The sequence below is a fragment of the Primulina tabacum genome, chromosome 4 (genome assembly GCF_025594145.1).
Source record: "Primulina tabacum isolate GXHZ01 chromosome 4, ASM2559414v2, whole genome shotgun sequence".
NCBI classification, from domain to species: domain Eukaryota; kingdom Viridiplantae; phylum Streptophyta; class Magnoliopsida; order Lamiales; family Gesneriaceae; genus Primulina; species Primulina tabacum.
Window position 1 is genome coordinate 3,980,771 of NC_134553.1, and position 103,225 is coordinate 4,083,995.

Genomic DNA, 103,225 nt, shown 5'->3' on the forward strand with positions numbered 1-103,225 from the left:
AGAATGAAAATAAATCAATTAATATTCGAAGTTCCATGGAAGCTAGTGGAATAGAAAGTTGAAGAATAATTATTAATGAATCAGTTGGCGATTGTATAAACACTAAAGAACGAGGAATGTAAACATTTATCGAGATTAATAACAAAAACTTCTTCCTCTTGAGTATTCTTTCCCTGCCATTCTTCTCTGTTCATGCTCTTGTTCTATAGGAGACTGGCAACCTCGAAATTGCTCCCCAAAATTTGACAAATGATGAGGAGCTAATTCGAGGTAGCTAGCCTCCTCGAGAAAGAAGATTGGGAGAAGCGAAAGAAATATGATATCATTGAATGAACACAAATACAAGTCTTTTCTCTCCTCTGTCTACTTACATAGCATAAGGTTTCAACAAGTAATATAATCTTTTGTGGCTTGATTGATCTACACAAACCTTCAATCCCTGTTCTTGAAAGCCAGTGATAAAAATTTGACTGTTGCTTTTGCTACACGCTTACATAATTACATGGTTAATTCTGACAAACTTTAACGAAGCTTTTAACAAGATCCGATGATATCTGATGACCCTTTAATTTAGACTGTCTCCACTATTCAAAGAATTCTCGTAGTGGAACTTGAGGCATTACTTAATTTTTTTGCCGAACTTAAATAACATATTTAGAAAAGCAATCCCAACAAACAAATCTAATCACTAGCTACGTGATTCTTAATTTGCATGACGGCGAACAAATTTTTTAAGAAAAATATACATATATAAAACAAAACATTTTCATAACTGTACGTGATTCTTTCTATTTTTCTTCTATATGTTTCGTCATGCATGATAATGTATAGCATCAACCTAACATTTTGACTTTTTTTTTGTCATCACTATCCTATATTAAGAATGTGACTATTATATATAGTAATTACCTACTATTGGTATATTCATTTACTTATGATTACAAAAACAAAACTTATTTTTAAGCATTTTACAAGTTAAATTTTCACACGCGCTACTAGTATGAATCATGTATAGTCAAACTAAATAATGTCCATACAATATGCCGTGACAAACTCATCCTTAATTTGTTCGGATCTTCCAAATTTCAGTTCAAAATGCTATTTCAAGTGTTGAAAATAATGGTAGTATTTTGACTACGTATGTACAAAATGTTAGATGTTTGGTGGCAGTACTGTTCTTCAGGTAATCTGATAAAGATCTTTCTATCTCATTGTTGTAAATGTATTTCTTTAAAATAAAAATATATCATCGTTACACTGATTAAATTTATGTCTGGTGTAGTTATTCATATCATTCAGAAATATTCAACAAATTTTTTTTAAAAAAAGTAACTTCTGAACTGATTCTTTTAGACTTGAAATCTAAACATACCACATATATATTAATCTTATGAATGCATTTTGGATATCGAACGTAGCTAGATTATTTAAAGAATGTGAGTGCGAGAGTGTGTGTTAATTTAATTTTCTGATAAGATGTAAACTATATTATCTAATTTGCGCATAATTTTTTCATATCATACCCGATTAATTAATTAGTACATCAAACAACAATGGCAGATCATGAGGTCGCTAGCTACTCCATATATGTAAATTTAGCATGATAGTGAACTTCATAGTATTATATTAAGTACAAATGCGTGCGATTCGTAGGTTTTGGGAAAATAATTAGGACACACGGGAGAAGATACTTTTTTTTTAAAAAAAATGCCTAAAGAGAGGAAAATATAAAGAAACCTCGGAACGGGTTAGACCTAGAATGTCTCATCAGGGCTCCTGCTTCGGGAAGACTGAGGGGAATATATCTTGCAGCGTCCCATAATCAGAAATCTGGTACTGTTGATTGTCACGTGTGTTTAAAGTTTGCTGATGATACACATTGCTGGAGCCGCCGCCTCCGTATCCGTATACATTGTAAGGCATTTGATGAATAAACATTTCTTGATCAGGAAAGTTGGTTGGAGGGCAGTCCACTGTCAACTGCGGAGTTAGCATGGAGGGAGGGAATATTGTGCCGGCCACAGTTCCCCGGAGACTTGTCGGAAGATGGTGGTTGTGTTGGCCTTCGTAGGTCGTGATGACGATCGATGGGTCTTGGTAGGATCTTTCAACGCGTTTCTTGACCGGGCATTTCTGAGTCGTGCATCTGTAGTAGCTTCTGCAAGGGGCATTAGCAGCTTTTGTTATTAAATAGTGCGGAATATTCTTCAAACAAAGGGGTTGTTTTTAGAAATAACATCGTTGACTACGGTAGCCTGAGTTCCTGAATGCAATTCACACTAGGGTTGTTGTGTTCAAACTACGTACAAAGGTGTTCAAAGAGTCGTTTTTAAAAGTAGTACATAAATTTGGTTCTTCCAACATATACCGACTAAAGTACAAATGTTTGCATATAAATCTCAGTGTATATGCATGCAAGTTGTTATTAGGTACGTTACGTTTAAGGTTGAATACAAGCAAGTGGATTGCGAATCATGAATATTAATTAGCGTGTAATTTGTACCAGGAAACTCGATAAATTTCCAGGAAATTAACATTGAATAAACCTTGGATATGGGCTATTCTTGACTGCCTTTTGTCCATATTTTCTCCATCTGTATCCATCTTCCAAATGATCGACTTCACTCTTCGTCATGAAAGCAAATATGGGCTCCCTTTGCTTCTTCTCTCCTTTCTTCTTACCTTTGGTACCCCTTCATTCATCAATTGATAACATTAATAATTAACTTTAATTTCCACAAAAATAAATAAAAATAAGTATCTAACTCTTTCTTAGAGCTGCTGTCTTCTCCATCTTCAGGGTTCTCTTTTTTACCATCTGATTTCTTGTTCTTGCTCACATCTTCCTCACCTGCAGCTGCCTCAGTGGAAGAAGAGGAAATCGATGAGTTGGGCGTAGTAGGGTTTTCACCACCGTCCACCACCCGTTTCCGCTCATCCTTCGCTGTGTAAAACACCTCAGAAGACGGCCCAAATGAATCCGGAACGTTCTGTTCAAAGCTTCCATGCAAAATCCCGCCGGTGAAACTCATGTAACTATTAGACTGGTCAATCATTAGCAGATTCTGAACAGATGGGTTCTGCATATAAGCAAAAGTGTTTCCGGAAGTGTTGTTGCGGCCATTATCAACATGATCTTGAAAGGGGTGGTGATAGTAATAGTCGCCGAAATTTTCAGACATGGAGATCAAGGAAAGAAGAAATTTAGTAGGGTTGCAAAGGAAGAACAGGATTTGACAATTTGGGCAAATTTTGCTTGTGAAGTCTTTATATTTAAGCTTTGACGATGTACCCTCTTATTTTTATACGGGTCCCATTTAATACAGTTTTGATTGACAAAATTAATGAAAATATAATATAGAAAAATGATCATATTGTAATAAAATAAAATTGTGACACAATGAGTATAATTGTGTGTGAGTTGTGTCAGCAGTTCAGTGAAGTAGTCTTTGTTTACGAAACGTCAATGTTTCAAAAAATTGGTTAACCTGGCAAGAACGAGTGGCCTGGCACGTGTCCCCACTGATCCACCGCCATTTTGACCAAAAGCGACATTTCGCTGGCACGTGGGAGATGTTCTATGGTTAATTCTCCGGAGTTTGGTATCTCTTTGCCCCCATTGTCCCTTAATTACATGTCAACTTTCCATTCTTCTTTTCACATTTTTCATTATTTGAAACCTAAAAAATGGTTCCATAAAGAAGTTATTGTTGTTATTATTATTATTATTATTATTATCGTGAACTAATTTTTTTTTTTTTTTTGGCAATGAGAATGCTTAACATGTATTTGGATAATTTCTGAATAAATGGTTTTGAAATTAATAGATTTCAAAATTTTATGCATTGGAGTCGTTGAAAATCTATACGTGGAATTCCGTCGAAAGATTAACTACTAATGTTGGTTTAAACAGACTCTGCTTGTAGCTTAGTGGTCTCACCCGTCAGATTAGCTGGCTCCTCAGTCGTGGTTCGATCTCTCTACCCCGCATGTATTATAATAATAATAAAAATGATAAATTTAACAATCTACGGCGCTTTGTTCAAAATCAAAGCACATGATCCGCTATACTCGCCGACCAAAAAACATACTGTTGTGTTGTTATTTTGCTCTGAAAAACAAAAACATGTGAAGCATTCTTCTTTTAGAGAGCTCGCATTTTTGTATATAACTTAATAATTTGACAAAAATAACCTGAGAACAAATACTATTTTTCGATATTACTCTCTCAAAACATAAACCTTTTTATTTTTTATTTTTGTTTTTAAATTAATATTTAATTAAATAAATATCTAAAAAAATATTAATGAAATATTATATAATTGAAGCATAATAATATAGCAATATGTTTACATTCAGACGGGCAAGTATGACCGGCTTGCCATGTCACATCGCAATTAACATGCTCACTATAAATCAAATTAGGAATTTTTTCGAGACTTGTTTTTTATTTGATTCAATTCGTTAAAAATATTATTTTTTATATCAAATTTATTATTTTTTACCTTAAATATAGATCGCGTCGATAGATCTAACGGAAATATATTCACGTGTAATAATCCTAAAGTATAAGGTTTGGTCAAAATCAAATCACTACTAATCTTCTTACCAGTTAGTGTTGCTCGTTTAATTTGGAGGGATCTGTACCGACAATTAAAGGAGAACTATTAAATATGAACGTTTTGGCTACTCAATTATTTATATTTAATTACATTTTCCGATTAATAAATTCTTTAATTCCTACAAATTTTGTTATTTCTTGAATTTAAAAATAATAATAAATGACTGTCAATAAATAATTGCTTGAATAAAGTTAATGATAATGTTTATTTATTGTCCATGCATTGCATAAAGAACTACTAGAAAATGACCATATAGGTTGCCTAATGTATTATATACATATACGAACCATAATATAATTTTTATACGTACATAATAAAAATAATAATTCAATTTTTAGAGAGTAGAAATATTTTTGAAAATACGAAAAAATATAAATTATAAATACTCTATATAAAAATGTATTTTAATTTATTGAAAATGTCGAATATATTATATATGACAAAAACTTCTGTGAGACTCTCGTGTGTCGTATTTTGTGATAGAGATATCTTATTTGGGTCATCCATGAAAAAGTATTACTTTTTATGCTAAGAGTATTACTTTTGATCGTGAATATCGGTAGTGTTGAGTTGTCTCACTGATAAAAATTCGTGAGACCGTCTCACAAGAAACATTCTATATGTTAATAAATTTATAAATAGTGAAATCTGAAAGGAAAAAAAAATCTTAATAAGTTACAAATTTGTTAAGAGAAACGATATGATTGAATATGTAAGAATTTTCCATGACAAAAAAAGGGGCATGAGATTGTTGACCTTAGTAGCGTCGACAAGTGTACGTAAGGCCGTAAATGGCCTTTGATATTTGATTCCAACCAAGTCCCAATCACTGCAGAATTCAAACGTTTTGATATGTTACATATGTATAATAGATATTTATGTTACGATGGTTGATGAGTCGTTTATTTATTGAATGTAATGAAATATATCAAAATTATACGTCATATAAGTGAGTTGGTCGTCAACGATCTCACATAAGTGAACATAGTGAAAGTTCATCGTATAAAAATTTATATGCATAATTTCAGTGACATATCCATGAACTCTATATTGACCTATCCACGAAATTCATACGCAAACCATACGTATAATTGTTAATTTTAATTAGTACAATTTAAGATTTTAAGTTATGTCATCGGTATCAATAATTTTAGAATATTTAGTGTATATTTTTATTTAATAAAAATTATGATAAAAGGGGACATTCATGTATATATCAAAAGTTTACAATGTTGCAATTTGATAAATATTGGAGTTTGATTCGGCTAGTGTTGGAAATATGACAGGTGTGGTGCCTTCTTCTACGACAGAGTGTTTATTTTTACCGCTCTCGGGACGTACGCGTTCTTGATTGATGTATTCCGGGACACCCGTTGGTTTGTTTTTTTTATTGTTCTGCTGTTTTTCGGGTTGTCCTGTTGTAGTATGTCGTTATTTATGTTTTATGTCATGACTGTATAGTCTTTTCGGAGTTCTTGGTCTAGTCCTCTCCGTTAGGTTTTATTTGTGAATAAATAAAATGTTTTTTTTTTTTAAAAAAAAAAGTCTAAAGTTCTCAGTCGAAAAACGTGATTAAGTCAGCTGTTGACTGATTCAATGGTCTCACTTTCCAACAAAAATAAATAAATAATGAATAAGACAACATATTTTAATTATATTCCCTTTTCTAGTACTATTACGTTGCGATCTTCGACTGTGTTAGTAAACGATACATGCGTGTTGTACGTGTTATTATAATTTTTAATTTGATCAAATAATACTGAACAATTATCATATAATTATTTTCAATTTAAAAGAGTTCTTTGATTTAAAAAAGAAATTTTGTTTAGATTTTTTCTATGTAAAATATGACGTGACTTGATAAAGTTTTTTGTATGGTAAGAAAAATAATTATAAAATTAAATATTTTGATATTATATAAATAGTTACTCTAACTGTTTCAAACTTAATAATATAATAATATAGATAACATATTTGATTTTTATTTATATATAAATTTTAATTTAGTCAAAAGATTAATTAACTGATCAAATATTAAAATTTGACAATTAGAATTGTGATGTGGGCTTCAATTAAGTAAATCGACAACTCTTAATTATTTAGTATTTGAATTTTTGAGAATTTTATTGTAATTATTTATTGATTAACTGTATTAGCCAAAATAAGTTTTTAATAACATGTAATAACCTTAATCCAGTATTATCAACCACTTATTTAAATTTAATCTCATTATTATTCCGTGTATTTATTTTAAACTATATATATTATTAATATTTTTAAATGTAACTTTTTATAATGAAATTATTTTAAAATATAATATAAATTTTAGAATATAGTTCATCATAATTCAAATTTTTTGTTTGTATACTTTATAATATATTTGATAAATTGCAATACATAGGATTTTACATTTGGCATTCAAAAATCATATAATTAAATTATATTTTATGCATTATCTATATACAATTGGAAGAGGAAGCAAAGTCAATTTCCCAATCATTATATCCCATCTTACTCCATTTGGAATGTATATATTGAACGAGTCAACAAAATTTTTGAACATTTTTAAACTTCGGAATTTACGTCTCATGCCAACTCTAATTGAAGCATTAGGTATTCAATTAACTTGAAGATGGGAATAGATAGAATAGTGATTTTGACTTAAAATTACACTCAAATCCCACAAACTATGCACGAATAAAATAACGAGTATGTCTTTTGTGAGACAGTCTCACGAATCTTTATCTATGAGACGTGTCAACCCTATTGATATTCACACTAAAAAGTAATATTCTTAGCATAAAAAGTAATATTTTTTAATGGATGACTCAAATAAGAGATTCGTCTCACAAAATACGACCTGTGAGACCGTCTCACACAAATTTATACCTAAATAATAGAGCAATTATACCCTTTTACCGATAAATATTCCAATAGAATTTTTTTATATCTTATAATACACGTCGAATATATATATATATATATCACGACTCCCGAGACATTAGTGGATTAAGTAAGTTGATACTAGGTAAGTATTGTTTTAAAATGATGATCGTGCAAGACTTGACTTGGTCCACCAACCCCGATTTGTCATTAGTTTTCTAAATCATTTTTTAAATGATATATTATGCAACCAAGAGTCTTTCAATATCTTTTGAGTCACTATTTGATTTATGACCATGTTGATCTATTTCAACAAAGGGAAATGGAATAAACCATGTGGCTGATGGCTCCCTCATCTTAGTTTAAAGTTTAAAAGGACAAAACTCTAAATGTTTTTTAGTTTATAGTTAAAACTTCTGATAAATAATCTTTTCGTCGTATAATAGTCTCACGAATCTGGTCGACTCAAAAAAAATATTTTGAACATAAAAACTAATATTTTTCATAGAACACGTGGCATTGGAGAACCAATGAGACAATCAATTTTTGTGTGATTCAAATATTTTATGCTTTTACTAATATCTATTTAAAATGATATTTATAACTTGAAGGACTCTAGTTTCGGAATAACTTGATGTGTAAGCATTGAAAAAACACCTTATACATTTTTTTTTTTTAAAAAAATAAAACTACAATTGAAAATTTTGACATCCAATAATTTGAAATCAATAAAACTAACGTAAATTCAAATTCCAATCCTTCCATCAAAATAAAATGGAAAAAAAGAAAAAAACAACTCTGAATTGTCTTGCTACGTTACAAGACTATATATCTAGTTGATCAGTTAGAAAAAAATCAATGTTATATTAATTCTTCATCATATTTTAGTTCATACTTTTCAAGTTTCCCTCATCTGATCGCCTTTGCCTTGGCACTCCATAATTAAGCAACTTATAGAAGAAACAAGAACCACTATCATATATACAACGAAATGAACATGTTGAACCTCCATACTTTGCTAGCACTAACTGGCTGACTTATTTCCACCCGAGACGAGCCATGTATCCTGAAAGACCCCGATGCTTTGAACTTCAGGAACGTAGAAAAACTCGTTTCATCTGTTGTCCCACGATCGTTGCAAACCAAAACAGAGGTCACACTGCTCCTTTGTATTTAATGATCTCTTGTATGCTAATAGTATTTTCAAGAGTTCTGGGGAGGAACCACCATTTTGTAGCAGAAAACAACAGAAAATATCATAGCTTCGTACAATCTGTAGATGAACTGCATCTTTTTGATCAGTGGTGACTTTCCATAAGATCGCCAAGGGTGATCTTACCACAGTTTCCAGTATCCAAACGATCAAACTGTCTGCATATCTGCAAGATGTCTTTTTCCGAAACCTTGCACATTTCTTTAAGCTTGTATATTACGTACTCGGATTTACTGCACATAACACAAGAAGGAACAAAGAATTTTTAAAAAACCGAGCACTATGTCAAGAAAGACTAAGATAAAATATATAGTCGAAACAAAAATATTGAATTTCATAATTAGATTTCATTCCTTGGGGAGTCGATATGCAAATAGAAGTATGTAAAGTGTTAAAATATACAGAGAATTTTTCACTCGAACCACAAAATTTGTATCCATCAGAAGAATTTGATGGGAATACCCGGTGCAATTGTTACCAGTACACAGGATAAAGTTATTACTTCACCTCGAAATGTGAGAAAAGTTAAATTATATATGGATATAATCCATCTCATAATCGAGAAACTAAAAAGGTCATCTTAACAATTAAAGAACAAAAATAATTTTCAAGAAGCAATGAACATGAAAAGATCTCAATTGCCTATTTAAGTGAAATTCCTAAGTTCAGGGCAGGTTCATGAAAAGGAGGTACACTGGTTGGTTCTTGGACCTGTATATAAAAACGCACATAAGTTCGAAAACTATAGTTTAGTTCTTGCATAGTTTGGAGGTTCAAAATGGATACACAGGTGCTAAACTAGTACCTAGTAAACCATCTCGATTTAAATATGTCAACACATACTTGATACTTGTATCAACTACAATTTCAAGTTAACTAAATTACTGACAGATAATTAAGAACATACCTCACAAAACCATTGTTATCAATATCAGCAGCAAGAAATTGAGCTACAGTCATATCTTGTCCAAGCACCCACTTTGCCATCCTTCTATGCCGCTTATCGACTCTGGCCTCAGCCAAGTAGAGAAAGGCTCTAGCAACCGCAAGTGTAGACACAAGCAACCAAACCGATGCAAAAATCCGACCCGTTACAGAATTAAATGCCCTGTCACCATATCCAACGGTTGTGACAGACATAACCGACAAATAGAATGAATCCAATAAATTCATCTTCTCAACAAAATGCAAAACAGCAACCCCAATTCCAATACAAAGAACCACAACCCCCAAGGCCAGTGTCACTTTCATCCGAATCCTCATCCTTCCCTTTTTCACATCAATAATATAAGATCCAGGATCATGAGATCCCCTACCCTTGATAGTCCTTAAAAGATAATTCTCTTGTAAATCAAGCACATAACTAACCATACCAGATAACAAAATATCAATAAACCCAAACCCCACAAGTACAAATGCAATAGAAAACAGCTTAGTTAAAGTACTATCAGGGGTTATGTCGCCATACCCAATTGTACACATAGTCACAATGCAAAAGTACAAAGCATCGACCACAGGATGTGTCTCAACCCCCCTGAATTTATCCTTGTTGACAAAGTAAATAACCACACCAAGAGCCAAATACACGATCAAAAGCAGAAAACCCTGTCTCACAATTGAAGATTTACCAAACTGTGGCTTCTTTGTGCAAGAAGAATGGTCGATCTCATTGATGGTAGCCATGGCAGGCGCAGTCTTGGACCTGTGGAGATTGCTTTTGGAAGCTGAATAGTTGGGATCATGCAACCAAGATTTTTGGTTTTCTGGATCAAGATTGGATCTTTCATCGTCAATATTGGTAATAGAAGGTTTGGGGGAGGTGAGGCTTAAAGTCAAGGCCTCGAGAATGCTTGAAGAGGAAGTCTCCTTCAGAAGGGATGATGAAGATGAAGGGGAACCAAATATGAGCATGTCTTTGAGTTCTTTAGAGGAAGGAGTGAGGGGCGTGGGCGGAACCGTAATTTCAGCATTTTCTGGTACAGGGCAAAGCGGTGGTGGCGGTGATGGTTGTGGCATTCTGGGGCTGATATAAGGGAGGAGGGGTTCTTTTTCCATTTGGGTTGCAGGGGGGAATAGGCGTTTGAGCTTGGTGAATTGCCGTTATGTTCCAAGATTCCCGGTGGTGGCAGCGGCGGCGATGGTGGGGATGCAAGCACTTTGAGAATCCTTACAAAAGGTCAAATGGTTCGGTTTGGGATCTGTCATTCTTGGCCGTGCCTACATTGTAGCCTATTAGGTAATGATTGTTAACAAAATTAAGGAACCAAGTCGGTCATATATATACATATATATATATAGGGATATATGATTGATTTTTATATTAAAAAAATCGACAAAAATGATTTATGCCGTAATAAATGAAACTGGAAATTCGAATAAAATGGGGATGGATCGTTAAATTAAAATAATTCGACTTATGTATAAAAATTGGAAATTTAATTTAATCAAGTTAAAACGTGTGATATGGCACAAATCATGCCAAGTGTTCTTCAAACATATGTATGTACTGTCATTACACTGCTGCCACCGAACCTGGTAATCTTGTCTTCTAGGAAAATATCAAAACTAGATAGATATCAATTCAGTTTAGAAATTTTTTTACATCTTAAGATATGGTCAGCATTTCACTTTATAAATTCAAAAGCTTTGAATTGACTATTAAATTAATGGATAATTTAATAATTATGATACATGGAAAAAGAAATTTAATTGACACATGCTGCTTCAAAAAAATTAAATTAAATGACATATATTATATCAATTGTATTTTAAGAAAAATGACATGCAAAAGGCGATCAATGTTAAAGACTCTCGTTCAATTCAAGATGATAATAAAGTGGATTTGAGTAAGATTTATATCTTCGTCATCTTTATCTATTTATTATATTCATGATCATCTTTATCATCGATATTCAATTTCATAATCATACACATACATGTTCCATATTGAATATTCATATCATACCCAAATATATTATCATTATTTATAATTGTATTTTCTCAAATTTGAATTATTTTAAGTAAGATATGTATATTTACTAAAATGTTGAGAACGTTATGGAAAAATAAATATAAAAATTATCAATTAAATATTATAGAAAAATAAAAAAAATATTAGAAACAAATTATTTTAACATAATTATGCTATAAAAATAACATCAACTTCATATTAATAATTTTCTTCATTTCATCCAACTAATAAAATTCAACAAATCATATTAAAATTAATATCATAGCCAAAAAATATTTGGGTCGGATATAGGTAGGATTCACTAAAATCCGCCTTCATCCTCATACCTGAAAATCCTCATACCCGATTACCCATTTATTTAATCGGATAAAAAATCTTCTCCATGCCCTCCCCATTCGTGACAGGTATCGAATTTTCCATGGGGTTCCAAAGAAACTGTCCACCCTACGTCAAATATATAACTAGCATGTATATTGTAAAATGATATTTGAGACTAAATATGTAATTAAGAAAAAAGAAGAGAGATATCAAAGCTCACAAAAGGTATTTAGGATTAGAAAAATTAAATTCTCAAAAAAAAGTAACACAAAAAAATTAAAGTAAATTTTTTTTAAGTCCAATTAAATTAATTTAAATTAAAAATATTATATTCAAGTATATTATTAAGAGTATTTTAGAAGAAAAAATGTTATGACAATCAGCATGATTGTAATGTTGTACAAACGTGCTATGTGAACCTTTGAGTTACCGAGTGAATGTAAATGCAGTTTGTATTCTAATTCAAAACCTTTGCTGACAAAATATATCAGGAAGCCAACTGCACTTCTTGAAACAGATCGCAGGAAGTAGCCCATAAATCCTCAGCAAGCTTCACATTGTGAGAGAGCGCCGAAGATTTCAGACAACACCCACTTCCTCCGAAAAAGTATACTCCTGATATTTCCTGAAATAAATCGAGGAGCGAAATAAAATTAGGGGCGATTTCTTAAATTAGAAGGAGCCAAACAAGTTCGTAGCTCGAAGACACTATATAGCTTCCTTGATTATTGATTATAATTGATGCTTTGGCGTCTAAAACCTCGAGTATCATTCACAATAGAAATAATTGATAAAAAACTAAACTATGCATTCAATAAGCAGTACACAATTAGAATGTCAGATGCTTACTGGAGGGGCAAGCGCTCCATCAACTATTGCGCGTACACCGGTTTCAGAAGAGTGAAGCAGACCCAAAAGATTCAAGACTATATAAGCCATCTGGGAGATGCACGAGGGAATTTCTCGCATGATATTGGTTTTCACGGCTCCAGGATCTACGGCACTTGAGTATCAAGAAAGCCAAAATCGATTAGAAAACATTGAAACCATGACTCGGAGTCACGACAATTATCACACTCGTGCTATGAACATTCAGCAATGTAAATGAGTAATAGACTGAAAATTGTGCAGTAAACCATATAGTTTAATCATAACACGACTTTTTTCCACAGCCAAAAAATGACAAGAAACCAAACAACAATAATTAAAATTCATCCACAATGATCAAAGTTCTATACATACATCCATAATCCAATGGAATCTCTACAACTTAGCATAACTTTAAGTCTGGACTTGTAACAATCATTTGATGCTCTTATTGTGTCACTTTTGCAACATGCACTAAAATCATAATATCGTAAGGTACATCACAATACTGAGCTAGGAACAAAAGAAGTTTGAAATGAAACAAGATGATACAACCGAATTAATGAAAATTGCTTACACAACAGAGAGGTGATGAGATTTCTCTGCTCTGCCAGCTTGTCGATGAAGTTCATACGTGAAAAGTAGAAGGCATACTGTCGATCGAAAATGCTCTTAGCAATCAAAATGGCAAACAATCAAATTAACCTGAGTTTCAAAAGAAGCTTCTCACATTTAGAATACTCGTATATTCGAGCATAGGGGTAGCACCTAGATTTCAAAAAACACGTTCCAGAAACAGTTTCTCTGTCTGCCGGCATGTCCCAAACTGAACCCAAAAGAAACAACGATGCTCATGAAAGACCAAATAGAGTTTATTTTATTCAGAAAGTGCGACCATCATCAGAGTGAGAAATTTTGATCAAATGGGAAGGACATGGACATGGTATACACACGGATCATTAGAAACAGCCATTGACACGGTAATCGAATTGGAAACGGAGGCTAAATGACAACAGCATGACATCGTCATGACTTCATATAGTGCAGGTCATAAACAAACTTACCATTCCAATGTGTAAAGGATGAGACATTGACCACACGAGAAGGAACGGGGCTATTTTCCAGAAGAGGAAGTAAAACTTTGGTAAGACAAAATGCACCAATATAATTAATAGCCATCATCCTGAAAAATTAAGCAAATTTAATTGTTGCTTATTTTCAGATACATAAACAGCAGACTATTTTATTCTCTTCCTATCTTGGCTTTAATTTTACAAGAAGTCAAGCCAGTCTACTACAAATTATGTGATGCTATGACAATTATAGGGAAATACTCAGTAATAACTGATCATATCCTTCTGAGGTGATTCTACAAGAAGTTGCCAGGATCCCAGCATTATTTATCAGGAGCTGAATAGAAGGATGAATGTTTGAATCTATTAGCCAGTGCTGAATAGAGCTTTTGAATTTGATGATCGATTTTAAGGAAGATAAATCAAGCTGAAAAGCTTTCAAACATGCGTCATTGTTTTGACTTCTGATATCAGACAAAACCTGAAAAATAAAACTATTGAAAAATCATTCATTGTAAAGTGGGATGTGCATTGCTGATGTAAAAAGCAGGTGCAACACCTTTGACAGCAGTTCAGATGACCGTCCAACTGCAAGTATGAGAATAAATTATAATTCAACTGAGAAAAAAGATAAGACTACTATTTTTTTGTTAATCAACATGAAAGAGGATGATTTTCTCGATAAGAATCCTAGCATGGAATAATAAATTGGCGATCTTCCACATTTTAAAAAATGTAAAAAACTATGGAATAAGTTGAAATATTAAGCACGCTATGTGATTATAAATTTCTTATAAAGGAAGAATAGAAGAGAAAATACCAAGAACAACATAAAAGCCCTCTTTTGAGAGAGCATGCGCCGCAGCAGCGCCCAGACCAGATGTGGCCTGTAAATCAATCAGCCAAAACAATATATTTGCCTCAATTCTAAGCATTTATAACTGCTTATTGCATTGTATCAAAAGCATATGCATTCACAATCATTACGATCTTATAGAAGAACAATGATGATCAATTTACCCCTGTTATTACGCAGATGGGGAGCCCCCTCAGAGTCGCTGCCTTGGATTTGAGTTCTTGGGGAGAACCACCAGAATAAATTTTCGATTTTGACAAGAAAAGGGTATGGGAGAACAACTTCAAGAAGGAAAAAATGAGAGATAGAGTCCAAAGGACTGCCATCCTCCAGAATTGCACAGTGCGTATAAACTGAAAAGCCTCTGTTACTACCTCCACCACTTTCATCCTTTGTTCTCCAACGCTTTGAGAAGTCTACAATATGACTAAGCAAAGAAGAATTCAACCTTCTCTTTTACGTTACAGAGGAAGTAATCGCACCCAACTGGAATCAAAGAATTAGTAGATCTCCTACCTATTATCTGGATATACCAAGAAAGATGTACGGTCTAATGAGGCGGATCCAACCACGATCCTATAATAAGAACAAGAGATAATTCAAATCGAAGCAATTGGATTTCCAACTCGGGCCTATATGACCGATCAATAGAAACAGGATATATAAAATCTGAAATTTCTCACTTGAGGAGACTTTTAGACCGCCATTGCTGTAGAAATATTGGTTAACTTGCACGAGTATGAAACGTCTCTCAGTACCACAGAGCAAGCACTCGATGAATTCCTCGAATACCTAAAATCGAGTTTTATTCACATGAATGAAGATTATAATCTAGTCTAGTAAACATAAAAGCTCCAAAACACAATAGAAGCTGCGAAAAATACAAATTGTATGCACTAGTTTCTCCACAGGAATAAATCATGCATCATTATATCAACCTAAAAATCATAACGATATCCAACAATCACTTAGAAACGACAGGGATATACAAAATCTAACGATTTTTACATAATTCCAAGCACGAAACGAACAGTATTGAAAAACATAAAATTTAAATTACTCGGAAAAGCAAGAGTTAAGAAGGTCATCTTGCGTTTTCTCACTCAAAATCATTGCTCCTCGGCGACGCAAACCGCCAGACCGCTGCCGCGTGCGGTGTGATTTTCTGGTCTTCACTCTGTTGTGTTTGGCTTGTTGCTTCGCCCGCACTGCTTTGTATGTTTTGAAAAAAAAAAGTATAATTACGGGAGTTTTATTAATTTTTGTTACATGAAATCCACTTTTAATTTTGTGGTTAAAATTGACAATTGTAACCTCCCGTTGATTGTTTTTTTATTTTTCTTTTTTGGGAAATTTATTAATAATTGCTTCCTAAAATAAACTTATCTAGGACTTTAGTTATTCAAAAAATTATTTTAAATTTATTAATATCCATAAATATGAAAAAAATTATTTCTAATTAAACTAATTGCTAATCTTGCTTTAATTTGTTTTCAAATTTTCCTATGAAGTGAACTTTTATTCTAATGTTTTTTATATTTTATCTCGAGCTTTTAAAAGATTTGGGTGATCAATTGTTTTTGGAAATTTTGTTAAAGCATAAACAAAACATATATAGGTTCAGTTTAAAATTTTTCTTAGTTATTTTAGATTATTTTTTACGAAATATCTATATAACATTGCCTACATTTTAATTGTAGGTTTGAAAAAAAATTAATATATATTGATATCATAATTTTTCATCATTTAATATCTATTTCATACAACTTTTTATTTTTTATAACAATTGCTTAATTGATTTTGAAAATATATTTTTTATTTTCTACCATTAAACTTTTAAATTTCAATAATATATAACTATATTTTTTTACTAGTTCTCGTACAGCACAACAATCTTCTGCTCATGATATCTTGGAAACTAACAATGGCCAGAACACCGTAGAGATTATTGCTGCTCATACCACGGATGGGAATGGAAATACGCACGCTAATGAAGGTACTTCGCATATCTCTGATAATACCAAGAAATCTGTGGATATTAATCCATCAAAGATGAGCTCACGTCCTGTTATATCTGAGATGCCTTCCAAGAGAATTAAAGTCTCGTATGCCAGTTTGTTTAAAAATAATAGAATGGCCAATGATAATTACAAGCTTGAGTTTGTGGATACCGGTAATGATATCCTCACGTTTGACATTAATGATGTCGACTCTGTTGAGGATACTTATGGTATATGCCTTCTTGGTTACGTGATTAGTGGAAAACCCCCTACTGCAGCTTTATTTGATTTGGTTAGAAGATGGGGCTCTGATGTTAAGTTCCAAACTCATGAAAGTGGTTGGATTGTCTTTACTTTTCCAAATGTGGAAGCTAAAGAGCGCATCTTGAACGGAGGAACTTACGTGGTTTTTGGGTTTCATTTGTTTCTTAAAGAAATGCCGAGATGTTTCAGATTTAGAGAGGAAGACATGAATACGGTGCCATCTTGGGTCCAAATACATGGTTTACCACCGGATTGTTGGAATTTCAAGATATTGAGTAAAGTGGCTTCTCGAATAGGCACTCCAATTCATATGGATATGCTCACATATCAGCGGAAAAGAGTTAGATATGCTCGAGTTTTGATTGAAACTGAAACGTCCAAGCCAAAACCTACTGAAATGAAAATAGTTTTACCAATTGGTGATGTGGTCATTACCTTTGAATATGAACAAGAACTGAAAATCTGCCCAATTTGCCACAAGGTAGGCCATACTAGGGAAACTTGTGTTCATCAAAATCACCATGGCAATCATGGCACGAATAGTAATGTGGAACAAAATGGCACAAACTCAAAGCGTGCTCGTTCTAAGAGTGTCACTTGGAGATCAGGCCCTTCTAGGGGCCGTTCTGCTGCGAGGAAAACATCGAGAACAGGTGCTTCGCATAATTCATCAAGAGCAACAGACATAGGGGGTGACAATACTACTGCCCTACCTAATGATGTTGCTGATAAATCTGTCACTCAATCTGATGTATTGCATAATACTGCAGATACAGGTGCTGGACAAGAGTCTCCTGTTATTGATAAAGGTAAGAAGCCAATGGACTGTGATCATGTTGGAACGAATAGTTGTAAAGATGGCGCAAGTGCTCCTGTTTTCAAAACAGTCACTAACAAAAAGAATAATAAAAAGAACAACAAGAAGAAGAATAAAAGGGAGGATCAGGGATGTGGTAACAATAAAGAGATGACAGATTTTTTCGAAGATATGGAAGGAACAATGAAAAGGGGCGGCAACCCAAAATTGCCTTTGGTTCCCAATGAAAATGGCTTGTTGGAATGTTAGAGATTTCCATAAACCTCTAAAACAAAAGAGTGCCCAATCTCTCATGAGCACTCATAGGATTGATGTATTTGGTATTTTAGAATCGAAATTCGATGATATGGCTCTCAACAACATGTTGCATGTAAGATTCCAAGGTATGCATGTCGTTAATAATTTTCATCTTAGTCCAAAGGGCATAATTTTTGTTTTATGGAACCCCTTGGTGGTTGATCTCGATGTCATTGGCTTGCATGAACAATATATCCATGTTAGAATCACTTGTCGCAGAACACAGCATACATTTTATGCTACTTTTGTCTATGGGCTTAATACAATTTGTCAAAGAAGATTGTTATGGAATGATTTGATTTCTTTTGGTACTACTTGCCGTGAGCCTTGGATGTTGTTGGGTGATTTCAATAATGTCCTGTCTCAGGAAGAGAAACTCGGGGGACTAAAAGTTAAGAATTACGAAACAAAGGACTTTGATGAGTGCATTAATTCTGTTGATCTCTCTGATTTACGCTATATTGGTTGTTTTTATACATGGCTCAGCCCCCATGTGCGATGTAAGTTAGATCGGGTGCTTGTTAATAGTCATTGGTTCAGCTTGAATACCGTGGGCTTGGCAGAGTTTTTGGCTCCGGGATGTGTTTCTGATCACACTCTTTCTATTGTATCTTTTCTTGATAATGTTGGGAAGCAGAAAAGACCATTCAAATTTTTCAATATGTGGACTCTAAGTGATAATTTTGAGATATTGGTCAGGAATAATTGGAAGTGCAGAGAACGTGGTACAGAGCAGTTTAGACTCAAGCATATGTTCAAACGATTAAAGAAGCCACTTCATCAGCTCAATCGAAATAATTTCAGTCATATATCTGTGCGTGCAGGTAAAGCTAAGCAGGAACTTGTTGCCTTGCAAGAATCACTACTGAATAATGATATTGTGACTGATGGTTACAAAGATGTCAAACACAAGGCAGAGAGATTGTTGGAAGCGGAGAGATTATTCATTGCTCAGAAGGCGAAAATCCAATACACAAAGCAAGGTGAATCGATGTACTAAGTTCTTTTATGATCTTATAAAGAGAAACAACAAACGTAATGCTATTGTGGCTCTTACAAAATCTGATGGTTGCACAACTACTGATATGGCTGAAATTGCAAATGAGTTCATTATTCACTACAAGAATCTCTTGGGATCTAAAGTAACCACAGCAAACTTGCATTCCGACAGTCTACTTGATGGGCCGAAAGTTCAGAGTGATGAATGGCAGGATCTTGTTAGAGTTCCAACTAGAGCGGAAGTTGATGCTGCACTTTTTGATATTGATAATGACAAAGCCCCTGGTTCGGATGGGTATGGCGCATTCTTATTCAAAAGTACTTGGCATATTATTGGCTCGGATGTATCAAAGGCAGTATTTGAATTCTTCAGAAATGGGAAACTACTGAAACAATGGAATCATTCGATAATATCCTTGATACCGAAAATGGCAGCTGCTTCTTCGGTAAATGATTACAGGCCTATATCATGTTGTACTGTATTTTACAAGATAATTTCAAAGATGCTTGTTAACAGACTGAGACAGGTTATTGGTAATTTGGTTGATGATGCACAAACGGGCTTCATTGAAGGTAGATCGATAGTTGATAACATTCATTTGGCACAAGAACTACTAAGGAAATATGCTAGGAAACGTGGCTCACCACGATGCATGCTCAAAGTTGACTTAAAGAAGGCGTATGACACTGTTAATTGGAGCTTCTTGAAACATGTTCTGTCATTCTTGAATTTTCCTCCAACCTTTGTTGATTGGATCATGGAATGTGTGTCAACAACTACATACTCAATTGTGATAAATGGGCATTTTCACGGACATTTTGAGGGGCAAAGAGGATTTCCTCAAGGTGATCATCTATCTCCCTACTTGTTCACTTTGTGCACCGAAGTTTTAGCAAGAGATTTGAAGCGCATGTCACGTAATAATAATTTTGGATTTCATCCTAAGTGCCAAAAGTTTTCAATCACGCACTTAGCCTATGCTGATGATTTATTGTTGCTTTCGAGAGGAGATGTGTGTAGTGTTGCTATGATTATGCGTTGTTTGAATAACTTTGGGGATATGGCGGGATTAAGGATCAATTTCTTGAAGTCAGATGTTTACATTGCAAGTGTTTCGGATACTGTTAGACAGGAAATCATTGATGCCACTAGATTCACTGCATGGGCAACTACCATTTCGGTATTTGGGTGTTCCACTTGCGGCAAGAAAATTGACAGCATCGGATTACAGTGCCCTGGTCGATGCAATCTCATACAAGATCTCTTCCTGGCCAAGGAATTCTTTATCACATGCAGGGAAACTTGAGCTTATCAGGTCAGTTGTGCAAGGAATTGAATGTTATTGGTTATCTATACTTCCTTCGTGCGTTATTGATAACATTTATTCATTGTGTCGGAAATTTGTGTGGCCAACCAAACACCCACCTATTGCTTGGGTAGAACTTTGCAAGCCAATTGAAGCAAGGAGGTTGGGGGTTGAAAATTTTGAAAGCGTGGAATAAATCTTTGCTTGCGAAAACGCTTTGGAATATTCATAGCAAAAAAGATTGTCTTTGGATAAAATGGGTAAATCATGAATACAGCCATTTTCAGAATGTTTGGAGATGGGATTGGCACAAAGAACAATCACCGCTTATAAAACAAATTATTGCCATTAGAGACGAAATGATTGCTGCTCATGGCTCAGTCTCGGATGCGGTTATAAAATTGAAGGAGTGGTTTGGGGGCATTAAGGGGTTATCTAAGGTATATGATTTCTTTGTGGGCAGATGGAACAATTGGCCTTGGAAACCTCTAATCGCCAAATCTTGCATAATGCCGAAGCACAGGTTTAATTTATGGCTTGTTGCTCATCGTAAATTGCTTACTAGAGATAGGCTGGGTTACCCTTGATGATAGATCGTGTGTACTCTGCAACTTTGCTGTTGAATCTGTTAACCACTTGTTCTTTGATTGCCCAATCTCACAAGCAATATGGAACAGTATTCGATCTTGGCTTGGCATGCGAAAACTTATGAGATCGTTGTCTGCTGTGCTTGCTGCGTTTAGAAGTGTGTACCGAGGTACATCTGCATTGAATAAGATGCGCTGTGTTGCGCTAGGGGCTACGGTTTATCAGATTTGGAACATAAGAAACAGGACAATCTTCGAACATGAGCAACTAGATATTGATGGAGCTATAATGAAGATCAAGATTCATGTGCTGCGGAGCGTACCAAATGCTGACAATGTAATTTAAATTTGGACTCTGGGTTATGGTTCATATGATTAGAGACTGATTATGCTAGATAGATTTGTCTCTGGGGATGCCCAGTGTATTTGTACCTGTACTAACTTTTACCTATTTTAATGAATCATTCATTAAATATATATATATATATATATATATATATATATATAATATATATTTTATCCATACAAATATTGATCATTCAAGGCACACCAAATCATTTTGGCTCATTAAAAGTTCGAGTCAACCGCGACGCGACTCGACTCTAGCCAATTTTCACATAAAGGGCAACAACTAACATTTGCATGAAAAAGCATCCTAAATAAACATTCGCGTAAATAATGGATAACCAACAAAACATGCAACTGATGTGCCATTGTCATCATCAAAGTCTTAGTCCACTGGAACAAAACAATATTCATCAAAATGTTCAGTTTTCAAAAAGCAGTCTGGTATTCTGACGTTAGAAATCTAGTATCTGTATGTTATCAAACATTCCAAAATCCAATCTAAATAAGGTGCTATAGGAGCTTTGAATCTCTACCAATACTTCAAAACAAGAGTTGATGGATTAAAAGATCCATACCGGAAACTCTAATGATAAAATCAGAAAGAAGACTCGAGATTTGATAGAAAATAAAAGAACCTTTACCAAACATGCCTAATGTTGTATTGTCTGGCAAAACATTAAGCTTCTTCAAACAACCTGCAGTAAGGTATTCAAAAACTGTGAAAGACAGACGGATAGTAAGAATAAGCTTCTTGACCCATATGTTACATTGATTACAGGATATTATTCAGCCAGTCATTTTCCAAACCTGTTGGTAGCCTTAAAACCAAAGCTTTCACTGGTATTCTCTATTACAATAACCAGCCTTAATCAAGGTTTCCAATTTCAATATCATCGTTATCTATGATCTGAAATACAAACTGTTTAAAGATCAACAGTTTCACTTACAAGTTACATCAGCAAGTTTACTAAGGTCCTCGATGCTAAAAGTATATTTCTGAAAATAAGAAACAAGTACACTGTGCCAAGAGACAAGTAGGTTACTCGTGTATTGTGATGCATAGCACAACATGCTAAGATAGTATTCTGGTGTTCAAAATAGTTAATTAAAACAGTTTGCATACCTATATGACCCGAAAACAAGTGCCAAGCAAAATATTTAATAAGAATCTATTGATGAACTAAAGAACCTGGGTCGTGAAACTTGGTACACACATCAGGAAGTAAAATATAATGCTTAGATACACCAAATCATCTGGTGATCAACCTATACGGCAGAAACTCGGTGCATATGTACTGACCACATAATGTATTAACCCAAAAGAATTTGGACAGATGCTTTACTAACCTCTTTCTAAATCAAAAAGCACAACCTCGCTTCAGTTAAGCTGCCTCGAGATGATGAGAAAAACAATGTGGGGAAAGGCACTCAAACATTTTCCATCGCCCTAATCTTTCACTTTGTCTATCCTCCCACCTCCACACATGTTTAATATAACTAAAAGATTTCGAAATAAATCTATCCACTACAATGAACTGAAAACATACTATGTTCATCGGCTAATATTATTAAAATCTTTGGAAAGCAAATAAAAACTACAACATATGGCTGCAAAAATAAAGTAGAAGACGAGGGGGGGGGGGGGGGGGGGGGGGGGGGGGGGGGGGGGGGGCCTTATACAATTGATATAGCATTTATCACAAGATATCTCGCACAATGTTAACTTCTAAATGCTATGTACTGAGACACTTAAAAGTAGCTTTCCATGGTGGAAAGAAGGAATAGAGAGAATACAGAACCATTATTACTCCCCCATGCAAACTTTATAAAAAGTTACATCATATACTTCCTTTCATTTTACTGGTCAACTTAAAACATGATTAAAAGATGGAGATTAAAAGGGGTATAACCATCCTCATATTTTCCCTTGAAAACTCAATTATTTACTCTCGTTTTGTGAACACAAGTATGGTTATAAAAAAATTATATATATATATATATTTTTAGTTGAGATCGATATGAAAGCAATTTTTTTCCAACAGCAGCTTTTAAGTAACAATTTTTTGACGGAGAGTGTTATCGACTATGTCCCACATGTTCAAATCATGCCACTAAGTAAAGACAGGCGTAAGTTCCAACAAACATGAGGAGAGCAACCGTAGGTTTACTTCACACCGTATCAGGTGTTTATTGAACGGAATAATTTAACTAAGCCAGATAACAATCTCACTGTCCAGATTCCATTATTCATTGACCACTGGATATAAAGCATAGCCATTTTGTCCTTGTCCATCCTTGAATAGCTTCTGCATACATGGTTAATGCTTGACACTTTACATTACTCAGGCGGGAAGTCATACATTTTGTTGCATGCAAGTTTTGCAATATTTCACTTAAGCAACATAATTTATTGCATAGAAAATCAATTCATACACATTGTGAGAACTGAGAAGCACTGTGTCTATAGTTGTACAAGTTTCAAAAAAAGGAACCCTGTGGCCCTAACTTCTGGCATAAACTAACCTAAACAGCTAGAGACAACCTCACGAAATAACGTGAGTGGAAAACCCAACACAAAGCCCAAGCCTCTTATCTGAATTAGAGAGATCTACAGATAGATAGGAAGAAAATATGTGCATGAGTTGAATCAATTAGGAGGACTATCTTTTATAGTAAAGAAATTCTATCAACTCAAAAAGGGTATAGGAAGCAGTGAAGCAAAAAACAAAAATCAAAGATTGTCCTAAAAAGTTGAAGAGACCGAGAGCAGCAAAAGAACTAGTAAGAATAGACGAGGAGCCCTTATTCCTTGTTACCAAATTTCATAGAAATGACAGGCCGTACATCATCCACATCAACCAAAGTCTCTAAAAATGGAAGGAGTGAAATGAGGGCACAATCCGTGGGGTCATCAAACCAACTCCTAATAGGAATGCCGTTATTTACCTGAAGCTTGAAAACCTGAAAACCATCACAAGCATAATGTTCAATGCCAAGGATATACTTATGACATATTTAGGATCTAACATCTAAGGAGGATACAGCCAGCTGTTTTAAACCTTCCAAAGTGTTGATGATGCAGGCACAACAAATGAATACTTGTACGATACAAAAAATATAAGCGTAGCATAACAATCTCATTCAGTTAAAAATAAATTAGGATTGTCTTCACTGCCACGAATAGGAATTTGTAACTTTTTAAAGATTTAAACCTCAGCTAACCCAGTAAAGTGACTTCTAGGGGAAACAGACACGGAAGAGGGAGAAGAAGGTGAGGGGGGTGAGGATGCTTAAGATCAGATCATTTGTTGGTTTAGGCTTGGCGTAGAAATTGAATCAGCGCGTACTTTCAATTATGGACTGTTTCTGTTGGTTAATCGAACTTTTATTTGAATCAAGTTATTGCCGGTTTATTCTCACCCAAAGTATGTTTACTACTATTAACTAATCTAGTATGCTAAATTAGTGAATTAACTTATATTTAAATTAATCATCTAGGAGGATGTCGGACGCTGTACTTAGGATACCCTTGATACTACCTAGATGGAGCGCACAACCTTACCTAAATGGAGCACCCAGTGTCCTAACAAGATAATTAATGCAACGTAGTATTGATTAACCAATTAGGTGCCAAATATGGGTAAGATCACTGGCAACAAGTTGAAACTTTGTATTAAAAAAATTACTTTTTAATCAAAATTTCAAGGTAAGAACTGAATCAAAGAAATGAAGCAATGCCGAGAATTTAATGAAGCACTAGGAATATAGTTTCCACCTGTGGGGAGTTATCAATTATGGCAACCTTTGCAAGATCAACACCTAAAACAGTTAGGTCTTTCACATAATTTCCCTCTAAAATGATGCATGATTCCCGATATGCCCGTTTTGATAGAAGCTTTCCTTCTGGATCCAGGATATCTAGAAGTTGTTTGGCATAGATGCTTTGGCTAGCCGTGAACACCATGATATCAAACAACTCTCCCACTCTTTTCAGAAAAACATTGAGGTGAGGCCTTTTTTTCACATACACAGTATGCTCTTTCATGTTGAAGATAACCGGAAATGTGAAGTCCGCATCCTCACAATAATCCAATGTAGAATGCACAAGCGTTTCTGTACACAGCCAAGGAAAGTTTCTTAAATTAATTTTTTTAAAAAAAATTGATTGATTCCTCCTGGAAGTAACTCGAGCAAATATTTGTGTCGCCAACTTTTAGACCACTCAATAAAGCACAAAAATACAGAAATTAAAAAATTGCACGCTTTCATAAGATTGAAACATTCTCTAGAGTCTAGAGCTTAAAGCGTGAAAGTGCACTTCGCTTATTCACATCTAACTATCGTTGTACCCAATCAAGGTTGGCATAAAATGAATGAAATTTTCAAAAGTGTAAAACTCATCTAAAGTTACATAAAATGCTTACAAGTATTAAGACAATGCAATTACCATCCAAGTCAAGTACTAAAGTGATCCGCCGAGTTTCCTTCGTATCAGATGAATAACATAAAGACACGTCTGGCTGGCCTGGTATATTTCTGATATACATCTGTGGATCAAAGCACTCATAATCTGGGTCATGACATTTATTTATGTCAGCCTCCAGACCACAAGGTCTTAATTGATGGATAGCATCGCATAAATTTGAATTTCCTGCATCTAAGATGGCTTCTCCGGATGCTCTGCCATCATGGTCCTGTCCAACATCAAAAGTATCCTCTAAAAAAGGTAATATCCTGTACTCTTCAGCCACATCAGAAAGTAGAGTAGACTCTTTGCGTTTGTAATCAAGCCAGGACACATTTTCTGTTTTATCATCATATATAGAATTGCTTTCAAAATATGGACCGGGAAAAATAATCTCAGAGGTGTATAAATCTGAAGCATCGCATGGTTGAGATTCACATTGGTTTCTGCTGCTAGCATCACCACTTTCTTTGATATCTAACTGTAGCACATAAAGATGATCAATTCCTGCAGAGCAGTGAGATGAGTAAGATATGATATCGATAAACTTTATGGCGTGCATGCTCCCTCGATTGTAAGTATCGATATAAAAACTGTAGTATATACCTTCATCATTTCGGAATTCTAGAGACTCTAGGATGGAAGAAAAAACTGTATCCACATTTGATGAGCAGGGGGATGGTTTAGTATCCTGCATGTGTTTCATTCAACACAATTAAGTGTGAGAGTAGTATATTAGCAAATTCTTTTATGCGATTTTCATGAGTAAGGCTCCGGGAAGACTTCTCAGAAGCTTGTATCAAAACACTAGACTAATAAAAACAGTAAAATGTATAGTAACAAATGGCATTATTAATGCTGAATTATAGAACAAAGAATGTGTTTACCAAATTATCTGCAGCTGAAGAATCGGGTTTATTGAATTGTTGCTTCTGCAAAAAATGTTCTACGTCAAAAAATTCGTCATGGTTGGTCTCAGTCCCTGCAGTTTCCAGAGCATATACTTTATCATAAAATGAAGCTGCATTATAAACCGATATGCATCAAGCCATATGAATATACACTTGGCTACTTAATAATCTAAGTATATCATGAATTAACAGTAGCAATATCAGCAAAAGATAGAATCTTAAAGGAGGTTCACAGTCTACAATTGCAGAGTACAAACAAGAAATGGAAGAACAGCCAAGGGAAGTAAAATAACATTGTGTTCTGTAAATCAACCTTTCAATCTCCACATCATCGGTGCCCCACAAATCTTAGACAGGTGATACCACGTAGAGACATCCAGTCGTGGGTTATATGAGGCACCAGAATGGGTGTGGTCTCAATTGGGGGAACATTTGTCAACTTTTTCTTTCTCATTTCTGTTTTTCTGTTAACTGATTTTAGATAGGTCCATTTTGTATATCATTCATAGTCACCACATGATTATTTCATGGCAAACACTGATACAAGATTAGTTGGAAACAAATCCCACCTGAAAAAGAGCTAGCAAAATTCAGGATAGGCTCATGCTTACCATGAAAACTATTCTGAATACAAGTTCCAACTTCTTCTACATTTTGATAAATTCTGGCAGGAGAGAGAGGATTCTTGGATATCACACATGACTTCCGACAGACATGGAGACAATTTTTTTCTGTTACACAGCCAGTGGTTGACTTGGTTTTCATTCTTAATGATGGCATTTGATCTGAATTTATGATACGTATAACGATACTGGATCAAAACCATCAGTGGTGAACACACTCTTTTAAGTTCATCAGAATCACAGAAGACTGCGAGGGGAAACAAACACTTTCATACATGATCAGATCAGCAACAAATGACTGCAAGCAAAACAAGTTTCCATTAACAGATGTTTCACAATATAAACCAAATAAATAAAGCGGTAATTATGCCCATCATTAGCTGAAGGAAAATAAAGAAATCTATCTCTGGGTTGACTACTTTCAAATCAAAGAGACCCTAGAAAAATTCAGCTTACACAAAAATAGCAGATCTGAAGGACATCACGAGATTAGATAAAGGTGATAAAAAAAAAGTCAACGAATTACATATTTTCACCCAATTTGGACCATATGTTTGACTCGAATAATTAGTACAATCTTGGCGTAAATAAGAGAACACCTTAACATATCTAGTCGGAAAACCAAAAGTTTTTTCCAGAAAGCATAAGAATCCGAAGCAGAGCAGTAAAAAAATTCAAGTTCCTTCCAAGAAAACCCAAATTATTCGAGAAAAAACCCCCAAGAAAATGAATTCAATACAACTCGAGCACTTTAATCACAGAGAATAAAATTGAAATTAATAACAGAATGAGAAATTAAATATATCTCTATCCGGTGACAAACCCCTGAAAATTCAAAACATCAACGAATCAGAATTCGCAAAGCACGAGAATACGAAGCAAACCCGTAAAACTCTCAAAGATCTTTCCCATAAAACCCCAATTATTCCAGAAAGCCCGAGAAGATCGAAGTCAACTCCTCCAAACACTTCCTTCAGAACAAACAACAAGTCCACAAAACAGCTACAACGTAGAAATCCACAATTCAGACACTTACTCCACAATTAAAACCCGAGAAACTAGAACATCAGCATACATGAAATTCAACACTCGTGATCCAGAACTCGGTGATCACAGTAATTCACACACACAAAATCGTTTCCACTTACTCGTGTATATCATGCAACTAAATTATTCGGCGTACAGCCAAAATCATCTTTCTTTAGCACAATCAAAAGTTTGATATTGTCTCCCGGTTTACCTGTGGAACACCAAGTCTCCTCTCCCCCTTCACGACGCGCTTTCCCACTGTATAGATCGGTCGGCACTCGGGTATTTATACCCAGATGACTGCGTGCTGGATAAGTATACTTACGTAATCTACAACCGCAGCAATAAAAAGTTGTACCCAAGCCAATTGATAATTATAGTATTCTAATTCTGAATTAATTATTTTGTCAATTGAACCGTGAAATTTGGGTGTTTAGGAAAAAAAATCAAAAACGAGTTGTATTTAAAATCAAAAAATGAAGATTTTTAAAAGGTTAATAATATCTCTGCACGAAAACTCTTGTGAGACGATCTCACGGATCAACTTCGTGTGTCAAATCTTTTATTTTGATTATTCATGAAAAATTATTGTTTTTTATGCTAAAGTATTACTATCCTTCTCACGGATAAAAATTCGTGATAACCGTCTCACAAAAGACTTACTCATATCTTTGTTACATAATGTATTTATGTCTTCATTTATTTGAATGGGTGGAAATGTTATTATTAGATTAGACAAAAATTTTGAGGTTAAGATTGTCCAAAAAAATGTTTTTGTATGAACATTTAATCTTTTCTTTAAAAAAAATGGTTAATAAATATTTTTATACACACAACGAATGACGTACCATTACTTATTTATGTATGTATTCTTCCAAACAGGTACAAACTATGAAGCAGGGCGGTTGTGGTACCATGAGAGCCGATCGTAGACGATTTAAACCATGAGTGACGGCTGGGATGCAATTGAGGTTGGACCGGTAGTAGAGTGCCACGTTTACAGTTGATATGCGTAAGCATGGCGTATGTAAAATAAAAATGACTACGCTACCAACAGGGACGGCGCGTGTCGAAACGCTCAGGTCTCTCAGTCTTTAGTTTCTTTTATTTTTTACTTTATTGATTCAGAAATCTACAAGAGATTAAAAAAAAAATGATGTCGTAATTTTTATTTTTTTTTGTTATTTCATTATTTCGAGTTACAATTTACCCACTTTATTTTTTTTCCTTTGTTTCATTATTTCAAATTACAATTTGTTTTCTCATTGACTTTTAAAATATGACTCTAATTTAAATATAATCATTTCAAATTATATACAATCGTTCATCACTTTTTTTTCGACATGATATTAGTTTTATTTGAATATAAATTAATCTGATTATAAAAAAATTGTTCAACCACACAATACATGCGTCGATACACTAATAAATCTTGATATAATCACACATACTTATGTTTTTAAGCTTTATTTGAATATAAATTAAATTGATTATAAAAAAATTGTACAAAAACACAACACATGTATAGTTGCACTTGTGAATCTTTATATAATCACACGTACTTGTGTTTTTAAGTTTTATGCTTGATAAAAATACATAATATAATCTAATCATTTTATTTTAAATATTAAAAAGCACAAAAGATAATTTGTTAATGTTGTTTCTGGATTAAATGATTTGAAATTCATTGATAAAATTCAGAATTCCAAATATTTAGAATATTTGAATAATTTGAAATTCATTCTTACATATATAATTATAGTGTAAATAAATAAATAAAAAATATTCGAGTAATTTGAAATTCATTGTTATATGTATAATACTAATACTAATAATAATAATAATAAGCAAAAAATGAATTTAAGTATTAATTTATGTGAAAATTAAAATAAATTGAAAATCATGAATTTCAAATAACTCGAAACTAATATCATGTTAAAGAAAAACTTGTTCTTGGACAAGTATATTGTGTTTTGAGACAGCTCCAAGAGCCATCACAATAGGGATTATTTCTTGTGTCATGTCATCAAAATAACTCCAAATACTGAATATTCACCATTGGAGCGGCTCGGAGTTTGTGCCTAATTTTTAACCGGTTACAAATTTGTAACCGGTGATTTCTTGTGCCATGTCATCAGATACCCTGCAGCGTGCCCCTATCGCACCAGGTTTTTTTTTGTTTTTTGTTTCTTTTTGATTTTTTAAATTATGTTTAAATTTTTAAAATTAAATGTAAACGTTCATGTAAAATTTCTAATTTTATATTTGAATAAAAATATAATACTAAGTAACAGATGAAATTAATTAAAGTGGTGAAATGATTTATTATAAAATTATTAGTTATTTTATTTAAATGGAAATAAAAGATATAATTGAAGTGACAGTGAGATTCATAAATATTTGATTGGTGAGATATTTGATTGTGAAATGTGAGATATTTGAGTAGTTAAATATTTGATTGATGATGTGGACTATGAGACCCATGAATATTTGGAGGAAATATATTTACTATTATGGATGTCCTATATTTACTATTATGGATGTCCTTAGGGGTGTGCAAAATTTCAGTTAAATCGAATTAACCGACTGAACCGAATTAATTCGGAAATTCGGTTCGGTTAATTCGGAAGTTCGGTTTTGAAATTTTAAAAATTCGGTTAATTCGGTTCGGTTTCGGTTTAAATTTGGAAAATTCGGTTAAACTGAATTAACCGAATTATTATATATATTAATTTAAATTGTATATGAGCATTAAAAATGATTAGAATGAGAAGAAAGCTAATTATTTTCAATATTTTTATTTGTTATTGATATTTTTTGTTCAATGTTTCTTGTTATTTATAAGTTCTCCATTGTTTTTTTTAATTTTATTAAAATTTGAATTTTTTAAAAAAATATCGGTTATTTCGGTGGTTCGGTTAATTCGGTTTCTATGAATTTTTCGATTGGTTCGGTTATTCGAAAATAAATCGGTTAAATCGATTATAGGTCTATTCGATTCGATCTGTAACCTGAATAGACCGATTGCACACCCCTAGATGTCCTAATGTAGTTTTTTACAGCACTGTAAAACATGCTGACATTCTTTCACTTGTTTAGAATCAATGAATCATCGTACATATTATGATTTAATATAATAATCAAACATCAACTTGATCGGTACTACTGTCAAACTAATAATAGAATTTTGCTGAATATCACGTGACAAAAAAGTAAAAAATAAATTAACCTGTCCTATTTTGATTTTTAAAAAGGTTTAATTATATTTTTTTATTGAGCGACTCGAAAATAAATATAAAAAAAAAACCCCAAACTTCAAATTATCGAAATATTTTGATTTAATATCCAAAATTTTATAACATCTCAGTAGAGAGAGAGAGATTAAACAATAACACATTAATTTGATAATGAAAATCTAATATTTTAACTAATTTTTTTTTAACGGAACTCGTATTTGTTAACTTTTAATGTAATTGGGTAAATTAATAGGTTTAACACAATAGCATGAAAACTACACCGGTCGGATAAATCGATTTAGACAGCCATATTCAACAAACTTGACGTTAATAGAAGAATCAAACTCATTATCACTTGACATATCGTTCACCTACTCCACTATCTTGGAGAAGCCGGGGATGCTTAGTTAATGTATTTACGGATACTATGAAGTAATTGCATTGCACCCGACAACATGCGTCAAACATATTATATACTAGTGTATTGGTGCACGCAATGCATGCATATAATTAATTTTATTTTTGTATATTCATATCGAAGTAATACCATGATCGTAAAAATTACGAAGGGTCATTATAATCTGAAATTATTATATTTAAATGAGGTCATATAATAATTGTAAAAGATTAGAAATTAACGAGAGACTGAATTATAATTTGAAATAAGTAATTAAAAAAATCGAAAAAGCTCTATTTGCTTAATTCCTCGTCGAGCTCTTTGATGGCTCAAGAAAATAACGTATCATGACCAATATTTTCAAAATTGGACTTGATTGATAGGTTCGACTAAGGGCATCTCCAACCGTCCTCCATAATGGAGGAATCCTCCATTATGGAGGATGAAATCTTCTCCAACCGTACTCTATTTGTTTCCTCCATTTTAGAGTATGCAACAGTGATCCTCTATTTATGGAGTATCACTGTTCATATAGAGAATTGAAAAAGGTGAAAAATAATTACAAAATAGATATTTTAAAAATTGCCATATAGTCCTTTTGAAAATTAATAAGCGAATTACATGTAGTTGTGCCATGTTTAGCGAATTAATTAAGTTTAGTTAAATAATATATTATGAAATTAATTAATTATATGTGTGTATGTGTTCGAAAATGAAATAAATTAAAAAAAATTATTTGGTAATATTTAGAGGATATGAGTTGAAAATGAAATAAATTAAAGAAATAGAGTATTTAGTAATATTTAGAGGATATGGGTTGGAGAAGGTGTTTGAAAATAGAGATCATGGATCTCTATTTTGGAGGATAGAGGATGAAAAATAGAGGATATGAATTGGAGATGGCCTAAGAACTGGTCACATGTCCGGTCCAAAAAATGCTTAAAAACAATATGATTGGTCAAAATCAAGAACTGGTTGGATAGGTCAAAACCAACTAGAATCGGTCTGAGTGGTTCATACATTTATTTTTTAATTTTTTTTATTTTAAAAAGTATTTTTTATATTAATGTTTATTTTGTATATATATATATATGATTATTTTGATTTTGAATTTTATTAAAAAATATTATTTTAAAATATTAAACTTTGTTTTGATTGATTTATTTTTTAATATATATGATTATAATTATATTTTATTATATATATTATTTATATTTTAAAATCGAATAAATATTTTTTTATTATTTATATATATACACGTAAGATATTTAGAATCTAAAATATATAAATTATTATTATTATTATATATATAAATTTTTGGTCTCATGGTCGGTTTAATCAGTCGGAACGGATCGGTTATGAATCTTATAAAAATATTTAAATTTATTAATGAATAGTAATAGATAAACATACAAGTAGCAATAGATACTCATTCATCCGAGACTTGTCCACATCCCACGTTTATTTGATTCTAACTATGGACAATTAAGGTCGGTTGCTGTGTGTTCTAACAAAGAAATTGGCTGTAACCTGTAATTCCCCAATTACAGCCACAAGATAACCGTACCTCAATGAAAGAGAGAGATGGGTATAACCATTGAGAGGAGGGGGGACCATTCGCCATACACAATTAATGGTAAAAGATCCAGCTATTACCACTCACAGTACTTGTATTGATCCCACTACAAATTTTCCGAGCTAAGAGAAAGTTAGGGGGGGGGGGGGGTGAATTATACAGTACACAGCATCATTTAATGGAGTTAGAAACCGAAGATGGTAAAAACTCGACAGCCACAAATCGAAAATTGGACGAAAGCAAGGGAAAAAATAACGCTACCAACGCTGTTTTGTCATCCTCTGCTGCTAGCAACATGAACACCAACAGAGCTATGGCTCAGTACAATGCCGATGCGAGGCTGATGGCTGAATTTGAGCAGTCTGGTAAGTCTGGTAAGTTCTTTAACTACTCAAAGTCAGTTTCTCATGCTCCGAATACTTTGAGCACTGAGGAGGAGATGACTGCTTATTTGTCGAAAATCCAGAGGGGGAGTCTTGTGCAGGCCTTTGGTTGTATGCTTGCGGTCGAGGAGCCCAGTTTGAAGATTATAGGTTATAGTGAGAATTGCTTTGATATGCTGGGGTTGAAGAGTGTCGTTGAGCCAAAAAAATTGATGGGTCTTATTGGGGTTGATGCAAGAACGCTTTTTACCTCTTCAAGTAGGGCTTCATTGGATAAAGCTGTGGCATCAAGGGAAATTTCATTTTTGAACCCGATTTGGGTTCATTCTTGCACCACCCACAAACCATTTTATGCTATATTACACAGAATTGACGTGGGCATTGTGGTTGATCTGGAGCCAGCTCGTGCTTGTGATCCTGCTATGTTGCATGCTAGTGCTGTGCAATCGCAGAAACTAGCTGTGAGAGCCATATCTAGGCTGCAGTCTCTTCCTGGGGGCGATGTAGGAGTTTTGTGTGATACAGTCGTAGAAGATGTCCAAAAACTTACTGGTTATGATAGGGTTATGGTGTATAAGTTCCATGAAGATAATCATGGAGAGGTAGTGTCAGAAATTAGAAGGTCCGACTTAGAACCTTATTTGGGGCTGCACTATCCATCTACTGATATCCCTCAAGCAGCCCGTTTCTTGTTCATGCAGAACCGTGTCAGAATGATTTGTGATTGCAGGGCAAAGCCAGTTAAGATAATCCAAAGTAAAGAACTAAAGCAGCCTCTTTGCTTGGTTAATTCTACCCTTCGTTCACCACATGGCTGCCACACTCAGTACATGGAGAACATGAGGTCCATGGCTTCATTGGCGATGGCGGTAGTTGTGAATAGCGGCGATTCGATGAAACTATGGGGATTGGTGGTGTGCCACCACACTTCATCGCGCTATGTCCCTTTTCCACTTCGGTATGCTTGTGAGTTCCTTATGCAGGCATTTGGTCTGCAGCTTAATATGGAGCTTCAATTAGCATCACAGTTGGTGGAAAAGAAAACCCTTCGGATGCAAACCTTATTGTGCGAGATGCTTCTTCGCGGAGCTCCGTTTGGGATTGTGAATCAGTCTCCCAATATCATGGATCTTGTAAATTGTGACGGGGCTGCATTATATTACTGTGGGAAATGTTGGTTTCTTGGTGTCACACCGACCGAGGCACAAATGAGAGATATTGCTGAATGGCTACTAAACAGCCTTGAAGATTCCACAGGGTTAAGTACAGATAGTCTTGCTGATGCTGGCTATCCAGGTGCAGCACTGCTTGGTGACGCAGTTTGTGGCATGATTGCTGCAAGAATTACATCCACCGATTTTCTATTTTGGTTTAGGTCTCACACGGCAAAGGAAATCAAATGGGGAGGAGCTAAGCATCATCCGGAGGACAAAGATGACGGTGGGAAAATGCACCCTAGATCTTCATTCAATACCTTTCTTGAAGTAGTAAAAAGCCGGAGTTTGCATTGGGAGGTTGCAGAGATTAATGCAATTCATTCTCTCCAACTTATATTGAGAAATTCGTTCCTGGAGATTGAAGAAGGCGGTCCTAAACCTGATATATTTTCTCAACAAAATGATTCTGACAACCCACAGCTGAATGAACTTACTTCCGCCGCTGCTGAAATGGTCCGGCTGATAGAAACAGCTACTGTTCCAATTTTTGGAGTTGATTCATCCGGTTGGATCAATGGGTGGAATGCTAAGATGCATGAGTTGACGGGGTTGACTCTGTCTGAAGCTTTGGGAAAGTCTCTGATCAACGATGTCATTCACGAAGACTCGCGTGGAGCTACTGAAATCCTGCTGCAAAGAGCTCTGCACGGTAATGATTCTTGCATCATTGGCTAAATGCAATTTAAAATGACTCCAAAACACTCCTGAAATGGCTCGACATTATTTGTAGAATATTTGTATTGTGCAACGCTAATACTGTCTTAAATGATCACAATGTTGACTGATATTTTTCTATCGAATTAATAGTAAAAAACCTCTAACAACAGTATCCTTTTTTCTTTAAAGTGAAAATTATTGGCTGGTTTAAAAAATTTGTATTGTGCATCAAGACGTATTTGTCTAGGTAAATTGGAAAATATATTGGAGATTGTGGTGCCTTCCAGACCTATCACTTACAAATATTAAATATTCCATACGCTTGAACTTGAGTAAATTTTTCTAGTATTTGTTGGCTAGGAAGCATAATCCAACCTTGCATTTTTGGTACAAGCCGGTTGCTCTTCCTTTCTCCCATGCTTAGTCGTTCTGCTTCGAACTTGAAGAGGCGCTTCCCATAATCAAAATTATTCATTCTCCCGCTTCCATTATTCCCTTGGAGCTGGTCATTGCTTTTTTTAACAAGCGATGGAATATGCAAGGCATCATACTTCTGTGATTCAATATGTGTTGAAATATGTTATTCCATCTTTTTTCTCTTTGTAATCAAACAATCCTGTGCGCAAAATTGGGAGGACATTTTCTGCTGTCGCAAATATGGTGATTTAAATGTGAAAATCACTCGGCCATAATATTTTCCACCAAAAAAATCTATGGAGAAATTGAAAATGCAATTTGATGATGTATATCTAGCTGTTAATGGCTCAGAGTGAGATCCATCTAAGCAACTTGCTAAAACCTCACTTATGTTTATTTGCAACGATCCTGGAGTATCTCATTTCGAGTTACTCATTTTTATTCCTTTTCTGTTTTCACTATGTGCTTCAGGTGAGGAGGAAAAAAATGTTGAAGTGAAGCTACTGACTTTTGGGGGACACGTTCCCAACGCTGTTATCCTTGCTAATGCTTGTACCAGTAGGAACTATAAAAATGATGTTGTTGGAGTTTGCTTTATTGGTCAAGATGTCACAGCTGAGAAAATAGTGATGGACAAGTTCATCCGCTTGCAAGGGGACTACAAAATTATTATGCAAAGCCTAAGTCCACTGATTCCGCCTATTTTTGCTTCAGACGAGAATGCCTGTTGTTCTGAATGGAATGCGGCCATGGAAAAGCTGACTGGCTGGATGAAACATGAGATTATTGGAAAGATGTTACCTGGTGAAATTTTTGGAAGCTTCTGTCGGCTGAAAGGTCAGGATGAGCTGACTAAATTCATGATTCTTTTGTACCGAGCAATTAGTGGCCAGGACACTCAAACGCTCCCATTTGGTTTTTTTGACCGAAGAGGTGAGTTTGTCGATGTGCTTTTGACAGCAAATAAGAAAACAGAGGAGGGTGGGAATGTGAACGGGTGTTTCTGCTTCTTGCAGACTGTACCGAAACAGCAACAGTTCATGTTAGATAAGTCGGAAGGAAAGGAGCAGCTTTCAAAACTTAAAGAGTTGGCTTACATTAGGCAGGAGATGAAGAATCCTCTAAATGGAATCCGCTTCACACATGGACTCCTGGGAAATTCGGCTCTAACAGAAGACCAGAAACGGTTTATTGAGACTAGCGAAGCTTGTGAAAGACAAATTTTATCTATTTTAGACGATCCACATTTTGGAAGTTCACAAGAAGGGTAAGTCCCTTTCCTTATCTTCTTTTGCCTAAAATACCTAAAATTACGATTGAAGGGACGGTTTTTCTTTTCTATGTAATGTTCTTTTGGTCCCACAGTGAACTGGAGCTTAAGATGGAAGAGTTTTTCTTGGGGAATGTTATCAATGCTATTGTTTGTCAGGCTCTGATATTGTTGAATGAAAAGAATTTGAAACTAGTACTGGATGTCTCTGAGCGAATTAGAACTCTTTGTTTATATGGGGATCAAATAAAGCTTCAGTTAGCCTTGTCTGATTTCTTGCTCAGTGTGGTGGACCATACACCTTGTCCTGATGGTTGGGTGGAAATTATGGTATCCCCTGGTTTGAAACTGATGCAAGACGGGAATGAGTCTGTTCACCTACAATTCAGGTATTTTTGCACTAAATTTTTCTGGTGAGCTCGATCTCATCATCATAGAAGCGTGTGTAAACAATTTAAATGCTACTCAAATTTGAGCTTAGTTTGAATTCAACAATTTTTTATACAAATTATATGATATTTTTAAAATTTATGCCTCCCTATGTGGCCCTCAGAATTTGCTAGATGGTGCCAATTTGAATTAATTTGGACGGATGACACTTGAGTTTTTAAATGCTTTTGAGGGTTTTAGCTTGATAAAGACTGATATTGTTTCGAGCATAAACTCACGTACAAAAAAAACTCATCTTTGAGCCGGCCAAATTAAATTCAAGGTTAAGCCCCAAGTTTCTAATAACTCAACTTGTTAAGTCATGTCACTTTCCTATTCAAATATTCTCACTTACTATACTTCTGTGTTTGGTGCTGATTACAATCGTAGCCTGTATTATGTTTCTTCAGAATGGCACACCCTGGCCAGGGCCTTCCCTCTTCTCTTATTGAAGATATGTATGCAGTGAAAAGTAACTGGTTAACTCAGCGAGGAATTGCTCTTAACATTGCTCAGAAACTTCTTAAAACGATGAATGGTAATGTCCGGTATATCAGAGATCAGAGTAGATGTTACTTCTTAGTTGATCTTGAACTCATTTCACGGAAATCAGATCAATAACAGTTCACCAGAACGTGCAGCAGTCGATCCATCTTGTGGTAAGAGCAGAGTTTTCCGAGTTCCTGCACTGGGTAGGGAAGTATCAGTTCATCTTGAACTTGTGTCTGTATGCTAATGATCAGTACACAACTGTAATTAATGATATTCACGGTTTTTCTTGATGAATTGTTTAGGACGAACAAAATAATAATATGGCCAATGAATGTGGATTTTAGATTGTTGAGTAGACTGAGACAATTATATTAAAATTCATCTTCAATGCTAGTAAACAAAAAGATTCAACCTTAGGAAACTCAAATGTCTCGAAAAACTCTGAAAGAAAAGTGAAGGTTGAAAATGGAATCCATTGGCGGCACCCCTCCTTCATTACATCTACCATCAGACTGTCATAACCGATGGAAACGCTTCTTCCTCCTCCATTTCCATCAATGTGATAAATAAGCAATCCTTTCGTACACACTTCTATTTCTATCGATGTTCTATGACGCACTTTCATGGCAAGCTACTGCGTGTAAACCATTTGATTTATGAAACTGGGGTTTCCCAAGATAAACCACAAAATATCACAAAACTCCTTCGTCGCAAAAATATCACATTCTCCCAAGTCATCCACAGGATTGGCTTCCCAACCAAGGTCAAAACCATCCTTTTCGCCAGCTAGAAGAGCAACCTCATGGTGAGGAAGCACACTTCAAACCGCATGATTGCATCAGATTCGTGCCATTTTTAACTCATTCAGATTCTCGTTCTCAGAACAAAAATTTGTCCCACTTCATCCAAGTTCCTATCAACCAAATTAAGAAAGCAGGGAAAATAAAATTTCTCAATACGGGAATAAATGTATGAACATTTTTAAAAATACATCGACTCTTGCAGGTAAGAAAAGGCAAAGGAACCTGAGAAAAAGAAAAGTATCACTTCAGGCATGACAGTGACCAAATTGGAAAAACATATCCCGGAAACTAGCTCCCATTTGATTAAATCCATTTGATTAAAACCATTAGTAAGCGAAGGCTTCAAAGCATCTAGAATATGTGCAATTTTTAAGTCATTATACAAAAATCATTAACTTTTCATGGATATTCTCAAAGAGACCAGACTTACCAGAATCAGGATTGTCCGGACACAGGCTGCTTGCCTAGCATGACTTTCACCAGGTAATTGAATAATGATACTTGTGAAGAAAACCTTGATCATTTACTAGAACCTGAAATAAACAGATGCCGAATACCTTATTGGGTAACCCAACTGCATCCCAGTTGTTTTACATTTTTCATTTTCATTCTCATTCTAGCAGCATCAGTCCATCTACCAGCAAGAGCATACATGTTAGACAGCAACACATAAGCCGAACTACAACTTGGATCTATCTCAAAAACCTTTTTAGCAACTCGTTCCGCCATTTCCAAGTTACACTGGGCTCTGCATCCACTAAGCAAAGCCAGCCATATAGACAAATTCGGTTCCATAGGCATCTTTTTGGCTAAATCTTCCGCATCATCTAATTTCCCATTTCGACACAGGATATCAACCATGCAGGCATAGTGCTCAAGCTTTGGCTTGATTGCTGAATATTGGGATAGACAGGCAAAGAAGTGTCTTCCCTTCTGCAACATGCCTGAATGGCTACATGCATTAAGCAGCCCAGTGAATGTGATCTCATCTGGTTCCGTTCCTGTTTTTGCCATTTGCGAAAAGAATGCTATTGCCCAGTTGCCACAACCATGTTGTGCACTCCCAACAATAATTGCATTCCATGAAACTATGTTCTTGTCTGAAATTTCCTTGAATGTGAATATCCCATCACTTATATTTCCACACTTTGTGTATAGCACAACAAGAGAATTACCCACATAGCTATCCTTTTCCAGTCCTACCTTGATGGTTGCACCGTGAATTATTTTGCCCCAATCAACAGATTCGACTTCACAGCTTGAATTCAAGGCACTGGTGAATGAAGTTTGATTTGGAGAGACTCCTAACCTGATCATCCCACAAAAAACTCTTAATGCATCTTCATGCTTACCATTTACTCCAAATCCGGTCAAAAAAGATGTCCATACTACGACATTGAGATGCAACTTCTCATTAAAAGCCTTAACAAAATCCTCTATTTGTTTGCAATTCGCATAAAGAGTTATCAGCGCAGCAGTAACATAGGCATCATATTTATAGCCAAGCTTCAGAAGAAGCCCGTGAATTTGACTACCTAACTGCAAATAACCCATTTTAGCACAAGCTGTTTGGCCACTAGTAAGAGTGCTTGATGTAGGTTGCATCCCGAATCTCATCATTTTCTTTAAAAGCAACAAAGCTTCATCACTTCTCCCCAGCCGATCGAGCCCAGAAATCACAGTTGTCCAAGAAATAACATTCCTACTAGGCATCACCCCAAATAACCTCATTGCCTCCTCCGCTCTACTATTCTCGAAATATCCATGAACCATCCCATTCCATGCTGCTATATCCTTAGCTGGCATCTTGCAGAACAACTTTTCGGCCTCTTCGACGTTCCCACACTTCCACATGGCATTCATCACCGTAGTCCAAGAAATCACGTTTCTTTCGGGCATTTCATCAAAAAGCTTCAAACCCATCTCCGTATTTCCACAATCAACACAACCTTTGATCATATTATTCCACGTGGCAACATCTTTCATGGGCATTTTATCAAACAGCTCCAACGCTTCATCCAATCTATAATTTTCTACATACAAAGATATCATCTTCGTAGCTAAACGCACATTGGGTGATGGGATGCCATCGAAAAAGTTTCGAGCTTCATCCACTCTTTTATTCTCCAAATGATCAGAAACGATTGAGATATAAGCACCATAGTCTAGAGTACTGAACTCCGAACATTCCACAACTCTAGTGAAAGATTTTGAGGAGCACACGAGAGTGGTGCAAGACTTCTGTAAAAGCTGGAACTTGCTGTAAATAGCTTGAAACTTCGACATCATCGTCCATTATGATACAATGACCACCAAGAACGGCGGAGCAGCATTAGATTATGATGAAAAATAGCAACACTACGCTCGGGAGATCAATGACAGTAAATTAGCAACAGAAAAGCGATACCAACGAACAAATTCCTTGTGTTAACTTTGATGGTTTACTATCATAAATATCATATAATAATTTCAAAGAATATATAATTTTGCTTACGATTTCTACTCACTTTGGCTCATTCATTCACCGCCACCCACAGAACACCGTGAATTCTGTCACGATCTAACTTATCAAACTTATATTTAATTTCAAGATTATTCACCAAAAAACTTAGGAATTTGAATTCATGAATCCAGCATAACTCAGAGCATAAATTTAATAGGAGAAGATTTTGAAATTATTTTTATATTAAATTCTGATCAAAATATACCACAAAAATACATATTTCAAAACTTCATCCATTTCATTGTTTCATTTAACTATCATTATTTTCAACAGAAACAACATATTCAAAAGATTAAATTAGTATTTGGTTACACTTTCTAGATTCTAGCTATGTGAAAATAATTTTGAGTGTACGCGAATGTCAGACTTCAACTTTTTCTTTCAGTTTTGATAACTTTTAATGATGTTTTTTTTTTTTTTTGTTTTTTTATTAGTCGTCTCTTATTTATTTCATACAGAGGAGGGATATTTTTAAAATCAGAACACATATTGTCCACTGACTCTCTATTTATTTCATTTGTTTTTATCGTATGTTTTCAATCATAATTTCGCTTACATTAATGAGACGAGGGGCCAGTATTGATTAAATATTCATGCACACATTGCACGTGCGGTAGGTGAAAATGCGACAATAGATTAAATAGTGGCCAGTTGATTCCAATGACATGGATTGAGATTTGAGAGGGGACCGACCGGCGGATGGAGACATTGTGATTGTCGTGATAAGTACTATAATAGCATTTGGTCGAGTAATAATTCGACGAGTATCTATTTTGGGAGACGATATCACGAATCTTTATTTGTGAGACGGATCAAACCTACCGATATTCACAATAAAATGTAATATTTTTTCATGAATGACTCAAATAAGAGATCCGTCTCACAAAATATGACCCGTGAGACCGTCTTACACAAGTTTTTGCCTAATTCGGTTACGTTATGTTTGGATCGAAGAATTTGGATTTGAAAAAACGATTTAAATTGAGATTTATTTGAAATCTAATTTATTTAATTAAAATTTAAAATATGATGTCAAAATGAATTTACTCAAAGTTGAATTTGAATAAATTTCCAATAAATATTATTTCCAATAATATTATTTTATGTTTTCGATAGATTATTCAAATCAATATAAATCGTAACAACATCTCATATTTATCTGTATTTTAATTATATATATATATATATATATTCTACATATATAATTAATTTTGGGAAGTATCATGTCGGTTAATTCCCAAAATAAATTTATACATCTATACTTCTATGCTATTAAGTTTGATGTCATGGTCTGTTTTAATAATTATATATATATATTAATAAAATGTTAACTTTTTTAATGCAAGTTTTATTTAGTTCAGTGGATAAAATCATTGTTTCTTGTGGTTTAACTTTATAAGTTCAATTCCTATTGAAGTCATTTTTTTATTCTTTTATTTTTCAGTTTATTTTTTAATTAATTTATTAAAATTATAGTGTAGTCCCTCATTATTTTTTATAATTATATTTTGATCCTCATTTAAATATAAATCAAATAAATTATAAAAAATATTATTAAGCAGATAACGTGTACGCAGATGTATTAATATTGAAAATAAATAAAACTGGATTTGATTTAAAAGTAGGCGAAAAGTAAGATCAAACTTCGATAATATATTTAATTAAAACGTGGAATTGCGGCGTCGACAAATGGAAACAAAGGGAAGTAGTCCTGCAGAATTGAAATTGTTCAATTAATTTCACATGTCAAATTCTATTTTGGAGTGGACAAAGTTTTGGTTCTCACAACGCACATCTATAAGAAGCAGCAACCAGCTGGTTTCATCAATGCCCATTCAAGATCTGAAGCAGATCAAACGCCGAAATGGGTTTCAGCATTCAAGAAATGGTTAAGAAACCCGTTTCGGAGATCCCGACGCGTTACCTCGTCGACCTAGAGCCTTGGGTTCCATCTTCGCAGGTCGGGGAGCATTCTGCCGGCTCGTTAATCCCTGTAATCGACATGAGCAGCCTGCTTTGTGCAGAAACCAAGAGTTTCGAACTCCAGAGGTTCCACTCGATCTGCAAAGAATGGGGAATCTTCCAGGTAACAGTTTCCACAGGTTTATATATTAATAATATCGTAGAGTTGTTGAAAAAATAAAGTGAATTGCATGCAGTTGGTGAACCATGGAGTGGACTGTTCATTGGTGGAGAAGCTAAAGCATGAGATTCAAGAGTTTTACAAGCTTCCATTGGAGGAAAGGTTGAGATATAAGATAAGAGATGGGGATTTTGAGGGATACGGCAATACTATCCTTCTATCTGAGGGACAAAAGGTTGATTGGGCAGACAGATTATACATCATCAGCAACCCTATTCACAGAAGGAAATCTCATCTCTTTCCTCAGCTTCCTTCAAACCTCAGGTATATGTTTTATATGTACTAATTAGAGTTTCGATGGGTGCATGTGCAGTCTTTTTTTCTTAAGAGAATTTTACCATTCAACCATGAGTAAATTATAGTAGAGTCTCAAAATCAACGTCGAAAGAATGAATGGAAAGGTATTGTCTAAGAGGTAACTCACCGACGATTTCGGTTGTAAATAAATTTGTACTAGGTCAAATTACAGTAAATAGATGATAAGTCTAAGTATCGATATCACATAGACTAATATTTAATTACTAAAATTTTTATAACTTAATTTAAACTAGACAAAATAAATAAAAAGATAGATATATGAATTATTAATCTAAACTATTAAATGAAATAATTACAATTTAAAACAACGGATTCAAAGATTAAGGAGGGGTTCAACTTCAAATAAAGAACGATACCAAACTCTACTATGTCGACACTTGTTAAAATTTAATTAATTATTTAACTCTTGACAGTCATGGTGAAATCCTCAATTTATTTATTAAACGATTTCTCGAGTTAATAAACATATTTAAATCTAAAAGTCCAAATATTCTTAATTGAATTTAATTGGATCTAAATGCATTAAATCTTTGTGTAATTTCAACTTTCACCTAAAATCGCACATTGAAATCAAATATTATTTATAGTCGGTTTAATCATGTGTTGATGAGGTCTTTATTACTATATTCAAGGGCGTAGCCAGGAAATTTTTCATCCTGAGCTATATAATTGATAAAAATCAATAAAATAGTATAAATTAAATATTAAAAAATTAAAATATGGTAAACTACTAATTTATAATAAATAAAACACTTATCAAATATTTAATTGTAACTGCAAATATTACATAGTGACACGAACAAAATATAAACTAATGAAGTTTTGTTCTGCGGTTTTTCATATAATAGAATTCATCAAGTATTGAATCAGTGTCGATCTTTGCAGTAAACTCTCTTTCAATATAGATAATCATAGAATCTGCCAAAAACTCTTCTTCCATTTTATTTCGAAGAGAAGTTTTAAGAAGTTTCATAGCTGAGAATGATCGTTTTGTTGTTGCAGTAGAAACATGAAGAGTTAAAACAAGACGAATCAATATGTCAATTAAATGATAATGTTGTGCCTTTTCATTTTCTACTAATCGTCGACATAAAGAAATGATAGAGATATTCTGAAACCTTTCATGATGAATTATATCAAACTGATAATGCTCCAACTAACTTCTCAAACAATGTAGTTCTTGTCCATTGAAATCACTAGAATTTCTCTTGCAAGATTGTAAATATCATCATTATTAAACAACTTAAAGTTGTCTCGAGGTTCCAAAGTAGAGGTAAGTCTAAGAAGTTCTACAGCCCCATCATTGAATTTGTTATTGAGTTCTTCAACTTGAAAATCTATTACAGCATGAAATACATCATATCAAAACGATAATGGTGCTCAAATGTAATAGAATTTCTTTGATGACACAAACATCATGTAGCAGATCTATAACAAACATTTATATCTGGTATCTCAATGCCATTATTTTCACAAACTGATTACACGATCATTAGAAGACTATCATAACCTTCTGCTCTCAATCGAATAAAATTACAAATACCCGAAGACCTTTATCGGAAGGAATTGGAAGCGACAATCAAAAGATCAACGGCTTGAAGGAACAATAAATATTTGGATTACTAAAGAGCTCTACAAAAATTGAACCTAGTCTGTAATTAAAATATATACTAATTTTTTTTATTTTTTTTTACCCTGGGCTGGAGCCCACCCCAGCCTTTGGGGTGGCTCCGCCCGTGGCTATATTTAATCAGTCGTCTTCTTCTGATTTATGATTAGTTGTTTACATGAAATTGTATTTGCTCATATTACTGCATTACAATGTAACACGAACATGAACGGCATGCATGGCATGAGCTCAATCTCTAGATTAATACATACGATTAATGATACGATATTATGCAAAATATGAAGGGAGACCATAGAGAGTTACATATCAGAGCTACAAAAACTTTCCATGGCCATATTTAGATTGGTTGCAGAAGCCCTGAAAATAGAGCTCACAGAAGTGGAGAACATGTTTGAAGATGGCATGCAAGCAATGAGGATGACTTACTATCCACCATGTTCAGAGCCGAACAAGGTCATCGGGCTGACTCCTCACTCGGACGCCAGCGGACTCACCATTCTCCTTCAAGTCAATGGCGTGGAGGGATTCCAAGTTAATAAAGATGGGGTTTGGTTGCCTGTCCGGTTCCTTCCCAATGCCTTTGTTGTTAATTTAGGAGACGTAGCCGAGGTTTGTCACCAAAAACTTTAGATTTTACATGTGTTTTTCTTTCTTTTTTCTTGTTTATATTAGATATTATGCAGATTCTATAAATAATGGGGATTAACAGCGCCACCAATGAGTTGATTGACTTGCAATCAATTTCCTGAGACTCTCATTGGATTTTCATCATGATAACTTAACTCTTACGATGGCCTTTTTATATTCAATACGTTTTATGGTTTTTTCAATGCATTTAATGTTTATGCATGGATTTTATACAGATATTAAGCAATGGCTTGTACAAGAGCATCGAGCACAGGGCAATAGTGAACTCGGAAAAAGAGAGGATCTCGTTTGCCATGTTCTTCAACCCAAAATTCGAAGCACAAGTAGGGCCATCGCCTTCCCTCGTACAAGATGATCAGCCCCCATTGTATAGGCGCATGATCATGGAGCAATACGTTAAAGATTTCTTTTCACAGAGGCTCAATGGAAAGACATTCCTCCAATACATGAAAGCACGAAGGAATTAGTTCTACCTCGTTTGTGTTTTAGCATGAGAAATTAGGGTAATTTATAAAGTATATATGAAATTTTAATTTCGATCTATTTTATTTGGAAAGAAGATAATTCTTTTAAAAATATATTGATGATATTTTTATCATTTCAAAGTAATCCCTATCATATCATATATATAGTGTAACCATTTGTGTAAGTTGTCGGATTTAGTTAAATAGAAAAAACTCAAATGCATTGCATCTCTACGTACTTATACTATAATTATATTCATCATAATAGATTTTAAATCACTACCGTCTTAAAAGATTTGAAATCCATAATAAGAAGATTACTTAAAAATACGTTTAAATCCATAAATTTAAAATCCTTTCCATTCAGACAAAACCTTAGGAGAATTAAGTGGAGGAGATATGATTTAACATATCTAAAAGGAATTAAACTTTGATTTTCCTAAAGAAAAGTTGGATTAATTTTTTTACCTTGTCCTCTTCAAAACCCATCAATCAGTTCTATAAGCTGATCGTAAATATTTGAGAAGCTTCTACAATTACCAGAAGCAAGTCCGATTCTACATGTTAATGGATCAAATAAACTCAAGCAAATGTTATAACCAACAAAGTATATAACACACCCACAAAACAGGAATATAATCAGGCATGTTACACGAGATAAGCCTCTTACCGTCCAATGCTATGCTATGTGAAGATATAAACAAGTTAAAGCTAGAGTCAAAAGGCATAGATCCACACATCCTAAGAGAGAATCTCCCCTTCTTCCCCGCCCAAAATTTCTTCTTCTTCCCAATAATCATCCTTTATGTACAAGCCAAGACGCTCCAGAAAGTTTCCAGAGTGACAACTTTTTCCCAATGATACGTCGGACCCCTCTCCATCGAGAAAATCAGATGGGGAGTCACGGCTTAACATCTCTAGGAAGTTCAAAACCTCTTGATTTTCATTGATTTCAACCGTTTTTTCCATCTGCAAAAGATACTCCCCCAATATCAATAAATCAAAGTCAAAACCATTCCTGTTCACAGAAGTGGATTGGGTAAATAGGCTGGCTGGGAATAAATTACAATAAGACCTTTTGCAATGCCATCCTGGCAGCTTCTCTTTCTCTCTCCCGTCTCAATCTTGATGCTTCTTCAACCGCTTTGATTTCTGCTTCAATTCTGGTCTTCTCTGCAAATCACATAACACGTAAATTTAATATATATTATGAAAAGATAAAAAGGCCCACATATTAACTTAATTTTATTAGTAACTTCTGTTCCAAACCAAAAGCTTTCACAAATTATAATTGATCATCACGAGGAAAAGCCATCGCAACTTAAACCATGCAAGGTAATATTGACTTGGATGTGCACATAAAACAAAAGTTCAATAAAGAAGTTCTGACCACCTTCACGTTGTTGTCTTTCCATTTTCTCTTTTTCTTGCAGCATCCTTGTAGGGTCTGACTTCTCACCCTAGACAATTACATAAGCAACATACAAGTGATTAACTCAAGTCTCAAACTGCTTAACCTACCAACGTGTTACAAATCAGCATCAATCCTCAAAAAATCTAAGGCTAGAAATAAGCAGTTACATGATCCAGTAGAATCTGATGCGTAGCCCGGAAGATCGTATCGGCGAAGCGAATTTTTAGCATCGCAGCTCGCAAAGCGTTCTTTGGAGACATTTGGAAATTGAGTGACGACCATCCTAGAAACAATTCAAATTCAGAATTACACTAGAATGTTAAGAATCTAGACCATGAAACTCATTCCACGTCTGGAACAAAGTAAAATGAGTCACACATCCTGAGTGCCTGTGCAAACAGGCAGATGTCATATATTTTTGGCAAACATACTTGAACAATACAAAAGGAAACACTGTTATGTTTCATTCCACATAAATACTCAAGAATTAAATATTTTTGAGGTTTCTCTCTCACAACCAAACTTAACTAAACAAATATTCAATTTCCCTACAACCAACATCCAAGAAATAGATAAATTTCAATTTTCGCACTGGTTATTGTTTCCTAGTTGAATTAACATAAGAATTAAGATATGATAGACAACTTGGAATCTTGCCATATTATTGGAATATAGACCACATATTATATAAGATAAACTACCTTCACCAGAAACATCATATAAGATAAACTACCTTCACCAGTAACATCAGCTGTAACAGGGGTTGAGATGTTGGGAGGGCTGCTTCCTGCAGAATCAAATTATACAAGATCTCAAATCACATGAGCATATCATTGCAAAAATCACCAGCGCCATACATATGTGGAGATCATATATACTGAAGGTGCAAATGCTCTCACCATCAAAATCTGGATTTAGTTTGCTTGAATGAGATTCCATGGGATATCTCACCTCGCCATCCTGATATGTCAAGCAAAGTTGCATCAGCCACTTTTCAAGGGATATACACTAATTACCAAAGTCGATGATACTTACAGGTTTATCACCACAACTATCAAGTTCTGATGATCTTTCCATCGCTCTCTCTACCAGACAAAATAATATGAGTTGTTTGACTACCAAAATTTACGTGTACATGAAATAGTAAAAATAAGAATGGAACTACTAACCATTAGAAGTTGACAGAGCTGAAGCTATTTTAAGCCGCCTGCAATGGCATGACAAGGTACCACATGCAGAACATTTGGCTGCAATAATATTGATCAATTGCAATTGTTTGTGATTCGCACAAGCAAAAGAACTTTGGCAACACTTTTTGTGCCATTAACTGATGGCTAATTAGCTCTAAAGAAGAGCCAAAAAGAAGACTCTTTTCTACTCCACTCAGTACCTTTCACGGCAGCTTTATTCAGTAATAGGCACCCACTTTTTTCCATTTTGTCAGGTTTGACCTGTTTAAACAAACACAGAACTAGAGAATGTCACTCAAACAGTACAGGTGAAAACTCAAGTGAGATAGAAGTATAATGACCTATAACAAAAAAACTGGTGTACACATGTAAAGGTTTAAGGTTGTCAATTACCATAGAATGCAACACGGTCACCAAAAGAAAGTTTCTTTCACACAGCAAAAGACCGACAGCAAAAGACTGTAATAATTACCTTCCTCCATAAAAATTGTCTTACCTTATCAGTTCTTGTATCCAGAAAACATTTTACTGCTTTTTTCAACTTCCATAAAGTTTCATCCTCAGCTGCATCAAAAAAGGAAGCAATCCTTCCTTCATTTAGAGTCAAACCAAACTTTTGGAACACGACTGTCAAATTTCCGCTCATCTCTCTGCTCGATAACTCCAGAAACTCTAATCTAAGCTTTTGTTTTTCCTCCAATGACATGGGCCTTCTAGCCGCAACATTAACAGGTGAAGAAACTTTGTTAAGTCCAATTTCGTGTGTGTCTAGTTGATTCTCTTTTGCTGTCCGCACAGAATCTTGGCCATTTCTTTCATGAACAAAAATGTTTTCAACGTCCCAGCTGTTACCCTTTAATTTAGCTTCTATTACTTTCCACCTCTTGTTAAATATTCCATCTAATGCTTTTGCAAATTGATGGTAACAGTTCCCAGGAGGATTATACGACATTGCATTGGAAAAGGTCAACCTAACATCAGCAGCAAAGTCTTCTGCTCCATAGTTTGATTCACCCTCTATTTTGCGTTTTATTGTTCCCAAATCCATAGGCTTGGTGATTATTGATAAATAATCAGGTATATTCAGCTCCACTGGATCAACCGGTTTGTTAAAATGACATCCAACTCGATGCATCATCAATGTTTTCAAAACATTACTACACTGCTGCTTCACACTATGGTCCATCTTCTGCCTTTTCCCCCTCTGACCGTGAAGACATGTTTCAGGCCTTCGCTTGTTGCAGTCTACCGGCATACATGGTCTCACTGAATTATCTACGTCCGAACGCTTATCTTTGACTACTGTAACTCTCTGTTCATTTTTGTGTCCACTTGTTACTACAAACTTTATGATGTTTTGGCATGGTTTCAAATCTGATTCATCCCGTATGCCTTTGGAAGTTATTTTAAACTTCAATCTGCTCTTCACCGAGTTATCGACAGCTGTCATCGTGGAAAACTAAAATAGCTGATACAGGGAGTGCATCAGATTGTAATGGTCATTGTCAGCCACCATGCCAACTTGCCCCAGCAAAGCGTTTCACTTCACATACAGGGAAAAAAGATACATTACTCTGTTTTGATAACGGCAACATAAATGTGCAATATATGGTGAATCGATGACACTAGCAAGCAGCCACGACATTGAAATACTGAACTTAGAGCTAAAAGTTACAGTAAATAATTTCAGCCGCCAAAAACCATTTAGGATTTAGGATAACTTGCTTATAACACAGAGACATTGCAGAGAAAAAAAAAGTTTCTGCCAACTGGAATAGTTTAGTTAAATTTCTTAATCATAAAATTTATGGCAATACATGAGAAAAGTTAGAATAAGACAAGATGATACGGGTACACCCGAACAGGTAAAAGTACTGCGGAGTGAGACAAGATGATAAGGGGACGCCAGAGCAGGAAAAGTACCACGGAGTAAGACAAGACGATAAGGTACACCAGAGCAGGTAAAAGTACCACAGAACATACCAACGAATATAAGATCATCGACGATTACAAAAGAAGAGACTACAACTAATCAATGATATAAAATCTAGGAAAGTTAACCCACAATTACGTCTGCAAGATGCAAGAATCAGAACATCGTGTATAATAATAATCACAATCAAATCAACAGGTTTAGGAACAAATCAAGTCTAACAACTCACCAATATCAAAAACAAACTCACGCCATTAAGAAACACAAATTTTTAAATCCAGTAAACAAGTAAAAATACTTCCCATAGAAGACCTCACTACCAAAAGGGCAGAAAACCCAGGGAAGATTAACCAATCAATTATACACAAACGAGGAAAACAGATTTGACAAATAAGATAGATTAATCAAACGAGAATTACACAAAAATCAGTAAGTTCAGTGAAAGTTCAACTTTCCATCCACAAAGTGAAGATAAACGCTGCCATCATAGACAAAAATAAAACTTTGAAGAACCCAAAATTAAACGAGAAAAATAAAGAACAAGACGCAAACCAGGGTTCCTTGAAGTTGAACATACTCACCGAAAACAAAATCGGGACTTCGAGAACGTAAGCTTCCGATATAGAAAGATCAAACGCATATAAAAATGAATAAAACTGGCTTTGCGTTGACAATAAGATCGAGTGGGAGTAGAGCGAACGAAGAGGCGAGGGGTTTTAGGGTTTTTACTCCCTCCTCTTCCCCCAATCTCTTTGCTTCGATTCGCCACGCAACGCAACGCAACGCCTTTGCAAAGTAAAAATAATAGGCCGATATTAGTGTTTCCTGCATTGACAAATATGCCCCAAGGGTAGAATTGGAAAAGGATAGGATTGTTTCCCTTCAGTACGTAATCCAAAGGAGGGCGGAAGAGTAAATGTGTCTAGGCAAGCCAAATATTACCTTAAATCAAACAAATTCTCGGAAGGCAACCAAATATTACCTTAATTGAACAAATTCTTGGTAGGCATTTACTCTTATGTCCTTTCTGATTATCAAATCTCAATTTAATATGTCAGATTATTTATTCTGTGTGATCAAATTATTAATTCTTTATTTTATATTAATCACATCATTGAAGGAAAAATTTTAATATTATCTTTCATATTATTTCTAAATAATTAACTTATTTATTTTCAGAATCAATATATAAAATTTTGATATTTTTCATTAATAAAACCAGTAGTCCAGCCTGTTCTCAACCCAAACAGCACCTCAACAAATACCTCTAGAGTTGCCGTAAACTCCATTCTTCTTCTACCTAGCAGTTACGCAGTGCAACTATTACTTGCCTCATTATATACATGGGTGGTGGGTTTAGAAGATGGATGGCGGTGGTTGTGGCGGCAGCGGCGGCAGCGGCGGCAGCGTTGATGGTGGCGGCACAACCTCAAGTGCCATGTTACTTCATCTTTGGTGATTCACTGGTGGATAATGGAAATGACAACTATATCCAATCCTTAGCCAGAGCTAATTACTTTTCCGTATGGGATTGATTTCCCCGGTGGCCCGACCGGAAGGTTCTGCAACGGTAAAACAACCGTTGATGTCATCGGTAAGCTCCTTCGGAGCCTTTCCCTGCCGGTAACTTTATTTGTGAAAACATGTCATGTTCACAGATAGATTCATATATTTTAAACACGTACAAAATAATTTAAAATATTAACTTAACCAAATATTAATGAACTTGTTCTTTTTCGTTAAATTGTCTTGATCGTATTAATCAACGTGGGGACGAAAAATTACTAAGTTTATCCACAAACCCATGTGACAAGAATCCTCCCGGTTAACTTTAACGTTTATTAATTTTTTACATGGCAAATTTAGTGCATGGTACATGAATTGATCACAATTATTTGGCCACCGGCAGCGGAGCTATTGGGCTTTGAAGATTACATACCCCCTTACGCCACCGCCGGAGGACAAGACGTGCTAAGAGGAGTGAACTATGCTTCTGCCGCCGCCGGAATTAGACAAGAAACTGGCCGACAATTGGTAAGAAGTTGCTCTATTTTAGTGTCTGATCCCGCCCTCCAAATTTCTGTTCTTACATGCTAATCTTGGTACTCACATTAAGAAAAATAATTATAGGGTGAAAGAATCGATTTCACGGGACAAGTAAATAACTACAAGAACACACTGTTGCCCAAATAGTCGATATATTAGGTAACGAAGACGAAGCATCCAAGTACTTGAGCAAATGCATCTATTCCATCGGAGTGGGCAGCAACGACTATCTCAACAACTATTTCATGCCTCTTTACTACACCACCGCTCGGCAGTACTCGCCGGAACAATACGCCGATACTCTCATCCAACAATATTCTGACCAAATAAAGGTAAATAAATTTCTACTAGAACAAGCTCCCGAAAATATATTAAATCTTCGATTTCTATCTTTATATTTTTTAATCTAGATTTTGATCATTGCGCAAAAATCATAAAAAAAACTTCTTATATTTGTGCTAATTACTTTGACTCTTTTTTGTTGTTGTTGATGAATTCTTGTTGCTATAGAATTTGTACGGATTTGGAGCGAGGAAGTTTGCTTTAATTGGAGTGGGCCAAATCGGGTGCAGCCCAAACGCATTAGCCCAAAGTAGCCCAGATGGTTCCACATGCGTAAGCAAAATTAACGAGGCTGATCAGATATTTAACAACAGATTGAGATTCTTGGTTGATAGTTTCAACACTAATTTGCTGGATGCACGATTTATTTACATTGATGCGTATGGCATCTTCCAGGATTTAATAGACAACCCCTCATCTTTCGGTAATTACATTAACACCCCACTTCTTCAATTTGGCATGTATCCTACCTACCAATCGTTCATTTCTAAATGAAAATTTTAAATATAATATATAATAGAGAAAATTAAATTTTTGGTTAGATAACTTAAACATTGTTTTAATTTAGTCATGTATTTTTTTCAATTTTAGTCATTTTCATCGGAGTGGTGATTTGACTAACATGTCAGCAATATCCGGTGTCATGTCATTATTTTCAGATGTCACATAAAAATTTTCCGAACCACCTCGAATTTGGTTAAAAAAAATACAAGTTACATGACTAAAATCGTAATTGGTTGATATCATAATCAAAATGAAAACTATGCAAATCAAACTATATATAATATTATCGAAAAACTAAAACTTTATTCTTTCCAAGAATTCTTACTAAATCATGTTTTCTTTATAATTGTGTTCAGGGTTTAGGGTGGCAAATTCAGGATGCTGTGGAGTGGGGAGAAACAATGGCCAAATGACACGTCTCCCAATGCAAACTCCATGCCTGAATAGGAACGAATATCTGTTTTGGGATGCTTTCCATCCTTCGGAAGCTGCAAATATTATAATCGGGAGGAGATCATACAATGCTGAAAAGGAATCCGATGCATATCCTCATGATATTAATCGTTTAGCTCAGGCTCAACTCTAAAAGAAAATTAGATTTATATACATAAACTAGATGAATCTATATATGATGATCCTCATGCTATATAAACGTTTACTAAAAAAACATGTGTCAGCGACGGTTTGGGCAAATTTGGTATTGGCATTGTTTAAAATACAATAACTGTTCATGTTCACAAATAATTGTCGCAGAATATCATTCATTCCTCGTTCGTTCTCATTTCGGATACATTTAGTGTAAGAAGTTTGTGTTAATCTTGTGTAGCATGGAATTCTTCACTTTGAATCATACTGAATTTCTGCATTTCAAATGAAAATTAATTTGTCCTTATTATTCGAGGTAATAGAAACATTATGAGCCCAATTTGGTAGTTTGAGTTTTCAATATAAAAATATTTATGACTTATATATTAGAAACATAGTATAACACTTTAAACATGTCATCTTATTCATCATAGACAAAAATAAGGTCCAAGAATACAGCATAGTAGTACTGACAAAATAAACAATATCTGTTTCATAGTATCATGGTAAAATAGATCAAATATTTATAACAAGCTACACTTACTTAGTTAACATAATACGACTCTGATCATTCATTGATACCTTGCAAGAAACAGGAACAGGAGAAATATTGGCTTCTGTGACAGCGTCATCTGTCGAAAAATACGAGAAAATTGTTAGTACAACATTTCTTGATCTTCTTCGTTCAGTTTTTTGGTGTTCAAAAAGCAAATTATATAGCTGTTAGATAGCATGTGTGTTTGGATCCAAGAATATTCGACTTAAACAAGTTTGAGAAGTCCATCCTATTGGCAAATGCATGTGGCAGACATGTAATAAATGAAGGGACCAACCAAAGAAAAGAAAAAAAAACGTGGTGGTTGGTACGCATAGTTGACGAAGAAAATTTCAGATTGAATAACGCGTTTTTAACGCGTGTTCACACTGACAGGAGGTTCTATAAATAGAGCTCCCCCTTCATTTGGAAATCATCCATTCTTCGAGTTTTCTCTCATCCTATTAGTTCTATAATATTTGTGAGGTGTTTGTTCTCCTGTATTAAGAGAGTTTGTGTTATCTTTGGAAACACAGTGAGTGAGTTGTACACCACAAAATATTATAGTGGAATTCTTTTGATCTTGCTCGTGGTTTTTACCCTAATAATTTTTAGGGGTTTTCCACGTAAATCTCGGTGTTCAGTTTATTCTTTATTTTCGGATTTTATTATCTCAAATTCCGCACGTGGGACCAACAAGTGGTATCAGAGCCTTGATTTAAAATTTTTTAAAATTCTGAGTATGCTCTGTGGTTGCAGCCTAGACTGATCTTACACATCAGAAAAGATTTTTTGAGATTTTTTATTTAGGGCGGGATTATTTTGTCCAGTCTACTAAAATTGTTGTAGACATAATGGCGGGAAGGTACGAGATAGCAAAGTTCAATGAAAGCAATTTTATGCCGTGGAAAATAAAGATACAAGCAGTTTTAAGAAAGAAAAATTGCTTGGCGGCTATTGGAGATAGACCGGTGGAAGTTACGGATGATGGAAAATGGAATGAGATGAATGATAATGTTGTTGCCAATTTACACTTGGCTATAGCAAATGAAGTTTTGTCAAGTATCTCTGAGATAAAAACAGCCAAAGTTATCTGGGATACTCTGACAAAGATGTACGAGGTCAAGTCCCTACACAACATGATTTTCCTAAAGAGAAGGCTTTATACTCTTCGGATGGCGGAATCCTCATCGATGACTGACCATATCAACACACTAAATACTCTATTTGCCCAACTCACTTCCATGGGGCATAAAATAGGGGAAAATGAACGTGCGGAGCTTCTACTTCAAAGTCTAGCCAGATTCATATGATCAACTTATCATCAACATTACCAACAATATTCTTATGTGCTTTCTAAGATTCGACGATGTCTTAACTGCGGTTCTCGGAGAAGAAAGCCGGCGCAAGAATAAGGAAGATAGGTTGGTAACTTCGAAGTAGGCAAAGGCTTTACCGATGATAAGAGGAAGATTTATGGACCGTGACTCCAGTGGGAGTCAAAGACGAGGTAGATCAAAGTCAAGAAGTAAAAAGAAAAATATTTACTGCTTTAAATGTGGCGGTATAGGGACACTTCAAGAAAGAGTGTACGAGTATCGATAAAAGCTCTCAAGGAAATGTGACCAGTACTTTTAGGCAGTGGTGAAATATTATTCAGCGAAGCAGCAACTGTTGCAGAAGGCAGGCACAAATTTTGTGAAACATGGATTATGGATTTAGGAGCGACGTAGCATATGACGTCTCGAAGAGAATGGTTTGATCATTATGAACCAGTCTCAGGAGGATCTGTATTCACAGGAAATGATCATGCCTTGGAAATCGCTGGGGTCTGTACTGTCAAAATTAAAATATTTGATGGCACCATTCGCACCATACAGGAGGTACGATATGTGAAAGGACTGACGAAAAATCTTTTGTCCTTGGGGCAATTGGATGACATCGGGTGCAAAACTCGTATCGAGAACGGGATCATAAAAATTGTGGAAGACGCGCTTGTGGTTATGAAGGCGGAAAATGTTGCTGCAAATCTGTGTGTAATTTTGGGAGAAATACACAAAGAGGCAGAACTAGCTGTTGCATCAATTGATTCAGGAGAAGAATTAACAGTGTTATGGCATAGAAAGCTCGGGCATATATCAGAACGAGGGTTGAAAATTCTCTCAAAACGGAAGCTGCTATCGGGACTTACAAAAGTGTCACTACCCTTTTGTGAGCACTGTGTTACCAGTAAACAACACAGATTAAAGTTTGGCACTTCTACTGCCAGGAGCAAAAGCATATTGGAGCTGATTCATTCGGATGTTTGGCAAGCACCGGTTGTATCCCTAGGAGGAGCGAGATACTTTGTCTCGTTCATTGATGATTTCTCTAGGAGACGTTGGGTGTATCCAATCAAGAAGAAATCAGATGTTTTCCAGATCTTCAAAGATTTCAAAGCGCGGGTTGAACTTAATTCTGAAAAGAAAATCAAGTGTCTAAGGACTGACAATGGAGGAGAATATACCAGTGACGAATTTGATGCATATTGTCAACATGACTGGCATCAAAAGGCAATTCACGACGGCTTACACACCTCAACAGAATGGAGTGGCGGAGCGGATGAACAGGACCTTGTTGGACAGAACAAGAGCTATGTTGAGGACTGCAGGTCTAGAAAAGTCATTTTGGGCAGAAGCAGTCAAAACCGCTTGTTATATTATCAATCGTTCTCCTTCAGTGGCGATTGATCTGAAGACTCCGATGGAGATGTGGACCGGGAAGCCGACAGATTATTCTCATTTGTATACATTTGGAAGTCCGGTGTACATTCTGTACAATGAACAAGAAAGATCAAAGTTGGATTCGAAATCCACAAAATGTATCTTCTTGGGTTATGCTGATCGAGTAAAGGGGTTTTGCTTGTGGGATCCTACTGTTCACAAGCTTGTCATCAGCAGGGATGTTATCTTCGAGGAAGATAAAGTAAAGGGAGACAAAGGCACACCGAATTCAGAAACTACTATTTTTCAGGTGGAAAATAAGACGGATGAAGGTCAAGTTTCTTGTGAAGCAGTACCAGAGCACGAAGAACAAGAACATGTTGAGTCTGAGGTTTCCAATGTGAGGCAGTCAACTCGAGACAGAAGACCACCAGGTTGGTTTTCAGATTATGTCACTGAAAGCAACATTGCATATTGTCTATTATCAGAAGATGGTGAGCCATCGAGTTTCCACGAGGCTACTCAAAGCTCGGATGTATCTTTGTGGATGATAGCAATGCAAGAAGAATTGGAGGCATTAGACAGGAATAAAACTTGGGATCTTGTTACACTACCACGAGGGAGGAAAGCCATTGGTAACAGATGGATCTATAAGATTAAGCGAGATGACAATAACTAAGTGGAGCGGTATCGTGCTAGATTGGTGGTAAAAGGGTATGCTCAGAAAGAAGGCATTGACTTCAATGAGATATTTTCTCCTGTGGTTCGACTTATAACAGTCAGAGTAGTGTTGGCATTGTGTGCGGTATTTGACCTACATCTAGAACAGCTAGATGTGAAAATAGCATTTCTTCATGGAGATATTAAAGAAGAAATCTATATGCTCCAGCCAGAAGGTTTACGGAAATAGGCAAAGAGAACTTGGTTTGCAGGTTGAACAAATCTCTGTACGGTCTCAAACAGGCGCCGAGTTGTTGGTACAAGAGATTTGATTCCTATATCAGGAGCCTTGAATACAACAGACTGAGTGCAGACCCTTGTACTTATTTCAAGAGGTCTGGTGATGATTATATTATTTTACTGTTGTATGTGGACGACATGTTGGTAGCAGGCCCCAACAAAGATCAGGTCCAAGGATTGAAGGCACAGTTGGCTAGGGAATTTGATATGAAGGACTTGGGACCAGCAAACAAGATTCTAGGGATGCAAGTTCACCGATATAGAAGTAACAGAAAGATTTGGCTTTCCCAGAAAAATTACCAGAAAAATTATTTGAAGAAAGTCTTGCAACGCTTCAACATGCAAGATAGTAAGCCAATTTCGACCCCTCTTCCTGTTAACTTCAAGTTATCCTCCGAGATGTGTCCTAGCAGTGAAGCAGAGAGGATGAAGATGTCTCGAGTACCATATGCATCAGCAGTGGGAAGTTTGATGTTCGCTATGATCTGTACAAGACCAGACATTGCTCAAGCAGTGGGAGCAGTTAGTCGGTATATGGCGAATCCTGGACAAGAGCATTGGAGCACTGTTAAGAGGATCCTTATATACATTAAGGGTACCTCGAATGCTGCATTATGTTATGGAGGATCGGATTTTACACTTATGGGCTATGTCGATTCAGATTATGTAGGTGATCCTAATAAGAAGAAATCTACTACTGGTTACGTGTTTACACTTGCGATGGGAGCAGTAAGCTGGGTTTTAAAACTGCAGACAGTTGTCGCGTTATCTACAACAGAGGTAGAATACATGGCAGCTACTCAAGGTTGCAAGGAGACAATATGGATTAAAAGGTTATTGGAGGAGATCAGGCACAAACAAGAAAATGTTTTTTGTTTTGTGACAGTCAGAGTGCCTTGTACATTGCAAGGAATCTAGCTTTTCATTCCAGGACTAAACACATTGGAGTACAATTTCACTTTGTGCGGGAAGTAGTAGAAGAAGGAAGCGTGGATATGCAGAAGATCCATACGAAGGATAACATAGCTGATTTTCTGATCAAGCCAGTGAACACTGATAAGTTTGAGTGGTGTAGATCCTCAAGTGGCCTAGCAGAGACGTAAGCAGCAGGGAATGGCAAGATTGAAAGGATGTGTGAAGATGTGTTTTGAAATCTCCAAGTGGGAGAAATATTGGCAAATGCATGTGGCAGACATGTAATAAATGAAGAGACCAACCAAAGAAAAGAAAAACGTGGTGGTTGGTACGCATAGTTGACGAAGGAAAATTTCAGATTGAATAACGCGTTTTTAACGCGTGTTCACACTGACAGGAGGTTCTATAAATAGAGCTCCCCCTTCATTTGGAAATCATCCATTCTTCGAGTTTTCTCTCATCCTATTAGTTCTATAATATTTGTGAGGTGTTTGTTCTCCTGTATTAAGAGAGTGTATGTTCTCTTTGGAAACACAGTGAGTGAGTTGTACACCACAAAATATTATAGTTGAATTCTTTTGATCTTGCCCGTGGTTTTTACCCTAATAATTTTTAGGGGTTTTCCACGTAAATCTCGGTGTCCAGTTTATTCTTTATTTTCGGATTTTATTATCTCAAATTCCGCACGTGGGACCAACACATCCAACTTTTAGAAAGCTTTTGAAAGGGCTATTTTTTATCCTCCCATAACAATCAAGTATTTAATTTGTTAGTGAAATGGGCTTCTTTAAATTTGAAGAATATGTATATAAAGCACAAGCTGGCTTTCTTTCACTAAAAATAATGGTGTTTTAGATTGAAAAAATGGGGAAAGTTAATATTGTGCAGACTTTGATCACGACTAAACGTTGCGTATACTTACACTAACTGCAGAGATGGGGGGTCTTGACGAGGGTAATGATCATTATTCTGATGCAATTCATTGACTTGAAGGTAGTTTCGAGCATCATACGGCTGGGGCGGAACGAGTTCAAAATCGGAAGCACTAGCAGGCATCAAATTCATGTGCTGTTGTTGGGCTCTCTCAGTTTCAGCTATCTTTACAGTTGATCCAAAACCGAATGTGAATCAATCCCATGTACATACAATCATGTAATTTCACGAATATATTTTCTTTCGAAAAAACGAATCCGGTCACGTACGTACGTGAACCAGTTCATCTCCCAAACATTAGCAACAAATGTTCACGAATGTTAGACATTAATTACCTACCTTTGCTCGAAGGTACTGGTTATTGTGATGTAAGTCGATCTCCTGCTGCAAATCATCAGCAAGCTAAGAGTTCAATACATTTTAGAAACAGCAAAGTACATATGATCACTTACTTACCCTTTTCTGCATGTATTCGATTTCAGCGAAAAGCAGCTCATTCTGCAACACGCAGGGCACATTATATGATCAATAGTAATAATTCATTATCCACTTGTAAATCGAGTTAAATTCGAAAGACAAATTTATCTTCATGCATATTGATCATATATTCATTGGATCGACCTTTTTGGATCGAATTCTGCTAATGCCTCTTTCAACCTTAGTCTCCAGATTCTTGAGCTCCCTCAGGGTTAAACCTCCTAAAGACTCACCAATCATGTTCCTGGATCAAAATATGAACATAATATGGCCCGAATGTAATTATATATATAAGTGAAAACAATTATATATATTAGTGGGAAATGTACGTAAACATATTATTAATTGTTCACCACCTGTTATGGTTCTGCAAATTACTGATCTGTGCACGCAGTTTTGATGCTTCTTGCTGGTAATACTGAGTGTTGGCTTCAGCAACGGACCCGTTGTTTGACGAATCTGAGGATGCTTTCTTGTACCTATCGATGGTCGTTTTCACGCTGCACCATTCGAAGAAAAGGCCAGAATAGGTCGATGTGCACATTCTAGCTTTTGAAATTTAACAACATAGTAAACCAGAATTAAAAAGTATACCATCATTTGGTTACCATATCCGATCTCTAAAAATTTTCATACCGATTTTCCGCCAGATTGATCTAATATGGAGGTTTTTGTACAAAAAAATATTCAACCGATATTTCTTCCAAATTTTCTTTTAACTCGAGATTTTATTGAGGGGGGAGCAAGCATAGCCTTTTGTACAATGAACAAAAACCAATGGGGAAAAGGCATGAACAACATTAATCCAAAAGGGAGTGTGTCAATTCGTTCAGATTGATTCTGCAGTCCATTCAAAATGTTTTGATGAACTAATTAAAGAACCCAACAAGACAGACATACAGCTAGCTCACTCCTGACTTTCTGCTACCTTAATTTCGTCGAGGCACTGATTGGCTGCCATTGCCAAGCTGGCACTCAATCTTCAATATTGATTGGCTCATTTTTCTATGTTTTAATAGTGTGGTTGTAAGTAAAGCTCCTATTATATCTTTATTTACATAAAACTTCACTTGTTTATAATACAAAAGTTGTCATATTTTTTTTTTTGTTTTGATATACGCTATTTTTAAAATTTTTGTTTTAATCCTATATTTTTGTTTTCGGTTGGTTTTTAATCCTGTTTCGCTGGAGCACTAACGACATATGTTATATTTATGCTTAGGTAACATATGTTCGATAGTTCAATTTTTTTTTTTTTTGGGATTTGATGTGAATATTCTTGGTTAAATAGAATGACCAAAAAGTAAAAACACCAATATGGCAATATATATCTATCAAAGAACTGAATTATCCAGACATGAACTGAACTATCCCTGCAGCATTCGATCAAATATTTTAATTTATCAAACATCATTCTAAATAAAATAATAATAATAATAATAATAAACAAATTTGATAATTCAAAATTATATTTTAAAAATTCCTTCATCAAATTAACAATGACCTGAAAACATAATTCTAAAAATGGGAATTATTAAATCATGTGGTGTTACACACATGTATAATATTTTATTTTCTACAAAAAGGTTGCAGTATTTTATGTTCCCAGAATATGTAACAAATTATTCAAGTTGAAGAAAACCAAAAAAAAAATACATGGGAAATTCAGAAATCTCCAATTGGCTGGCAGAAGCCATACCGTACGTAGATCTGTGTTTGTGAGTGTGAGTGTGTGTGTGTATAGTTTGTACGTATATGTTTCAGAACCTAAGGCAGGCATTCTCATTGGTTAGCTATTCTATTTCAGTTCCGTTCAATTACTTCTTTCCTCTTTTGGTTACGAAGTTTTCAGAAGCTTAGTGAAAGCCTTAAACTGAGATGACATAAAGAAAATGGGTTCAGTACTTAATTTTCACCGTCGCTGAGAAATTTTGATTTGTAAAAGAAGAGGGAGAGATGCCAATTAAATAATAAATAATAATAAAAAAGTATCATGACATATTAAAACTGCATTTTGTCAGAAAATCAAGAACAAGAAAATCGAGTGTGACGTGACAAAGATTCTTGCAACTGAGATAAATTTATCTACTTCGACTTTCGGTTCTAACTAAAAAGGATACCTATGGTTAGATTCCACGAGCAAGAAAATAGAACTAAAAGTAAGAATTAGATTAAGTTGGATTCATGCTAAAGTTTGCTGGGATAGTGGGACTGATCTGTGCTAACAAGCAAGACCCCTCTTGCAGTCGCAGATTAGCTTTTCGGGTGTGTGAAAAGACAATAAGACTTGTATCATTTAGAATTTATTAATGTTCGAATTAAATAGGGTTAAAAAATTAAGGAAAAACCCATCAACATTAGACTGATTTCTTCAACTACACAGTCAGAAATGCCTAGTAATAAACCCTTTTAATTTGAGTTTATAACATTTATGCCCATCAACATCTATGATAGGTGTAAAGTGAAGCCATTTTAGGGTTAATTTGAGCTCAATCTTGGTTTTTGCTTGAGATTTTGGAAAACCTAATAAACATCAAATCAATTTTTTTTAAAAAAAAAAGATGAAAAAGAAACCCTAATATGGGTTGTAATTGGACTGTTGACACCTTTTCTCGCAGAGTCCTTTTTCTTCACCTTGCTGATGCTAAAAACTGACTTGCTATTAAAGAAAATGGTTCACAGGAATTGGATGAATTGGCAAATGAGAGCTTGACAACTTGAAAACAGTCCTCCCATAGCCTTTGGGATGAAGAAAAGAAGAGAAAACTTAGCAGAAAAATATTTGAGAGCTGATCATAAATTTTTTGTATAATGTATATGACTTCAATTTTTCCATTTCTTGCTGACAACTACTATACATTTATCTTTTGCAAGAGATCTATGCATTTGAAAGAAACCCTCATAAAGCAAAGTGAAATGAACAAATTAGGAAAATAAAGAAAGACAAATAAATCCATATCAAGAAAAAAAACTTAAAATATTTTCACTGTACGTAACATGATTATCTCCTGGATATCAAAATCTTGCCCAAAATTTGATTTAGCAAGATCTCAAATAGAGGAGGTCACAAATTTATCTGAGTACCCTTTAGGTGGACACGAGAAAACGACAGAAAGAAGCATCCAAGATCCATCGTTGTTTCCTTACAGACAAAACAAGAAAAACAAGGCAGTACTTAAAGCTAAGCGCCACCGGAAACTGTTTCAAGAGAAGTAAATCCAACCCAGATCCCCCAAGATAGTTAAAAATTAAACCCTTCTCTTCTTTTTCTGGTTTGATTTTTTTTGCCGGGGAAAAATTGTATATTAATTTTACCTGTTGTTTGCATACTCGTAAAGTCGGCCTCGGTTGGAGAAGACAATAAGAGCAACCTCAGCATCGCAAAGCACTGACAATTCGTAGGCCTTCTTCAGAAGACCGTTGCGGCGTTTACAGAAGGTCACCTGCCGATTTGTTGTGTTTTCGATCCGCTTGATCTCGATCTTCCCCCTCGCGATCTTCCTCTGAGCTGGTGACAAATCCCTTGCTTGGTCATTGTGGAATTCCATTAATTTCTGCAGCAAAAGTAACACCAGTTTGTGATTCTTGGCAGGTGATGCTAAAAAAAAGTTCGAATCAAACTTTGCACCTTCTGTTGGACTCTAGAAACATCAAACGATGGCAAAAAAAAACTAAGCTTCAAATTAATACTTCATCAAGAATTGTTACATGTGTGAACAAGCTAGCATAAGATATATCTATTTCTTGATGTGTAAGATTATTTATGGCTTCTCTAACCTGGTAATGGAAGTAGGGGGTTGAAGGTTTCTTGAGAGCTGAAAACAAATTAAATTTCTGATTGATGTAAAGAACCGATGTAGAAAATGTTAGGAGTTGTGTATTTATAATTAAGGTGGAGTTGACTCGTATGCCATGATAATAATAGATAAGTACTTGATCTCTGTTGTTAATTAGTATAGCTAAAATGTTTTTTGCTTGTACTTTGTATCCCTGCGAAATTCATGCATACTAATTAATGTGATCTTTTCTTGGTAATCTAATAGGTCTTGTCTAGTTTAAAGATATGTTTGTACAAAAAAAAGTTCGATTCGGCGGTTCGATCAATGATCTATCCCTATCGGAACTTGATAAGATGCTCCAGGAAGATAATTATTTGGCCAGATTTTCTTTCCTGCTTTTCAGCGGAAAATGTTGGGTGCAATAATTGTCCATGCTTGGTAGAGCGATCAAATCGTGGTGCTTAAAATGCAGTGCAATTTAAAAGATTTGAGTTGCACCATTACCACCAGCTATAACTTTTGGTAAAACGGTAAACACTCGATCCTACAGAAAATTGCCTTAAAACTTAAATAGTAGAATATAATTGTCATCTACATTATTCAAGGTTTGTTCGAGGCGAATATCTGTTAACTGAAATATTGAATCGATTTGAAGTCATGAACTAGTTGATTGGCTTGGCGGACGTTATATTGTGTGTGAAATATGGCGACATCGTTTCTTTTGTCATAGTGAATGAATGGGAAGCTAGTTACTCCATGGTAACTATTGGCATTCTAAAAGTATATTTGTTTCGCGTGTGGCAATGCCTAATTATTATTTTTATCGTCTAAAATTTCAGTCTTAGTCGAATAATTATATTTTATTTTATAATTTTGATAATCTTCTCATTGATCCAACGTCACATCAATATTATACGGTGTCAAGTTAGCACTTTAGCTTAAAAAAAACCGAATATAAAAAATTAATATATTAATTTAGCTCGTCACGTGGATGACCAAAATCACAATTAAACTAACTTATAGTACTATCAATTTTACGATCTCTCCTTTTTCCACCTTGTTCAAAACTCCTTTATGTGTGAGTAGTGAACTTCACTAATAAATATTGTTTTTCTCAATGAGTTTCATTTGTTTGTTTTTGTGGTGTATGCTCTATTTTATGGAAAATTTCAACATACCCTTAAGTAAATATCCTAGTAAAATTGTATCTAAAGATGGACGTGCAGTATCATGTATTGAGTTCACTGAAAAAATAAAATATGAATCGCATTTGTATCGATAAGAGTAGGTCTCTTGTGAGACGGTCTCACGAATCTTTATCTGTGAGACGGGTCAACCATACTGATATTCACAATAAAAAGTAATACTTTTTCATGAATGACCTAAATAAGAGATCCGTCTCACAAAATACGACATGTGAGACCGTCTCACACAAGTTTTTTCCTATCGATAAATATCTGCCCTTTGATACATTGACTAGCATCTCATTTCTCCTTTTTACTTGGTCGTTTACATTTCCAATGACTTAACTGAGACTTGTGATTTGAGTTGACCTAGCAAGGTGACTGGCGCTCATTTCATGAGAGTTGGTTTGGATACTGTCATGCTATGTATGATATTTCATATTTCTCGAAAGATAGGTCATCCTATGATATATTACCTACCGATCGAGACCTTTTCACATTATTATGATAACTCGTTGTCTTGGTAAATAGATTTATTGTCTGTGTTAAATTTCAATTTTCGTGATCATGATAGTTCGACTAGATGATATATGATCGATGTTGTAAAATTTAACCGGCCAGCACGGTCTGTACAGTGACTACCCGCGTTAAATAAGATTATTAAAATTGTGTGTCACTTGTTTAAGAATTTAAAATTTACAAATTATTTCGACCTATAATTTTAATAAAAGCGCACCGAGACATGCATGTTACCTGTGTACATATATTTTTTATATAAAAAAAACAATAGATTTGGATCCAAGTAATTTATGAAATTCTTGATAAATAAATTTTTAAAGGGAACACGGGTGGGTGAAGTTTGGTATTTTTATCAATTTTTCCTCATCATAAAGCAGGGTTTTTAATTCTCCATGCATTTTTCCTGGCCAAGCCATAACAAATGGGAAGCGCATAACAAATGGGAAGCGATACGACTTAAAAAATAAAATTTGCATAAAAAAATTGTAAATTAACTACAAATAAAGATTGTACTTGTAAATTTGGAGTGCGGGCAAATTTGAAATAGGAAAGCAGCTTCATCAAAAGATAGTTTTTTAAAAGGCAAAAACTTGTGAGACATGTCTCATTGGTCGTATTCTGTGAGACATATATCTTATTTGAGTCATCCATGAAAAAATATTACTTTTTATGCAAAGAGTATTACTTTTTATTGTTAATATCAAAGAAGTTACTTACACAAGCTTTGTTACAGTTACACTTCCATTTTCAACATCAACTATGGAGAAGTTAAGACATATATATTCTTCCTCAATTGTATTCATAAAAAAGAAATAAAAAAGAAAAATATTTGGTTCTCACTTCTCAGTAATATTTCTTACTATTTAATAAAGCAAGAGGATCTTATAAAAGCCAACTTCGGTATTTTTAATTGAACTTCCAAAATTGACTCTAGCTAAAAATAAGAATGACGGAAAAATAGAGCAGAGTATATTCTATGGGGATGTAAACGAATCAAACCGTTTGTGAGCTATTCGAAACTCGATTCGATAAAAGCTCGTTTGAGCTCGTTTAATGAGGCTCGTTAAGATAAACAAACCAAACTCAACGAGCTCGTTTAATGAGGCTCGTTAAGATAAACAAACCAAACTCAAGCTTTACAGTATTCGGCTCGTTAGCTCGTGAACATGTTCATTGGTAAGTTCATGAGTAATCTTTTAGATGAAAAAATAATAGTTTTGATATTTGATTTATTGATTTTGCATATTATTTATGAAATATATAGAAAAATCTATTAAATTTATTTATTATAACAAATTTACAAATTTTAATAAGAATAATATATTTTTCTTTAAATATATAATTTACTTTTTAATTAATTTAATGAAAATTTAAATGTATAATTCATATTTATTAAGCTTGTTTAGGCTCGATAAAGGCTTGAATAAACTCGTGAGCCATGCATATATTCGTTAAATAAAGCTCAAGCTCGACTCGATTATAAACGAACTAAGCTCAAACATTCAAGAGTTCGGCTCGGCTCGGCTCGACTCGACTCGACTCGACTCGATTACATCCCTAAATTTTTCCACATTTTTAAAACTTCCTTGGTATTTATATTTATTCAATTATTTTAATTACCATTATTTTTTTTCGATTTATTAAAATGTTATTATTAAAAAGCTATTTTGATGATTAAATATATTACGAACACGCATCGCGTGTGTTTTGGATGCTAATATATATAATGTTCCAGTTCACATTACAATTGAGCAAATGCGTTGATTTATTTCCTTGTATTTATGGTAAGAAGAGGAACAACTTTTTGAAAAATTACCAATTTATTTGTCATTATAGGAAAAATGTTTCAGAAGCACGTCAAAATATTTATTTGAGGTTTTGGTAAAAATTCTCTAAATTGAAATTCCTCGTGGACCACAATGTGCTGATAAAAGCTACGTTGCATCAATATTGATCCCTAGCTAAATTAAGGGCGAGTGGTCGAAGTAGTTAAGGGTGTGTACTGGAAAAACAAATGAAGACTCTGTCTACGTTCTTGAGATCGAAGGGAGAAATTGTATTGAATGTGACATCCAGTGGTATAGCATATATTATACTGCATGGTGGAAGAACTGACATTACCAATTTGTAATTCCATTTAATCCTAATGAGGAATAAACATGCAATATCTCCGAACTAGGGATTTCTCCGCGGATTGAAAAATCTGAACTTTTTATTGGAACGAAGCTTCAATGATGCATAAGTTTTGTTTGTAGTTTTGGATAAAAACATTAAAGATATAATGAGATTTGTCGATCCTTCGTTTGACTTTTGGAAGCAGAACAGTTGTTTTTTTGTGGCGATTTTCGACAAATATTGTCTGTAATTCCAAAAAACAGTATGCAAGATATAGTTCTCGTCACAATCAATTCTTCGTATATCTAGAGACATTGCATAATTTTGAGATTGACGAAAAACATGCGACTAAAAAATTTAGGTTCTGACGAAGAATGTGCTAAAACAGATGAATTTTCGGACTGGACTGCTAATATAGGAGATGGAAAAATCGGAAACCAGATTACGATTATGCGATAATCGATATTTTTGATAAAATTTTGCTGAAAGATTGTAATGATCCTATTGCAAAAAAGTCGAGAGTACATATCTATCTTCAGACATCAATATCAGTGATACTGCATATTTTCAGCATATGGCTATTTTGGCGATGACTCTTGATGTCGTTCAGTCAATAAATGAATACATGATATCTCTAAACCATTATGAGAGAAGATTGTATTTAAGTCCAACATAACCTTGTTTTTATTAATGATCAATTATATATATGTAGTTGTATCTAGAGTTACTATTCCTAAGGGACTAAAATTTTTTATATGTGATAATGACAGAAACAAAAAAATTCAACGACAAACGTCGTATTTAAAGAAGTTTTTTCAAAATTCGTAGGATAATTTGTTTGTTTTCTAATTGTACGATCTATAATCCATTTAGCTAATTTGTATTTAAATGCTCATACTTACTAATTTGTATTTCAAATATTTTAGTCTATTTTCATCTTATAAATTATTTTTTAAAGTAAAATAATAATTCAATTTTTTTTAAAAAAAGGTTTATTTTTTTTAAGAGGATCGGAAGACAAAATGCAATAGGAACCATTATTAGTAAAATAAGATAGGAGAGGAAACCTTGTACATGATTAATTTCTTCTTTCTTTGAAACGCGTGGGGTGTCGTATTCACACTACTTCCTCCCAACCTAACTATTTAACAAATGTGTTTTGTAATTCCTTGCAACACAATGCAACATTGCACGGGGAGCTAGAAATATGGCTCCATCCGGGCTAGAATTTTAAACTCTAGAATTTTTTAATATTTTAAATTGATATATCCGGGTTAATATCATATTATTCTAAAATTATACAAAATTTACCTATAAATTTTTTCAAAAAAATTGGGTCCACCCGGGCTAAAGCCCGGGTAGAAGCACCCAAAGTAACAGTGAAAGCTTCCGAACACTTAATAATTTGATGGAAATGGAAACATACGTAAAGTGGTATGCCTTAAAGTCATTTTTGAAACAATGTTCTTTGTAAAAGGGGACCGATCTACGGATGGATTATAGGAGCAGACTCGGCTAGAAACAATAGTTGGATCCATCCCCCCCTACTCATAATTATTTTTAGGTGTTTAAAAAGGGTTCGATTTCGGAGATGTGGATTCTATGCATTGCTGATTTACTTCATTTAGCGCGGCCGATACCATAGAATTGGGGCGGTTCCGTCCCTTAAAATACAATGATCTACATCCACTTCTTCACTGATTTGTTCAATTTTAGATTTTTGTTTATAAGTGTTCCAAAGTTTAGTTTTAGTGTAGCAGTAACTTTGAGTTTTTTTTCTCTTGGTCTTATTTCATCGAAGCCTCGATATGACATCGAAAAGTACTGATGTATTCGACATCACATCAGCAACTTGATTAAAATAGTCGAAAGAGTTAATGTGTTGAAACACGAAAGAATTAAATGCAAAGACCTGACGTAATTAATGAATGGCTCATAATCAATTTGGCGTCCAAGCTTGATTGACAAGTTTAACTGAAATAGTATCATATCAACAAGAATGTAAGGTTGGATTTATTTGGAACTATCCATGGTTTCTTCAACCGGTAACTTGCTCAAAAATCCTAAAAAATAAACTATTTTTTTTCAGTCTGTCTGTCAGAAAAAATATACGTGAACTCAATGGGCTATATGTTTTTGTCGGACGAAAATCGATATAAAATATTAAAAATATAAAATTAATATATGATATTTGAGCACAAATTATTTCAGATCTGATACTAATATATGATTTTTGAGTATTCAAACATATATAATAAATACTGATATTAATCATACATTTGTATTTTCGGATGAAAATCAGTATAAAACATTGAAAATATTCTACTAATATATGATATTTGAGTATCAACTATTTTAGATATGATGCAAAAGATAAGATTTTGAATACAAAATTTAGAACAACTTTATTAATATCATTATTTGTTACACATGTTTGAGTACTTAAATATCATATATTAGTATCACATATGAAACAGTTATGCTCAAATATCATATATTAGTACGATATATATTTTCAATTTTCGTACCGATTTTCATCCGAAAAATCGTGTCATTAAAATCAATATTTGTTATACATGTTTAGATACTAAGAATCATATATTAATATCATATATGAAATAGTCAGTACTCAAATATCATATATTAGTATCACATTTTTAATATAATTTTTAATCAATTTTCATCCGAAAAAAGACATGTGAGTTCAGGAAGTGCAAACACGCTTTGTTGTGGATTGTATAATGTAATCACATAATTTTTTTGACAGGAACTGAATGAAAATTTAAGTTTGAGTTCGAAGATTTAAAGCAAATGAACTCTTACTTCAACTGATGATAATGGATTTTATCTGAGAATTTACCCTTTGTCCTTCCTTAGACAATCTTTTTCAACATATTAATAGAGGGCAAAAGATCGACGCTAGTGTTAATGGTATAAATTCTAAGTACTTTCTTCAAAACCAGCCATGCCTAGTTTGTTTATCTTTAAACATCTTTTGTGTTGTGGTTGTGGTCCTCTACTAAATTTTAACTAAATTTATCATATCATATTTAATTTTATAAATATCACAATTAAATCAAAATTTGAAAAATAAAATATATAAAATACATAATATTTATTATATTACACATGTTTCACTGGTATCATGTGAAAGAACACTACAATATTAAAATTGGCAGATGAGCAGGAGCTTATCTAACGACCAATCTCAAATTTAGAACAAAGTCTCGGATTCGAGATCAGATCATAATAAAACTTCGTCTCCGATTCAACACAATCAAACTACCAACCGACTTTAAGCATATGATACGCGCCATGGGGGTACTCATGCCTTCTGCTATGTTCTAATGTGTTCTACGCCTACAGAGTGTCTCTTTCAAAGTCTACAATAGGCTCCAAGAAATCATTTTCCCAATCGTTGATGTTCGCTCTTCCTTCTTTCCTCTCTTTACTACATTATGATCCAATTTTTATTAATATATAACTTTAGTTGAACTCAACATAGAAAGATTCGATACACATGTGTGTGTTGGCTCGTAAGTTTAACCAATACACACCAAATGATAGCGACGTCGATACACACGTCATCATATATATGTGCTGGCCCGCTGGATAAACCTACGGGCCAACGCATTAGCATATAAATTACGCTAGCCAAGAAAATCATACTTATGATCATTGGTCAAACGCTCACCTACTCGACTAACTCAAACATTCGCTGTCAAGATTTGGATCGTGATAATTATGTCACATATCAAGATTTTCATAAAAGAACAAGAGAAAGGGACTTATAACTACAATTGATGGTGATAACAAATACTATTATACATTCAAAATACATTAAAAAAAAAAAAAAACCACCAGACATTCTCCAATACTAATGTTTTTGCACCACCTATTGTTGCAGCACTATCTAGTTGCTCCATGTGGACCGGGATGAACTAGTTCGGCTGCTTAAACTTGAAGGGTCCTTCTTCCAATCAGGATTCTGAAAGCATCTCAATGGTCTAACCTGTATATTCGATCATATTTAAAAATATGAAACAAGGAAAATAACTTCTACAACGACAAGTCGACATGAAAGGGCCACATTCCATTTGCTCAATGTTAAAAAGCTCGTTCTTGTCTTAATAATGCTCCATACGCTTGCAACTATGGTAAGTTATTATTTTTCAAATGAGATGGCTAAACAATAATTATTTTAGTTTAAAAATACTGCTTCGTGTAACACCCAAAAGTAAGCGAATGAAATATATGGGGTGATTTTTTGTATCAAATTGTTTTGAACAAATGACTTTTAGGCTCGGACACCATGTTATGAACTAGTTCTCCTCATTTATCTAAAGTGGTAAAATAATTAATATCTTAACAATATTAGATACTCATCCCCTGCACATGTACACAAGCGGCATATGAAAAGAAAGGGGATAGTATTGAGAGAGAGGAAGTAGAAAAACTGACCTTCCAACGCCTTCTGTGGCCAAATCTATTGTAGATGGACTCGAGCCTTGGGATTATTTGCTTGAATGTCGGCCTCTTAGCTGGATTTTCACTCCAACACAGTTCAATCAACCTATAAGAGAGCAGGGCAAGCCAAAAACAAGTTTGAATCGGCATAAATGTTTAGATTAAAGGTGAGAATATACAGCGACGTGAGTATGAAATACAATCAAGCGAAATAAAACAACGAGAAAGCACAATGAGCCGTATCATTTCTCCATGATAGGTGTGCAAGAAAACATTTGCATAACTTAAGAAATCATGAGTACGTACTCCTTCAATCCATGGGCATATAATTTTGCTGAGGCTCTAAAAGGTGGCCGTTCTTTTGCAGCATAACATACGGGAACTTCATAGTCTTTCTTTCCGTATAACGGTCGGTGTCCTTCAATCATCTAAGTTTAGCACATCAGAAAGATGAGTTAATGGAAAGCTGGTATAGACGACATAGTTTTTCAAAGTGACACCTGCTTGACAATAAGGATACATTATGTTTCTTGTTTAAAATACATTAACAAATAAGACAAAACTTATGATACAAAAGCAAATCAACAGGTGCATAACGGAAAAGATAACACCAGTCCACCAAATAAATGGCATGATGCCAGGATTATATTAAATTTGAAATTCGTCAATATACGGATTAAAAAAACAAATTCATTCTACTATCTGAATTCTTGATATGGTCTCCAGATACCGACGAGACATTTTAATGCTACTTTTAGTGAAGAGTTAAGAACTATTATAAATTAATATTTTGCTTGATTCAGGTATATGTGCTATGAATCAATCAACACGTGATCAAATTAAGTTCCAAACAGAATCTGCATGTATATTTCTGCAGGTATGCTAATTAAATTCTGTGTATTTCTCTAGTACACTGCATATTGTTCGATAAAACAATGCTGCTATCATCAACAACCTTGATACGTAAGTGGGAAACTCAACTCATAACTAAATTGAAAAACTTGTTCAGACCATGCAAGTAAACAAAAATGCCTTCTAATCTAACATGTTCAAGGGATTTAGGTACATCACCTCTTGTAGAATCAAAGCGAATGAGAAAACATCCACTTTGGTATCATACTCCTCATTTCTGAAAACTTCAGGAGCCACGTATCGACCTGTCAACACAGAAGTAATATTCACAGAATCAGTAATTTATTTACTATATATTTCTAAAGGTGAAAGAATCATTTAGTTCTAAGCGAAAAATTAGTAGATTTTTATATGCATATATACGTGATGATGGAATCTTGTTCCACAAGGTCCTTCCAGGAGTGGAACCAAAGACAAAATGAATCCTATGCAGACTAGACATTTCCAAATTATAATGTCCTAACCCTCAACTTGAAGTTTTGCAAAAAAGAATCTTCATAGAGTCAGCAAACTCACAAGAAGAATCCTGACAACTAAGAGGCCTATCTTCTTTAACTCTGTTGGCAACTTCTAGAAGCTTGCTAACGCCAAAGTCCGCAACTTTCAGATGTCCAGAATCATCCCTCAAGATATTTCTGCTTTGCAGTAAAAAAATAAAAGTGGCTTCTTTGGAAACTAAAGCAACATAATGGGACTATGTCAACAATCATCCTAGTATTCTAGCAAAATATAGTATTCTAGCAAAATACGCAGAAAAGTTCCAATGGAAAAACTTACGAAGGCTCAAGATCACGGTGAATAATTGCTTCAGGTTTATGTTCATGTAGATAGTTCATTCCCCTGCATACCAAGATTTGCAAGACAAAAGTGATTTGCTAAATGATATTAGTAAGGAACTAGTATCAACATAACATACCCCGGGTTGATAGAGTTAGTTTGGCGCATTTTCGTGAGCCCAAAAATTCATTGTGTTGTGCATGTGTGTATTACACATCTCTTGTAATTACCACATAAAATTCCAAATAATGATGATTTCTTTGTGCAACCAGGTTTTCCAAATTTGATTTAAGAATGTTTTCTCAGTAAAATTATGTGTTCTCACCTATTGTTCTCCTTTCAAATTTTAATTTGTTGTTCTGAAGTTTCCCGTGACAAAATAATTAGCTATACATGGATAAAACTTTCTGAATGTCACATTTGTATGCTTAATTTAGCTTATTTCTATGAAAAACAATTCATGTGCCAGTATCAATCATTATCCTAAGTGATAAGAAACTGAATAAAAAAGATAAATAACCCGAGTTCTCAATTTCGTTCCATTTAAAAGAGACGGGTCTGTAAGAAAACACATTATTAAAGAAACTCAGAAACATATTAAACCTTGCAATGTCCATAGCAAATCTGAGAGCAGTTACGGGTTTAAGAGCTCCTTTTCTTTTCAAATACTCATGAAGGTCACCCTGAAAATATACAGGGTATATTTATCAGATGCTGGTTTAAGAATGGCTCAGAACAAATAACAAAATTCTCTAAGGACTATAAGGAAGATAAGCCCCGATATTAAATCAATCAGCTAACTACACGTCTAATAAAGTATAAACCATTAAAAATAATTGAGAACTATCAATTCAAATAAAAGAAAAAGAACCAAAACAAAACTTTGCTAAACCTGAAAAAACTGCTGAGACAGAGAATATTCTAACATAACAAGCAATATATATGCATGTAGAAGAAATTCAAGACAACATAACAAATAAACTTCAGAACAAATAAGTTCATGAGAAAAGTTAACTAGGAAAAAAGATGAAAAGAATTTAGTTCACTGAAGTATATAAAACAGTTTCTCAAGCAAAACCTTTGGTAAGTATTCAGTAACAATCATCATAGGACTACTTTGTGTCACGGCACCAAGAAATTGAACAACATTTGGATGTCTTATTTTCTGAAGCAATGCAAGCTCGTCTCTAAATGCCCGCCTGGAAATCACAGTAGTTTAGAACATGTGAAGTTGAAAAGAATTAAAATATTACGTAATCTATCAAAGAACTCACACTTTATCTTCATCAGCAATACCCTCCCAAAATGGTTTAACAGCAACTTGTGTTCCACCCCATGTAGCTATTCTGAAGGTTCCCTAAAAATATTCCATCAAAAAAGTGAATAAAAACTATGTCAGCTTTAACTACTATCAAATTGACTGCTTCAATAATATTTCTTGAATTTCAACCCATTGCATCTTAGATTTCCAAATAGTGAGCTGTTCAACTTATTTATCAATAATTCAATGGGCGAAAGAAAATTGCTGTATCTAATAAGCAATGAGCCAGAGTTATCCAAATACCTTGGTTATTTTAACGCTGTTCGAGAAATCGAGTTCTCTTGGATTAATCTCATATTCTGGTACATCAAGAGCATTTTGAACATGCATAGGAGCAGGAGACATCTGAAGAAAACACAGCAAGCCATTAACCCCAAAGGACAAAGGCCACTAAAGAGAAGAAACCAGCTACCAGTTCCAAAAAAATTCTTGATGCACGAAAAACATTGTCACCAAAAAACAAATAAAGACACTTACCAAACACTTAGCACCATATTTCTCCAACAGTTTGATCACATCATAACTCTTATAATGCGTTGCATCTGCAAGAGGCTGTTCAAACAAGAATAGGTGGCATAATTGAGATAGAGAACTGTAATTATATCACAAAGATTTTGCAAGACTTCACTTGAGGACTAGGACATTTCCATGTTGTGCAAGGTGCATTACTCAAGATTTTTCAAAGACATATATACATAGAAAATACAATGAGACCAATGATTAATAAACTCTACATTACCATGAATTTCCAAGAGCTAAAGGAAATAATAATCTAAGAATAGAAAAGCAAGTACAACTTCCATAATAGAACTGTTTACCGAAAAAACAAATTTAACTTGTATTGTCTCAGAGTCAAGACATACCGTACTTCCCCATCGATCTTTAAGGTCTAACTCCGCCCCGCTTTCAATCAACAACTTGGCAACATCATGGTTTCCCTGGCAAGCAGCAACATGAAGAGCAGTACGATAATCGATATCTTTGAAATTAACATCTGCTCCGGAATCTAAAAGCTCTTTGATTCCTTCTAATTCGCCCTCGTTTGCCAAGAACATCAGCCTCAACCCAGGATCAATGTCACTCACATCTCCGAAATCACGCTCATCATCCATATCGTCCAGGCTCTCAGAGCCCCGCTCTGGAGCCAAGGACGACTGCTTCAACAGTGTAAATCTCACAGGCATATCGGATTCCATTGGAAAAATTCAATCAAGAATTCCTCGTCACAAGAAATTTTCAATTGTCGAGCCAATATCAGTTACAATCCTACCGAACCCGGTCTGCAAATTGCAATCAAGAATAACTTTACGTAAAATATTAATAACCGAGTCTTTTTAAATAACTGGAATCAATAAACTTTTGAAGAAAATGGTGGTTCACGCAGTATTATTCTTAAAAGGAAGGCTATATATAACGCGAAACAGAATTAAAAGTCAATATCATGAAATAGAACTGGAAAGATAAACTGATCAAGAAAAGATCAATAACTGGAAATCGTCAAGAATCCGCCAAGAAGAGTTCAAGTATTTGAGTTTCAGCCCTGAGAATTCAAAGATAGTTGAATTAAAGAAGGAAAATTCAAACCCACCCTATATTTTTGGAATCGATTATCAGGGATAATTCATGACTGAATATTAAACTATGATGTAGGGAAGCTCCCGAAAGGCACAATTTAGGTCAAGATCGGCGAATTATAGACAAGAATTAAGCAAACACGAAGTGCTTTTACTCTTCATTGTTTGTGTATATAGTGGCACCGCCAGCGTTACGAGTATGGAGAACAGGTGGACGTTGACAAATTCGAATACAAGGAAGGAGAGTGGAATTTACGCGGTAAGTGGTGGCGCGTGGCCAGTTATGCTTGGCGGCGTGCTTTCTTATTAATTGTTTCCCTATTTCCTTCCGGATTTCACTTTTCCTTTTTCTACTGGAACTTTCACTCTACCGTGTTATCGGAAAATCATTTTATTTTTCGAACACCGTCCAATTATACATTTAAAAATAATATATATATTAATAAAAAATGCACACGTATTATATGTATTATTATTATTTTTAATTTGATCAAATAATACTAAACAATTAATACAAAATTATTTTGAATTTATAGATTTGTTCGATTTAAAAGTGAAGTTTTGTTTAGATTTTTTTATATGTAAAATATGGAATGACTTGATGAGGTTTTTAGTAGGGTAAGAAGGATAATTATGGAATTTAATATTTTGGTGTAAGTAATTATTCTAAAAGTCTCACACATAATAGTATAGTATAAATATTATAAATTCAATTTTATAATTTACATAAAAATTCCGATGAACAATCTAACGAGTCAATTTTATGAGACTAATATTTTATTTAGGTCACATTTAAAAAATATTTTTTATATCAAAAGTAATACTTTTATTATAAATATAGACATGATCTCATCTCACGAATAAAGATATATGACATTGTATCATATTATATGATTTATTTATGCTTCAATATATAATTTATCACGGATTATATTGTTGCACTAATTGATTAATTAATAATTAAATATATTATAAAATTCACATAAATTACATATTTATAAATTATATTAGATTATCTATCAAATAAAATTACCCAAGATGGCTAGAATTTTGAAGATCCGAGAATCCCGAAAAACACGAAGAATTAATTGAGTGCGAGGTGAATTGATCATTATACGAAGAAATCGAGAGAAAAAAGAATCCATGGGTCAATACTGGCACTGCCCGCAAGATCCTGTATACCTCTACAAATTACTGTTCAAAAGATGACACAAATGAAAAAATGAGACCATAACAAATGGATTGAAACACCACCACACTATAATACAGGAACAGTGATGGATGCTGGCATTGCGGTCGAGTTCCCGGAAATTGTATACCCCACTCCTAACATGTTCTCGCTCCTTCGGAACACCCTAGCCAGTGATGCTGCTTTTCTCCTGGCTCGTTTCGTCCCGGTAAATAGTAAACAATGCAATAAACTAGCCAATGACGGTGCATTCACAACCTTCTCTGTGGTAGCCGCGCCACCCCCTCTACATAATTCGAGCAGCGCGGTCACAGCGTTTTCTTTACCCCTCGGAGTGCCACATCGCATCATTTCAGTCAACCCGCTGACCGCCCTTTCCTCATTTCCGACAGCTTCAGCCCCTGTTGGCTGCCGAACAATCAGGGCTAATGCACCCGCTGCTTCTTCAGATACGCCTTCATTTCCTAGTGCTTCAACTAGCACGCATACGGCCCCCGAGTCTATCATTCTTGCACAATTCTCAGTGTGAGTTGATAGGTTATACAAAGCAGTAACCGCGTCTTTTTTACCTCTGGGAGTTCCATTTCTCACCAGTCCAGCCAAGGCTTCAATTGCCCCTTGTTTTTCGGCTATTTCTTTCTTGAATTCATGAACAGCAGAGAGGCTGAAGAATGTTGCGGCAGCATTCTCCCTGGCCTCAGTTGTATGCCCGAATCTCAAAACTTCAGCGATTGCTCCTAAACACCCTTCCACATCCATGATTCTGCTTTTATTCTTGTCATAGATAGACAAGTTTAGCATTGCAGTTATGGAGTTTTCTTGTGCAACAGCATCCAAAGACGAAAGTAGCATTTTCAGAAGAGGAATAACACCAGCCTCACCTATGCAAGCCCTACTCTCCTTCCCCGTTTTCGCCATCAATCTAATCTCCAAGGCAGCCACCGTCTTTGCCCTAGGCGTCCCATTAGCTAGTTGATCGATGAGTAGGCCCACTGTGGCTTTTGTAGCTTCAGCAACAGCTTTGCTCCATGAAGCAGCCACAGCACTTTCAGAAGAATATGCATTCTCAAGTGGATCATAGGAAATACCATTAGCCATGCACCAACGTAGAATCAGATTTCTCAGAGGTTTATTCGGCACCAACTGATTATGAACAAGCTTCTGTCCAGTCTTGGGACAAGTGCAGTGTCCTTCCATCCATCTCGAAATGGACTCACGATCATACGTCTGACCAGTTGATACTACCACCGGATCCTTCATCATTTCGAGTGATATCGGGCAACAAAAATCCTTCGGGATCGTTGTAAATGTTTCAGAAACATCCTTTGAAATCAAGCATTTCTCCGTTTTCTTGTTCCACCTTCCCAGTTCACCCTCCTCATCTTCAAATCTAAATAGTAAGAACCTACTGTACTGTATCAAAGCCACGAATCCATTAAGAATGGATTTCGTGGGTTCAATATCCCCGTTGTGATTAACAATCTGCTCCTCCAAGAACTCAATCTCGACTCTACAACTTCTTACATTGCTAATCATCAATTTTTCTACGAAAAAGGAGTACAAATCATTGATATGGGGAATCCTCCCCTCTTCAAATTCACTCAGGAAATAATAAAACTTCGACCTTAACAATTCACCATGGTTATCAATCATCAATATCGACTTTTTTGATTGTTTCCTTAACAACTCGACTTGTTCTTTAACATCCACAGGCAAGTTGCATTCTCTAACAGGCAAAACATCCAAAAGGATCGATATTTCCTGATTCAAATCATGAAAATGACCCGAAATCGAGTGGTTCTGAAGCAACAACCACAACTTACTTGAACATTTGATATAATGAAGCAAGATTTTCGCCCTGTAAAGAAACAGGTACAACTCCTTCAAGCATAAAAATATCGTGGCATTCACTTGCAAGAACGCCACTTCGCGAAGAGCATCCACCATAACAGAAATCACCTGAATTTTCCGAATCAGAGATCTGAAATTCCCTCGCTGAAAGAAAGGCGCCGCATCAATTCCATCGGAAAATGCTAACACCAGCTCTGAAGAAAAGGCCCCCAGGGTCTCTAAAAGTGAAGCATTCGACAGACCCCCGGGTAAAGGAAACACCACCAACGACATCGATCTCCTCCAAAACGACGGAAACATCGCCGCCGATGACATTCAAAACCGAAAATATTACAAATATGTGACAAATACTCAAAGGGTCATTACGCTCAAATAAATTCTAGAATGTGAGACGATGTGTGAACATCATCTTTCACTAGTGTATCTTACATAAATAGGAATACCTGCATATTCTGAATCCGCGTAAAGGGTGGAAAAGCAATCCGAAGAAGAACGCAGCGAAGGGGCAGTGACAAAAAACGGTGTAGATTTTGTGCGCGTGTGTGTGTACACTTATCAATTGACTGGAATTTCAGTATATAATAATCTTGATTTTACTTTTCTTCGAGGAAATTCAATGCCAAAAAGTAGGGTCGGTAAACGAATCAATCCGTTCGTGAGCTATTCGAAGCTCGATTCGATAAAAGCTCGTTTGAGAGGCTCGTTCAGATAAAGAAGAAACCAAACTCAAGCTTTACAGTATTCGGCTCGTTAGCTCGTGAACATGTTCGTTGGTAAGTTCATGAGTAATCTTTTAGATTAAAAAATAATAGTTTTGATATTTGATTTATTGATTTTGCATATTATTTATGAAATATATAGAAAAATCTATTAAATTTATTTATTATAATAAATTTACAAATTTTAATAAGAATAATATATTTTTTTTAAATATATAATTTACTTTTTAATTAATTTAATGAAAATTTAAATATATAATTCATATTTATTAAGTTTGTTTAGGCTCGATAAAGACTTGAATAAGCTCGTGAGCCATGTATATATTCGTTAAATAAAGCTCGAGCTCGCCTCGATTATAAACGAACCAAGCTCAAACATTCAAGAGTTTGGCTTGGCTCGACTCGACTCGATTACATCCCTACCTAAAAGCGACGTTGGCCCAAGCTATGAGAACATTGGAATGGGGTGCCTAGTCTATTTATCACTCCATCTACGTTCTTCCATCAACAAAAATGTGTGCGTCCGTAGTAATTCTTATTTCAAGATTCAATTTTTTTCATATTTTTGTGTTTTTACTAAACGCAAAGGTAAAGATATGACACAAAGGATTTCAATGAGTTTTGTGTCAATGTTATATTATTGTGTATTTTGTGCAAGTCATTCGAGTGTACATCTGAATTCAAAACAAAAAAAAAATATCACTGAATCATTGTTATTTCGTTTGAATTCAGATGTTCGCATGAACATTTTGTATAAAAATATATATATGGTATAACATAATATGACTCATTTTAACGAGAAGTGAGGTTGGACAAGAGACATATTTATCAATTTAGGAGATTGAAATTGAGATTTTTAAAAATTACAACAAATTTATTATAATATGAATTATTGGATTAGTTGGATATTGTGATATGGATACGCCAAAACATGCTTAAAATACCATAGTATGCACATATTCTTTTTTTTTTCCTTATTTTATTTTTCAAGTAAGATGTGTACTAAATTATTGAAGAAAATGTAATAAAAAAAATTGAGTTATATGTTAGTTATCATTAACAACCCACTCGAGTTTGATGCGAATAAAGATTTTTATCTTTTGACAAATTTCCTATATTTTAATTATGATAAATTATTAAATGTATATTTCTATAATAAAAAAGGAGGAGTTTTAAATTATAAAGTTTGGAATTAGTAATATTAATATATGCAAAAATAGCCAAATGAAAGGAAACTTCAATGGTCGACTTAATTAATATTTGATAAAAACTTGTGTGAGACGGTCTCACGAGTTATATTTTGTGATAAAGATATCTTATTTAGGCCATCCATGAAAAAAGTATTACTTTTTATGTTAAGAGTTGTTAAGAATATTATTTTTTATTGTGAATATCGTAGAATTGATCCGTCACAGATAAAGATTCATGACACTATTTTAGAAGAAACCTATTTTAATATTTGTGGGTAGAGTTTAAATGGTCAAAGCTTCCATATGACGATGCCACCCAGGACGTACGATTTGGTTCGCAAGTTCGCACTCTGTCGTATTCTCACAAAACTTCCACACTTCTCCTTGTCATTGCCTAAAAGAATTAATTATTGTTATTATTTTTTTTCATACGAAAATTTAAATACGTGTTCCTGTATGTCCTATCGATTTACTTGTAGTTGATCGAAAATTGGAATCTGATCTTTGAATAAGAAAAAGAGCGGATCTACAAGGTATCATCTTCGATATTGAGATATAACATAAGACCAATAAATTGATTCGGGATCTCGCTATTAACGTCTTGGCCTAAAAAGAATAATCTTTCTATTTTTTTTCCTTTTTAAAAAATAATCAATCGTCGCTGCATTTCAAGCAACGACTCAATATAATAAGAGTACAGTTATTCATATTAATTAAAAAGAAACTGAAATTTATAATTATTTAATTTTGGTTCCAATAATATATAATTCACAAAAAAATAATTTTGGTCCAGCTTTTAACATTCATCCAACTTAAATGAGACAATCTCACCAAAAAAAAAATTATTAGATGGATATCCAACCCGATCCGATCAAATACATGAAAATTTTAATTTTTATGTCTAAAATATTATTATTTTTCACTGCAATAATATCATTTTTTTTCCAGTGATGTTTTGAATTAATATTGTAATATACGATGATTTAAATGAAAAACATCTGATCAACGAAAATATTATTTTTTATATCTAAAATATTAATTTTCGAATTATCATTTTTTGTTAGTTGTGTTATTAATAGATATTATGTAAAATAAGTTTTTTTGAGTAAAAAAAATACTATGTTCATGTAAAAAGTATATTATGTAATAATATTAAATTGAGTAAAAAATATTAACATTTACTATAACTATAGAATCGATCGACTCACGAATCTATATTCGTGAAATTGTTGTACATGAAACATAATGATCAATCTTTCATGGTTCACTAAGTGACATAAATAGCACACTCAATAAACAAAGCCCAACTCCTTACATTTAAATTTCCATTCCCAATTTTACTTGTGGAAAACGTATCCCCTAGAAAATGAAAGTTCCGCTTATTGTTTATCAACTACTTTATTTGCGTTATAATGATTTTGATAACTTTCATTCATCTTTATATGTAATAATAATAATAAGACAATGTCTCTTATGAGGTGGTCTCACGAAACTTTATCTGTGAGATGGGTCAATCATACCGATATTAACAATAAAAAATAATATACTTAGTATAAAAAGTAATATTTTTCATGGATGACCTAAATAAGAGATTCGTCTCACAAAATACGACCCGTGAGACCATCACACACAAGTTTTTGCCTAATAATAATGGTATTCTGAGATATTCATGAAATTAATTAATTAGATCTATGGTTCGGTTCAGAACATTATCTTCTCAACAAAAGATAAATAACAAATTTCTTGTGACTGTTCTACCGATCTATATTATGAAAAAGATTGACATAATTCATATTTATATAAAGAATCACATCTATCTTTTCATAAATTTAATCGAATTGAAGATCTGTCTTACAAAATTGATCAACGAAACCATTTCATAAAAAAAAATAAGGTAAAAAAATAATTAGTAAAATAAGTCTATTCGCATGATAATAAAATAAATTGAATAATGTCGATTTGGGATAAACGTGGCTCGTTTTACGGACTCAAGCCCATAAAGCGGTTTCGGACTTCCACCCCAGCTCCCATCCCGTATAATATAATTTAATTCCCCGTTTTTGCATTTTGTTTTTAAATTTAAATCCCGAAAACACGGCCCTCTGATCAACTTCGAACTTGCAAAAATTGGTTAAATAATCTCGGTAACTCTTTTTTTAAAGAAAGGTACATTTCTTAAAAAAAAAATTACCCCCTTCGAACTTCTCCCATTTTCTAATTCTGCACGGCGAAGGAATCAGGAAACTTACGTTATTGTCAGATTTGCTGGAGATTTAGCAGCCATGAATGTGTTTAGATTTTCTGGTGAGATGATGCACTTGATAAGTATTTTGGTCGTCCTCCTCAAAATCTATGCCACCAAATCGTGCTCGGGATGGTATTTCTGTTTAAGTTCTTTGTTATTGGCACAATCTGATTTGAAAATTGGTTTATGTGTTAGGGTTTATGTTCTAGTTATTATGAGTTGATTAATCGGCAATGCGATAATGGATTTTGGTTTCGCTCCGTGGTGCTGCTGGGTTCTGCTTTGTCTAGTAGTACGTGTTGAAATACCAAGAAATACTCTAGGTAACGTTGCAAAGAAACATCACAAATAATATCAACAATTTAATAAAATGAATATCAATATTTGAATAAAACGAACATCAATATTTATTGTAGTTCACCTTAAACTAGGTCTATGACCCCTCTAGATGTCTCATAAGATTGTTTTTTTATTGATAACAAAAGAGACAAGATAATTGAAAATATATTCTGATTTTATCATTCATTTTCTCTATTTCTTCCAAAGATAAAAATCTCACACTAATCACTCTTTTTCACTTCTACACTTGTGATTATAGAAGAGAAGATTTTGTATTTTTTTGTCATTTTGATATGAAAAACGATGTGAAGTTTATGAAAGAGAACAAAAAATAAAACGTCATCGCTTACATAATAAAACCAACCACTTTTGTTTAACTCAAACTATGTGTTAATTATTTGTCAAAGCGTGTTGCTGAATTCTACAAAAGTGGCTTGAATATTAGCAATTCTTCTCTTCAAGTGCGTTTTGTGAATTCGATCAGACCTGCAATAGCTCTGCAATATTCCAACTTCCATTTCGGCAATGCCTTGGCATCATATCAGATCTGTTTTCATCTATGTGAATCTTCTCAAACTTTAGCAACTTCTTCTCCAATACATCCTGTATCCAATGATAATGAACATCAATATGCTTTGATCTTGAATGCATTGAAGGATTCTTTCCAATATGAATTGCACTTTGATGGACACATAACAACTTGTATTGATCTTGTACAAAACTTAATTCCTCAAAAAACCCTTTCATCCATAACAACTCCTTGCATGCCTCAGTTGTCGATTTGAATTCCGCTTCAGTGGTTGATAATGCTACACACTTTTGCTAACTTTGACTGTCATGACAGCTCCACCTGTAAATGTAATCAGGTATCCTGATGTTTCATGCCATGTCTGTTTATGTGTAGCCTACAAGCTCAAGTCTAGATCCTCAAAAACTCAATCTATGTTTAGAGATGCCCCGTAGATATTTGAATATCCATTTTACTGCAGTCCAATGTTCATTTCTCGGTTTTGAAAGGAATCTACTCACTACACCTACAGAATGAACTAAATCTGACCGAATACATACCATGACATAAATCAGACTTTCAACTGCTGAAGCATATGGTACACTTTTCATTTCTTCTTTTTCATCATCCGTAACAGGACTCTGTTTTGAGTTCAACTTGAAGTGGTTGGCAAGAGAACATTCAACCGCTTTGGCCCGGTTTATGTTGAACCTCTAAAGTACCTTCTCAATATACTTCTCCTGCAGATCTGTCAAGATGGATTTCCATGCCAATAATTCTTTTTGCTGTCCTCAAGTCTTTCATAGAAAATATTATGCTCAGTTGCTTCTTTAGGCCTTTGATTTCAGAAGCATATTTGCTAACAACCAACATGTCATCTACATAAAACAGAAACATCATCAAACCATAGAACAGAAGCACCATCAAATCCTCCAAGCAACAATGACATCAGCCTACATAGATCTGAGTACACCAGACCTAGAATTTTATAAGCTCTGCTAGAAGGTGAACTTTTGAATGATATCCTGTTTTGTTTTAGTTTCTTTCTATCTCAAATTCTCAATCACGTTTTTGTTCTTTCTTATTTTTGTTTTATCGAGTGTTTTGTCTCTGTATTATGTCACAATAATTGTTTTTCTTCATGTGTCCAAGGATTTTCTTCCTTGCTCATTTTTATGTTTCTCCTTTCGTCGAGCAGCACGAATTGACTGGCATTATTTTGGTTTATAAATTCCGAGTTACTGTCATAGTTATCCATCGATACAAGTATTAACACGTTTCTATTCAGTCTTACCTGTTGATGTGATCAAGAATCGGTTACATGAGGCAATTTTTTGTATTCCTCATATGGTCATGTGAAATCAAAAAAAAATTGCATTCCTGTTGAGATCCATTACTCTCAGTTTATGTTGTCTCTCGATTAAAAATGTAGGCAGTTCATGGGTTACATTAAAAAAAAAAAAACTCGCCCTAAATCGCCATTTGAAAAAAAAGCTAAAGATCACATTTTTGTCTTAGGTTGTTTAATTTTGTGATATTTATGTGTATAGATATCTTTATGGTAAGAAACAATGCATGCATGCAGTCACGGTTATATAGTGTGCATTTGTTCCTTGAACTGGCGAGACTTTAAATTGTGATGTATTGTGTATTGTGACTTTGATAGTACTTATCTTTAATATGAGATGCTGTGAAACTAATGGTCATTTATGCTCCCAGGGATTTGATTTAGGACGTAGGAACTGTATACAATTGTGTTCTTGGCTCGGTATCTGGATTTGTTTACTGACTTTATTTCAGTGTACAACACTGTGATGAAGCTGGTTTCGTGGGAAGCTCTTTGGCAATACTATATTGCATGCGGTTTCACCACGTTGTGCGGCGTTCCTATGACAGTGAGCTTGACACCTTTAGGCATTATTTACTTGTATTCTGTTTTCACACCTTTAGGCATTATTTACTTGTATTCTGTTTTCTCTTGGCACTTCTTGTTCATGAGAACTTCACGTTTCAAGAGGTTAGATCATCTCCGTTTCGTTTTCAAATCTTGATTATTTGATTTTGTTTGAAGTAAATGACTTTTGCTGATTGTGGTATTTAGCATATGCTTTGTAAATAATTGCCTTACTAAGCTATGTTTACATCTATGAGAATTGCCTAATTTCATGTCTTCTGATCCTTGATTTCACACTTGTCCACTCCTGTCATTGAAATTGATCGCCAACATGTCATGCTCATGGCCTGACAATTTCATAAATCGTAAAGAATCTTTGGTCTTTGACCATGGTTTGAGATTTTCACCCCGCTTAGCTGAAAAATGGTGTTGAAAGTTCAAAGTTTTGCAAATCTTATTACTCTTCATTGGTCGTTGACCAGCCAGATGTTACATGTCTCTATACTCGATCAAAAAACATTCATTTATTTGTCATTTTGTCGATGGATTTTACATCCTGAACTGGGTATCCTTTTGCTGGAACCCTTTAACATTTTGCTGCACAGCGCCTATCGAGCATTTTACATCCTGAACTGGGTACACCGCTACTTCACAGAGCAGCATTTCAGTCGATGGATTTGTAAGTCACTGTTATGAATCTGTTGGATGACTCTTTGATTTGCGCTGATTATGGCAATCTTTCTTCTTTTGCCAGCCTGCGTCTCTGGGCTTCTCCAAACAGCTCTATATGCAGACTTTTTCTACTTTTACTTCATCAGGTGATGACCCTCTCTCGAAAATTTAGCTCTCAGGCCTCAGTAGCATCTAAATTATACCCATCATTAAAGAGATTGCACTACGTTATTGCAGCTGGAAAAACAACGTGAAACTGAAGTTTCCAGCCTGATACAAACAAGACTGCACTTGGTACACTATGGCGCCCCAAACCTCGCCACGTAATCATACAACATGTGACGTCATATGCATAAAAATTTTCTTTTCCACGACGTAATAATATAATGCATATACGACAAAATAGTGCAATCACCACACTATCTACGTCAATGCAGCAGAAACAGTATAATAAATACACACATACAACTCAAGTAAGACAATAAGCTATACTGTCTCTATCTACTATCAACTACATGACTGTTTGACTAGACACACCTAGTCCTTCACCACTATCCTGTCTCACAGCATAGTCCTGTAACCTGTCCAACAGAAATAACCCCCAAAAGGTGAGCATATACAACAATCATCATCGCAATACATAACAGTTATATTAACAACATAAGATATAACTGAAATGATAACAGAAATACCCCATTTGCCGTTTCTAGACAATCAGCCATCAACAACCTCAACAACATCACACTGCAACAATAACATCGACGATACGTCGCACCCCAACTCCGGCGACAGCAATATCGTCGAACGAACAACAACATCGACGATACTTCGCACCCCAACACCGGCGACAGCAATATCGTCGAACGAATAACATCAACGATACGTCGTACCCCAATACCGGCGACAGCAATATCGTTGAACGAACAACATCAACGTAACAACATCAACGAGACGTCTCCCAACAGCGATAGTCAACAATATCAACAATAATAAACAACAACAAATATAATACCAAATCACCAAATTCCGGTGATTTATCATCGTTCAACGCAATAGTATTCATCAATACTAAACAATAACAACATATGCTCGTACGTCAACACGTACCTGATTATCGAGTATATAAATAATCTGGCTATTTCTTTGATCCCGAGGCTTGTGATGTATCTAAATAATTCAACAATAATTATCAGATCATTGTCACCGTATCAACACAATCATAATAGCCTCAATATATAACATCAAATAGCCCAACAACAATGAATTCAATAAAATTATAAAACTCGATTATAAATTCTTATTGTTCAACAATTTAATATTCTAGTGTATTTAATTCACAATACTACCATCAAATACACCCTAATTAATTTAACATCAAATAATAGGCTATTTTACAACATCCGTCAAATTGCGAAAACTTTATATCAACGTGTAGCCTATACTTCGTAGACTCAGAATATACAATCAGATTTAATAACAACTAACAAACAACTCTCCAATCTCAATTCAACGATTAAAATCCCTAATTATAATAAATTAGGAATAATTCAAAACAACAACACAATAATCTTCTCTACTTCGTTAAAATCATACACTATTCAACAATCTTCAATTTCTTTATGATTTCACAATTTATCGGATTTATTCCAGAAATCGACGAATTTCAAATATCACCAAAACTATAAAATTTATAACTTAAATCGAAGACCTCGTGTCAACGATCCCAAAACTGAAGTCGGTTCGTCGATTGGATAAACCGATAAGTCGCACGATTGAAAAGAAAATTCAAAACTGTATTATTTCTTTCTTCTCTCTTTCTCTGTTCTCGTTGAAACTTTCTGATAATTGCAACTTCTCACGTAAGTGCATCTTTATCCATTTTTTATTTTATTTTATATTATATTATATTAATAAAATATAATATAATATATAATATTTAACATTTTAACACCAATATATCCCTTTGAACCAGTCAAACGATCAAATTTTCCAAAACTCAAAACATAAAACTTCTATATCTTTGAGTTCTCTACGTTATATCCAAATTTCAAATCATTTGGACTTCATATGACTAACATATGTCATATTTCATTCTTTAAAAATCATTAATTATTTAGTAATCTTACATTACTAAATCAACAAATTGTGTTATTTATTTCAGGCATTACATACACCAATACAATTAAATATGTTCTTCCTACCGTTGAAGCATCATTTACACATCTGTAGCAACGTATTGTGGAAATGAGGTCCTCACTTATGACGACAAGTCGAGGAAGCGAGTTTTCCATATTTATTTGGAAGGATTACATTCCCAGCTTGCTACCTGCGGCCTGTCTGTGACATACTGAAAAAGCTATGCTCGTTCTATACATGTAAATTCTGGACCAAGTTCGAGCCGTGCTCATATTTGTAACGTCACACGTATAGTTTCTCCTTTGACGGATCAAGTATGATTTAGACCTTGTGCAGAGGAAATTTTGGTGATGGTTACAAATGTTAGTACTTTAAGAAACTGTTTGACCAAAGTTCACTCCAATTACTCAACTCCAATCACATGGGATCGGATCCTGAAACAGCAGACCCGAATGCTGACCCCTAGCTTCCACGACTACGTGGTTAACTGCATATCGGGTTCTATATTGTAAATAGAAAATGGGGTCATTCCTTTTTATACCGGAGTGTTGAACAAAATGTTCACGTGAACATCGGAATTCAATTAAACATGTGGGATATTTCAATTTTTTAAAAAAGATTTAGATGTTCACGTGAATATCGTGTATAATTGTGTATCGAGAGTAACACTACTTGTGTAGTATAGCCAAAACTTAGAAAATGTCCTATCCCAATAATAATTAAGAAGAATAAGGTAAATAAATAAATTTTTATATATTTTAGTTATAAATCTTGTGTAAAATACGAACAACTATCATATTACTTATAGGAATATCTACATGCCTATATATACTGAAATTATATTACATGTTAATATTTAAATTTTAACATAATTTAACGTCAAAAACTAGTTCAAGAGAAGAAGATTGTCTAAGATCATATACGCAACTCCCATGAATTTTATGTCACTGACGTGAGATAAAAAACGAACATCTGGAGCGTCAAGTATTAGTTAGACGTGCAAGCATAGGGAACACAATTTCATAATTGATCCCAAAAATTGAAAAAATAAAATTGGTTTACTGGTAAACTCACATGTACAGATCATGAACTATGTATATGCACTCACGTCCGTTTTTACAGATTAATTGTCGCCTCGCCTGTCAAATTAAGCCTTTGAACTCATAATCATCAACCAAAGAATCCAAAATTATGGTGGAAACTGGAAATTTTTGAAAAAATGAATAAGATGGCAGCAGGAAATTGGAAAATTGTGCAAGGCTAGTGGCCTGCCCCGGGGCTTGGGACCGATCGGAGAATGTGGTCCATGTAGGCGAGAGGGCGAGCAATGAGCTTTTCATCAACAGAAACAGCGTGACCTTTCTTGCTGGGCGTTGACGCCCGAACCCGGCCCTTCGGCAGCGCCGGAAGATACAACATGTCTGCTGGAGATGGAACCTTATCTCGCGTCACTTCCATCAAAACCTTTCGCCCATGCAACGACGAACTGAAAGTAGAAAAAATGATCAAGAAAACCAAGAAACTCAATCTTTTTCGAGCCATTTAAGGTTTACAAATCAATAGTTTTATAAAATATGGATTCCCAGGCGGAGACGATAATCAAGAGAAGCCTTTATTTTTCCGAATGAGGATTTGATTTGAGTCTGAGGCGGAGACGATGTATTTGCACACTTATATATTATTAGAAGGAAAATTCAGTAGGACGCGTTGGGTACTTGAAGAGGTCAAAGTAGTGTTTTCTTACATTTGAATATTGGGAATGTGTTTAGTGATCATGCCATGTTTTCGGACACATTTACATTAAATGTACCATTCCCAAGGTTTAGCCAAGTCAACGACCAAAGTGCTGAATAGTGGAGAACACATAGTCATGGATCTTTAGACCAATATTTAAATTAGTTTTTTTTAAAAAAATATCTCGTTGATGTTTAAAATTCAGTTCAATCATGTTGGAGATGAGTTTAAATTATTATTTTTTTTATAATTTTTATACGATTTCCAACATATAATTTTGTCTTATATTTTTGTATACATAAGATATGATTGTTTCACTTTATTTTATTTCATGACTTAGTAAGGATATTTTTAATTTGATTTTATTGATGTAAGATTAATTAGATCATAACAGTTTTGTAAAGATTATATATATTCGTATTTTGTGAGACAGATTTCTTATTTGGGTCATCCATAAAAAATATTATTTTTTATTGTGAATATCGATAGGGTTGACCCGTCTCACAGATAAAGATTCGTGAGACCGTCTCACAAGATACCTACTCTTATTTCTATTTGGTAATGATATTGAGAATTGGTTCTTAAAATTTGCAAATGGTGAAGAAACTAAAATACTTTCTATAAATTTGAATCTGATAACATAATGTAATATAATATTGTTTCAGCTTGAAAAATGAACATGTAATAATGTGTGAATGGGGGAACAAACATTATCGATTTTATGGGACTTTTGTTATATGAAACGCCGGGTCAGAGCTAATTTATGTGGGGACAATCACGGCCGGTGCCGCCGGACAGAGTACTTACCAATTTCTTGGATTTATGCCCACCGTCTAAATATTATATTAACATCAAATTAAGCCTATGAAAAATAATATAAAGTTGATAGAGTTCCCACGTTGATGTAATCTCATGTTTAAATTGTGCGAACACCTCGTATCCATATACTATGTATTAACTTAGAACAATTAATAATAATTATTTTTGGTGAAACTTTTTTCAACAAACATTTTTTTTCTTCTGCTTCTTCTCTACCTACGATCCGCAAATCTTTCAACTCAATGACAGTTTATCTCATTCTCATCAAAATCGTAAAAAAAGAAAAAAATTTTGTTCTGTCATTAATAAAATATTTATAATATTATCTATTAAAGGTAATAGTGTAATTTTAATTCAATGATTTGATTAATAAATAAATGATTGATAGATATATAAATAATATGATACATCAAACATTAGAAATGTGAAAATCGATTGTACGCAAACAGGATAACTAAAGACGAGCTGTAGTGTAATGTAGGGTCCGCATTCAATTTTAACAGTGGGTCATTTGGTCGAACAAACCAGGGAATGTAATTGTTATTTTCTTGAAATATGTGTAGGAAATCACCATGACGCCATTCATAGGTAATTCTATCGATGTGATATCTGAAATAAGACATGGGTTTTGTTTGCCAATTTTGAAATTTCTGCTAGAAAATGACATGACAGAAACATATAAACTTTGGTCCAAGTGCAGAGAGAACGCCCCTGCGAGGAGGGGTGGTGGTGGTGGTGGTGGTGGTGGTGGGATCATCAGTCCTTTTGGTTAAAGGCAAGGCTATGCAAAAAGGACACATCTGTAAAGTTTGTTCGGATTACTGCAGGCCAGATTCTTGCCAGTTAAGAGAATTTTAATCACAACTTAGATAGTTTTGATGCAAGGATTGATACAAGTTCGTTTCAAAATTGTGATTAATTCATACTGCTAGAAGAATTCATTGCGGCTTTAGCTTAGAAACATATGAGCATGTGTCAAAATTTTTCTACGGTATTAGCAAGGTGAGGGTGACTTGGCGGAGGCCGAAAGGCGAGCTTGGCTAACAGCCCCTTGCATAAGAAAGAAAAGGATACATCTTAAGTACAGGTTCGAAAAAATATGTATACCGTAAGTTTTTCTCCACCCCACCTGAAAAAGTGATTTCTTCTACATTGGAATTTATATTGTTCCTTTGGGCCACATCCTGGTTTGTCGATGGATCACAGATTGACTAGATTCCACATTCCAAGCAGAATACTAATATAATTGGTAGGGACCAATTCACATGGATCATTAATGCATTAAAACTGGACAATGTACGTATGATCTAAACTTTCTGGGTTTTTTTTTTTGTTTCTTGTTTCGAATTAACCTATGGCTTGACCACAACATTCAGCATAAATGCTTCCACAAACACAATGATATTTTCTCAATTTTCTGGACACAAGTTAAGTGCAGAAGAGCACATTTTCATTCCCATCAACTTAAATCTGGCTAGTGTACGCAGAATATAGATAGAATTATGTATACCCGCCTTCTTTTTCATCAGCATCTCTTTGGAGAACACAAGCATGCCTGCGCAAAGTGGCAAGAATCCATTTCACATTAATATAACACCATTTTCTCCAATTACTTTTCTTGCATTTTTTATTGAAGAAAACAAAGAAAAAAGAAATCAAGCGTATACTGACATTAAAAGAAAGCCTAGATCTTCGTCTCTGATGAACTTCCAGGGCTCTTCTTAGCTTAACCACCATATCTTGTTCACTGAAAATCCGACCTGGCGAGGTTAGAAAGGCGCTTCTTCGCACGGGAGGAGACCACAGCCCACTTTGTGTGTAATCAAAGTTGAATTCTGAAACATCATAAAACTTGGAAAGCAGTCTTTCTGATACAGATTTGGACACCAATTGAATCCTCTGCGAGGAATTGACCAAGATTTGAGCCCGGGATGAGATTTCAGAGACAGACATCTGACTTTGATCATACCTTGTAGGATATGTAGAATATATAATTTAATGAAGTTATTTGAATTATAACTAGTTGGGAATCTTGGAATGAATATAAAAGAGTAGTTTGATGGAGACATTTCTGGATTTTTGCAATCATGGAGTGGACATGGATAGCATGATTTTGAATCAACATTTGATGATTTTTCATGTGTTGAGATTGGAGATACATGTGATGTTTTTTATTGGGCTAACTTTGTGCTTCGTCTTTATAAAAGTTGATTTAACATGAATATGAGATCATTTTTGGTAGGGTATGATGCACATCAATCTTGGTGTTATTACCTTAATTGTTACATGTAAGACGCATCATATATACGGAGAAATTTCACCAGTTCCTAAGTTCGATTATTAAAATGAATACTTCTCCTCACATGTCAAGCCCACACAAAAAATTAAACACCCCACATGTATTGATATATATTTATCTTTAGATGCACTCTTAAGATGATACTCTAAAGTTACATTAGGTCGATGAATTTAAAATCTATTAATCAAAATTATAGTTTTATTGTTAACAATGAAACAATAGATGAAATCTTAAATACATATCTTACTTATTTACACATTAATTACACAAAATAGAATGGATTTCAAATATCTATATTATTAGGTGAACTTGGAATCAATCTTAATTAACATGAAATACTACTATATAAACACAGAAGAAGTTGATTTGAAGTCCGGGAACCTTTGGAACTGCTACTGGTACTGGTAACTTGGTCTTGCTGTAGTTAATCATATGGGAATCCTGTGGGGATTTCACAATTGACAGTGCTATAATTTAAGTTTGGTTAGCAGACTAACATCCCTTCAAAAATCATATAATCGCAAGACAAATAACGCAATATGCTTTTTATTTAATGTCAACAATTTATAGTGTTAGTTTCGTGTCAACTGCTGTTGTTTGACTTCTCGAATTGTAGGAGTTCATACTATCTTATAATAATTGTCGGTTTTGGAAATTATAGGTCCCGCGGTTAGCGAAATGTCCGGGCGGTGGCCAATCAAAGTTCGAAGAATCTTGTGGTCAATAGTAGCAAATCCCACAATTCGGCATATTTTGGCACATTTGTTCGAACCTATTGAATTGGAATTTTCAGTATTGGCTAGACTGTGCAGTAAAAAAAAGTTATGGTTACGAAATTGAGGATGGAAAAATGAGGAGAATTAAACCTGTATATACAAAAAACTGACATGAAACCTTTGTAAACCACTTTCAAATCTTGGATCAATGGGCGCTTATGACCCAACCAAGTGGGTAGCAATTTTAGGGAGTGTTTGGGCTGCCGAAGAACATCCTGTTCAAGAAAGTGTAGTTCAAACCATATAAAGTGAATGAGAAAAAATTGTTGATTGAATTAATATGTTAAAAAGAATAATCCAGTTGGAAGGTACGGGTGAAATGGATATCAAGAGAATGAATTAAACAAAAATGAAAATCACAGCAAACAAAAATGGACTTAATTTTCAGAACGTTGCAATTGAAATTAAACGATCCCCGAAATTAGGCTACACACCACCACAGAAAATAATTTTGAAAAAACCACAAACACTAGAAGTAAATATCAGACTTTCAAAACCCATATAAATTTTCTAAGCTGCAACGTTCGAGGCTTTGTTGAGGATCACCCCCTCGTATTTCACCTGGAACCATTTCATTGAGTCTTCCTTTGTAACCCTATGCTGAATTCCAACACGAGATTTACACCTTCGACGGCGACCCACACGGTATCCTGGGCGTTCTAGAACAACATAGAAGTCCATACCATAGATGCCAGTTGAAGGGTCGTACCTGCAATGATAGTCATGGATAAAACTGAGTAGCAAACTCTTGAAGTCAATTTGAACCAACAGCAAGTGAATAAAAAAACATAGCAAAAGACGAGTTGTCATCAAAAACTTCATACATAATCAATGTTCTAGGCCACAAAATCTCATGCAACTAAAAAATTAAACATGCCACATAAGCAAAGATGATAGATATGGCTATAACCTCCCCGTGAACATGAGTCAGTGACATAAAACAGAGGAACATCTGAGTACATAAGACATTGTTTGTCCACACCAAAGGAAAAATACACACAGTTGAATTACATGGTTTCGGTCAAAACTTATCAAAGAAACAGATGAAATCCATCAGACAAAACATTATCTGTACCATGAAATAAAAAGAAGTAAATTTCATTGGTTTACAAGCAAAGATCAACCCATCCAATCTTGTCTAAGAGGTCATTATTTTCAACTCTTCAATCTTCTCTAACTGTGCTTTCAAACTTCTGGGCCCCAGTTACAGGAAAAATAAAATTAAACGAGGTAAATGGCTCTGTGGCATACATGCACTAATCATAAGTAAATAAAAGGACAACGTGCAGAAGTTATCTAGCTCTCTGACCATCATCATTTCCGGTAATAACTCACCAAAACTGATGCATAGATGATCCACAAGGAAAAAGAGAGGAAATCATTTATTTCAGCCTCAAATTTTTGAGATAAATGAAACAACACTCACTTGATACCAAGGTCAATATGCTCCTGAATACCGAATCCGAAGCATCCAGTCTCACTGAAATTACGTCTCAGCAGCTCATACTCCTTCACCTTCAACCCGCTCTCCAAAAGTTGCATAGCCTTCTCACCCCTAACAGTAACATAGCACGCGATCTTCTCGTTTCTCCTAATACCAAATGAGCGTACCGTGTACCTCGCTGATTCCCATCAATAACATAACATGCCACTTTTCAGAAAATGAAAAAAAAAACTAAATAAATCAAATTAGAAACAGTGAAATATAGAGCAGATAATTCAATACCCTTGGAGAAGACGGGTGTTTGGCCACTCAACTGTTCCAAAACCTTAATTCACGCAAATCAAAATTCAAACTAATCAATTTCAAGTTTAATTAAGAATATAATGAAACTTTAATGAATACTGGACAAATGTGTGACCTTGGCGGCACGTGTAAGGCGATCACCGCTCTCACCGACAGAGATGTTGAGGACGAGCTTCTGAACTTTGATCTCTCTCATTGGGTTGGAAAGCTTCTTCTCTGAAGCCTGCGGCCATCTCAGGGATCAAGAAACGAAAAACATACAAGAGAAGACAAATGTTGGAGGCTCTAAGAAATTTCATAGAACTAAAATGTACCATTGTGAGTATCTCCTCGGTCGCGGCGGAGAGCGGAAATTGGTTCTGGATTTGCAGGTTTTTTTCACGTGCATCTGCGAATTAGGGTTTTTGTTATTCCATACTTACCCTTGGGGTTTGTTTCAACCTACCCGTGCAGGCAGTGCCTGCACGTACAATGAACGGCCCGGATCACTCCACATGAGTGATCCGGGCCCACCTCCCTGTAAAAAAAAAAAAAAATTGACTCAAAAAAATCCGAGCCGTTGGATCGATCCTGCAGGCAGTGCCCGCAGGAGTAGGGTCGACCGAACCCTTGCTTGGTGAGAGGGAGCAAAATGATTTGACGAACATGCCCCTAAAAAATGACACAGCCGTAAGATTTGCTTTAAATTTCCGTTGCCGGGACTTGAACCCGGGTCTTTCGGGTGAGAGCCGAATATCCTAACCAACTAGACTACAACGGATTTGCGTCTCAAAAGCTTTAATATATAAATAAATTATAAATATCATTTTTAAGAATAATTAAAATGATATGCTCGTGGCAGTTGGGGTTATGGATTAATAGATGTATAGTAGTTATCCTGCACAACCGATGTATATGTATAATTTTTTTTATCATTATCGATGGAGTAAAGTGAAATTTGACAAATTATCGAGGGATTAAAATGCTATTTGAATAGTTGTAATTTTTAAAAAAAATAAAAAAATGTTTTTTGAGATTTAAAAAAATAAAAACAAAAAATGTAATTTTGATATAAAAAAGGGTTAAATTGAGAAATCAAAAAACAGACCAATTTTTTTGTCCCTATTAGAGAGATTCTTAATAGATAGTAATAGATACTAGTTATTCTGCATACGCGATATGTGTGTATAATTTTTTTTATCATTATCGATGGACTAAAGTGAAATTTGACAAATTATGAAGGGCCTAAATTGCTTATTTGAATTGTTGAAATAAAAAAAATAAAAAATAAAGTGTGTTGAAATTTAAAAAAATAAAAAACAAAAGTGTAATATTAATATCGTATAATGTAAAGTTGGAAGAAAAAATTGGTGTCTTTCCTAGACGGTTACTATTATATTCTTAACTTTAATAAAATAGAATAGATGTATGCTTGCAACTTGGTCGGAATTGGAGCAATAATAATTTTAGCATGGCTAGAAAAATCAAAATAACGGTTCTATGTTAAATATCGAGTGAAATGTTGTATGTACAAATCTAGGTTTTACTTAACTTCAGCTCGAAAACAATAATTTGAACTTGAATTATTTACGTTATAAAGTAACTCATCTCTTATTTATCGTATCCAGATTCAAGGTTGGAAAATAAATATGACATTTACTACTCAATTCTATTTGAGTACATTGATCCCAAACGAATATATATCCATTCAGCCGATATCCACGTGGTATTCTTGCATAAAGACGTATGATGGGAGTGTTCAATTTTCAACATATTACCAAAAGTAAATATGAAACCTCAAAGCCCGTTTTGACTTTGCAGCTGATGAGTTTGGATTTTCTGTCATGGCCTATGTAAAAGAAACAATCACGTCTCTCTGTTGTAACATTTGAACCAAAATGGCAAACCATTGTGATGATACCTTGGAAAGAGTTTGGGTCATTCTTGAACTCCGGAAAAAAAAAATTTAAATGAGTCAAATTCCAATTTGCCTCTCAGGAGTTGAGCATGAGTAAAATATGGTCAGGGTCCTCTCCTCTCGATAGGGTGCTCCAGCCCAGTCAGGGTTCTTCCGTCAGACCAAGATCCTCAGCACGGCCAGGGTCCTCCTCTCAAGATAGGGTCCTCTCGCTCGACCACAGTTCAGGTCACCCGGATAGTATGGGTTCAGACCACCCAGGGCATCCCATCAGGCCAGGTCATACTCATCCCATCATGTCAAAATTTTTACAGGGCAATTACTATTATCTGCTCGGTAGATTGCCCACCCAAGCTCACCCAATCCACCCGAGCATCATCATTAGCGTCGTCTGTGGGAAATCAGATCTATAGACGTCGATATGGTTTCCATTCAAAAATAAACCCGACCAGCTCGGCGCTCAGATTTTATCTGTGGATTTTCATATGGGCTCGAAGTTCGACGGCTATTCCGGATTGGCGTGGAAGAACATTTGTTATGTACTCAGTAACATACACCTATATTAGTCACTTAATTTGGCTCAACTAAGAAGTTTCACTCTACCGTAAATGAATTCGGATTCAGTATTTCCAGGTTAGTGATTTGGTTTTTAATAAAACTAATATAGCAGGAGAAACAAAAAAGTTAAAATTCTGGGAGGCATGAGGGCACGACACCTTATCTAAAGCTCGGGAGACATGAGGTCTCGACACCTTCTTTTAAGTCCGAGAGACATGAGGTCTCGACACTTTTTTTTAAGTCCAGGAGACATGAGACCCCGGCCCCTTATCTTATGTCCGGGAGGCATGAGGCCGCGACACCTTCTTGTAAGCCCTAGAGACATGAGGCCGCGACACCTTCTTGTAAGCCCGAGAGACATGAGACCCCGACACCTTATCTTAAATCTGGGATGCATGAGGTCTCGACACCCTCTTGTAAGCCCGGGAGATATGAGGCATCGGCACCTTCTTGTAAGAGCGGGAGGCATGAGGCCTCGACACCTTTTTGTAAACCCGAGAGACATGAGGTCCTGGTACCTTATCTTAAGCTCGGGATGCAGTGAGGCCCTAGCACCTTCTTGTAAGCTCGGGGAGGCATGAAGCCTCGGCACCTTCTTGTAAGCCCTGGAGACATGAGGCCCCGGCACCTTATCTTAAGCCCGAAATACATGAGGCCCCAACCCTTTATCTTAAATCCGGGAGGCATGAGGCCCTGACACCTTCTTGTAAGCCCGGGAGACATGAGACACCAACACCTTATTTTAAGCCCGGGCAGACATGAGACCCCAGCATCTTATCTTAAATATCGGATGCATGAGGCCATGACACCTTCTTGTAAGCCCCGGAGGCATGAGGCCCCGACACCTTCTTATAAGCCCGGGAGACATGAGACCTCAACCCCTTATCTTATGTCCGAGAGGCATGAGGCCCTTGCACCTTATCTTAAGCCCGATAGACATGAGGCTCCGGCACCTTATTTTAAATTCGGGATGCATGAGGCCTTGACACTTTTATCTAAGCAAGAATTAGTTATCTTTCTGGTAGAGTCCAAGCATGACTAATTGGGACAACGAGTATGACTCTAGCCCGGCTATTTAAGGAGGGAATGATGATACCCTCGAAAAGGCTTGGGTCATTCTTGGACTCGGGCGGAAAGAGAAAAGTTAAACGAGTCCAATTCCAATTTGCTCCCACGAGTTGAGCATGGGTAAAATATGGTCAGGGTCCTCACCCTTGGATAGGGTGCTCCAGCCCGGCCAGGATTCTTCCATCCGACTATGATACTCAATCCGACCATGGTCCTCTCCCCCAGACAGGGTCCTCTCGCTTGACCAGGGTTCAGTTCACCCGGACAGTATGACATTAGCATGACAATCAGTGCTCATGACAAGACCCGGACTGTATGGGTCACCATACATCATTAGCATGACAATCATTGCACATGATAAGATCGGAACAATATGGGTTGCCATGCCTACTGACAGATGACAAGGCATGGGTAGTCGTCAGAATATAGGGCATGAGCATATGTCTAATGAGGAACAATGTACATGCACTGTAATCGATGTAATCTTATCCCCTATAAATACATATGTTTGCTCATTTTAGAAATAATAAAAATTACATACATATGTTTGCTCTATTTTTTTCAAAAAATAATTATATTTTTAATAAAATTTAAAATAATAAAAAATACATGTTTTTACTTTTTAGTCAGTTTGATTTATCTCTTTTTTTCTTTTTGCTTGATTTATAAACTCTACTTTCCTTTATGTCTTTTTGTTTGCTTTTTATTTTTCCATTAATTAATGAATTTTAAAATAAATCAAATGAAGTTCATACTCTTGTTCAAAATTCTATAAGTCTCCAATTTTTGAGTAGGTCTTATGTGATACGGTTTTAATTGTTATTAGCCCTGATACGGGTTGACCCATTCACTTCCAAAGTGAAAAATAATGTTTTTTCATGACTCGAGTATGATATGAGACATGCTTCACAAAATTAACTCGCTAAACAACATCATAGGAGTTTGTGTACTAATTTTGTTTTTGACTCGAGTAAATTAACATATATGAATAACGTAAATAATAATAATTAATACATGTTTATTTGGTTGTTTGTTTTTTCATGCTTAATTAATATATTCTAAAATACATTGAATAGAAATAAAATTTAGCCACCATTTTTTGAAATGAAATTTAAATTAAGCCTTCATTTTTTTGAATGAAATTTACACTTCATTATTTAAAAATATATCTTTAATGAAATTTAAAATAATAATAATAAATACATGTTTTATTATTTGTTTTCCCAGCTATTAATTAATTATAAAATAAATTAAAAAATGAAATTTATCCACTCTTTTTTTTGAAATGAAATTTATAATATATTTGTTTTAAAAAAATCTTAATATTTTATAAAATTTACAATTATTTTTTAAAAAAGAATTATATT

At 34.7% G+C, this 103,225-nt stretch overlaps 14 protein-coding genes, 1 long non-coding RNA gene, 1 other non-coding gene and 1 pseudogene across 38 annotated transcripts; 5 read left to right on the forward strand and 12 right to left on the reverse strand.

Moving 5' to 3' along the window:
• Positions 1 to 1,586: 1,586 nt before the first annotated feature.
• LOC142542559 (WRKY transcription factor 71-like) lies at positions 1,587 to 3,276 on the reverse strand. Its single transcript, XM_075649247.1, has 3 exons — positions 2,767 to 3,276; positions 2,547 to 2,693; positions 1,587 to 2,158 (listed from the first exon to the last, which is right to left on the reverse strand). The coding sequence occupies exons 1-3, from the start codon at positions 3,180 to 3,182 to the stop codon at positions 1,768 to 1,770; spliced, it is 954 nt and encodes a 317-aa protein (XP_075505362.1). The 5' UTR covers positions 3,183 to 3,276; the 3' UTR covers positions 1,587 to 1,767.
• A 5,075-nt stretch (positions 3,277 to 8,351) lies between these two features.
• LOC142542562 (two-pore potassium channel 3-like) lies at positions 8,352 to 10,977 on the reverse strand. Its single transcript, XM_075649250.1, has 2 exons — positions 9,626 to 10,977; positions 8,352 to 8,951 (listed from the first exon to the last, which is right to left on the reverse strand). Exons 1-2 carry the CDS (start codon positions 10,771 to 10,773, stop codon positions 8,804 to 8,806), a joined length of 1,296 nt encoding a protein of 431 aa, XP_075505365.1. The 5' UTR covers positions 10,774 to 10,977; the 3' UTR covers positions 8,352 to 8,803.
• Positions 10,978 to 12,324: 1,347 nt separating this feature from the next.
• LOC142542563 (uncharacterized) lies at positions 12,325 to 16,106 on the reverse strand. 7 transcript variants are annotated; one of them, XM_075649256.1, is made up of 12 exons: positions 15,907 to 16,106; positions 15,487 to 15,595; positions 15,320 to 15,379; positions 14,968 to 15,230; positions 14,768 to 14,834; positions 14,507 to 14,535; positions 14,220 to 14,428; positions 13,939 to 14,057; positions 13,605 to 13,700; positions 13,452 to 13,527; positions 12,857 to 13,010; positions 12,325 to 12,632 (listed from the first exon to the last, which is right to left on the reverse strand). In XM_075649256.1, exons 4-12 carry the CDS (start codon positions 15,190 to 15,192, stop codon positions 12,495 to 12,497), a joined length of 1,113 nt encoding a protein of 370 aa, XP_075505371.1. In that variant the 5' UTR covers positions 15,193 to 15,230; positions 15,320 to 15,379; positions 15,487 to 15,595; positions 15,907 to 16,106; the 3' UTR covers positions 12,325 to 12,494. The 7 variants fall into 7 exon arrangements, with proteins under 7 accessions (XP_075505371.1, XP_075505370.1, XP_075505368.1 ...); XM_075649255.1 differs by having other exon boundaries at positions 14,968 to 15,219; positions 15,864 to 16,106; XM_075649253.1 differs by having other exon boundaries at positions 15,864 to 16,106.
• A 2,124-nt stretch (positions 16,107 to 18,230) lies between these two features.
• Positions 18,231 to 19,181, forward strand: LOC142541345 (uncharacterized). Its single transcript, XM_075647892.1, has one exon. It carries the CDS (start codon positions 18,231 to 18,233, stop codon positions 19,179 to 19,181), a length of 951 nt encoding a protein of 316 aa, XP_075504007.1.
• Positions 19,182 to 21,757: 2,576 nt separating this feature from the next.
• On the reverse strand, positions 21,758 to 28,813 carry LOC142542564 (uncharacterized). Of its 8 annotated transcripts, none has more exons than XM_075649261.1 (7): positions 28,662 to 28,813; positions 27,410 to 27,668; positions 26,775 to 26,908; positions 26,494 to 26,578; positions 25,870 to 26,394; positions 25,198 to 25,535; positions 21,758 to 24,383 (listed from the first exon to the last, which is right to left on the reverse strand). In XM_075649261.1, exons 2-7 carry the CDS (start codon positions 27,576 to 27,578, stop codon positions 24,225 to 24,227), a joined length of 1,410 nt encoding a protein of 469 aa, XP_075505376.1. In that variant the 5' UTR covers positions 27,579 to 27,668; positions 28,662 to 28,813; the 3' UTR covers positions 21,758 to 24,224. The 8 variants fall into 8 exon arrangements, with proteins under 8 accessions (XP_075505376.1, XP_075505380.1, XP_075505379.1 ...); XM_075649265.1 differs by having other exon boundaries at positions 26,775 to 26,869; positions 27,410 to 27,719; XM_075649264.1 differs by having other exon boundaries at positions 26,775 to 26,890; positions 27,410 to 27,719.
• A 4,870-nt stretch (positions 28,814 to 33,683) lies between these two features.
• On the forward strand, positions 33,684 to 38,876 carry LOC142542567 (phytochrome E-like). Of its 2 annotated transcripts, none has more exons than XM_075649268.1 (4): positions 33,684 to 35,908; positions 36,805 to 37,600; positions 37,699 to 37,992; positions 38,423 to 38,876. In XM_075649268.1, the coding sequence occupies exons 1-4, from the start codon at positions 33,838 to 33,840 to the stop codon at positions 38,499 to 38,501; spliced, it is 3,240 nt and encodes a 1,079-aa protein (XP_075505383.1). In that variant the 5' UTR covers positions 33,684 to 33,837; the 3' UTR covers positions 38,502 to 38,876. The 2 variants fall into 2 exon arrangements, with proteins under 2 accessions (XP_075505383.1, XP_075505382.1); XM_075649267.1 differs by having other exon boundaries at positions 33,692 to 35,908; positions 38,443 to 38,876.
• LOC142542569 (pentatricopeptide repeat-containing protein At5g46460, mitochondrial) lies at positions 38,560 to 41,845 on the reverse strand. 2 transcript variants are annotated; one of them, XM_075649272.1, is made up of 3 exons: positions 39,758 to 41,845; positions 38,937 to 39,437; positions 38,560 to 38,715 (listed from the first exon to the last, which is right to left on the reverse strand). In XM_075649272.1, the coding sequence occupies exon 1, from the start codon at positions 41,614 to 41,616 to the stop codon at positions 39,886 to 39,888; it is 1,731 nt and encodes a 576-aa protein (XP_075505387.1). In that variant the 5' UTR covers positions 41,617 to 41,845; the 3' UTR covers positions 38,560 to 38,715; positions 38,937 to 39,437; positions 39,758 to 39,885. The 2 variants fall into 2 exon arrangements, with proteins under 2 accessions (XP_075505387.1, XP_075505386.1); XM_075649271.1 differs by having other exon boundaries at positions 38,937 to 39,678.
• A 1,790-nt stretch (positions 41,846 to 43,635) lies between these two features.
• LOC142542565 (protopine O-dealkylase-like) lies at positions 43,636 to 47,147 on the forward strand. Its single transcript, XM_075649266.1, has 4 exons — positions 43,636 to 43,916; positions 43,990 to 44,237; positions 46,206 to 46,530; positions 46,785 to 47,147. Exons 1-4 carry the CDS (start codon positions 43,695 to 43,697, stop codon positions 47,034 to 47,036), a joined length of 1,047 nt encoding a protein of 348 aa, XP_075505381.1. The 5' UTR covers positions 43,636 to 43,694; the 3' UTR covers positions 47,037 to 47,147.
• A 465-nt stretch (positions 47,148 to 47,612) lies between these two features.
• LOC142542568 (transcription factor GTE12-like) lies at positions 47,613 to 52,346 on the reverse strand. The gene is made up of 11 exons (XM_075649269.1): positions 52,152 to 52,346; positions 50,134 to 51,180; positions 49,838 to 49,898; positions 49,617 to 49,694; positions 49,483 to 49,532; positions 49,347 to 49,407; positions 49,181 to 49,234; positions 48,615 to 48,730; positions 48,427 to 48,493; positions 48,109 to 48,206; positions 47,613 to 48,002 (listed from the first exon to the last, which is right to left on the reverse strand). The coding sequence occupies exons 2-11, from the start codon at positions 51,085 to 51,087 to the stop codon at positions 47,775 to 47,777; spliced, it is 1,767 nt and encodes a 588-aa protein (XP_075505384.1). The 5' UTR covers positions 51,088 to 51,180; positions 52,152 to 52,346; the 3' UTR covers positions 47,613 to 47,774.
• A 465-nt stretch (positions 52,347 to 52,811) lies between these two features.
• On the forward strand, positions 52,812 to 55,223 carry LOC142542570 (GDSL esterase/lipase At5g45670-like; annotated as a pseudogene).
• Positions 55,224 to 55,447: 224 nt separating this feature from the next.
• LOC142542571 (floral homeotic protein AGAMOUS-like) lies at positions 55,448 to 65,532 on the reverse strand. 5 transcript variants are annotated; one of them, XM_075649276.1, is made up of 8 exons: positions 65,347 to 65,532; positions 64,885 to 65,123; positions 61,926 to 62,069; positions 61,714 to 61,813; positions 61,549 to 61,590; positions 61,432 to 61,473; positions 61,082 to 61,257; positions 55,448 to 55,679 (listed from the first exon to the last, which is right to left on the reverse strand). In XM_075649276.1, exons 2-8 carry the CDS (start codon positions 65,115 to 65,117, stop codon positions 55,676 to 55,678), a joined length of 741 nt encoding a protein of 246 aa, XP_075505391.1. In that variant the 5' UTR covers positions 65,118 to 65,123; positions 65,347 to 65,532; the 3' UTR covers positions 55,448 to 55,675. The 5 variants fall into 5 exon arrangements, with proteins under 5 accessions (XP_075505391.1, XP_075505390.1, XP_075505388.1 ...); XM_075649275.1 differs by having other exon boundaries at positions 61,432 to 61,476; XM_075649273.1 differs by having other exon boundaries at positions 61,432 to 61,494.
• A 7,415-nt stretch (positions 65,533 to 72,947) lies between these two features.
• Positions 72,948 to 78,492, reverse strand: LOC142542572 (serine/threonine-protein kinase 12-like). 4 transcript variants are annotated; one of them, XM_075649281.1, is made up of 13 exons: positions 78,474 to 78,492; positions 77,507 to 77,923; positions 77,121 to 77,195; positions 76,887 to 76,988; positions 76,597 to 76,679; positions 76,401 to 76,521; positions 75,926 to 76,005; positions 75,323 to 75,385; positions 75,062 to 75,180; positions 74,705 to 74,790; positions 73,940 to 74,061; positions 73,628 to 73,739; positions 72,948 to 73,178 (listed from the first exon to the last, which is right to left on the reverse strand). In XM_075649281.1, the coding sequence occupies exons 2-13, from the start codon at positions 77,837 to 77,839 to the stop codon at positions 73,080 to 73,082; spliced, it is 1,395 nt and encodes a 464-aa protein (XP_075505396.1). In that variant the 5' UTR covers positions 77,840 to 77,923; positions 78,474 to 78,492; the 3' UTR covers positions 72,948 to 73,079. The 4 variants fall into 4 exon arrangements, with proteins under 4 accessions (XP_075505396.1, XP_075505395.1, XP_075505394.1 ...); XM_075649280.1 differs by lacking the exon at positions 78,474 to 78,492 and adding an exon at positions 78,232 to 78,445; XM_075649279.1 differs by lacking the exon at positions 78,474 to 78,492 and adding an exon at positions 78,132 to 78,445.
• Positions 78,493 to 79,282: 790 nt separating this feature from the next.
• Positions 79,283 to 81,849, reverse strand: LOC142542574 (U-box domain-containing protein 17-like). The gene has a single exon (XM_075649283.1). It carries the CDS (start codon positions 81,570 to 81,572, stop codon positions 79,476 to 79,478), a length of 2,097 nt encoding a protein of 698 aa, XP_075505398.1. The 5' UTR covers positions 81,573 to 81,849; the 3' UTR covers positions 79,283 to 79,475.
• A 3,516-nt stretch (positions 81,850 to 85,365) lies between these two features.
• LOC142542575 (uncharacterized) lies at positions 85,366 to 91,550 on the forward strand. Its single transcript, XM_075649285.1, has 6 exons — positions 85,366 to 85,543; positions 88,059 to 88,275; positions 88,758 to 88,831; positions 88,907 to 88,970; positions 89,062 to 89,118; positions 90,986 to 91,550. The coding sequence occupies exons 1-6, from the start codon at positions 85,449 to 85,451 to the stop codon at positions 91,070 to 91,072; spliced, it is 594 nt and encodes a 197-aa protein (XP_075505400.1). The 5' UTR covers positions 85,366 to 85,448; the 3' UTR covers positions 91,073 to 91,550.
• A 3,264-nt stretch (positions 91,551 to 94,814) lies between these two features.
• LOC142541451 (uncharacterized) lies at positions 94,815 to 95,669 on the reverse strand. The gene is made up of 2 exons (XR_012819342.1): positions 95,185 to 95,669; positions 94,815 to 95,068 (listed from the first exon to the last, which is right to left on the reverse strand). It is a non-coding gene; the product is annotated as an uncharacterized LOC142541451 (long non-coding RNA).
• Positions 95,670 to 96,944: 1,275 nt separating this feature from the next.
• Positions 96,945 to 98,757, reverse strand: LOC142542576 (large ribosomal subunit protein uL5z-like). Its single transcript, XM_075649286.1, has 5 exons — positions 98,650 to 98,757; positions 98,451 to 98,558; positions 98,315 to 98,357; positions 98,015 to 98,210; positions 96,945 to 97,297 (listed from the first exon to the last, which is right to left on the reverse strand). Exons 1-5 carry the CDS (start codon positions 98,650 to 98,652, stop codon positions 97,099 to 97,101), a joined length of 549 nt encoding a protein of 182 aa, XP_075505401.1. The 5' UTR covers positions 98,653 to 98,757; the 3' UTR covers positions 96,945 to 97,098.
• Positions 98,758 to 99,022: 265 nt separating this feature from the next.
• TRNAE-CUC (transfer RNA glutamic acid (anticodon CUC)) lies at positions 99,023 to 99,095 on the reverse strand. Its single transcript has one exon. It is a non-coding gene; the product is annotated as a tRNA-Glu (tRNA).
• Between the last annotated feature and the right edge of the window lie 4,130 nt (positions 99,096 to 103,225).

What these genes read in the sequence shown, in the direction of transcription:
- LOC142542559 (XM_075649247.1), bottom strand. Translation starts at nt 3,182, where the DNA reads ATGTCTGAAAATTTCGGCGACTATTACTATCACCACCCCTTTCAAGAT. An exon ending in GACAGCAGCTCTAAGAAAGA is followed by an intron (nt 2,694 to 2,766) that starts GTTAGATACTTA and finishes TGATGAATGAAG; the next exon opens with GGGTACCAAAGGTAAGAAGA. An exon ending in AAGAATAGCCCATATCCAAG is followed by an intron (nt 2,159 to 2,546) that starts GTTTATTCAATG and finishes TGCCCCTTGCAG; the next exon opens with AAGCTACTACAGATGCACGA.
- LOC142542562 (XM_075649250.1), bottom strand. Translation starts at nt 10,773, where the DNA reads ATGGAAAAAGAACCCCTCCTCCCTTATATCAGCCCCAGAATGCCACAA. An exon ending in GATAACAATGGTTTTGTGAG is followed by an intron (nt 8,952 to 9,625) that starts GTATGTTCTTAA and finishes TGTTATGTGCAG; the next exon opens with TAAATCCGAGTACGTAATAT.
- LOC142542563 (XM_075649256.1), bottom strand. Translation starts at nt 15,192, where the DNA reads ATGAAAGTGGTGGAGGTAGTAACAGAGGCTTTTCAGTTTATACGCACT. An exon ending in CATCTGAACTGCTGTCAAAG is followed by an intron (nt 14,429 to 14,506) that starts GTGTTGCACCTG and finishes TTTATTTTTCAG; the next exon opens with GTTTTGTCTGATATCAGAAG. An exon ending in ATCCTTTACACATTGGAATG is followed by an intron (nt 13,701 to 13,938) that starts GTAAGTTTGTTT and finishes TTTTGGGTTCAG; the next exon opens with TTTGGGACATGCCGGCAGAC.
- LOC142541345 (XM_075647892.1), top strand. Translation starts at nt 18,231, where the DNA reads ATGGCTCTCAACAACATGTTGCATGTAAGATTCCAAGGTATGCATGTC.
- LOC142542564 (XM_075649261.1), bottom strand. Translation starts at nt 27,578, where the DNA reads ATGCCATCATTAAGAATGAAAACCAAGTCAACCACTGGCTGTGTAACA. An exon ending in TATTCAGAATAGTTTTCATG is followed by an intron (nt 26,909 to 27,409) that starts GTAAGCATGAGC and finishes TTTATAATGCAG; the next exon opens with CTTCATTTTATGATAAAGTA. An exon ending in AGAATTCCGAAATGATGAAG is followed by an intron (nt 26,395 to 26,493) that starts GTATATACTACA and finishes ACTGCTCTGCAG; the next exon opens with GAATTGATCATCTTTATGTG.
- LOC142542567 (XM_075649267.1), top strand. Translation starts at nt 33,838, where the DNA reads ATGGAGTTAGAAACCGAAGATGGTAAAAACTCGACAGCCACAAATCGA. An exon ending in TTTGGAAGTTCACAAGAAGG is followed by an intron (nt 37,601 to 37,698) that starts GTAAGTCCCTTT and finishes TTGGTCCCACAG; the next exon opens with TGAACTGGAGCTTAAGATGG. An exon ending in TCTGTTCACCTACAATTCAG is followed by an intron (nt 37,993 to 38,442) that starts GTATTTTTGCAC and finishes ATGTTTCTTCAG; the next exon opens with AATGGCACACCCTGGCCAGG.
- LOC142542569 (XM_075649272.1), bottom strand. Translation starts at nt 41,616, where the DNA reads ATGATGTCGAAGTTTCAAGCTATTTACAGCAAGTTCCAGCTTTTACAG.
- LOC142542565 (XM_075649266.1), top strand. Translation starts at nt 43,695, where the DNA reads ATGGGTTTCAGCATTCAAGAAATGGTTAAGAAACCCGTTTCGGAGATC. An exon ending in CAGCTTCCTTCAAACCTCAG is followed by an intron (nt 44,238 to 46,205) that starts GTATATGTTTTA and finishes CAAAATATGAAG; the next exon opens with GGAGACCATAGAGAGTTACA. An exon ending in ATTTAGGAGACGTAGCCGAG is followed by an intron (nt 46,531 to 46,784) that starts GTTTGTCACCAA and finishes GATTTTATACAG; the next exon opens with ATATTAAGCAATGGCTTGTA.
- LOC142542568 (XM_075649269.1), bottom strand. Translation starts at nt 51,087, where the DNA reads ATGACAGCTGTCGATAACTCGGTGAAGAGCAGATTGAAGTTTAAAATA. An exon ending in ATAGTTGTGGTGATAAACCT is followed by an intron (nt 49,408 to 49,482) that starts GTAAGTATCATC and finishes TTGACATATCAG; the next exon opens with GATGGCGAGGTGAGATATCC. An exon ending in AGCTGATGTTACTGGTGAAG is followed by an intron (nt 48,731 to 49,180) that starts GTAGTTTATCTT and finishes AATTGTTTCTAG; the next exon opens with GATGGTCGTCACTCAATTTC.
- LOC142542571 (XM_075649273.1), bottom strand. Translation starts at nt 65,117, where the DNA reads ATGGAATTCCACAATGACCAAGCAAGGGATTTGTCACCAGCTCAGAGG. An exon ending in TACGAGTATGCAAACAACAG is followed by an intron (nt 62,070 to 64,884) that starts GTAAAATTAATA and finishes CGAATGGTGCAG; the next exon opens with CGTGAAAACGACCATCGATA. An exon ending in ACCAGTACCTTCGAGCAAAG is followed by an intron (nt 61,258 to 61,431) that starts GTAGGTAATTAA and finishes TCAACTGTAAAG; the next exon opens with ATAGCTGAAACTGAGAGAGC.
- LOC142542572 (XM_075649281.1), bottom strand. Translation starts at nt 77,839, where the DNA reads ATGGAATCCGATATGCCTGTGAGATTTACACTGTTGAAGCAGTCGTCC. An exon ending in AAGATCGATGGGGAAGTACG is followed by an intron (nt 77,196 to 77,506) that starts GTATGTCTTGAC and finishes TTGTTTGAACAG; the next exon opens with CCTCTTGCAGATGCAACGCA. An exon ending in CACCGTGATCTTGAGCCTTC is followed by an intron (nt 75,181 to 75,322) that starts GTAAGTTTTTCC and finishes ACTGCAAAGCAG; the next exon opens with AAATATCTTGAGGGATGATT.
- LOC142542574 (XM_075649283.1), bottom strand. Translation starts at nt 81,572, where the DNA reads ATGTCATCGGCGGCGATGTTTCCGTCGTTTTGGAGGAGATCGATGTCG.
- LOC142542575 (XM_075649285.1), top strand. Translation starts at nt 85,449, where the DNA reads ATGAATGTGTTTAGATTTTCTGGTGAGATGATGCACTTGATAAGTATT. An exon ending in TTCTACTTTTACTTCATCAG is followed by an intron (nt 88,971 to 89,061) that starts GTGATGACCCTC and finishes ACGTTATTGCAG; the next exon opens with CTGGAAAAACAACGTGAAAC. An exon ending in TACAAACAAGACTGCACTTG is followed by an intron (nt 89,119 to 90,985) that starts GTACACTATGGC and finishes TATTTATTTCAG; the next exon opens with GCATTACATACACCAATACA.
- LOC142542576 (XM_075649286.1), bottom strand. An exon ending in GCCTTACACGTGCCGCCAAG is followed by an intron (nt 98,358 to 98,450) that starts GTCACACATTTG and finishes GCGTGAATTAAG; the next exon opens with GTTTTGGAACAGTTGAGTGG. An exon ending in CATATTGACCTTGGTATCAA is followed by an intron (nt 97,298 to 98,014) that starts GTGAGTGTTGTT and finishes CTATCATTGCAG; the next exon opens with GTACGACCCTTCAACTGGCA.